Source organism: the organism of the source record quoted next, unplaced genomic scaffold (genome assembly GCF_019419815.1).
Source record: "Pyrus x bretschneideri cultivar Hongxiangsu unplaced genomic scaffold, Pyrus_bretschneideri_v1 Contig23, whole genome shotgun sequence".
In the NCBI taxonomy this organism is placed as follows: Eukaryota; Viridiplantae; Streptophyta; class Magnoliopsida; order Rosales; family Rosaceae; genus Pyrus; species Pyrus x bretschneideri.
The window spans coordinates 3,187,924-3,311,862 of record NW_025999535.1 but is presented as its reverse complement, the minus strand read 5'-3'; the positions used below and the strand labels follow the sequence as shown (position 1 = coordinate 3,311,862).

The 123,939-nt window shown below is 35.0% G+C and overlaps 7 protein-coding genes and 1 long non-coding RNA gene across 12 annotated transcripts in view; 7 read left to right on the top strand and 1 right to left on the bottom strand.

Annotated features, from left to right (window-relative positions):
- Nucleotides 1-12,330: 12,330 nt before the first annotated feature.
- LOC125468025 (probable leucine-rich repeat receptor-like serine/threonine-protein kinase At3g14840) lies at nucleotides 12,331-23,814 on the top strand. 4 transcript variants are annotated; one of them, XM_009335735.3, is made up of 24 exons: nucleotides 12,331-12,541; nucleotides 12,920-13,094; nucleotides 15,856-15,927; nucleotides 16,031-16,099; nucleotides 16,314-16,385; nucleotides 16,474-16,545; nucleotides 16,682-16,753; nucleotides 16,866-16,937; nucleotides 17,027-17,098; nucleotides 17,183-17,254; nucleotides 17,340-17,411; nucleotides 18,141-18,212; nucleotides 19,098-19,154; nucleotides 19,456-19,515; nucleotides 19,597-19,620; nucleotides 19,778-19,815; nucleotides 20,069-20,448; nucleotides 20,556-20,754; nucleotides 21,384-21,551; nucleotides 21,835-21,953; nucleotides 22,054-22,264; nucleotides 22,390-22,627; nucleotides 22,890-23,040; nucleotides 23,305-23,814. In XM_009335735.3, the coding sequence occupies exons 1-24, from the start codon at nucleotides 12,418-12,420 to the stop codon at nucleotides 23,710-23,712; spliced, it is 3,069 nt and encodes a 1,022-aa protein (XP_009334010.3). In that variant the 5' UTR covers nucleotides 12,331-12,417; the 3' UTR covers nucleotides 23,713-23,814. The 4 variants fall into 4 exon arrangements, with proteins under 4 accessions (XP_009334010.3, XP_048441739.1, XP_048441742.1 ...); XM_048585782.1 differs by having other exon boundaries at nucleotides 19,754-19,815; XM_048585785.1 differs by having other exon boundaries at nucleotides 12,332-12,541; nucleotides 16,340-16,385; nucleotides 19,754-19,815; nucleotides 23,305-23,813.
- LOC125478057 lies at nucleotides 14,213-19,736 on the bottom strand. The gene is made up of 3 exons (XR_007258888.1): nucleotides 18,566-19,736; nucleotides 14,508-14,590; nucleotides 14,213-14,395 (listed from the first exon to the last, which is right to left on the bottom strand). It is a non-coding gene; the product is annotated as an uncharacterized LOC125478057 (long non-coding RNA).
- A 5,751-nt stretch (nucleotides 23,815-29,565) lies between the features above and the next one.
- LOC125468291 (probable leucine-rich repeat receptor-like serine/threonine-protein kinase At3g14840) lies at nucleotides 29,566-42,135 on the top strand. The gene is made up of 24 exons (XM_048585786.1): nucleotides 29,566-29,817; nucleotides 30,198-30,366; nucleotides 33,121-33,192; nucleotides 33,296-33,364; nucleotides 33,587-33,658; nucleotides 33,747-33,818; nucleotides 33,955-34,026; nucleotides 34,139-34,210; nucleotides 34,300-34,371; nucleotides 34,456-34,527; nucleotides 34,613-34,684; nucleotides 35,418-35,489; nucleotides 36,768-36,824; nucleotides 37,116-37,172; nucleotides 37,254-37,277; nucleotides 38,105-38,142; nucleotides 38,398-38,777; nucleotides 38,886-39,084; nucleotides 39,713-39,838; nucleotides 40,122-40,240; nucleotides 40,341-40,551; nucleotides 40,677-40,914; nucleotides 41,177-41,327; nucleotides 41,581-42,135. The coding sequence occupies exons 1-24, from the start codon at nucleotides 29,694-29,696 to the stop codon at nucleotides 41,947-41,949; spliced, it is 2,979 nt and encodes a 992-aa protein (XP_048441743.1). The 5' UTR covers nucleotides 29,566-29,693; the 3' UTR covers nucleotides 41,950-42,135.
- An 8,426-nt stretch (nucleotides 42,136-50,561) lies between these two features.
- Nucleotides 50,562-62,503, top strand: LOC103926858 (probable leucine-rich repeat receptor-like serine/threonine-protein kinase At3g14840). Its single transcript, XM_048585918.1, is given in 25 exon segments — nucleotides 50,562-50,776; nucleotides 51,154-51,328; nucleotides 54,086-54,157; nucleotides 54,262-54,330; nucleotides 54,550-54,621; nucleotides 54,709-54,780; nucleotides 54,917-54,988; nucleotides 55,101-55,172; nucleotides 55,262-55,333; nucleotides 55,418-55,489; nucleotides 55,575-55,646; nucleotides 56,378-56,449; nucleotides 57,726-57,782; nucleotides 58,084-58,140; nucleotides 58,222-58,245; nucleotides 58,402-58,439; nucleotides 58,703-59,082; nucleotides 59,190-59,388; nucleotides 60,018-60,083; nucleotides 60,086-60,175; nucleotides 60,459-60,577; nucleotides 60,679-60,889; nucleotides 60,993-61,230; nucleotides 61,488-61,638; nucleotides 61,891-62,503. Coding segments are annotated over 25 exon segments (3,054 nt in total). The 5' UTR covers nucleotides 50,562-50,652; the 3' UTR covers nucleotides 62,299-62,503.
- A 5,023-nt stretch (nucleotides 62,504-67,526) lies between these two features.
- Nucleotides 67,527-72,910, top strand: LOC125478055 (protein trichome birefringence-like 41). The gene is made up of 5 exons (XM_048585789.1): nucleotides 67,527-68,016; nucleotides 70,048-70,219; nucleotides 70,981-71,156; nucleotides 71,444-71,602; nucleotides 72,454-72,910. The coding sequence occupies exons 1-5, from the start codon at nucleotides 67,712-67,714 to the stop codon at nucleotides 72,746-72,748; spliced, it is 1,107 nt and encodes a 368-aa protein (XP_048441746.1). The 5' UTR covers nucleotides 67,527-67,711; the 3' UTR covers nucleotides 72,749-72,910.
- A 2,430-nt stretch (nucleotides 72,911-75,340) lies between these two features.
- Nucleotides 75,341-77,971, top strand: LOC125478056 (protein trichome birefringence-like 41). The gene is made up of 4 exons (XM_048585790.1): nucleotides 75,341-75,481; nucleotides 76,177-76,352; nucleotides 76,638-76,796; nucleotides 77,647-77,971. The coding sequence occupies exons 1-4, from the start codon at nucleotides 75,356-75,358 to the stop codon at nucleotides 77,954-77,956; spliced, it is 771 nt and encodes a 256-aa protein (XP_048441747.1). The 5' UTR covers nucleotides 75,341-75,355; the 3' UTR covers nucleotides 77,957-77,971.
- Nucleotides 77,972-85,460: 7,489 nt separating this feature from the next.
- Nucleotides 85,461-90,928, top strand: LOC103926857 (protein trichome birefringence-like 41). Of its 2 annotated transcripts, XM_048585787.1 has the most exons (6): nucleotides 85,461-85,948; nucleotides 86,108-86,179; nucleotides 87,963-88,134; nucleotides 88,831-89,006; nucleotides 89,292-89,450; nucleotides 90,287-90,928. In XM_048585787.1, exons 1-6 carry the CDS (start codon nucleotides 85,647-85,649, stop codon nucleotides 90,579-90,581), a joined length of 1,176 nt encoding a protein of 391 aa, XP_048441744.1. In that variant the 5' UTR covers nucleotides 85,461-85,646; the 3' UTR covers nucleotides 90,582-90,928. The 2 variants fall into 2 exon arrangements, with proteins under 2 accessions (XP_048441744.1, XP_048441745.1); XM_048585788.1 differs by lacking the exon at nucleotides 86,108-86,179 and having other exon boundaries at nucleotides 85,466-85,948.
- A 32,301-nt stretch (nucleotides 90,929-123,229) lies between these two features.
- The window catches only part of LOC125478130 (probable LRR receptor-like serine/threonine-protein kinase At1g53440), an 11,668-nt gene continuing 10,958 nt past the window's right edge, over nucleotides 123,230-123,939 (top strand). Inside the window, exon 1 of the mRNA XM_048585916.1 lies at nucleotides 123,230-123,311. Within this exon, the coding sequence (XP_048441873.1) occupies nucleotides 123,230-123,311 (82 nt within the window). The remainder of the gene's footprint in view (nucleotides 123,312-123,939) is intronic.

Below are 123,939 nucleotides of genomic sequence, written 5' to 3'. Positions count from 1 at the left end.
TGAGATGATGGAACAAAGTGTTATGATCTGGCAGTGCTTAAGTCATCTTTATATAAATGACCCTCAACTTCGTCTTTCTCCATCCACAATTGATAAATATAAAATGATCTGCATGTGTGACTAGAATAGTAAAAGATTTATACACCAAAATTCATATATATGACACCATATCACAACCATAAACTCATAAGTTGTTGGATGTTTGTTAAACCTCGTTTGAACCTTGACTCTAAGCTCACAAACCATCAACTCGTTAACAAGAGAAAGCAGATACAAACACATAATATTCAACTCGGACCCTTTGTCTAAACAATCCTAGTAATATAGAGAATTAGCAGACTAACCAACATCCAACAAAAGTATCAATAAACCACTAGACTATACAACCAACCAATTTACTAAGATGATCCTAGCATCCTATTAATGTTCATAAAAGAAAATTTTAATGAACCTAAACTCACATTTCAGTTTTGAGGAACAAAGAAGGTCATTTTTCAAGCACCACATATGCGTTGAAAGAATTAAAGCTCAATCATATATGTCTCTTATGATATTTGATGAACACTGGATTACAAGTTTTTGGTGAAATTACGAGTTTTCTTGAGACGAATGACTAGAAACTAGATTCATGTCATAATCAAATGAATTAGCATATTTTCCTTACTAAGAGAGTAGTTGCAGATATTCTACAACATAGACAAAACTTACTTGGTGTCACACTAATCGTAGATATAAAAGGCTCATAGATGTTTTTGTAAGGAATGACAGTCGTTCATTTCCCTACCCAGTATAAGGGGATCTCTAATGTGCTCCATGAACAGTAACATTGTCAAACTCTCTAACACTGTTTGTTATAACCTCTTTATCAAGTTTGGCCAATTCATAGCCAGATATCTTTGGGTAATGATTTTGATCAAGAGCACATTAAGTAGCCTTGATATCTCTATAAATGACATATAAACTTGATTCTTCATGGATGTCAACCAAACTTTTTGCCAAACTAACACAGATCTTGTGCATCGTTGTTCATTCCAATAATAACCTTAAGCTTGAAACGTGCTTGCCTATAAATGGACTAGGTCAGCCCAGCTCACATATAAATAGACTAGGTTGGCCCAACACACATACTCATACGTACTGCTAAAATCCTATTTTTGGATAAAACAACTTCAAAATTGAATTATTAAAGTTAATGTCCATGTTGTGCACATCATACTATTATTCATATTCTACTTTATATGTTCAAATTGGCGCATAATAGAGGCACACTTTTTAGCTGCCTTTCAACATGCGAAAGGCATACTACTTGAGTGAGAGAGGGCATTTTGCGATGTTTGATAAAAATCTGGACTGGTTATATTTAAAGATAATGCATTTGTTGCAATGTAATTTGCATCAAACTTGTTCATGTACACCACCATACTACTATAGCCCTACTCTTAAGACGATGAAACAAAGGTTGATGGTCCAACAATGCTTAAGTCATTTTCATATGTATGACCCTCAACTTCGTCTTCCTCCCTCCACAATTAATAAATATAAAATGATATGCATGTGCATGACCCTCAACTTCGTCATATGTATGACCCTCAACTTGATTCTTCAGTAGACAATACAACCAACCAATTTACTAAGATGATCCTAGCATCCTATCAATGTCCTTGAAAGAAAAAAAATTAAATGAACCTTAACTCACATGTCAGTTTTGAGGAGCAAGGAAGGTCATTCTTCAAGCACCACATACTCGTTGAAAGAATTATGGTTCAGTCATACATGTATCTTATGATGTTTGATGAACACTGAATTACAAGTTTTGGTGAGCTTACGAGTTTTCTTGAGACGAATGACTAGAAACTAGATTCATGTAATAATCAAAGGAATTAAGAGATATTCCCTTGATGATAGAATGGTTGCAGATATTCTACAACGTAGAAAAAATTACTTGGTGTCACACGAATCACATATATAAGAGGCCCATAGGTATCTTTGTAAAGAATGCAGTTGTTCCTTTCTTTGCCTAGTATAAGGGGATCTCTAGTGTGCTACATGAACAGTAATATTGTCAAACTCTCTGACATTGTGCACGTTATATCCTCTTTATCATGCTTGGCCAATTCATAGCCAAATATGTTTAGGTAACGATTTTGATCAAGTAGCACATTAAGTAGTCTTGATATCTCTATGAATGACCTTCAAACTTGATTCCTCATAGATGTAAACCAAATTTTTCACTATACTAACATAGATCTTGTGCCTCGTTGTCCAATCCAATAACGACCTTAAGCTGGAAATGTGCTCGCCAATAAATGGACTAGGTCAACCCAGTTCACATATAAATAGACTAAGTTGGCCTAGCATGCCTACTCATACGTACTGCTATAACCCTATTTTTGGATGAAACAACTTCAAAATTGAATTATTGAAATGAATGTCATGTTGTGCACATCATACTGCTATTTGGATTCTACTTTATGTGTTCAAATTGTTCTAGAAACAAGTTAAGAGAGGCTAAAATAGATATTAACCTCCATATGTTGATTTAGTGAAACTTGAGTTGGATGAGGCAGTTTCAATTATTCATATTACAACTATTGAATCGAATGATAAACAGTATAACAGAGAAACAAGAAATACCATCCTCCATTGTTTTTTGTCATCTTAGGAGGCCTCTCTTCCAAAGAATATCAAGCGTTAGTAATATGATGATGATGACGACGACTGTTATAGTGCACACAATTGGGCTAATTCCAACCGTTGTGTCTATAGGTACATGACTCTTACCATGCGGTATGCTGCTTACACTTTCTATTGGAGGATCAAGGTCTACCAAATCAAGTATACTTTTATTAAAGTAAATTTATTAGATGAGACAATTCTTGCAGACATTCTACAACTTAGGCAAAACTTACTTGGTGTGATCCTAATAGCACATATAAGAAGCCCACAAACACTTGAGTAAAGAATTGCAGTCGTTCCTTTTCTTACCCAACACAAGTGGATCTCCAGTGTGCTACCATGAACAATAATATTGTAGAATTCTCTGCCAATACCCTTACCAACACATCTTGCTTTGTCCATAATATTAAAGTTTTTCCAAACCAAATTACCTACAAATGAATTAAACCACAAATTCATATGTAACAACAATAATTCCAGTTTCATATTTCCATTCCACTAGAGAGAAGTCATGCAATAAGGTACCAATTGCAGCTAAACCCTGTTGCAAACATACAAACTTCTTAAAATGAGTATAATATAGTTGTACACCTAAAACTATCTACACACTATCTCTTTCTCTCTCCCAAAAAGTAAGGAAAACAAAATCAGATGGCAGTAAAATCAAATCGGTGAATTTCTGTTCAAATGATGAAAGAAAGCCTACATGAAGCAGTATATCAGATAGAGAAGGAAAACTAGGCAGCAATAACTTAAGGCTTAAACCATTAGATCAAGATGAGCAATTAGAACTTAAATAAATAGGTCTACATCTGAAAATTGATGGTAAATCTACCCCCCATCAAAGGAATTTTCATGGTCCAATTCTCGACAATGTCTTTCATGTTGCTTCTACCAAATTTACTGCATAGCAAAGTAAAAATTGTAAATAAACTAGCAAAGAAACACAAATGATAAATAATAATTCACCAATAACAAAAACTCAATTGTACTCACTTGAATTGAGATGTCAAATAAGCATTTCTGAAGCTTTCTAAATGTTTGGTCATTTGTGAACGTTATCTTGGAAAAGTAAATCCGCACTTTATAGCTACCTTTTAGCATGAAAATGGCATAATACTTGAGTGAGAGAGGGGCAACGTGCGTTGTTTGATAAAAATCTAGACCGGTCATATTCAAAGATAATGCATTTGTTGTAATGTAATTTGCATCAGACTTGTCCATGTACACCCCCATACTGCTATAGCCCTACTTTTGAGACAATGGAACAAAGTCTAATATTTTGGCAATGCTTAAGTCATCTGCATATGTATGGCTCCCAACTTCGTCTTCCTCCATCCACAATTGATAAATATAGAATGATTTTCATGTGTGACAAGAACATTATTAAAGATTTATACTCTATAATTCATATGTATGACACCTTATCACGACCATAAACTCATAAGTTGTTGTATGTTTGTTAGATCTCATTCATACCTTGACTCTAAGCTCATAAACTATTAATTCATTAACAAAAGAAAGCAGATACAAACACACAATATTCTATTCTTAATCATTTGGCTAAACAATCCTAAGAATATAGAGATTTAGCAAACTAACTAACATCCAAAAAAAGTATCAATAAACCACTAGACTATACAACCAACCAGATGAAATATTCCTCGTTTATCATTCATCTATGGATAACAGATTATGTCTTTCAATGCATTCTTGTCAAAGAGCCTCGCTTCCCATAAAGCAGTTCTTTATTTATTAAGATGGTTCTAGCATCCTATCAATATTCATGAAAAAAAATTATATGAACCCAACTCACATTTCGGTTTTGAGGAGCAAGGAATGTCATTTTCATGCACCACATACGCGTTGAAAGAATTAAGGCTCAGTCATACATATATCTTCTGATGTTTGATGATTGGTGAACATACGAGTTTTCTTGAGACGAATGACTAGAAACTAGATTCATGTGATAATCAAAGGAATTACCAGATGCTCCTTTGATGAAAGAGTAGTTGCAGATATTCTATGACATGGGCAAAAGTTACTTGGTGCCACACTAATAGAAGATATAAATGCCACACTAATCGAAGATATAAAAGGCCCATAGATATCTCTGTAAGGAATGACAGTCGTTCATTTCCCTACCCAGTATAAGCAGATCTCTAATGTGCTTCATGAACAATAATATTGTCTAATTCTCTAACAATGTGCTTTATAATGTCTTCATCAAGCTTGGCCAAATCCTAGCCAAATATCTTTGTGTTTCGATTTCAATCAAGTAGCACATAAGTAGCCTTGATATCTTCATGAATGGATTCCTCATGGATGTAAACCAAACTTTTTGCTATATTAACACAGATTTTGTGCCTAGTTGTCCAATTGAATGACAACCTTAATCTTGTAACGTGGTTGATTATAATTGGACTAGGTTGACCCAGCTCACCTATAAATGGACTAGGTCGGCCCAGCTCGCCTACTCACTGCTATAACCCTATTTTTAGATAAATCAACTTCAAAATTGAATTTACTGAAGTTAATGTCCATGTTGTTTACATCAACTGCTATTTATATTCCATTTTATGTGTAGAAATTGTGCTAGTAACGAGTCAAGAGTGGCTAAAATAGATATTAACCTCCACATGCTGATTTAGTGAAACTTGACATGGATGAGGCAATTTCAACTATTTATAATGTGGCTATTGAATCAGATGATAGAGATGCATTGTGTTGTTTGTAAAGCAGGTAGTTTGATACTTATAACCCCATGTTCAGAAGAAGCAACTCTAGAATTGAATTAATGTAGTTAAATGTCGTGATGTACATGTTGAGAATGAATCCCACATTGATGGGAGGAGAGATCTTGCATGGGCTTATAAGAGGTTGGGCTACTCTTCATATTGTCAATTTGTTTTATGATGGAACCTCAACTTTCTTCAGTACACATGACACTAGTATTTATATTCTACTATGTGTTCATACTGTGTTAGAATTGAGTTAAGGAGGCTGAAATGGAATTCAACATCCACATGCTCATTGAGTGAAGGCTTGGATGGAGTAGTTTCAACTATTGATTATGTTATCCTTGAGATGATAGAGATGCATTGCTTTGTTTTTAGGACAATGTGTCTTTATTGTCTTCCCCAAAAACCTTGATTATGTATGAATATTCAAAATCTTTTGCATCATTTCAAGGTAATACAAAGAACGATATTAATTAACTCTTCAAAATAGTTGTTCCACAATTTTATACAAGCTAGGCCATCACTTCTAGAACAAATGAATCAATTGAGAATCACTTCTAGACGTGAATATAAAAAGGTATAGACAGAATATGCATATTTGTGATGTAAATTTACAACATTTTGATTAGAACTCATTGATTTTGTGGTCGGACAATATTACAAATTTACATATAATTCATAAGAACATTAATTTTGTTGCAGCCTATTTTACTTACGCAAGTTGAAGATGATCTTTATCATTTATTATTATTTTGGCAAATGCATGATAATTTGATTACTTGTGATATTTGGATTAATTCTCAGTTATGGCATCCCATAACTCTTAACTTAGCTAGCTGGGCACTAGGTTTACCTAGGGTTTCATTTCAATGTCAATAATGTCCAGCTTCAATGCCTTGACTGATTGATTTGAAGATGAAAGCTTCGAGCCAAAGAGTTATAAATAATTGAGCGGCTAAATAGCCAAAATGGTCATTGAGATTTGTATAACACATCATTTTGGTACCTGAGATTGAAAATCAATAGAAATGGTCCCTGAGATTGTCCACCATCCATCATTTTGGTCATTCCATTAAAAACTCCGTTAAGTGTCCCAAAGCCCTTGGCCGGAAATTTATGCAATTTTCAAAGCTTCGTAACTCAATCATTTCTTAACCATATTTGACCCATAATATATTAAAATGAAGATAGGAAAGTGTAAAATAAGATTATACCTGTTTGGAGTCCCAATGTTTGCTGGAGATGGCCGGAAAATAGCTTAAAAGGTGACTGGTCCGCGGGAAAACTGAAAAACTCGCCGGAAACTAGGTAAATTTTAAACATTCATAACTTCTTCAATACTCAACTAAATTGAGTGATTCAAAAACAAAAATCATACTTCTTGACGAGAAAAAGAGAATGGTACCTTTCTGGACTGCTAAATATCCGTGATTTGGCCGAAAAACGGCTCAAAATTGGCTGTCTTGTTCTCGAGTTAGCCACGTTCAAGCCATTTTCCGGCAAAAACACGGTGATGTAGCCATCGAAAAGGGTACCATTCTCTTCGTATCATCGAGAAGTATGATTTTCATTGTTGAATCACTTGATTTCGTTGAGTATTGAAGAAGTTATGAATGTTTAAAGTTTACCCAGTTTCCGGCAAGTTTTCCATTTTTCCCACGGATCAGTCACCTTTCAGACTATTTTCCGGCCATATTAGGCAACCATTGAGCTTTCAAATAGGTATAATCTTATTGTACACTTTCCTATCTTCATTTTGATATATTATGGGTCAAATTTGGTTAAGAAACGATCGAGTTACGAAGCTTTGAAAATTGCCCAAACCTCCAGCCAATAACTCCGGGATACTTAATGAAGTTTTTAACGGAATGACCAAAATGATGGATGGTGGACAATCTCAGGGACCATTTCTATTGATTTTTAATCTCAGAGACCAAAGTGATGTGTTATGCAAATCTCAAGGACTATTTTGGCTATTTATAAAGAACTTTTCATAGGTACGTGTTTGTATGCAGATTTGTGAATTAAATAATTAATTGCAAGTGTGCTGGCGACTGGTAATAGTGTTCTTTCTTCCTTTAGTATGTAAAACGAAAGAACGACAAAAAAATCCATGATGAAAAATATTCATGGGTGGATGGTGATAGGGCCGGTCTAGAGATTTTTGAAGTCCAGTACGACATAAAAAAAATGTGCCCTCACTTTATATAAGAAAATTATTTGTTTTCACATGTAAGACAACGATAAAATTATACTTAGAAAAGCACTTCAAACTTAATAATTTATAAACACGGAAAAAATAATTTATTTTGTATCGTGCGAAGGAAACAAAAAAAAACTCTGGGTTTACAAGTAGATAAATATGAGTTTTGTTTTCTATTTGAACTTTTAAAGTGTTTTTGTATAAATCATGAGGTGTTTTTTCTTATTTACTAACCTTGTCAATATGGGATTAAAAATATAATGATGTTTTTGAGTCTTTAATTGATATGTATAAGTAATAAATGGGTACTAAATTAAACTTTTTGATGACACGTCATATGATTTGCAAATTTGGTATAAAAATTTGGTCAACGCATAACTCTTTGTTGAATATTAGACTTGAATTTGAACAAATGTTTAAAAATAATAACCTACATAGGTACTAGCTACTAATTAAAAATAAATTAACCAAACAAAAATTTGTAAAACTTGAAAATAATAAACATGCACTTAGCATTTTGAACTTAGGAGCTCTCGTTAATTTTAAACAATAAAAACCATTGATTCTAATTAAATTTCTTGATCATTTAGTCAAATTTTATATATTTATACTCTTATGATGAAAAGAAATTTGAAAAAATTAAAAAATAAATAAGCACACATGTTGTTTTGAACTCAAGACCTCCTCATTAATTTCAAACAACAAAACCATCAATTCTAGTTCAATTTCTTTGTCATTGAACCAAGTTTTATAAATTTATACTCTTATGAAAACATATATCAATATGCCGCCCTAATAATTTTGATGCCCTCAATTATTTTGGGCCCCGAACGGTCGCCTTGCTAGCATTGGGCCTGGGCTAGCCCTGGATGGTGACTTGAAATTTTCCACACATGATTGGAGAAAGCTGCATGCATCCGTGTTATTTCTGCATGCATGTCGGTTCACGGAATTAAATCCCATCTGGATCCACTTTGGATCCTCATATTTTAGTCATTCATCATGTATCGTGCGATCAGAAATCATTTGACTTTTTTTATTTAAAATTAAACACAAATAGTATCTAATGAAAACTAACCGCACGATGTACGATGGACAAATAATTTCGAATTAAATGAATTTTTGTAAAAATAATCTATAAATAGAGACTTAAAAAATAAATCGATGTTTTTGATGCAATTATTTATGAGTTCCAAACTCCATAGCCTCGAAGCTGAATTGTTTGCGATTGAATAAGTGGATTCCATTAGGTATAACAAAGTGTATCTTATGCAGCCGTGTGAATAGCGCGGTTTATGACTTATATTATATCATATGTTAATCAATCTTTACTTAACATGTTTAATTAATTTGTCAAATGATTTGACACAATAAAACCTATGAAAATGGTAGATCTAACAATTTCTTACACAATTTGTTAACACGACACTGCAATAACGGATTTTAGGTTAACACGATAACTAATTGGGTCGTTATCGGATAACAAGCTAAGAACCGCTAATAATGGGTTTCCACGCAGGTAACCCATTTCAACCCGTTAAGAAAAATGTTAGTTCGATAATTATAAACTACTACAGTCTAGTGGTATTTCTCTTTACTTGTAAGAGAGGTCTTAGGTTGTCTTAGGTTTGATTCTCGCCAAAGACGAGTTTAAACCACATTATTACTAACCCATTGTGAGGCTAAGCCCACCTCCTCTACCATGTAGACAATATTGTTTGTTCCAAAGAAACAAAAAATATACAAACTAGCCATTACGTGAGATTAAAAATTTCCAAAGCACATTAAAAAAACAAAGCAATTTAAAACCAAAGCACATTATAAAATTTACAATAATTCATTTACAAGTGTGAAAAAGTATGCAAACATTCGTGATCACATCCTCTATGCTTTGACAATGGGTATATCGTCGTTTGAATTTTTTAAACCCTACAAACCCTCATGAATTGTGTTTGTAAGGGAGCTCAAAATAAATAAAAATTCATAATAATTAATGTACAAGTTAAAAAAATGTGAAAGAATATACAAACGCTCATGATTGCACCCTCTACACTTAGATAATAGTTATGTCGTTGTTTAGATTTTTTAACCTTCCAAACCCTCATGAATAGTTTTTTGTTTGACTGTAAAATTAATAATAATTAATATAGAAGTGTGAAAAATGTAAACAAAAAATATAAATCACTCGTAATGACAAACTTTATAACTTTCGTGAAGGGCTCAACTCTAAAATCCGACACCATAACAGATAAACCCTAGATTTATATTTAATCGTGGATTGTCATTTACACCCTATTCTTCTCACCATATTTGGTTTTTCAAATTTTCTTTTTTGAAAACATGATCTTTTTGCGGATGCAGAAAAATGAACAGTTCGGATCGCTAATATCACGTTCCGATGTTTACGCTTAACTAAAATATGAGTTGATATTATGTAGTTTCTAGAAAGTTTATAAACTTCTAGCAATATTTTCACTAACCGTTGGGCCTACTGTGTCTTCAATTATGAGTATGAATATCCAAATCCCTCATGTAATGAGGTTGATACAATGAGGAAATATTTTCAATCCTATTTTGCAGTGACAGCCATATTTAAATTGGGTCGTCATGGGCTAGCTGCTTCATATGCATGATGCATCTGCCCATGGTATTTATCCGGTCAACCCTGATCTAGATTTATTGAGAGAACATAAGGCCATCTCCAACCGAAAATTCTAAATATAGCTCCGTCCAGAATTATAGCCCTGCCAAATATTATTTTTAAATGAACAGTGTCAAACCATACTCATATATCATCTCCAACCATACTCATATATCATCTCCAACCAAAGGGGCTATATTTACTAGTTTTAAGTTTATACTTTAAATTTATGGTTAATTTAATTAAACTACATTTGAATGTTTTCAAATCTAACCGTTGAATTTGAATCAATTATTGCAACTGAGGATTTGGGCCCCAGAAAAAAGGGCCAAGAGGGGGCTAAATTTGGCTAGTCTAATGCCTATTTGGCCAAATAATGGTCTGGTACTTCATAGAATTATAGCCCAGTCTTCAGTTAAAGATGAGTTTTTGGATAAATCAGGTTATTTTTTGGTTTTTAGACTTTTAGCCCTCTTCATTAGAGATTGCCTAATTGAGAGATTGGCAAACTATTTGATTGATCATCAACAAAACTAAACTTAGCATTAAACGTACAAACTCATAAACCATTTTTACTTCCTCTATTGATATTCATTTTAATAGTGTAGAAATATTGTTGTAAAATGAATCAAAGAATGTAATTGTTATGTTTGAAATTAACAGTTCGCATGACCTTGTCTTTTTAGTCCTTGTAGATTTGATCAAGTTGATTTTCTTATTCATAATTACAGTACCAACATTAGATCACTTGCTTCAGCATAGAAACTGAAATCTTGTCATTTGTTTGCGATGAGAAGATTGCTTTACTTCGGAAAAAGAATAGAAAATATTGTATTTGCTTAGAAAATATTCTATTTGAAAACTTGTCATACATTACTTGGCAGCTAAGTTTTAATAATGCTATTTGAATGTTTTCGGGCCTAGTATATATAAAAAGTTGAGAGTGAATCTCACATTGGAAAAAGAATAGACATTGTATCTACTTATAAAGATTTGCGCTACTCTCCACCATATTAACAATTACTTTTATGGTGCAACCTCAACTTCTATCATAAAATAACCGAGATCCCCTTGTTAGCAAATGTGAATTGCTATAATTAAAAATGGTGGATTACATTGAGAGAATTTTACATTGATTAAAGGAGTGATGTCCTTATATAAACTTATAAGTAAGTTGAGCTACTTTCCATATTGCCAATTAATTTTATAATAGGCCCTCAACTTTCTTCGTTACTAAAAGTCATTATTTTGGTTCTCCACATTCTAATCCATAAAAAATCTCATCCTTTACGTATTGCAATGCACATTTATATTTTCTATGACATACAATCCGCTAGTTTTTTTTTTTTTTTTGTTAAATTTAATCATGTGCACTAATTCATGTGACCTAATTTTTCTCTCTTGGGGACATTCAGAGCATATTTAATGGAAGATGCAAAATTATTCGAAATGAGCATTTAAATTTAATTTTTTTTCCAAAAAACGTAAGCAAAATGTATTTACGTCTTTATTTTTAAGAGGGCTCCGCTAGTTTAAGAGAGAAAAAGAAATTGAAAGCTCTACATTTTTATCTTTGTATTAAAGATACTCCTACGGTCGTTCGGTTGGTTTTGTATATAAATATTTGTATTTAATTCACAACTAATGAACCTAATGAATGAAGATAATGGTGGGTATACTGTCTGCATATGAAAACATGAAAACGATAACGCGTTCTAGTCAAAACAATTATTCAAATGACGCGTACATAAAATAAAAACAATTTTATATGTGGTCGTCAATAGTAGCCTGGTCTTTGCGGACTATTCGCTGCATAACTTTCCAATAAACAAACTTTTCCAACAAGAAAAAATGCCATATATGGTTGGAAACAGAGGAGTGGGGGTCAGCTTTAAAAGGCGGCCTAAACTTTCAATTTTTTTCAAATTAATATCTCGGCCTTAAATTGTTAACTATTTAATATTTTAGGTAGTAATGCGAAAATTTTGAAAGATGGAGTCCCTTTTTGAAAGTGACCCAACCTTTTTTGGTGTCTTTTTCCAAGGGCAATTTAGGTAGAACATGACTTCTGTTCAAGTCCATGCAGGTCCTACGTACTCCCTCCCATCTTTCTGTTTGCTTTGCCTTTAAAACACTCATCTGATTTTCTTCTTCAGATGCCAAAGTTTGTTAAGAAAATAATGATGAATATGTTCTTCCCTCGACTTCTTCTTCATTCTCTTTTGGTGGTTTGCTTTGCAGCCCTTGCTTTCGGAGCTGCTCGATTGCCACAAGATGAAGGTAAGTTGTACATTTAACCTTAATATATATTTAATTACATGTCAAATTAGGTTGCCACAAGATGCGAATTTAATACCAAATTAGGTTGCTTATTGTGTGGCTTAACAGAATTCCCTCATCCCTTTAGGGTAAAATATATCATTGTACTAAAAAAAAATTGATTCTTCCTTGTTAATCACCTTAATTTGTTTCATCCTATAACTTTATAAACTTATTAATGGATAAAAACTTAAAATAATATATCAGTTTGGATTCATGATTCACATTTCTTGTTTACATATTATTTTTTTTTTTCTATATATGGTGTAACATCTATAGTACTAATTGCACAAATCTGTATATTTTGACTATATATATGCTCCATTTTATTCTTTGTAGTGCAAGCTTTAGCTGACATAGCAAAGACACTAGGGAAGACGGACTGGGATTTCAGCGTAGATCCATGCAGCGGCCAACTTCCATGGACTAATATATCGGCAGTCAGAGGATTTGAGAGTGCCGTCACCTGTAATTGCTCCTTTGACGACTCCACTGTCTGCCATGTTACCAGCATGTAAACCACTCTCTCTTTCTCTCTCTCTCTCTGATTATTTTTAAAAGATTACTCAAATTATTTGTAAATGATTACCTAAATCAAAAATCATATAATCATTAGATTAAGAGTGCTGATAGATCCATATCATTGTCCTATTTCTACACCTACAGTGTAATTTCATATATCATAAAAAAATTTAAAAAATTAAAACCGGCATGCTTCCTTAATTGCCACTACCCTAGTGCCCGCACTAGAATGGTAGAATCTCCTCCCATCTCCCATCAAATACCAAAGGGAGAATGGGGTGGTGTTTGTGGCTGGGGAGGGTGACAGATGATTGGGGACTTGATAGTCGTCAACCCATCGTGGATGATTTGGGAGGGTGATGGATTTATTTTTATTTTTGTTAGTTTTAGTTTTTCTTTATTCTCTTTTAGTTTGTTTAATTAAAATTATAACAAATATATAAATATGGAATTAAAAGCTTTTGCTAAAAGGATAAATATGTGATTAGCATTTTCATTAAAAGGTTGGTGGGAAAATAAGCAAATGTGATGGTTTTAGTAGCATTCTAGATTAAATGACGGTCAATTTCCTACTTTTTGGAAGCACCTTATATTTTTGTCGTCAAATTAAATTATATACCTTAAAGCATCCCCAAAAGGAGATCAAATTTTAGACATAAAATTTAAATTTGAAAGCTTATGTGGCACTTTTATCGTATTTAAAGTTTTGTTCTCTATCAGATATTTCAATTTAAACTATTATTTATTACATTATTTATTGTCAACAATTGTAACGGAATTGAAGTTGTTGTCAAATTTGAAAGTAACCACCTTTGCTGCAAATCAACGTCAAGTTAGATAAGAATTGACATTTCAGTTGGAAAACATAAGTATTGTCCTTGCATTTTTTTTTTTTTTTTTTTGTTATTTGCTGATATGGACTTTTTGACATCTATTTGGGAGATGTTTAGTGATTTCAAACTTATTTCGTGTTTTGCAAGGATAACTTACGAATGAAGATTTTAGGCTTAAATGTTAAATGGTCCATGTTTTTAACCAATCAATCGATTTAGTTCCCGTGTTTTCAGTTAAGCCAAATTAGTTCATGTGTTTTCAATTTAGGCAAATTAGTCCATGTGTTTATATTTATTTGCTAATTCAAGATAATTTTTTAAATGATGGTTACAAAGAACATGGGCCTAACTTCATCAGATGAGACATCACGTACCCTTCCCAAAATTGAAAGCCCTTCTTAATCGAGCGACTTCGACAGCCTTTGAATCTTACACCCGCTCCGCTCGGAGATAGAAAAGTCTGCTGAAAAGTCCATTAGACAATTTCTAGAAGAAGCTGATATGCAATCCCAAGAAACAAATATCCCATCGATGCTTTTCTTACAACCCATAACATATAATTAATTACTTACTGTATATTAAATATGCAAACCAGAGAGTCGATCAGCATCTCTGATCGCCGCTGCTTGGGGACATCTCTTATATTTTGGGAGTCCTGGTGCAATTTAATGAAAAGGTCATACATATAAAAAATGATTTTTTGAACAATATATTCATACAAAATTCAACAATTAATATTTAAACTTAATTGAAATCAGTATTTTATTTTTACTAATTGAATAATCTTCAATTTTTATAAAATTATGATTTAGGGTTTATCCATGAAAAAATGGAGCACGATTGAAAGAGAGATACATAAATGCACCTGTGTTTGTGGAAGAAAGTAAACACAAGCTTTTAAGAAAAGTGAAAAAAAGTAATACACAAGTTTTTTTTATTGCTAGAAAATGGGGGAGAGGCCTGATTTTTTAAAGCGTAACACTATAAAATTCTTCTAAGCCCATCTAAATTTTTAGGGGTGTGTTTAATTGAGATTTTGAAGGTTTTAAAAAGTTAAAAATTCATAGAGCTTGATGGAGTTTTAGTTGACTTTCATAAACTCCATGTGAATTCCTTCGATGCCTGATTTCTTAACATCTAAATTACACTAAAATTCTTCTAAATCCATTAAATTCCTTAATTTTTTAAAATACTTTAAAATCTATTTTTAAGGAATACACACATAGTTTTATGGACTACTTAAAATCATAATTGAATACATCCAAATGAACTTCTACGGAAGCAATTCTTAACAAGCTAAGTTGGTTAAAAGTTTTCGCCCTTACACCCCAAGTCCCGTGTTTGAATTCCCCTTGTGTAGTTTAAATGAGTTTAGTGTAAATTGTCCTATCACGTTGCCAAAAAGACAAATAATTCCAAACGGTTATTCAATTACAACTACTTTCTTTTTCAAATCCATTCTAGAAAAAAAATTCTCAGAACCCCTTCTTGTTCATTTGTGCCCGAAATTTATAGTGTTTTCCAGATTCCTCTATCTAAATTTCTAAAAATATTTTATGAACTAGCAACCGGTTCATTTGGAAGTGTCGCATCCCAATTCTATGCAGCTGTTTGATGCAGTTTTAAAAATGCAGAAATAATCTCTGCCACGCACACTTGCAGTGCAGTGGAAAGTGTGTAGAACTCATACTGCTGCTCTATGCTGTATGCGAGCATCATTCTTCCCTTGAAAACTTAGAAATATGTATCAACATAGTTATTAGTAACAAAAACCAGAAGCACACCTAACTGTTTGTGTAATTATACAAGTTGTATTCTTTCTAGGGACATTCACCATTCATCCTTTCCCCTTTGGTATTTTAGTGCTTTCTTTTCCTTATAGTCACATTAACGGTTCTTTGTTAATTTGTGTTCAAGCAGAGTTTTGAAAACTCAGGAGTTGCCAGGAACACTCCCACGAGAAATGGTCAGGCTCAAATATCTGCAAGAAATGTAAGAACTTGGAGTCATGCAAATGATCTGTTCTTTCACATCTAAGTTGCCTGTATGTCTGTTTGCAATGAGACAATGGCTAATTTCTTTCATTCTTCTTCAGCGACCTCACCCGGAACTACCTGAATGGTACCATCCCTCCAGAATGGGGCTCCCTTCGACTTGTCAACATGTACTATCTTTCTCGCTCTGCATCTATGCATATGTGATATTCTCATTGTATTAGAATATTTTTTTTTTTCAGTTTTCTTCAGCCATTTATTTCTTAAGCTATGAAGCTATTCCATGGGCGTTGTTCCTACTTCATATTTGTGTCCCTTCAGTGGTCATGAGCCATTTGAATCATAAAAACTGAATCTAATTGTGACATACGAGTTGTGTTGCAGCTCCCTTATTGGAAATCGTTTGACAGGTCCTATCCCAGTAGAGTTTGCAAACATCACCACCCTGAGGAGTTTGTGAGTGATGATTACACATTTTTTTATGGATATCCTTAGGGATCTTTCAAAATCAATGGATCAATGGAATTGATTTTGTTTTGTGTAGGGACCTCAGTTCCAACTTTCTCTCTGAACCTCTCCCTGAGGAGCTTGGGAATTTCCCACACATGGAAAGAATGTAAGATTGTCTTATTCAAATTTTACTGTGATTAAAATATTTTGGTTTGTTTGGATTTGCTTCTCTGTAGACAGATGCTGTATTTTTCACCAGTAAATCATCCACTTCCTAATTGTTATATCTGTTTTATTGTTAGGCTTCTTTCTTCAAACAAGTTCACTGGGTATTTGCCAGATTCATTTGCAAACCTTATCACATTAAAGGACTTGTAAGCTTCTGTTGTTCTTTTGTTCTTGAAGATTTCCTAAGCACCCAACTAAATTTTTTTCTGAATTCTGAGACTAATTGGAACTATTTCCCTTTTGCGAATCACTATGCAGTCGGATCGGTGACACGAACTTTTCTGGGGAGATACCTAAATTTATTGAGAAGTGGACAAATCTTGAAAAACTGTTGAGTGTTTTCCTTTTGGGTGTCATCTTTTCTGCTACTTGATTCTCAATATCATCACTAATTCAAATGTTATGACTTGTTAAAACAGTGTGATTCAGGGTAGTGGTTTGACGGGGAAAATTCCTGGCGGCATCTCTCTGTTGACAAGCTTAACTGACTTGTTAGTATATCTCGTATCTGTTTATAAGTACAGAACAATTAGCAATATAGTAGTTTCTGTTCATATCTCAATTTTGACATGCAGGAGAATTACTGACTTGATTGGACCTGAATTAAACTTCCCTCAGCTCGACAATATGAAAAACATGAGGACACTGTGAGTTAAGGCTTCCATGAAACACAATTTTTCTCCGTACATGAAATCTTTTTGCAACCTCAAAGTTTTGGTGTTTCTGTTACAGGATGTTGAGGAGTTGCAATATTATCGGAGGGCTACCTCCATATCTCGGGCAAATGCCTAAATTGAATACTTTGTAAGTAGAAACGTCTCTGTCCCTATTTTTACCGTCTTCAGATAAAAAAAATTTCTTCCAGATGTTATTATACTGACTAAGAGATTATTACAATGACTTGGACGATGTTGGAGGGACTTTATGTTTCTGTATTTATAAAACCATCTCAAAACCTTGGGGATAAAGCCAAAAAATTTTAAGTCATAACCCAACAATTCTGCTCTCCTAAGATCCTTGTTTTGAGAACATGTAAGGATTAAATATATATTAGCCACAAGATTATGTTAATTTAGATCCAAAGGCTTAAAATATTTGACAACTTAAAATAATGACCTTAAGGAGAGCAAGACTCCATAACCCAAAAACTACTTTTCTCCTCCAATTTTAGCCCAAGATTATTAAATAATGACTTTAGCCTAATTTTTTATTTTCGGTAACTTTTTTTAAAAAAATAAAATAAATTTTACGTGTATTATCCTAATTTATTTTTATGAACAATTTAATTTAAAAATATTCAAATTATGATAATTTATCATACAAATACATAGGTATTTATAATGTTTCAAGTGAAATTTGATTTAAATTATTTTAAACGTTAGATTTAATTTTCAGCCGTCCAATCTTTTTATTAATTTAAAGCTTACATTTTAAGTTTTATCCCATGGGATGGAGATGGTCTAAAAGAACAGCTTTTGGATGGCATTTCCCTCTCGGAGAGCATATCTAAACTGCATTTGCAATTTGTTGCAGAGACCTCAGCTATAATAAGCTGACCGGAGAAATTCCACCCAGCTTCGCTAGCCTAGCAAATGTGGATTATATGTAAGCAATTTGAATAACCAATCTAGTCTTTATCACACGAAATTCACGCAGACATTCTTCATGGTTTTGTACTTTTGTTACACCCCAGCCTGACAAGCTGGAAATTTATTTAATAACAATTTGACTTGCACAAAATTCAGGCAGAGGGTTTTGCCACACTGTAGTCTGACGAGCGGGAAGTGTTACTAATCACGCTTACTATAATTAAGGACTCACAGGTTAAGCTAGAACAACATATATGAAATCGAAGAGAGAGAATGAGAAATTTTAGGAGTTAACTTTTAGTTCTCATATTTTCCCTTTTCATCTAACAACATATATGAAATCGAAGAGAGAGAATGAGAAATTTTTACCTCTGGGTGTGTCGACTTGAAGATCACAGGTTTGATCTTTGGATCCGCTCGTGTGCAGCCTTAATCTCGCGAGATTGCTGGCGAGACTAAGAATGGCGAGAGAGGGAATCGACGGGGGATTTGAGGGAAATTACAGAGTGAAAAAAGGGAGGGATGGGAGGATTTGATGGATGGTTACAGAGAGAGAGAGTCGGGAGAGGAAAAGAGGGAATGAAAAGGGGATGGAAACGGACGGAAAAGTAGTCGGAGCAGAGCAATCCACGATGATTGACGCGTGGGCCCTCTTCCACTGTGCAAAGCGGTGGCAATTTCGTAAATAAATTGAAATTTCCAATCTGAACGGCAGTAAAGAGGCGGTGGCAGTTTTGTGAATAAAGTGAAATTCGGCTCAAGTCACTATTTATTTGTACACTGCAATTTCGCACTCTTCTTTAGACTAAAGTAATTTTTATCAGCACAGAAAGATTTTATTAAAATCTCATAATTTCATAATTTTTAACGGAAAGATTTTTTCTATGTTCATTATGTCTAGATTCTTAACTGGAAACTTGTTGACTGGACCCGTGCCTACTTGGTCGAAAAAAATCGTGTAAGCTTCTCTTCCAAATGCTACTCTTTAGTTACTTAGTATGGAATTTTATGCTGACCGGACTCATGCCTGCTTGGCGGATGGGCAATATGTAAGCTTTGCTTTCAAATGCTTCCCTCTAATAACTTAGTAAGGTATTTACGACGTCTACAATTAGAAATTTATGTTATCTACTACTCGAATTGATATAAAAAACGACGGTCAATCCATCTTATTTCCTACTCTTTAATTACTTAGTAAGCTATTTCTATTCGCATATCAAATCTGTAAATTAGTTTACATCGTAGCCGTTTTTGCGCAGTGATCTTTCATTTAACAACCTCACCATAGGGAACACAAGTTGTCAACCAAGGGTGGGCTTGTAAGAATTTCTTCATTAGCTTGAGTTTTGTTGTTTATGTCTGGTGGAACAAGCTTAACTTTTCAACTTGTGATTCTACAGGAACTTGTTTGACAGCAATAGTTCGTAAGTTTCAAATTAATCCTCGAAAAAGGATTCATCTATAAATTTAATTGGCATTCCAACTGTGTATTTCTTAGTTTTTTTGTTTTGTAACTTATTCACATTTATGATGTTATCTTGCTGACCTTTTTTTAAGGACCCTGCATTATTCTATGAGCAGAGGAGTTTCATGTTCCACAGCTGCAAAATGTCCAAAAAGTAAGTTGGGATCCCACATGTTGCTGCAAGATATATTTGTTCTGATGTTCTTTTGTTTGGGGGAGTGGGAGACCACTTGTAAGGCCATACTCTGTTATTTTTATCTTATGACCCACAACCACAAGCAGCTTTGCATTCATTCATCGTTCTTCCGAACATTCCCATGCAAAAGGGAATTATAAATGTTGCCATTCTTTTGAGTTCAAAAGTTGCTTCAGTGGCTGCTAATCTCTGTTTACTTTTTTTTTTGTAGCTATGTACTCCTCCTTTCATATTAATTGTGGTGGTAAAGAAGTAACCATTGAAAATACAACATATGAGGATGACACATTTTCTGCTGAAGCTTCATCATTTTACCAGAGCGGAACAAATTGGGCATTAAGCAGCACCGGTTACTTCCCTGATGATGACCAAATTACGGACATCTTTATAATGAATAATGTAACTAGACTCTCTATGGCCGATCCTCAACTGTACATGAACGCACGGGTTTCTCCCATCTCTCTAACTTACTTTGGGTTTTGTCTGCAAAATGGAATATACACCGTAAAACTCCATTTTGCAGAGTTAATGTTTAGAAGTGGAGACACATATAAAAGCCTGGGAAGGCGGGTATTTGATATTTACATTCAGGTAGAAAGCTACACTATCATTGTATTTTGATTGTTTAATTTTGGTCAGTTCAAATTTTTACTTTGACAATTATGAAATGTTAGGTAACTAAATTCGTAACGTTGCAGGATATCCAAGCACTGCAGAATTTCAATATTATGGATGACGCTAGAGTGTTTGGTAATCCAGTCATACAAAATTTTACCGCTAATGTAACTAATCATACCTTGAAGATCCATTTCAATTGGGCTGGCAAAGGGACGACAGGCATCCCTGTTAGAGGAGTCTATGGTCCTCTTATATCAGCTATTTCGGTGGAACCTGCAGGTAAGTTTACACCGCTCTGAACTTCTTACTGATATTTGTCCACCGCTGGGAGTTTTCAGCGCATCAAATATCATTTTAGGCATTAATATTTCAACACAATTTATAAGAGATCCGAATCTAGTTAGTTGTCACTTAATACTATGGTCTAGTGATATTCCTCTTCACATGTAAGTGAGAGGTCTTGGGTACGGATCTCCTGAATGGTGAGTTCACAACCGATTTATTGCCCACCCCTGTAGATATATCATTGTATAAGAAAAAGGTAAATAAATTAAAAAAGAGAAATCCGACTCTAGTTTAGCAGGGTTCTTCCTTTCTTCTTCTGTTTCTTTTCCTTGTTTGAGTCAAGAGTTTGAAGGAATCTTCTCTGTTCAACTTTCCTATCACAAAAATGCAACAAAATTCAAACTTGAGGGTATTTTAAGTAGTTACAGGAACTTATCCTTTTCACTGAAGGAGCCATAAAATATGACAGCAGAATTATGTCATTTACGATCCACTTGTGTTTGGGTTCTGCCAAATAGTTGAATCTTTTGTTTCTTCGTGCATTGGGTAGCTGGTTGGATAATGCACTTTCTTATCTATACATTTACATTTACTATCTTACAAAGATGGTCTTCTTTTTGCAGTCGACAATAGCTCAACAAAAAATGGAAGTAGCATATCACCTGGTGTAAATGGCGTATCTGTAGGTGCAGTGGTTGGAATTGTGGCCGGAGGAATCTTTATTATATTAGTGATACTTAGTGTTCTTTGGAGGAGAGGCTCCCTAGGACAACAAAAGACATTGGAGGATGGTATTTGCACTGTTCTTCTACTTGTCTCTTCTTTTTAGTAAATTAGGAAACAAAAAACACCCTAAAGCTATATATGTTTATGTTTATGTTGAAACCCATGATGCTCCTACAGTATATGTTTATGTTGAAACTCATGATGCAAGTGTGCAGCGAATAGCTTTACTTGTTAAATTCTAGGTCTTGAATCAGTCACGGTGCTCGCGGAACATTAAGAATAAGAAATGCTATCATTCTGAAAGTTCTTTTAGACACAATTTCTTATGTGAGTTTACTTCTTACACAGATTTAAAGGGTGTGGACCTGCAAACTGGTAAGTTTACCTTCAAGCAACTCAAAGCTGCCACAACCAACTTTGACAAAGCAAATAAGATTGGCGAAGGTGGTTTTGGTTCCGTTTATAAGGTATTCTTCTGAACCAATAATTTCATGTATATATTTCTTTCATATTTTTTAATTTGATTAATAATAGTCATCCTAATTAAAGTTAATTTCTCAAATGTAGGGCATTCTAGCAGATGGCACCATGATTGCTGTTAAGCAACTTTCTTCCAAATCAAAGCAAGGGAATCGTGAATTTGTGAATGAGATAGGCATGATTTCTGCTTTGCAACACCCTCATCTTGTTAGCCTCTACGGATGTTGTATTGAAGGAAATCAACTATTGCTTGTCTACGAGTACATGGAAAATAATAGCGTTGCTCATGCTTTGTTCGGTAACTATTGCTTTTGTGTGCCTACAGTTCATTTGGTTCATGCAGATGGGTATAATAAATCTTATGCACACAAATTATATATGTTGTTAGTTATGGCTAATTTTGATTAATTTGAAAAATTGAAGGGGCAGGAGAAAGTCGTTTGAAGTTGGATTGGCCAACAAGGCACAAGATCTGTGTTGGTATAGCGAGAGGTCTGGCTCACCTCCATGAGGAATCAAGATTGAAGGTCGTTCATAGAGATATAAAGGCAACTAATGTGTTGCTTGATAAAAATCTAAACCCAAAAATATCTGACTTTGGATTAGCCAAACTTGATGAAGAAGATAATACACATATTAGCACTCGTATTGCTGGAACTTTGTAAGTGTCTATGTTTTTACTTTGTTTACTTTTGTTTTGATTCTTTCGTCCCTAACCAAACGGAAAGTTTTCTACCTTACGAAAATTTCAACTTAACCAAGATCTTTGATGTTAAATAAACTTGAAGGCCAGATTTGTCATATAGCTATTGTATTGTTGTTAAACTTTCAATTAAAGTATAAAAACCCTCCTTTCTAAAGCTTGGTATTATTTTAGAATTATTTTAGCTAAATATGGGGGAAATGATTTCATGATTTTGCAGTGGCTATATGGCACCTGAATATGCAATGCGGGGTTATTTGACTGATAAAGCAGATGTTTATAGTTTTGGAATTCTTGTATTGGAGATTGTTAGTGGGAGGAACAACACAAGTTACCGAACAAAGGCAGAATGCTTTTATCTTCTTGATTGGGTAACTTGAATCTAACTGCATCCTAATTTAACTTCAAATTTTGTTGATGCTATTAACCCTAGATAGAAATCGACTTATATTCCGCGGGTAAAAGTTTTAATGATTATCCAAAATCAGGTCATCATACTATTGCTTCATTTGCTATTTATTTTGTCTATAACACCAAAATAAAAAATAAAAAAAAAGGTTATTAGTGTCCTTTACTATATATAGCTTATATATGTCAAGTTTCTCGAATCAATAAAGTTTCTTTCGTGTTTCTAGGCAACTCTCCTTAAAGCGCAAGGGAATTTGTTGGATCTAGTGGATCCACGGTTGGGTTCAAACTTCAACAAAAAAGAGATGATGGTTACAATCAACGTGGCTCTCCTTTGCTCTAGTGTCACTTCAGCAGTTAGGCCTACTATGTCTTCAGTTGTGAGCATGCTTGAAGGCAGAGTTGTTGTTCAGGAGCTAGTCTCAGATCCAAATCCCTCAAGTAATGAGATCGATGCGATGAGGAACCATTTTCAATCCTATTTAGAAGGGAGTGCAGGTGAGAGCCAGATACAAACCGAGTCAATTGAAGAGCCAAGGACTATTTCATATGCGTCTGGTCATGATCTTTATCCAGTCAATCCTGATTCGAACTACAGAGAGAACGTAAATAAGAGAAATTGGGAAACTGTCTGATTGATGATTATCAACATATTATTTTTGAAAGAAGGATAGTTATTTTTTTAAGAGTTTATAAATATTGGTGAAATAAGAATTAAAGAAGTTTCCAGCATAATAATTGTTAAGTGAGAAATCAACGGTTTCCATGAACTTGTCTTTTTAGTTCTTGTAATTTTGATAAAACTGATTTTCTTATTTTATAACTGCAATATTGGATCAACGTGCTTTAGCATAGAAACTGAAATATTTGGTCATTGTGTCCATGATAAGATTGCATTACAACGACATAATTTAAAACTAAACTTTTGTCACACGTGTATTTAACTCTTTGTAATTTTACTTGTCAGTTAAACTTTGGCATCGCTGATAATTGAATGTTTTCGTGCTCAAACAAAAGTGAGCTACAAAACAATGGCTTTGGTACTTGTTATGCAGTATTAGTATGTCTTCGGAAGGCATGATGTAGTAGATTTAGATGGTTAAAGGTAAAGGGGATGAGATGAAGTCACCTTGGCTAGCTTTTCTCGAGCTCCAACGATCAAAATGGAACTTAAAACTTTTTGTACAACTTTACGACTCTTCAAAATCTAAATTCTAAAAGAAAAATGTGCATTCAAAAAATTGAAGATATGATGAGCGTTAGTTTAAGTCACATTGCGATCATTGTGGGAATCAACATTAAAATGAACTTACTATGCAACAAGAGCCCGAGAATGATATTTTCACCAAACTTTGTGTTGGAACACCCATTGTCCCACATCGGCTAGGAGGGAAGAAGGAAAGCAGTTTAAATAGAAATACCCTTCTCTAACTAATATCAAGGCTTTTTGTGATAAAACTCCACATCTAAGGACAATATCAGTGTTGTTGGGGTGGGCCCTCGGCCCGTCGACCTGAAAAATTCTACATGGTATCAGAACCAAGGGACGGGCCCATACTGCCACGTGATTGGGTGGGTCCTCGTTTGGCCCCGGGCGATGGGTGGGTCCCGATATGGCTCCACGTAGGCCAAAGATGTAATGTGATTGGGTGAGTCTCCATTTGGCCCCACGCAATGGGTGAGTCTTGACATGGCTCCACGTGGTGGGTTCACGTGTGACCCATAACTATTACCCCACACTTGAGAATTGTGCAGGTGGTAAAGTGCATTTCACCGAGAGTAATCCAACTTTTTATAAGCCCTTGTAAGGTGGTAAAGTGGATTTCACTATAAAATTAGTTTGACAATATGGAGAGTAGTCCAACTCTTTATAAGCCCTTGTAAGGTTTTGGATAATTATGTTTACATAACTTTTGTCTCTGTACAACCTTCAATTTTGTTCAAAGTAAAATAATGTGAGAGTTACTAGACGCACCCTAATATCCTATTTCCCACCAATATTATAATCCCACCACCATAAAAAGTTAAAAAAATGAAATGTTATTTCTCCACCCACTATTATTCATTAAAATTTGAAATATTAGTTTCCCAACAACGAAGTCTTTTTTGATGATAATCTACCAGCAAATGAATGATTGTCCATTGTTGTATGATAATCTACCAACAAATGGACAAATTTGTAATTAAAAATTTCATTAAAAAGTGGGTAGGAAGATATATATAACACTGACGCGGGAATAACAATACTCAATAACACTTATATCCATATGTATATTTACTATAAAGGACTTATACTAGACTCTTTAACAAAATCTTAATTTCTTGTACACCCAATTTGAATTTCCACTAAAGTTTCGATACAATAAAACATGTTCATCAAGTACGCATTCTCACACCTTTAATTACCCCCCCCCCCCCCCTTCTCTCTCTCTCTCTCTTTCTCTCCCTCTCTCTCTCCCCAACGTTCATGAACAAACACAACTGAAGAAGAAATCGGCATCAACGATGACTATGAAGACAAAAAGGCAAGTGTTTCGTGTGTTTTTACAAATTTTGACTTGATTCGTAAATTAACACACTACTTTACCCAAACTTCATAAAATTTGATCACAAATTCAACGAGGATGTCGACTCGACAACATAACTTCTAAAGCAACTTGCGAGTGCATCTATTTTATTGCAACCTTGGACCCAAGTTTGCCAGGCGTTAGAAAAGTTAAAAATTCACTACCAAAAGAAGGCCGATATGTGCCTATTTATTATTGGATTCCAACCGTCCATAGGAAATAAGTATTTATACTTTATACATACATCTTTTCATTCTTCAGAGCCTACCCTTGTTGGAGTTGTGGCTGGGTCAGATTCCATGACCTCTGCTAATCTCCGAAAGTAAAAGGGTAAAGAAAAAGTTGGAAATGTGCGTAATTGTTTGAGTAAAAAGTGAAAGCAAATCAGATTATCAGATGCAATATGTTTTATGATCCTCTAGATAATAGGTTGTACAGAAACACAATTTGATTAAGTAAAAGGGTAATTTTGGAAAATTAGAAGTTGTTTTGGGTGTCCAGAGAAAAGCGAATAAAAAGTTGGGCGTGTGAAAAAATGTGTGTCACGAGACAAAATTTGGTGTAAACAGAATTTTTTCCAAGGTTTTTTCTTTCACATATTTACATTTTCAAACCCCTCATCATTGCACGTATTGCGGTTGGGTTTTAATTGTGGGCCACCCGTTTTATTACCTTAAAGGAAGTTATAGTTCCATTATAATATCAATTCCCAATAAGAAGAGTATCCCAACTTCTTAGGATATGGAATGTCAAATGCTAATTTGATAGCTTTGTCATCAGATTTTCTCTTCCTCCAGTCAATCCAATTTTTCATAATAATATTTGTGGGATCCATTTTTTGTAAAAAAAAAAAAATAATAAAAAAAAAAATAATTTATAATTTATAATTAGTGCATTAAAGGATCCACACATGACACAACACAAAAATTACAAAAAAAATAATTGATAACACTTTTTCTCATATCAGTTGAAGCTTCTTCCTACCTTCAAATTTGATTGTGTGACATTTCATTTAAGAAATGACATCCCTTTTGAAAATGCTCTTATAAGTCTTTGTAAAGTTTTCTTTTTTACCGATGTGAAAATCTCACCTTCATATTCTTAAAAAAAAAAATGAAAAGAGTATCAAAACTTTACATTTTAACTAAAAATCATCTAATAACTTTATTTAATGATAAAGACAAAAGAAAAAAAAAACATAAAATATAACACATGTGTGACAAACGCGTGTTAAGTTCCATAAACAGTGTAGTACTGTTAAGTTTTATAACAATGTAGTACCATTAAATTTCATAAATAGTGTAGTACCGTTAAGTTTCATAAACAGTTTAGTACCATTAAGTTTCATAAACAGTGTAGTATCGTTAAGTTTCATAAACAATGTAGTAAGTTTCATAAACAATATGTTTAATCGTGGATTGTCATTTACACCCTATTCTTCTCACCAGATTTGGTTTTTCAAATTTTCTTTTTTGAAAACATGATCTTTTTGCGGATGTAGAAAAATAAACAGTTCGGACCGTTGATATCACGTTCCGATGTTTACGCTTAACTGAAATATGAGTTGATATTATGTAGTTTCTAGAAAGTTTATAAACTTCTAGCAATATTTTCACTAACCGTTGGGCCTACTATTTCTTCAATTCTGAGTATGAATATCCAAATCCCTCATGTAATGAGATTGATACAATGAGGAAATATTTTCAATCCTATTTTGCAGTGACATCCATATTTAAATTGAGTCAACTAAAGGGTCATGGGCTAGCTGCTTCATATGCATGATGCATCTGCCCATGGTATTTATCCGGTCAACCCTGATCTAGATTTATCGAGAGAACATAAGGCCATCTCTAACCGAAAGTTCTAAATATAGCTCCGTTCAGAATTATAGCCCTATAAAATATTATTTTTAAATGAACAGTGTCAAATCATTCTCATATATCATCTCCAACCATACTCATATATCATCTCCAATCAAATGAGCTATATTTACCAGTTTTAAGTTTATACTTTAAATTTATGGTTAATTTAATTAAACTACATTTGAATGTTTTCAAATTTAACCGTTGAATTTGAATCAATTATTGCAACTGAGGATTTGAGCCCCAAAAAAAAAAAAGCCAAGAGGGGGCTAAATTTGGCTAGTCTGATGCCCATTTGGCCAAATAATGGTCTGGTAGCTTCATAGAATTATAGCCCAGTCTTCAGTTACAGATGAGTTTTTGGATAAATCAGACTATTTTTTGGCTTTTAGACGTTTAGCCCTCTCCATTGGAGATTGCCTAATTGAGAGGTTGGCAAACTATTTGATTGATCTTCAACATAACTAAACTTAGCATTAAACGTACAAACTCATAAACCATTTTTACTTCCTCTATTGATATTCATTTTAATAGTGTAGAAATATTGTTGTAAAATGAATCAAAGAATGTAATTGTTACGTTTGAAATTAACAGTTCGCATGACCTTGTCCTTTCAGTCCTTGTAGATTTGATCAAATTGATTTTCTTATTCATAATTAGAATACCAACATTAGATCACTTGCTTCAGCATAGAAACTGAAATCTTGTCATTTGTTTTCGACGAGAAGATTGCTTTACTTCGGAAAAAGAATAGAAAATATTGTATTTGCTTAGAAAATATTCTATTTGAAAACTTGTCATACATTACTTGGCAGCTAAGTTTTAATAATGCTATTTGAATGTTTTCGGGCCTAGTATATATAAAAAGTTGAGAGTGAATCTTACATTGGAAAAGGAATAGACATTGTATCTACTTATAAAGATTTGCGCTACTCTCCATCATATTAACAATTACTTTTATGGTGCAACCTCAACTTCTATCATAAAATAACCGAGATCCCCTTGTTAGCAAATGGTGGAGTACATTGAAAGTGAATTTTACATTGATTAGAGGAGTAATGTCCTTATATAGATTCATAAGTAAGTTGAACTACTCTTCATATTGCCAATTAGTTTTATAGTAGGCCATCAACTTTCTTCGTTACTAAAAGTCATTATTTTGGTTCTCCACATTCTAATCCATAAAAAATCTCATCCTTTACGCATTGCAATGCACATTTATATTTTCCATGACATACAATCCGCTAGTTTTTTTTTTTTTTTGTTAAATTTAATCATGTGCACTACTTCATGTGACCTAATTTTTCTCTCTTGGGGACATTCAGAGCATATTTAATGGAAGATTCAAAATTATTTGAAATGAGCATTTAAATTTATTTTTTTTGCCAAAAAACGTAAGCAAAATGTATTTACGTCTTTATTTACTTCTTTAAGAGGGCTCCGCTAGTTTAAGAGAGAAAAAGAAATTGAAATCTGTACATTTTTATCTTTGTATTAAAGATACTCTTATGGTAATTCGATTGGTTTTGCATGTAAATACTTGTATTTAATTCGCAACGAGTGAATTTAATGAATGAAGATAATGGTAGGTATACTGTCAGCATATGAAATAAAAACGATAACGCATTCTAGTCAAAACAACTATTAAAATGATGCATACATAAAATAAAAACAGTTTTATATGTGGTCGTGAATATTAGCCTGGTCTTTGCGGACTATTCGTTGTAGAAAAAATGCCATAAATGGTTAGAGACAAAGGAGTGGGGGTCAGCTTAAAATGGCGGAAAAAAATGGATCAAATTAATATCTCAGCTCAGGTATTGATAGTTGACAATTCAAGCCACTCTCGAATTGCCAACTGGCAACAGTAGTAGAAAGTAGAAACAAGTAATTTCCCTCTATCAACAATGCGAAGCATGTTATTTTTCTTTACGAACAATATAAGCGTGCAATTTCCGTTTGGCAAATCGTTAACAGATAACAGTACACTGGAGTGACTTCTTTTTTTTTTTTGTTTTTTTTTGGGGGGGGGGGGGGGGAGAGGGGGGGGTGGTTTGGAAGAACTTTTCGGTGTCTTTTTCCAAGGGCAAGTTACGTAGAACATGAAGTCCTTGCAGGTCCCGCGTACTCCGTCCCATCTTTCTGTTTGCTTTGCCTTTAAAACACCCATCTGATTTTCTTCTTCAGATGCCAAAGTTTGTTAAGAAAATAATGATGAATATGTTCTTCCCTCGACTTCTTCTTCATTCTCTTTTGGTGGTTTGCTTTGCAGCCCTTGCTTTCGGAGCTGCTCGATTGCCACAAGATGAACGTAAGTCGTACATTTAACCTTAATATATATTTAACTACATGTCAACTTAGGTTGCCACAAGATGCGAATTTAATACCAAATTAGGTTGCTTATTGTGTGGCTTAACAGAATTCCCTCATCCCTTTAGGGTAAAATATATCGTTGTACTAAAAAAAAATTGGTTCTTCCTTGTTAATCACCTTAATTTGTTTCATCCTATAACTTTGTAAACTTATTAATGGATAAAAACTTAAAATAATATATCAGTTTGGATTCATGATTCACATTTCTTGTGTGCATATGATTTTTTTTTATATATATATGGTGTAACATCTATAGTACTAATTGCACAAATATGTATATTTTGACTATATATATATGCTCCATTTTATTCTTTGTAGTGCAAGCTTTCGTTGACATAGCAAAGACACTAGGGAAAATGGGCTGGACTTACAGTGTAGATCCATGCAGCGGCCAAGTTCCATGGACTAGTAAATCGGCCGGATTTGAGAGGGCCATCACCTGTAATTGCTCCTTTGACGACGCCACTGTCTGCCATGTTACCGGCATGTAAGCCTCTCTCTCTCTCTCTCTCTCTCTCTCTCTCTCTGAATATTTTTAAAAGATTACTCAAATTATTTGTAAATGATTACCTAAATCAAAAATCATATAATCATTAGATTAAGAGTGCTAATAGATCCACGTCATTGTCCTATTTCTACATCTACAGTGTAATTTCACACATCATAAAAAAATTAAAACCAGCATGCTTCCTTAATTGCCACAACCCTAGCGCCCACACTAGAATGGTAGAATCTCCTCCCACCTCCCATCAAATACCAAAGGGAGAATGGGGTGCTGTTTGTGGCTGGGGAGGGTGACGGATGATTGGGGACTTGATAGTCGTCGGCCCATCGTGGATGATTTGGAAGATGATGGATTCATTTTTATTTTTGTTAGTTTTAGTTTTTCTTTATTCTCTTTTAGTTTGTTTAATTTAAATTATAACAAATATATAAATATGGAATTAAAAGTCTTTTGCTAAAAGGATAAATATGTAATTAGCATTTTCATTAAAAGGTTGGTGGGAAAATAAGCAAATGTGATGGTTTTAGTAGCATTCTAGATTAAAATGACGGTCAATTTTCTACTTTTTGGAAGCACCTTATATTTTTGTCGTCAAATTAAATTATATACCTTAAAGCATCCCCAAAAGGAGATCAAATTTTAAACATAAAATTTAAATTTGAAAGCTTATGTGGCAGTTTTATCGTATTTAAAGTTTTGTTCTCTATCAGATATTTCAATTTAAACTATTATTTATTACATTATTTATTGTCAACAATTGTAACGGAATTGAAGTTGTTGTCAAATTTGAAAGTAACCACCTTTGCTGCAAATCAACGTCAAGTCAAATAAGAATTGACATTTCAGTTGGAAAACATAAGTATTGTCCTTTTTTTTTTTTTTTTTTTGTTATTTGCTGATATGAACTTTTTGACATCTATTTGGGAGATGTTTAGTGATTTCAAACTTATTTAGTGTTTTGCAAGGATAACTTACGAATGAAGATTTTAGGCTTAAATGTTAAATGGTCCATGTTTTTAACCAATCAATCGATTTAGTTCCCGTGTTTTCAGTTAAGCCAAATTAGTTCAAGTGTTTTCAGTTTAGGCAAATTAGTCCATGTGTTTATATTTATTTGCTAATTCAAGATAATTTTTTAAATGATGGTTACAAAGAACATGGGCCTAACTTCATCAGATGAGACATCACGTACCCTTCCCAAAATTGAAGGCCCTTCTTAATCGAGCGACTTCGACAGCCTTTGAATCTTACACCCGCTCCCCGCTCGGAGATAGAAAAGTCCGCTGAAAAGTCCATTAGACAATATCTAGAAGAAGCTGATATGCAATCCCAAGAAACAAATATCCCATCGATGCTTTTCTTACAACCCATAACATATAATTAATTACTTACTGTATATTAAATATGCAAACCAGAGAGTCGATCAGCATCTCTGATCGTCGCTGCTTGGGGACATCTCTTATATTTTGGAAGTCCTGGTGCAATTTAATGAAAAGTTCATACATATAAAAAATGATTTTTTGAACAATATATTCATACAAAATTCAACAATCAATATTTAAACTTAATTGAAATCAGTATTTCATTTTTACTAATTGAATAATCTTCAATTTTTATAAAATTATGATTTAGGGTTCATCCATGAAAAAATGGAGCACGACTGAAAAAGAGATACATAAATGCACCTGTGTTTGTGGAAGAAAGTAAACACAAGTTTTTAAGAAAAGTGAAAAAAAGTAATACACAAATTTTTTTTATTGCTAGAAAAAGGGAGAGAGGCCTGATTTTTTAAAGCGTAACACTATAAAATTCTTCTAAGCCCATCCAAATTTTTAGGGGTGTGTTTAATTGAGATTTTGAAGGTTTTAAAAGTTAAAAATTCATAGAGCTTGATGGAGTTTTAGTTGAGTTTCATAGACTCCATGTGAATTCCTTCAATGCCTGATTTCTTAACATCTAAATTACACTAAAATTCTTCTAAATCCATTAAATTCCTTAATTTTTTAAAGTACTTTAAAATCTATTTTTAAGGAATACACACATAGTTTTATGGACTACTTAAAATCATAATTGAATACATCCAATGAACTTATACAGAAGCAATTCTTAACAAGCTAAGTTGGTTAAAAGTTTTCGCCCTTACACCCCAAGTCCCGTGTTTGAATTCCCCTTGTGTAGTTTAAATGAGTTGTGTAGATTGTCCTATCACGTTGCCAAAAAGACAAATAATTCCAAACGGTTATTCAATTACAACTACTTTCTTTTTCAAATCCATTCTAGAAAAAAAAATTCTCAGAACCCCTTCTTGTTCATTTGTGCCCGAAATTTATAGTGTTTTCCAGATTCCTCTATCTAAATTTCTAAAAATATTTAATGAACTAGCAACCGGTTCATTTGGAAGTGTCGCATCCCAATTCTATGCAGCTGTTTGATGCAGTTTTAAAAATGCAGAAATAATCTCTGCCACGCACACTTGCAGTGCAGTGGAAAGTGTGTAGAACTCATACTGCTGCTCTATGCTGTATGCAAGCATCATTGTTCCCTTGAAAACTTAGAAATATGTATCAACATAGTTATTAGTAACAAAAACCAGAAGCACACCTAACTGTTTGTGTAATTATACAAGTTGTATTCTTTCTAGGGACATTCACCATTCATCCTTTTCCCTTGGTATTTTGGTGCTTTCTTTTCCTTTTAGTCACGGTAACGGTTCTTTGTTAATTTGTGTTCAAGCAGAATTTGGAAAACCCAGGATTTGCAAGGAACACTCCCACGAGAAATGGTCAGGCTCAAATATCTGCAAGAAATGTAAGAATTTGGAGTCATGCAAATGATCTGTTCTTTCACATCTAAGTTGCCTGTATGTCTGTTTCCAATGAGACAATGGCTAATTTCTTTCATTCTTCTTCAGCGACCTCACCCGGAACTACCTGAGTGGTACCATCCCTCCAGAATGGAGCTCCCTTCGACTTGTCAACATGTACTACCTTTCTCGCTCTGCATCTATGCATCTATGCATATGTGATATTCTCATTGTATTAGAATATTTTTTTTTTCAGTTTTCTTCAGCCATTTATTTCTTAAGCTATGAAGCTATTCCATGGGCGTTGTTCCTACTTCATATTTGTGTCCCTTCAGTGGTCATGAGCCATTTGAATCATAAAAAACTGAATATAATTGAGACATATGAGTTGTGTTGCAGCTCCCTTGTTGGAAATCGTTTGACAGGTCCTATCCCGGTAGAGTTTGCAAAGATCACCACCCTGAGGAGTTTGTGAGTGATGATTACACATTTTTTTATGGATATCCTTAGGGATCTTTCAAAATCAATGGATCAATGGAATTGATTTTGTTTTGTGTAGGGACCTCAGTTCCAATTCTCTCTCTGGAGCTCTCCCTGAGGAGCTTGGGAATTTCCCACACATGGAAAGAATGTAAGATTGTCTTATTCAAATTTTACTGTGATTAAAATATTTTGGTTTGTTTGGATTTGCTTCTCTGTAGACAGATGCTGTATTTTTCACCAGTAAATCATCCACTTCCTAATTGTTATACCTGTTTTATTGTTAGGCTTCTTTCTTCAAACAACTTCACTGGGTATTTGCCAGATTCATTTGCAAAACTTACCACACTAAAGGACTTGTAAGCTTCTGTTGTTCTTTTGTTCTTGAAGATTTCCTAAGCACCCAACTAAATTTTTTTCTGAATTCTGAGACTAATTGGAACTATTTACCTTTTGCGAATCACTATGCAGTCGGATCAGTGACACTAACTTTTCTGGGGAGATACCTAAATTTATTGAGAAGTGGACAAATCTTGAAAAACTGTTGAGTGTTTTCCTTTTGGGTGTCATCTTTTCTGCTACTTGATTCTCAATATCATCACTAATTCAAATGTTATGACTTGTTAAAACAGTGTGATTCAGGGTAGTGGTTTGATGGGGCCAATTCCTCGCGGCATCTCTCTTTTGACAAACTTAACTGACTTGTTAGTGTATCTCATATCTGTTTATAAGTACAGAACAATTAGCAATATAGTAGTTTCTGTTCATAGCTCAATTTTAACATGCAGGAGAATTACTGACTTGATTGGACCTGCATTACCCTTCCCTCCGCTCGACAATATGAAAAACATGAAGACACTGTGAGTTAAGGCTTCCATGAAACACAATTTTTGTCTGTACAAGAAATCTTTTTGCAACCTCAAAGTTTTGGTGTTTCTGTTACAGGATGTTGAGGGGTTGCAATATTATCGGAGAGCTACCTCTATATCTCGGGCAAATGGCTAAATTGAAAACTTTGTAAGTAGAAACGTCTCTGTCCCTATTTTTACCGTCTTCAGATAAAAAAAATTTCTTCCAGATGTTATTATACTGACTAAGACATTATTACAATGACTTGGACGATGTTGGAGGGACTTTATGTTTCTGTATTTATAATACCATCTCCAAACCTTAGGGATAAAGCCAAAAAATTTTAAGTCATTACCCAACAATTCTGCTCTCCTAAGATCCTTGTTTTGAGAACATGTAAGGATTAAATATATATTAGCCACAAGATTATGTTAATTTAGATCCAAAGGCTTAAAATATTTGACAACTTAAAATAATGACCTTAAGGAGAGCAAGACTCCATAACCCAAAAACTACTTTTCTCCTCCAATTTTAGCCCGAGATTATTAAATAATGACTTTAGCCTAATTTTTTATTTTCGGTAACTTTTTTTAAAAAAATAAAATAAATTTTACGTGTATTATCCTAATTTATTTTTATGAACAATTTAATTTAAAAATATTCAAATTATGATAAGTTATCATACAAATACATAGGTATTTATAATGTTTCAAGTGAAATTTGATTTAAATTATTTTAAACGTTAGATTTAATTTTCAGCCGTCCAATCTTTTTTTTAATTTAAAGCTTACATTTTAAGTTTTATCCCATGGGTTGGAGATGGTCTAAAAGAACAGCTTTTGAGATGGCATTTCCCTCTCAGAGAGCATATCTAAACTGCATTTGCAATTTGTTTGTGCAGAGACCTCAGCTATAACAAGCTGACCGGAGAAATTCCAAGCAGCTTCGCTAGTCTAGCAAAAGCGGATTATATGTAAGCAATTTGAATGACCAATCTAGTCTTTATGACACGAAATTCACGCAGACATTCTTCATGGTTTTGTACTTTTGTTACACCCCAGCCTGACAAGCTGGAAATTTATTTAATAACAATTTGACTTGCACAAAATTCAGGCAGAGGGTTTTGCCACACTGCAGTCTGACGAGCTGGAAGTGTTACTGATCACGCTTACTATAATTAAGGACTCACAGGTTAAGCTAGAACAAAACGTTAATACTCGAGCGAATAACTGACACTAGATGGTCACAATGAAAACTAACAAACTAAGAAAACTGATTAACCACTACCATTGAACTGACTTGCATATTCATCTTGATTTTAGTTAGACCAAGTCGGATTTTGATTCAAATATGGTCACGAAAAGTACTGAAAACAACACCAAAATTGACATGAGATGATATTGGTAAATTTGTTAGTCATAATATATCTCAACAGTTAACTCCTAAAAGTTAAATTGATCTTTTAGCTTACATCCAGAACATTTGCTTGAGTTAGTTCTCATATTTTCCCTTTTAATCTAACAACATATATGAAATCGAAGAGAGAGAATGAGAAATTTTTACCTCTGGGTGTGTCGACTTGAAGATCACAGGTTTGATCTTTGGATCCGCTCGTGTGCAGCCTAAATCTCGCGAGAGTGCTGGCGAGACTAAGAATGGCGAGAGAGGGAATCGGCGGGGGATTTGACGGAAATTACAGAGTGAGAAAAGGGAGGGATGGGAGGATTTGATGGATGGTTACAGAGAGAGAGAGTCGGGAGAGGAAAAGAGGGAATGAAAAGGGGATGGAAACGGACGGAAAAGTAGTCGAAGCAGAGCAATCCACGATGATTGACGCGTGGGCCCCCTTCCACTGTGCAAAGCGGTGGCAATTTCGTAAATAAATTGAAATTTCCACTCTGAACGGCAGTAAAAAGGCGGTGGCAGTTTTGTGAATAAAGTGAAATTCGGCTCAAGTCACTATTTATTTGTACACTGCAATTTCTTCCTCTTCTATAGACTAAAGTAATTTTTATCAGCACGGAAAGATTTTATTAAAATCTCATTTTTTTAGCTTATACACCTTTCTAGTAGTTCATAATTTCATTGCATATTGAGTCTATAGTATACCCCTTGGATGTGTCTTTTAGATGCAAATACTGATATAATGCACTCAAAGTTGGCAATTCAAATTTTCAAATCTTACTCATGAAATTCGTAAGGATAAACACTACATTCTTGACTAAATTTTTTCTATATCCATTATGTCTAGATTCTTAACTGGAAACTTGTTGACTGGATCCGTGCCTACTTGGCCGACAGGCTACGTGTAAGCTTCTCTTCCAAATGCTACTCTTTTGTTACTTAGTATGGAATTTTATGCTGACCGGACCCATGCCTGCTTGGCGGATGGGCAATATGTAAGCTTTGCTTTCAAATGCTTCCCTCTAATAACTTGGTAAGGGTCTACAGTTAGAAATTTCTGCTATCTACTACTCGAATTGATATAAAAAACGGCGGTCAATCCATCTTATTTCCTACTCTTTAATTACTTAGTAAGCTATTTCTATTCGCATATCAAATCTGTAAATTAATTTACATCGTAGCCGTTTTTGCGCAGTGATCTTTCATTTAACAACTTCACCATAGGGAACACAAGTTGTCAATCAAAGGGCTTGTAAGAATTTCTTCATTAGCTTGAGTTTTGTTGTTTATGTCTGGTGGAACAAGCTTAACTTTTCAACTTGTGATTCTACAGGAACTTGTTTGACAGCAATAGTTCGTAAGTTTCAAATTAATCCTCGAAAAAGCATTCATCTATAAATTTAAGGGGCTTTTAGATCCAGATCCAAAAACGTAAAGTGTTTTTAGAAGTGAGGCCAGTTATCTAATTATATGTTTTTATTTCTTTTATACTCATTTTATATTTTCTAAAAATATTAAAAATCAATTAAAATCTTCTAATATTATGCATTTTCCAACTCCAAAAAAATATATTTAATATCTTATAACAAAAAAACTAATATACTAACCTAAATTTATCTGCAAAACATTTTACGCTAACTCAAGTAACAAAAATGTATTTAATACCTATACGTAAGATATGAAACCTAATTAAAAGGTAAAAAAATATAACATACCTACAAGCAAGACACATTAATCTGTGACAGGTTGATTACAAAAAAAGAATATGTCATATAGGTAGATAAATATAATTAACCTGTGATATAGGTTGATTATAAAAATTAAAAATAAAATCTATAAATGGGGTTTAAAGCAGGAGGAAGAACAAGAAATAACAAAAAGATAAATAAAAAGAAATAAGCAAAGAGATAATTGGGAAAAAAAACTTGATTTTTATAATAAATCTTATCATTAAACAAATAAATATTGATAATTAAATAATTAAATATAACAAATTAGACTTATTTTAATAAACTGGACTATTCCTACTATTGGCTAAAAAAATTGGACTTATATCAAGTTTCCCCTAAATTTAATTGGCATTCCAACTGTGTATTTCTTAGTTTTTTGTTTTGTAACTTATTCACATTTATGATGTTATCTTGCTGACCTTTTTTTATGGACCCTGCATTATTCTATGAGCAGAGGAGTTTCATGTTCCACAGCTGCAAAATGTCCAAAAAGTAAGTTGGGATCCCACATGTTGCTGCAAGATATATTTGTTCTGATGTTCTTTTGTTTGGGGGAGTGGGAGATCACTTGTAAGGCCATACTCTGTTATTTTTATCTTATGACCCACAACCACAAGCAGCTTTGCATTCATTCATCGTTCTTCCGAACATTCCCATGCAAAAGGGAATTATAAATGTTGCCATTCTTTTGAGTTCAAAAGTTGCTTCAGTGGCTGCTAATCTCTGTTTACTTTTTTTTTTTTGTAGCTATGTACTCCTCCTTTCATATTAATTGTGGTGGTAAAGAAGTAACCATTCAAAATAAAACATATGAGGATGACACATTTTCAGCTGGACCTTCATCATTTTACCAGAGCAGAACAAACTGGGCATTAAGCAGCACCGGTTACTTCCCTGATGATGACCGCTCTACGGACAACTTTATATGGACTAATGACTCTATACTCTCTATGGCCAATCCTCAACTGTACATGAACGCACGGGTTTCTCCCATCTCTCTAACTTACTTTGGGTTTTGTCTGCAAAATGGAATATACACCGTAAAACTCCATTTTGCAGAGTTAATGTTTAGAAGTGGAGACACATATAAAAGCCTGGGAAGGCGGGTATTTGATATTTACATTCAGGTAGAAAGCTACACTATCATTGTATTTTGATTGTTTAATTTTGGTCAGTTCAAATTTTTTACTTTGACAATTATGAAATGTTAGGTAACTAAATTCGTAACGTTGCAGGATATGCAAGTACTGCAGAATTTCAATATTATGGATGACGCTAGTGGGTTTGGTAATGCAGTCATACGAAATTTTACCGCTAATGTAACTAATCATACCTTGAAGATCCATTTCAATTGGGCTGGCAAAGGGACGACAGGCATCCCTGTTAGAGGAGTCTATGGTCCTCTTATATCAGCTATTTCTGTGGAACCTGCAGGTAAGTTTACACCGCTCTGAACTTCTTACTGATATTTGTCCACCGCTGGGAGTTTTCAGCGCATCAAATATCATTTTAGGCATTAATATTTCAACAGAATTTATAAGAGACCCGAATCTAGTTAGTTGTCACTTAATACTATGGTCTAGTAATATTCCTCTTCACATGTAAGTGAGAGGTCTTGGTATGGATCTCCTGAATGGTAAGTTCACAACCGATTTATTGCCCACCCCTGTAGATATATCATTGTATAAGAAAAAGGTAAATAAATTAAAAAAGAGAAATCCGACTCTAGTTTAGCAGGGTTCTTCCTTTCTTCTTCTGTTTCTTTTCCTTGTTTGAGTCAAGAGTTTGAAGGAATCTTCTCTGTTCAACTTTCCTATCACAAAAATGCAACAAATTTCAACCTTGAGGGTATTTTAAGTAGTTACAGGAACTTATCCTTTTCACTGAAGGAGCCATAAAATATGACAGCAGAATTATGTCATTTACGATCCACTTGTGTTTGGGTTCTGCCAAATAGTTAAATCTTTTGTTTCTTTGTGCATTGGGTAGCTGGTTGGATAATGCACTTTCTTATCTATACATTTACATTTACTATCTTACAAAGATGGTCTTCTTTTTGCAGTCGACAATAGCGTATCACCTGGTGTAGTGGTTGGAATTGTGGCCGGAGGAATCTTTATTATATTAGTGATACTTAGTATTCTTTGGAGGAGAGGCTCCCTAGGACAACAAAAGACAGTGGAGGATGGTATTTGCACTGTTCTTATACTTGTCTCTTCTTTTTAGTAAATTAGGAAACAAAAAACACCCTAAAGCTATATATGTTCATGTTTATGTTGAAACCCATGATGCTCCTACAGTATATGTTTATGTTGAAACTCATGATGCAAGTGTGCAGCGAATAGCTTTACTTGTTAAATTCTAGGTCTTGAATCACTCACGGTGCTCACGGAACATTAAGAATAAGAAATGCTATCATTCTGAAAGTTCTTTTAGACGCAATTTCTTATGTGAGCTTACTTCTTACACAGATTTAAAGGGTGTGGACCTGCAAACTGGTAAGTTTACATTCAAGCAACTCAAAGCTGCCACAACCAACTTTGACAAAGCAAATAAGATTGGCGAAGGTGGTTTTGGTTCCGTTTATAAGGTATTCTTCTGAACCAATAATTTCATGTATATATTTGTTTCATATTTTTTAATTTGATTAATAATAGTCATCCTAATTAAAGTTAATTTCTCAAATTTAGGGCATTCTAGCAGATGGTACCATGATTGCTGTTAAGCAGCTTTCTTCCAAATCAAAGCAAGGGAATCGTGAATTTGTGAATGAGATAGGCATAATTTCTGCTTTGCAACACCCTCATCTTGTTAGCCTCTACGGATGTTGTATTGAAGGAAATCAACTATTGCTTGTCTACGAGTACATGGAAAATAATAGTGTTGCTCATGCTTTGTTCGGTAACTATTGCTTTTGTGTGCCTACAGTTCATTTGGTTCATGCAAATGGGTATAATAAATCTTATGCACACAAATTATATATGTTGTTAGTTATGGCTAATTTTGATTAATTTGAAAAATTGAAGGGGTAGGAGAAAGTCGTTTGAAGTTGGATTGGCCAACAAGGCACAAGATCTGCATTGGTATAGCGAGAGGTCTGGCTCACCTCCATGAGGAATCAAGATTGAAGGTCGTTCATAGAGATATAAAGGCAACTAATGTGTTGCTTGATAAAAATCTAAACCCAAAAATATCTGACTTTGGATTAGCCAAACTTGATGAAGAAGATAATACACACATTAGCACTCGTATTGCTGGAACTTTGTAAGTGCCTATGTTTTTACTTTGTTTACTTTTGTTTTGATTCTTTCGTCCCTAACCAAACGGAAAGTTTTCTACCTTACGAAAATTTCAACTTAACCAAGATCTTTGATGTTAAATAAACTTGAAGGTCAGATTTGTCATATAGCTATCGTATTGTTGTTAAACTTTCAATTAAAGTATAAAAACCCTGCTTTCTAAAGCTTGGTATTATTTTAGAATTCTTTTAGCTAAATATGGGGGAAATGATTTCATGATTTTGCAGTGGCTATATGGCACCTGAATATGCAATGCGGGGTTATTTGACTGATAAAGCAGATGTGTATAGTTTTGGAATTCTTGTATTGGAGATTGTTAGTGGGAGGAACAACACAAGTTACCGAACAAAGGCAGAATGCTTTTATCTTCTTGATTGGGTAACTTGAATCTAACTGCATCCTAATTGAACTTCAAATTTTGTTGATGCTATTAACCCTAGATAGAAATCCACTTATATTCCGCGGGTAAAAGTTTTAAAGATTATCCAAAATCAGGTCATCATACTATTGCTTCATTTGCTATTTATTTTGTCTATAACACCAAAAAAAAAAGGTTATTAGTGTCCTTTACTATATATAGCTTATACATGTCAAGGTTCTCGAATCAATAAAGGTTCTTTCGTGTTTCTAGGCAACTCTCCTTAAAGCGCAAGGGAATTTGTTGGATCTAGTGGATCCACGGTTGGGTTCAAACTTCAACAAAAAAGAGATGATGGTTACAATCAACGTGGCTCTCCTTTGCTCTAGTGTCACTTCAGCAGTTAGGCCTACTATGTCTTCAGTTGTGAGCATGCTTGAAGGCAGGGTTGCTGTTCAGGAGCTAGTCTCAGATCCAAATCCCTCAAGTAATGAGATCGATGCGATGAGGAACCATTTTCAATCCTATTTAGAAGGGAGTGCAGGTGACAGCCAGATACAAACCGAGTCAATTGAAGAGCCAAGCACTATTTCATATGCGTCTGGTCATGATCTTTATCCAATCAATCCTGATTCGAACTAAAGAGAGAACATAAATAAGAGAAATTGGGAAACTGTTTGATTGATGATTATCAACATATTATTTTTGAAAGAAGGATAGTTATTTTTTTAAGAGTTTATAAATATTGGTGAAATAAGAATTAAAGAAGTTTCCAGCATAATAATTGTTAAGTGTGAAATCAACGGTTTCCATGAACTTGTCTTTTTAGTTCTTGTAATTTTGATAAAACTGATTTTCTTATTTTATAACTGCAATATTGGATCAACGTGCTTTAGCATAGAAACTGAAATATTTAGTCATTGTGTCCATGATAAGATTGCATTACAACGACATAATTTAAAACTAAACTTTTGTCACACGCGTATTTAACTCTTTGTAATTTTACTTGTCAGTTAAACTTTGTCATCGCTGATAATTGAATGTTTTCGTGCTCAAACAAAAGCGAGCTACAAAACAATGTGCTTTGGTACTTGTTATGCAGTATCAGTATGTCTTCGGAAGGCATGAGGTAGTAGATTTAGATGGTTAAAGGTAAAGGGGATGAGAGGAAGTCACCTTGGCTAGCTTTTCTCGAGCTCCAACGATCAAAATGGAACTTAAAACTTTTTGTACAACTTTACGACTCTTCAAAATCTAAATTCTAAAAGAAAAATGTGCATTCAAAAAATTGAAGATATGATGAGCGTTAGTTTAAGTCACATTGCGATCATTGTGGGAATCAACATTAAAATGAACTTACTATGCAACAAGAGCCCGAGAATGATATTTTCACCAAACTTTGTGTTGGAACACCCATTGTCCCACATTGGCTAGGAGGGAAGAAGGAAAGCAGTTTAAATAGAAATACCCTTCTCTAACTAATATCAAGGCCTTTTGTGATAAAACTCCACATCTAAGGACAATATCGGTGTTGTTGGGGTGGGCCCTCGGCCCGTCGACCTGAAAAATTCTACATGGTATCAGAACCAAGGGACGGGCCCATACTGCCACGTGATTGGGTGGGTCCCCGTTTGGCCCCGGGCGATGGGTGGGTCCCGATATGGCTCCACGTAGGCCAAAGATGTAATGTGATTGGGTGAGTCTCCATTTGGCCCCACGCAATGGGTGAGTCCTGACATGGCTCCACGTGGTGGGTCCACATGTGACCCATAACTAATACCCCACACTTGAGAATTGTGCAGGTGGTAAAGTGGATTTCACCGAGAGTAGTCCAACTTTTTATAAGCCCTTGTAAGGTGGTAAAGTAGATTTCAGTATAAAATTAGTTTGACAATATGGAGAGTAGTCCAACTCTTTATAAGCCCTTGTAAGGTTTTGGATAATTATGTTTACATAACTTTTGTCTCTTAACAACCTTCAATTTTGTTCAAAGTAAAATAATGTGAGAGTTACTAGACGCACCCTAATGTCCTATTTCCCACCAATATTATAATCCCACCACCATAAAAAGTTAAAAAAATGAAATGTTATTTCTCCACCCACTATTATTCATTAAAATTTGAAATATTAGTTTCCCAACAACGAAGTCTTTTTTGATGATAATCTACCAGCAAATGAATGATTGTCCATTGTTGTATGATAATCTACCAACAAATGGACAAATTTGTAATTAAAAATTTCATTAAAAAGTGGGTAGGAAGATATATATAACACTGACGCGGGAATAACAATACTCAATAACACTTATATCCATATGTATATTTACTATAAAGGACTTATACTAGACTCTTTAACAAAATCTTAATTTCTTGTACACCCAATTTGAATTTCCACTAAAGTTTCGATACAATAAAACATGTTCATCAAGTACGCATTCTCACACCTTTAATTACCCCCCCCCCCCTCTTCTCTCTCTCTCTCTTTGTCTCCCTCTCTCTCTCCCCAACGTTCATGAACAAACACAACTGAAGAAGAAATCGGCATCAACGATGACTATGAAGACAAAAAGGCAAGTGTTTCGTGTGTTTTTACAAATTTTGACTTGATTCGTAAATTAACACACTACTTTACCCAAACTTCTTAAAACTTGATTTGTAAAAAAAAAAAATAATAATAATTAAAATAATAATTTATAATTTATAATTAGTGCATTAAAGGATCCACACATGACACACCACAAAAATTACAAAAAAAATAATTGATAACACTTTTTCTCATATCAGTTGAAGCTTCTTCCTACCTTCAAATTTGATTGTGTGACATTTCATTTAAGAAATGACATCTCTTTTGAAAATGCTCTTATAAGTCTTTGTAAAGTTTTCTTTTTTACCGATGTGAAAATCTCACCTTCATATTCTTAAAAAAAAAAATGAAAAGAGTTTCAAAACTTTACATTTTAACTAAAAATCATCTAATAACTTTATTTAATGATAAAGACAAAAGAAAAAAAAACATAAAATATAACACATGTGTGACAAACGCGTGTTAAGTTCCATAAACAGTGTAGTACTGTTAAGTTTTATAACAATGTAGTACCATTAAATTTCATAAATAGTGTAGTACCATTAAGTTTCATAAACAGTTTAGTACCATTAAGTTTCACAAGTTACCGAACAAAGGCATAAGTTTCATTTCTTAACCATAGGAAAGTGTAAAATAAGATTATACTTGTTTGAAGTCCCAATGTTTGCTGGAGATGGCCCAAAAATAGCTTAAAAGGTGACTGGCCCGCGGGAAAACTGAAAAACTCGCCAGAAACTAGGTAAATTTTAAACATTCATAACTTCTTCAGTACTCAACTAAATTGAGTGATTCAAAAACAAAAATCATACTTTTTGATGAGAAAAAGAGAATGGTACCTCTCTTGACTACTAAATATCTGTGATTTGGCCGAACAACGGCTCGAAATTGGCTGTCTTGGTCTCGAGTTAGCCATTTTCAAGCCATTTTCCGGAAAAAACACGGTGATGTAGCCGTCAAAAAGGGTATCATTCTCTTCGTATCATCGAGAAGTATGATTTTCATTGTTGAATCACTTGATTTCGTTGAGTATTGAAGAAGTTAAGAACGTTTAAAGTTTACCCAGTTTCCGGCGAGTTTTCCAGTTTTTCCATGGATCAGTCACCTTTCAGACTATTTTCCAGCCATATCAGGCAACCATTGAGCTTCCAAATAGGTATAGTCTTATTGTACACTTTCCTATCTTCATTTTGATATATTATGGGTCAAATTTGGTTAAGAAACGATTGAGTTACGAAGCTTTGAAAATTGTCCAAACCTCCAGCCAATAGCTCTGGGATACTTAACGAAGTTTTTAACGGAATGACCAAAATGATGGATGGTGGACAATCTCAGGGACCATTTCTATTGATTTTTAATCTCAGAGACCAAAGTGATGTGTTATGCAAATCTCAAGGACTATTTTGGCTATTTATAAAGAACTTTTCATAGGTACGTGTTTGTATGCAGATTTGTGAATTAAATAATTAATTGCAAGTGTGCTGGCGACTGGTAACAGTGTTCTTTCTTCCTTTAGTATGTAAAATGAAAGAATGACGAAAAAATCCATGATGAAAAATATTCATGGGTGGATGATGACAGGGCCGGTCTAGAGATTTTTGAAGTCCAGGGCAACATAAAAAAATGTGCCCTCACTTTATATAAGAAAACTATATGTTTTCACAAGTAAGATAACGATAAAATTATATTTAGAAAAACACTTCAAACTTAATAATTTATAAACACGGAAAAAATAATTTATTTTGTATCGTGAGAAGGAAACAAAAAAAAACTCCGGGTTTACAAGTAAATAGATATGAGTTTTGTTTTCTATTTGAACTTTTAAAGTGTTTTTGTATAAATCATGAGGTGTTTTTTCTTATTTACTAACCTTGTCAATATGGGACTAAAAATATAATGATGTTTTTGAGTCTTTAATTGATATGTATAAGTAATAAATGGGTACTAAATTAAACTTTTTGATGACATGTCATATGATTTGCAAATTTGGTATAAAAATTTGGTCAACGCATGACTCTTTGTTGAATAGTAGACTTGAATTTGAACAAATGTTTACAAATAACAACCTACATAGGTACTAGCTGCTAATTAAAAATAAATTAACCAAACAAAAATTTGTAAAAATTGAAAATAATAAACATGCACTTAGCATTTTGAACTTAGGAGCTCTCGTTAATTTTAAACAACAAAAACCATTGATTCTAATTAAACTTCTTGATCATTTAGTCGAATTTTATATATTTATACTCTTATGATGAAAAGAAATTTGTAAAAAGTAAAAAATAAATAAGCACACATGTTGTTTTGAACTCAAGACCTCCTCATTAATTTCAAACAACAAAACCATCAATTCTAGTTCAATTTCTTTGTCATTGAACCAAGTTTTATAAATTTATATTCTTATGAAAACATATATAAATATGCCGCACTAATAATTTTGATGCCCTCAATTATTTTGGGCCCCGAACGGTCGCCTTGCTAGCATTGGGCCTGGGCTAGCCCTGGATGGTGACTTGAAATTTTCCACACATGATTGGAGAAAGCTGCATGCATCCGTGTTATTTCTACACACATGTTGGTTCACGGAATTAGATCCCATCTGGATCCACTTTGGATCCTCATATCTTAGTCATTCATCGTGTATCGTGCGGTCAGAAATCATTTGACTTTTTTTATTTAAAATTAAACACAAATAGTATCTAATGAAAACTAACCGCATGATGTACGATGAACGGTTAGGATGGGATCCCCACAAAGTGGATCCAGAGAGGATCCTCTTTCTTCGGTTCACATTTTTTTGGTGAGGCTCACACACTTCAACAATCTGAACCGTTTATTTTTCAAATTGCACCTTATAAATCATTCGTACTAAATATTAGCCAAATCGTAAATATTTAAGATATCTAGCTAATTGACTTCAAACAACTTGACGAATAGTATGTTCTAAAAAACATTAAAATTGTATCGTAACAACTAAATGAACAAATAATTTCGAATTAAATGAATTTTTGTAAAAATATTCTATAAATAGAGACTTAAAAAAATAAATCGATGTTTTTGATGCAATTATGAGTTCCAAACTCCATAGCCTCGAAGCTGAATTGTTTGCGATTGAATAAGTGGATTCCATTAGGTATAGCAAAGTGTATCTTATGCAGCCGTGTGAATAGCGCGGTTTTTGACTTATATTATATCATATGTTAATCAATCTTTACTTAACATGTTTAATTAATTTTTCAAATGATTTGACACAATAAAACCTATGAAAATGGTAGATCTAACAATTTCTTACACGATTTGTTAACACGACACGACAATAACGGATTTTAGGTCAACACGATAACTAATTGGGTCATAATCGGATAACAAGCTAAGAATCGCTAATAATGGGTTTCCACGCAGGTAACCCATTTCAACCTGTTAAGAAAAATGTTAGTTCGATAATTATAAACTACTACAATCCAGTGGTATTTCTCTTCACTTGTAAGAGAGGTCTTAGGTTGTCTTAGGTTTGATTCTCGCCAAAGACGAGTTTAAACCACATTATTGCTAACTCATTGTGAGGCTAAGCCCACCTCCTCTACCATGTAGACAATATCGTTTGTTCCAAAGAAACAAAAAATATACAAACTAGCCATTACGTGAGATTAAAAATTTCCAAAGCACATTAAAAATACAAAGCAATTTAAAACCGAAGCACATTATAAAATTTACAATAATTCATTTACAAGTGTGAAAAAGTATGCAAACATTCGTGATCACATCCTCTATGCTTTGACAATAGGTATATCGTCGTTTGAATTTTTAAAACACTACAAACCCTCATGAATTGTGTTTGTAAGGGAGCTCAAAATAAATAAAAATTCATAATAATTAATGTACAAGTTAAAAAAATGTGAAAGAATATACAAACGCTTATGATTGCACCCTCTACACTTAGATAATGGTTACGTCATTGTTTAGATTTTTAAAGCCTTCCAAACCCTCATGAATAGTTTTTTGTTTGACTGTAAAATTAATAATAATTAATATAGAAGTGTGAAAAATGTAAACAAAAAAATATAAATCACTCGTAATGACAAACCTTATAACTTTCGTGAAGAGCTCAACTCTAAAATCTGACACCATAACAGATAAACCCTAGATTTATATTTAATCGTGGATTGTCATTTACACCCTATTCTTCTCACCAAATTTGGGTTTTCAAATTTTCTTTTTTGAAAACATGATCTTTTTGCGGATGTAGAAAAATGAACAGTTCGGATCGCTGATATCACGTTCCGATATTTACGCTTAACTAAAATATGAGTTGATATTATGTAGTTTCTAGAAAGTTTATAAACTTCTAGCAATATTTTCACTAACCGTTGGGCCTACTGTGTCTTCAATTATGAGTATGAATATCCAAATCCCTCATGTAATGAGATTGATACAATGAGGAAATATTTTCAATCCTATTTTGCAGTGATAGCCATATTTAAACTAGGTCAACTGAAGGGTCATGGGCTAGCTGCTTCATATGCATGATGCATCTACCCATGGTATTTATTCGGTCAACCCTGATCTAGATTTATCGAGAGAATATAAGGCCATCTCCAAACGAAAGTTCTAAATATAGCTCCGTCCAGAATTATAACCTGCAAAATATTATTTTTAAATGAACAGTGTCAAACCATACTCATATATCATCTCCAACCAAAGGGGCTATATTTACTAATTTTAAGTTTATACTTTAAATTTATGGTTAATTTAATTAAACTACATTTGAATGTTTTCAAATCTAACCGTTGAATTTGAATCAATTATTGCAACTGAGGATTTGGGCCCCAGAAAAAAGGGCCAAGAGGGGGCTAAATTTGGCTAGTCTGATGCCTATTTGGCCAAATAATGGTCTGGTACTTCATAGAATTATAGCCCAGTCTTCAATTACAAATGAGTTTTTGGATAAATCAGGCTATTTTTTGGCTCTTAGACTTTTAGCCCCTTTCATTAGAGATTGCCTAATTGAGAGATTGGCAAACTATTTGATTGATCATCAACATAACTAAACTTAGCATTAAACGTACAAACTCATAAACCATTTTTACTTCCTCTATTGATATTCACTTTAATAGTGTAGAAATATTGTTGTAAAATGAATCAAAGAATGTAATTGTTATGTTTGAAATTAACAGTTCGCATGACCTTGTCTTTTTAGTCCTTGTAGATTTGATCAAGTTGATTTTCTTATTCATAATTACAGTACCAACATTAGATCACTTGCTTCAGCATAGAAACTGAAATCTTGTCATTTGTTTGCGATGAGAAGATTGCTTTACTTCGGAAAAAGAATAGAAAATATTGTATTTGCTTAGAAAATATTCTATTTGAAAACTTGTCATACATTACTTGGCAGCTAAGTTTTAATAATGCTATTTGAATGTTTTCGGGCCTAGTATATATAAAAAGTTGAGAGTGAATCTCATATTGGAAAAAGAATAGACATTGTATCTACTTATAAAGATTTGCGCTACTCTCCACCATATTAACAATTACTTTTATGATGCAACCTCAACTTCTATCATAAAATAACCGAGATCCCCTTGTTAGCAAATGTGAATTGCTATAATTAAAAATGGTGGAGTACATTGAGAGTGAATTTTACATTGATTAAAGGAGTGATGTCCTTATATAAACTTATAAGTAAGTTGAACTACTTTCCATATTGCCAATTAGTTTTATAATAGGCCCTCAACTTTCTTCGTTACTAAAAGTCATTATTTTGGTTCTCCACATTCTAATCCATAAAAAATCTCATCCTTTACGTATTGCAATGCACATTTATATTTTCCATGACATACAATCCGCTAGTTTTTTTTTTTTTGTGTTTGTTAAATTTAATCATGTGCACTACTTCATGTGACCTAATTTTTCTCTCTTGGGGACATTCAGAGCATATTTAATGGAAGATGCAAAATTATTCGAAATGAGCATTTAAATTTAATTTTTTTTCCAAAAAACGTAAGCAAAATGTATTTACGTCTTTATTTTTAAGGGGGCTCCGCTAGTTTAAGAGAGAAAAAGAAATTGAAATCTCTACATTTTTATCTTTGTATTAAAGATACTCTTACGGTCGTTCGGTTGGTTTTGTATATAAATATTTGTATTTAATTCACAACTAATGAACCTAATGAATGAAGATAATGGTGGGTATACTGTCTGCATATGAAAACATGAAAACGATAACGCGTTCTAGTCAAAACAACTATTCAAATGACGCGTACATAAAATAAAAACAATTTTATATGTGGTCGTCAATAGTAGCCTGGTCTTTGCGGACTATTCGCTGCATAACTTTCCAATAAACAAACTTTTCCAACAAGAAAAAGTGCCATATATGGTTGGAAACAGAGGAGTGGGGGTCAGCTTTAAAAGGCGGCCTAAACTTTCAATTTTTTTCAAATTAATATCTCAGCCTTAAATTGTTAACTATTTAATATTTTAGGTAGTAATGCGAAAATTTTGAAAGATGGAGTCCCTTTTTGAAAGTGACCCAACCTTTTTTGGTGTACTATGTATTTAACTGTAATTTGATTTCCTCTGGTTTTTTCGGTGTCTTCCTTTTTTATTTTTTTTTATTTTTTTGGAAGAACTTTTTGGTGTCTTTTTCCAAGGGCAAGTTAGGTAGAACATGACTTCTGTTCAAGTCCATGCAGGTCCTACGTACTCCCTCCCATCTTTCTGTTTGCTTTGCCTTTAAAACACTCATCTGATTTTCTTCTTCAGATGCCAAAGTTTGTTAAGAAAATAATGATGAATATGTTCTTCCCTCGACTTCTTCTTCATTCTCTTTTGGTGGTTTGCTTTGCAGCCCTTGCTTTCGGAGCTGCTCGATTGCCACAAGATGAAGGTAAGTTGTACATTTAACCTTAATATATATTTAATTACATGTCAAATTAGGTTGCCACAAGATGCGAATTTAATACCAAATTAGGTTGCTTATTGTGTGGCTTAACAGAATTCCCTCATCCCTTTAGGGTAAAATATATCATTGTACTAAAAAAAAATTGGTTCTTCCTTGTTAATCACCTTAATTTGTTTCATACTATAACTTTATAAACTTATTAATGGATAAAAACTTAAAATAATATATCAGTTTGGATTCATGATTCACATTTCTTGTTTACATATTAATTTTTTTTTCTATATATGGTGTAACATCTATAGTACTAATTGCACAAATATGTATATTTTGACTATATATATGCTCCATTTTATTCTTTGTAGTGCAAGCTTTAGCTGACATAGCAAAGACACTAGGGAAGACGGGCTGGGATTTCAGCGTAGATCCATGCAGCGGCCAACTTCCATGGACTAATATATCGGCAGTCAAACAATTTGAGAGTGCCGTCACCTGTAATTGCTCCTTTGACGACTCCACTGTCTGCCATGTTACCAGCATGTAAACCACTCTCTCTTTCTCTCTCTCTCTCTGATTATTTTTAAAAGATTACTCAAATTATTTGTAAATGATTACCTAAATCAAAAATCATATAATCATTAGATTAAGAGTGCTGATAGATCCATATCATTGTCCTATTTCTACACCTACAGTGTAATTTCACATATCATAAAAAAATTTAAAAAATTAAAACCGGCATGCTTCCTTAATTGCCACTACCCTAGTGCCCGCACTAGAATGGTAGAATCTCCTCCCATCTCCCATCAAATACCAAAGGGAGAATGGGGTGGTGTTTGTGGCTGGGGAGGGTGACAGATGATTGGGGACTTGATAGTCGTCAACCCATCGTGGATGATTTGGGAGGGTGATGGATTTATTTTTATTTTTGTTAGTTTTAGTTTTTCTTTATTCTCTTTTAGTTTGTTTAATTAAAATTATAACAAATATATAAATATGGAATTAAAAGCTTTTGCTAAAAGGATAAATATGTGATTAGCATTTTCATTAAAAGGTTGGTGGGAAAATAAGCAAATGTGATGGTTTTAGTAGCATTCTAGATTAAATGACGGTCAATTTCTTACTTTTTGGAAGCACCTTATATTTTGTCGTCAAATTAAATTATATACCTTAAAGCATCCCCAAAAGGAGATCAAATTTTAGACATAAAATTTAAATTTGAAAGCTTACGTGGCACTTTTATCGTATTTAAAGTTTTGTTCTCTATCAGATATTTCAATTTAAACTATTATTTATTACATTATTTATTGTCAACAATTGTAACGGAATTGAAGTTGTTGTCAAATTTGAAAGTAACCACCTTTGCTGCAAATCAACGTCAAGTTAGATAAGAATTGACATTTCAGTTGGAAAACATAAGTATTGTCCTTGCATTTTTTTTTTTTTTTTTGTTATTTTCTGATATGGACTTTTTGACATCTATTTGGGAGATGTTTAGTGATTTCAAACTTATTTAGTGTTTTGCAAGGATAACTTACGAATGAAGATTTTAGGCTTAAATGTTAAATGGTCCATGTTTTAACCAATCAATCGATTTAGTTCCCGTGTTTTCAGTTAAGCCAAATTAGTTCATGTGTTTTCAATTTAGGCAAATTAGTCCATGTGTTTATATTTATTTGCTAATTCAAGATAATTTTTTAAATGATGGTTACAAAGAACATGGGCCTAACTTCATCAGATGAGACATCACGTAGCCTTCCCAAAATTGAAAGCCCTTCTTAATCGAGCGACTTCGACAGCCTTTGAATCTTACACCCGCTCCGCTCGGAGATAGAAAAGTCTACTGAAAAGTCCATTAGACAATTTCTAGAAGAAGCTGATATGCAATCCCAAGAAACAAATATCCCATCGATGCTTTTCTTACAACCCATAACATATAATTAATTACTTACTGTATATTAAATATGCAAACCAGAGAGTCGATCAGCATCTCTGATCGCCGCTGCTTGGGGACATCTCTTATATTTTGGGAGTCCTGGTGCAATTTAATGAAAAGGTCATACATATAAAAAATGATTTTTTGAACAATATATTCATACAAAATTCAACAATTAATATTTGAACTTAATTGAAATCAGTATTTCATTTTTACTAATTGAATAATCTTCAATTTTTATAAAATTATGATTTAGGGTTCATCCATGAAAAAATGGAGCACGATTGAAAGAGAGATACATAAATGCACCTGTGTTTGTGGAAGAAAGTAAACACAAGTTTTTAAGAAAAGTGAAAAAAAGTAATACACAAGTTTTTTTTATTGCTAGAAAATGGGGGAGAGGCCTGATTTTTTAAAGCGTAACACTATAAAATTCTTCTAAGCCCATCTAAATTTTTAGGGGTGTGTTTAATTGAGATTTTGAAGGTTTTAAAAAGTTAAAAATTCATAGAGCTTGATGGAGTTTTAGTTGACTTTCATAAACTCCATGTGAATTCCTTCGATGCCTGATTTCTTAACATCTAAATTACACTAAAATTCTTCTAAATCCATTAAATTCCTTAATTTTTTAAAATACTTTAAAATCTATTTTTAAGGAATACACACATAGTTTTATGGACTACTTAAAATCATAATTGAATACATCCAAATGAACTTCTACGGAAGCAATTCTTAACAAGCTAAGTTGGTTAAAAGTTTTCGCCCTTACACCCCAAGTCCCGTGTTTGAATTCCCCTTGTGTAGTTTAAATGAGTTTAGTGTAAATTGTCCTATCACGTTGCCAAAAAGACAAATAATTCCAAACGGTTATTCAATTACAACTACTTTCTTTTTCAAATCCATTCTAGAAAAAAAATTCTCAGAACCCCTTCTTGTTCATTTGTGCCCGAAATTTATAGTGTTTTCCAGATTCCTCTATCTAAATTTCTAAAAATATTTTATGAACTAGCAACCGGTTCATTTGGAAGTGTCGCATCCCAATTCTATGCAGCTGTTTGATGCAGTTTTAAAAATGCAGAAATAATCTCTGCCACGCACACTTGCAGTGCAGTGGAAAGTGTGTAGAACTCATACTGCTGCTCTATGCTGTATGCGAGCATCATTCTTCCCTTGAAAACTTAGAAATATGTATCAACATAGTTATTAGTAACAAAAACCAGAAGCACACCCAACTGTTTGTGTAATTATGCAAGTTGTATTCTTTCTAGGGACATTCACCATTCATCCTTTCCCCTTTGGTATTTTAGTGCTTTCTTTTCCTTATAGTCACATTAACGGTTCTTTGTTAATTTGTGTTCAAGCAGAGTTTTGAAAACTCAGGATTTGCCAGGAACACTCCCACGAGAAATGGTCAGGCTCAAATATCTGCAAGTAATGTAAGAACTTGGACGTCATGCAAATGATCTGTTCTTTCACATCTAAGTTGCCTGTATGTCTGTTTCCAATGAGACAATGGCTAATTTCTTTCATTCTTCTTCAGCGACCTCACCCGGAACTACCTGAATGGTACCATCCCTCCAGAATGGGGCTCCCTTCGACTTGTCAACATGTACTATCTTTCTTGCTCTGCATCTATGCATATGCGATATTCTCATTGTATTAGAATTTTTTTTTTTTTTTTTTCAGTTTTCTTCAGCCATTTATTTCTTAAGCTATGAAGCTATTCCATGGGCGTTGTTCCTACTTCATATTTGTGTCCCTTCAGTGGTCATGAGCCATTTGAATCATAAAAACTGAATCTAATTGTGACATACGAGTTGTGTTGCAGCTCCCTTATTGGAAATCGTTTGACAGGTCCTATCCCGGTAGAGTTTGCAAACATCACCACCCTGCAGAGTTTGTGAGTGATGATTACACATTTTTTATGGATATCCTTAGGGATCTTTCAAAATCAATGGATCAATGGAATTGATTTTGTTTTGTGTAGGGACCTCAGTTCCAACTTTCTCTCTGAACCTCTCCCTGAGGAGCTTGGGAATTTCCCACACATGGAAAGAATGTAAGATTGTCTTATTCAAATTTTACTGTGATTAAAATATTTTGGTTTGTTTGGATTTGCTTCTCTGTAGACAGATGCTGTATTTTTCACCAGTAAATCATCCACTTCCTAATTGTTATATCTGTTTTATTGTTAGGCTTCTTTCTTCAAACAAGTTCACTGGGTATTTGCCAGATTCATTTGCAAACCTTATCACATTAAAGGACTTGTAAGCTTCTGTTGTTCTTTTGTTCTTGAAGATTTCCTAAGCACCCAACTAAATTTTTTTCTGAATTCTGAGACTAATTGGAACTATTTCCCTTTTGCGAATCACTATGCAGTCGGATCGGTGACACGAACTTTTCTGGGGAGATACCTAAATTTATTGAGAAGTGGACAAATCTTGAAAAACTGTTGAGTGTTTTCCTTTTGGGTGTCATCTTTTCTGCTACTTGATTCTCAATATCATCACTAATTCAAATGTTATGACTTGTTAAAACAGTGTGATTCAGGGTAGTGGTTTGACGGGGAAAATTCCTGGCGGCATCTCTCTGTTGACAAGCTTAACTGACTTGTTAGTATATCTCGTATCTGTTTATAAGTACAGAACAATTAGCAATATAGTAGTTTCTGTTCATATCTCAATTTTGACATGCAGGAGAATTACTGACTTGATTGGACCTGAATTAAACTTCCCTCAGCTCGACAATATGAAAAACATGAGGACACTGTGAGTTAAGGCTTCCATGAAACACAATTTTTCTCCGTACATGAAATCTTTTTGCAACCTCAAAGTTTTGGTGTTTCTGTTACAGGATGTTGAGGAGTTGCAATATTATCGGAGGGCTACCTCCATATCTCGGGCAAATGCCTAAATTGAATACTTTGTAAGTAGAAACGTCTCTGTCCCTATTTTTACCGTCTTCAGATAAAAAAAATTTCTTCCAGATGTTATTATACTGACTAAGAGATTATTACAATGACTTGGACGATGTTGGAGGGACTTTATGTTTCTGTATTTATAAAACCATCTCAAAACCTTGGGGATAAAGCCAAAAAATTTTAAGTCATAACCCAACAATTCTGCTCTCCTAAGATCCTTGTTTTGAGAACATGTAAGGATTAAATATATATTAGCCACAAGATTATGTTAATTTAGATCCAAAGGCTTAAAATATTTGACAACTTAAAATAATGACCTTAAGGAGAGCAAGACTCCATAACCCAAAAACTACTTTTCTCCTCCAATTTTAGCCCGAGATTATTAAATAATGACTTTAGCCTAATTTTTTATTTTCGGTAACTTTTAAAAAAAAAAAAAAAAAATTTACGTGTATTATCCTAATTTATTTTTATGAACAATTTAATTTAAAAATATTCAAATTATGATAAGTTATCATAAAAATACATAGGTATTTATAATGTTTCAAGTGAAATTTGATTTAAATTATTTTAAACGTTAGATTTAATTTTCAGCCGTCCAATCTTTTTTTTAATTTAAAGCTTACATTTTAAGTTTTATCTCATGGGTTGGAGATGGTCTAAAAGAACAGCTTTTGAGATGGCATTTCCCTCTCGGAGAGCATATCTAAACTGCATTTGCAATTTGTTTGTGCAGAGACCTCAGCTATAATAAGCTGACCGGAGAAATTCCAAGCAGCTTCGCTAGTCTAGCAAATGCGGATTATATGTAAGCAATTTGAATGACCAATCTAGTCTTTATCACACGAAATTCACGCAGACATTCTTCATGGTTTTGTACTTTTGTTACACCCCAGCCTGACAAGCTGGAAATTTATTTAATAACAATTTGACTTGCACAAAATTCAGACAGAGGGTTTTGCCACACTGCAGTCTGACGAGCTGGAAGTGTTACTAATCACGCTTACTATAATTAAGGACTCACAGGTTAAGCTAGAACAAAACGTTAATACTCGAGCGAATAACTGACACTAGATGGTCACAATGAAAACAAACAAACTAAGAAAACTGATTAACCACTACCATTGAACTGACTTGCATATTCATCTTGATTTTAGTTAGACCAAGTCGGATTTTGATTCAAATATGGTCACCAAAAGTACTGAAAACAACACCAAAATTGACATGAGATGATATTGGTAAATTTGTTAGTCATAATATATCTCAACAGTTAACTCTTAAAAGTTAAATTGATCTTTTAGCTTACATCCAGAACATTTGCTTGAGTTAGTTCTCATATTTTCCCTTTTCATCTAACAACATCTATGAAATCGAAGAGAGAGAATGATAAATTTTTACCTCTGGGTGTGTCGACTTGAAGATCACAGGTTTGATCTTTGGATCCGCTCGTGTGCAGCCTTAATCTCGCGAGATTGCTGGCGAGACTAAGAATGGCGAGAGAGGGAATCGGCGGGGGATTTGACGGAAATTACAGAGTGAGAAAAGGGAGGGATGGGAGGATTTGATGGATGGTTACAGAGAGAGAGTCGGGAGAGGAAAAGAGGGAATGAAAAGGGGATGGAAACGGACGGAAAAGTAGTCGAAGCAGTGCAATCCACGATGATTGACGAGTGGGCCCCCTTCCACTGTGCAAAGCGGTGGCAATTTCGTAAATAAATTGAAATTTCCACTCTGAACGGCAGTAAAGAGGCGGTGGCAGTTTTGTGAATAAAGTGAAATTCGGCTCAAGTCACTATTTATTTGTACACTGCAATTTCTTCCTCTTCTATAGACTAAAGTAATTTTTATCAGCACGGAAAGATTTTATTAAAATCTCAATTTTTTAGCTTATACACCTTTCTAGTAGTTCATAATTTCATTGCATATTAAGTCTATAGTATACCCCTTGGATGTGTCTTTTAGATGCAAATACTGATATAATGCACTCAAAGTTGGCAATTCAAATTTTCAAATCTTACTCATGAAATTCGTAAGGATAAACACTACATTCTTGACTAAATTTTTTCTATATCCATTATGTCTAGATTCTTAACTGGAAACTTGTTGACTGGATCCGTGCCTACTTGGCCGACAGGCTACGTGTAAGCTTCTCTTCCAAATGCTACTCTTTTGTTACTTAGTATGGAATTTTATGCTGACCGGACCCATGCCTGCTTGGCGGATGGGCAATATGTAAGCTTTGCTTTCAAATGCTTCCCTCTAATAACTTAGTAAGGTATTTACGACGTCTACAGTTAGAAATTTCTGCTATATACTACTCGAATTGATATAAAAAACGGCGGTCAATCCATCTTATTTCCTACTCTTTAATTACTTAGTAAGCTATTTCTATTCGCATATCAAATCTGTAAATTAGTTTACATAGTAGCCGTTTTTGCGCAGTGATCTTTCATTTAACGTGTTCACCATATGGAACACAAGTTGTCAATCAAAGGGCTTGTAAGAATTTCTTCATTAGCTTGAGTTTTGTTGTTTATGTCTGGTGGAACAAGCTTAACTTTTCAACTTGTGATTCTACAGGAACTTGTTTGACAGCAATAGTTCGTAAGTTTCAAATTAATCCTCGAAAAAGCATTAATCTATAAATTTAATTGGCATTCCAACTGTGTATTTCTTAGTTTTTTGTTTTGTAACTTATTCACATTTATGATGTTATCTTGCTGACCTTTTTTTATGGACCCTGCATTATTATATGAGCAGAGGAGGTTCATGTTCCACAGCTGCAAAATGTCCAAAAAGTAAGTTGGGATCCCACATGTTGCTGCAAGATATATTTGTTCTGATGTTCTTTTGTTTGGGGGAGTGGGAGATCACTTGTAAGGCCATACTCTGTTATTTTTATCTTATGACCCACAACCACAAGCAGCTTTACATTCATTCATCGTTCTTCCGAACATTCCCATGCAAAAGGGAATTAAATATTGCCATTCTTTTGTGTTCAGAAGTTGCTTCAGTGGCTGCTAATCTCTGTTTACTTTTTTTTTTTTTTTTTTTTTTGTAGCTATGTACTCCTCCTTTCATATTAATTGTGGTGGTAAAGAAGTAACCATTGAAAATAAAACATATGAGGATGACACATTTTCAGCTGGACCTTCATCATTTTACCAGAGCAGAACAAACTGGGCATTAAGCAGCACCGGTTACTTCCCTGATGATGACCACCCTACGGACAACTTTATATGGACTAATGACTCTATACTCTCTATGGCCAATCCTCAACTTTACATGAACGCACGGCTTTCTCCCATCTCTCTAACTTACTTTGGGTCTTGTCTGCAAAATGGAATATACACCGTAAAACTCCATTTTGCAGAGTTAATGTTTAGAAACGGAAACACATATAAAAGCCTGGGAAGGCGAGTATTTGATATTTACATTCAGGTAGAAAGCTGCACTATCATTGTATTTTGATTGTCTAATTTTGGTCAGTTCAAATTTTTACTTTGACAATTATGAAATGTTAGGTAACTAAATTCGTAACGTTGCAGGATATGCTAGTACGGCAGAATTTCAATATTATGGATGACGCTAGTGGGTTTGGTAATGTAGTCATACTAAAGTTCGTCGCTATTGTAACTAGTCGTACCTTGAAGATCCATTTCAATTGGGCTGGCAAAGGGACGACAGGCATCCCTGTTGGAGGAGTCTATGGTCCTCTTATATCAGCTATTTCGGTGGAACGTGCAGGTAAGTTTACACCGCTCTGAACTTCTTACTGATATTTGTCCACCGCTGGGAGTTTTCAGCGCATCAAATATCATTTTAGGCATTAATATTTCAACACAATTTATAAGAGATCCGAATCTAGTTAGTTGTCACTTAATACTATGGTCTAGTGATATTCCTCTTCACATGTAAGTGAGAGGTCTTGGGTACGGATCTCCTGAATGGTGAGTTCACAACCGATTTATTGCCCACCCCTGTAGATATATCATTGTATAAGAGAAAGGTAAATAAATTAAAAAAGAGAAATCCGACTCTAGTTTAGCAGGGTTCTTCCTTTCTTCTTCTGTTTCTTTTCCTTGTTTGAGTCAAGAGTTTGAAGGAATCTTCTCTGTTCAACTTTCCTATCACAAAAATGCAACAAAATTCAACCTTGAGGGTATTTTAAGTAGTTACAGGAACTTATCCTTTTCACTGAAGGAGCCATAAAATATGACAGCAGAATTATGTCATTTACGATCCACTTGTGTTTGGGTTCTGCCAAATAATTGAATCTTTTGTTTCTTTGTGCATTGGGTAGCGGGTTGGATAATGCACTTTCTTATCTATACATTTACATTTACTATCTTACAAAGATGATCTTCTTTTTGCAGTCGACAATAGCTCAACAAAAAATGGAAGTAGCATATCACCTGGTGTAGGTGTAGGTGCAGTGGTTGGATTGTGGCCGGAGGAATCTTTATTATATTAGTGATACTTAGTATTCTTTGGAGGAGAGGCTCCCTAGGACAACAAAAGACATTGGAGGATGGTATTTGCACTGTTCTTATACTTGTCTCTTCTTTTTAGTAAATTAGGAAACAAAAAACACCCTAAAGCTATATACGTTTATGTTTATGTTGAAACCCATGATGCTCCTACAGTATATGTTTATGTTGAAACTCATGATGCAAGTGTGCAGCGAATAGCTTTACTTGTTAAATTCTAGGTCTTGAATCAGTCACGGTGCTCACAGAACATTAAGAATAAGAAATGCTATCATTCTGAAAGTTCTTTTAGACACAATTTCTTATGTGAGTTTACTTCTTACACAGATTTGAAGGGTGTGGACCTGCAAACTGGTAAGTTTACATTCAAGCAACTCAAAGCTGCCACAACCAACTTTGACAAAGCAAATAAGATTGGCGAAGGTGGTTTTGGTTCCGTTTATAAGGTATTCTTTTGAACCAATAATTTCCATGTATATATTTGTTTCATATTTTTTAATTTGATTAATAATAGTCATCCTAATTAAAGTTAATTTCTCAAATGTAGGGCATTCTAGCAGATGGCACCATGATTGCTGTTAAGCAGCTTTCTTCCAAATCAAAGCAAGGGAATCGTGAATTTGTGAATGAGATAGGCATGATTTCTGCTTTGCAACACCCTCATCTTGTTAGCCTCTACGGATGTTGTATTGAAGGAAATCAACTATTGCTTGTCTACGAGTACATGGAAAATAATAGCGTTGCTCATGCTTTGTTCGGTAAGTTCATTTGGTTCATGCAAATGGGTATAATAAATCTTATGCACACAAATTATATATGTTGTTAGTTATGGCTAATTTTGATTAATTTGAAAAATTGAAGGGGCAGGAGAAAGTCGTTTGAAGTTGGATTGGCCAACAAGGCACAAGATCTGCATTGGTATAGCGAGAGGTCTGGCTCACCTCCATGAGGAATCAAGATTGAAGGTCGTTCATAGAGATATAAAGGCAACTAATGTGTTGCTTGATAAAAATCTAAACCCAAAAATATCTGACTTTGGATTAGCCAAACTTGATGAAGAAGATAATACACACATTAGCACTCGTATTGCTGGAACTTTGTAAGTGCCTATGTTTTTACTTTGTTTACTTTTGTTTTGATTCTTTCGTCCCTAACCAAACGGAAAGTTTTCTACCTTACGAAAATTTCAACCAAGATCTTTGATGTTAAATAAACTTGAAGGCCAGATTTGTCATATAGCTATTGTATTGTTGTTAAACTTTCAATTAAAGTATAAAAACCCTGCTTTCTAAAGCTTGGTATTATTTTAGAATTCTTTTAGCTAAATATGGGGGAAATGATTTTATGATTTTGCAGTGGCTATATGGCACCTGAATATGCAATGCGGGGTTATTTGACTGATAAAGCAGATGTTTATAGTTTTGGAATTCTTGTATTGGAGATTGTTAGTGGGAGGAACAACACAAGTTACCGAACAAAGGCAGAATGCTTTTATCTTCTTGATTGGGTAACTTGAATCTAACTGCATCCTAATTGAACTTCAAATTTTGTTGATGCTATTAACCCTAGATAGAAATCGACTTATATTCCGCGGGTAAAAGTTTTAAAGATTATCCAAAATCAGGTCATCATACTATTGCTTCATTTGCTATTTATTTTGTCTATAACACCAAAAAAAAAGGTTATTAGTGTCCTTTACTATATATAGCTTATACATGTCAAGGTTCTCGAATCAATAAAGGTTCGTTCGTGTTTCTAGGCAACTCTCCTTAAAGCGCAAGGGAATTTGTTGGATCTAGTGGATCCACGGTTGGGTTCAAACTTCAACAAAAAAGAGATGATGGTTACAATCAATGTGGCTCTCCTTTGCTCTAGTGTCACTTCAGCAGTTAGGCCTACTATGTCTTCAGTTGTGAGCATGCTTGAAGGCAGGGTTGCTGTTCAGGAGCTAGTCTCAGATCCAAATCCCTCAAGTAATGAGATCGATGCGATGAGGAACCATTTTCAATCCTATTTAGAAGGGAGTGCAGGTGAGAGCCAGATACAAACCGAGTCAATTGAAGAGCCAAGCACTATTTCATATGCGTCTGGTCATGATCTTTATCCAATCAATCCTGATTCGAACTACAGAGAGAACATAAATAAGAGAAATTGGGAAACTGTTTGATTGATGATTGTCAACATATTATTTTTGAAAGAAGGATAGTTATTTTTTTAAGAGTTTATAAATATTGGTGAAATAAGAATTAAAGAAGTTTCCAGCATAATAATTGTTAAGTGTGAAATCAACGGTTTCCATGAACTTGTCTTTTTAGTTCTTGTAATTTTGATAAAACTGATTTTCTTATTTTATAACTGCAATATTGGATCAACGTGCTTTAGCATAGAAACTGAAATATTTAGTCATTGTGTCCATGATAAGATTGCATTACAACGACATAATTTAAAACTAAACTTTTGTCAGACGTGTATTTAACTCTTTGTAATTTTACTTGTCAGTTAAACTTTGGCATCGCTGATAATTAAATGTTTTCGTGCTCAAACAAAAGTGAGCTACAAAACAATGTGCTTTGGTACTTGTTATGCAGTATCAGTATGTCTTCGGAAGGCATGAGGTAGTAGATTTAGATGGTTAAAGGTCAAGGGGATGAGATGAAGTCACCTTGGCTAGCTTTTCTCGATCTCCAACGATCAAAATGGAACTTAAAACTTTTTGTACAACTTTACGACTCTTCAAAATCTAAATTCTAAAAGAAAAATGTGCATTCAAAAAATTGAAGATCACATTGCGATCATTGTGGGAATCAACATTAAAATGAACTTACTATGCAACAAGAGCCCGAGAATGATATTTTCACCAAACTTTGTGTTGGAACACCCATTGTCCCACATCGGCTAGGAGGGAAGAAGGAAGACAGTTTAAATAGAAATACCCATCTCTAACTAATATCGAGGCCTTTTGTGATAAAACTCCACACCTAAGGACAATATCGGTGTTGTTGGGGTGGGCCCTCGGCCCGTCGACCTGAAAAATTCTACATGGTATCAGAACCAAGGGACGGGCCCGTACTGCCACGTGATTGGGTGGGTCCCCGTTTGGCCCCGACCGATGGGTGGGTCCCGACATGGCTCCACGTAGGCCAAAGATATAATGTGATTGGGTGGGTCCCCATTTGGCCCCACGCAATGGGTGAGTCCCGACATGGCTCCACGTGGTGGGTCCACATGTGACCCATAACTAATACCCCACACCTGAGAATTGTGCAGGTGGGTAGGCCAAAGATGTAATGTGATTGGGTGGGTCCCCATTTGGCCCCACGCAATGGGTGAGTTCCGACATGGCTCCACGTGGTGAGTCCACATGTGACCCATAACTAATACCCCACACCTGAGAATTGTGCATGTGGTAAAGTAGATTTCACCAAGAGTAGTCCAACTTTTTATAAGCCCTTGTAAGGTGGTAAAGTGGATTTCATTATAAAATTAATTTGACAATATGGAGAGTAGTCCAACTCTTTATAAGCCCTTGTAAGGTTTTGGATAATTATGTTTACATAACTTTTGTCTCTGTACAACCTTCAATTTTGTTCAAAGTAAAATAACGTGAGAGTTACTAGACCCATCCTAATGTCCTATTTCCCACCAGCATTATAATCCCACCACCATAAAAAGTTAAAAAAAATGAAATGTTATTTCTCCACCCACTATTATTCATTAAAATTTGAAATGTTAGTTTCCCAACAACGAAGTCTTCTTTGATGATAATCTACCAGCAAATGAATGATTGTCCATTGTTGTATGATAATCTACCAGCAAATGGACAAATTTGTAATTAAAAATTTCATTAAAAAGTGGGTAGGAAGATATATATAACACTGACGCGGGAATAACAATACTCAATAACACTTATATCCATATTTATATTTACTATAAAGGACTTATACTAGACTCTTTAACAAAATCTTAATTTCTTGTACACCCAATTTGAATTTCCACTAAAGTTTCGATACAATAAAACATGTTCATCAAGTACGCATTCTCACACCTTTAATTACCCCCCCCCCCTTCTCTCTCTCTCTCTCTCTCTCTCTCTCTCTCTCTCTCTCCCCCAACGTTCATGAACAAACACAACTGAAGAAGAAATCGGCATCAACGATGACTATGAAGACAAAAAGGCACGTGTTTCGTGTGTTTTTACAAATTTTGACTTGATTCGTCAATTAACACACTACTTTACCCAAACTTCATAAAATTTGATCACAAATTCAATGAGGATGTCGACTCGACAACATAACTTCTAAAGCAACTTGCGAGTGCATCTATTTTATTGCAACCTTGGACCCAAGTTTGCCAGGCGTTAGAAAAGTTAAAAATTCACTACCAAAAGAAGGCCGATATGTGCCTATTTATTATTGGATTCCAACCGTCCATAGGAAATAAGTATTTATACTTTATACATACATCTTTTCATTCTTCAGAGCCTACTCTTGTTGAAGTTGTGGCTGGGTCAGATTCCATGACCTCTGCTAATCTCCGAACGTAAAAGCGTAAAGAAAAAGTTGGAAATGTGCGTAATTGTTTGAGTAAAAAGTGAAAGCAAATCAGATTATCAGATGCAATATGTTTTATGATCCTCTAGATAATAGGTTGTACAGAAACACAATTTGATTAAGTAAATTAGAAGTTGTTTTGGGTGTCCAGAGAAAAGCGAAAAAAAAGTTGGGCGTATGAAAAAATGTGTGTCACGAGACAAAATTTGGTGTAAACAGAATTTTTTCCAAGGTTTTTTCTTTCACATATTTACAGTTTCAAACCCCTCATCATAGCACGTATTGCTGTTGGGTTTTAGTTGTGGGCCACCCGTTTTATTACCTTAAAGGAAGTTATAGTTCCACTATAATATCAATTCCCAATAGGAAGAGTATCCCAACTTCTTAGGATATGGAATGTCAAATGTTAATTTGATAGCTTTGTCGTCAGATTTTCTCTTCCTCCAGTCAATCTAATTTTTCATAATAATATTTGTGGGATCCATTTTTTGTAAAAAAAAAAAAAATTAATTAAAATAATAATTTATAATTTATAATTAGTGCATTAAAGGATCCACACATGACACAACACAAAAATTACAAAAAAAATAATTGAGAACACTTTTTCTCATATCAGTTGAAGCTTCTTCCTACCTTCAAATTTGATTGTGTGACATTTCATTTAAGAAATGACATCTCTTTTGAAAATGCTCTTATAAGTCTTTGTAAAGTTTTCCTTTTTACCGATGTGAAAATCTCACCTTCATATTCTTAAAAAAAAAAATGAAAAGGGTTTCAAAACTTTACATTTTAACCAAAAATCATCTAATAACTTTATTTAATGACAAAGACAAAGGGAAAAAAAAAAACATAAAATATAACACATGTGTGCCCAACGCGCGTTAAGTTTCATAAACTGTTAAGTTTCATAACAATGTAGTACCGTTAAATTTCATAAACAGTGTAGTACCATTAAGTTTCATAAACAGTTTAGTACCGTTAAGTTTCATAAATAGTGTAGTATCGTTAAGTTTCATAAACAATGTAGTAAGTTTCATAAACAATATATGTGAGGACGAGTGGATTCGGCTCATCAGTTTTTTTTTGTTTTTTTTAATATTAAAATTATGTCTTTTTCATTAAAATTTAAGTTCTTTTGTCCTTTTTATTAAAGTTTAAAGGTTTTTTATTAAAATTTAAGTCTTTTTCATTAAATAAAGTTATAGCATAATTTTTTATTAAAATAAACTTAATCCAAATTATTTTCACTAAAGTTCCCAAAAAAAAAAAAAAAGAGTAAGACGGTTAGGTGAGCCGTCCGGTTTGACAATTTAGCCCCTACAACATGTGACTCAGTTGCGTGAGGGTTTCAATTTTTATTGATGTTGATAAACTGGACCCTTTGAGATAGCAATTAATGGAACATTCAAGAAAAAAGACCCCAAAGTCTTTTCTAAACTCTATCGTGATAAATCATACAAGTATACAAGGTATAAAGATTAGCCAATTGCTCATCAGAAACAACTATGACAGAAGCAAGAAAAGCAATAAAGAAACAATAATAATACTAAAGTCACCCGACTACTTAGTTCAATGTTTAGTTATCAACTAATATAGAGAAATGGTCACGTAGTATTATGATTTAGTGATATTTCTCTTTATTTGTAAGTAAAAGGTTTTAGATTCAACTTTGGTTAAAGGCGAATTTGAACCACATTATTCCTAATCCATTGTGAGGATTAGTTCAATCTCTCATCCCTTTAGTGTAGATAATATCGCTTGTTTTAAAAAAACTAATAAAGAGAAATGATAAGGAGATCTTCTCAAAAGTAAAACTCTCTACCACCTCATATTTTTGCACAATGTTTTATAATGTTGGCACTTTAAGCTAAGATTTCAATTCTTCCATGTTTCAGTAGTAGTTAGTATATTGTTTCATGGAGCTAAGGTCCAAAATAAGGAAGAAATAGGTGTTTCCACGACTTTATCGCCTAGTCAATTATGTTCCACTTAATCCATGTTTCATGGCCACATATCTTTCTGGGGATATTGACGTTAAACTGTAAGATGACAGAGAATTCATGAAGAGTCATACTTTTAGAGAGTTCTTTTAACATTTCTCATATGAAACATGATGTGCTAATTTCTGTGAATAAATTAGTTAATACAATTACAATGGCAAATTCTTATAACGAACATTAATCCGTAACTAATGCTCATGTATATGTGAATTTATGGAAGGAAAAAAAAAATGAAGAATCATGAAAGTTCGCATTGCTATTCAAAATGACCATGAAATTACAAATCCGAAATTCCTAACTTAGGGTTTTAATTAATATTTATTATTTGGTTGAGAGTTAGGAACTTAAATCGGGTATAATCTTATTACGGACGATTTTTCTATATTAAATAATTGTTAATTATAAGGTAATGCAAAATTTATCTTGATAAAATAGGCAACACTTCTACTGTGCCACTGATAATTTTTCTATTGGTGAATTGATAAGCTTCTCATGGGATGTCACTGCGTAACTAGGAATGTAATATTTGGTATATTTATTACGAGATAAATTTTGTGATTGATGAGTTGGCCAACCTAAGCCTCCCTCATCCTTTGGGTCCGATCTACTTCTTCTTCTTGCAGCAGTTATTATTGTCTGATATTTCTAGAGTCTCTCAATCTCAAAACATAATTTTGTAATTTCTCATTTGTCGGGCTATTAGCCCCTTTGTTTAACCCAAAAAATAAAATAAATGATTATAGTTTCTACGTATCTTTTTCTTTTTTAAAATTTTTATTTAAAGCTGTCATTTAATTCCTTTTTTATTTATTCGACCCAAAACAGATCTGCGTGAAGAGAAAAGGGCAACGTAAACCATTGCCTCAAAGATACACAAATTGCCAACTTTCCATCCTCTCTCTCTCACGTATATACAGACAAGACTTGTAAATATAGGAGCTATAAGAGAAATAGAAAATAGAGATAACAGTTTGTAGTCCCATTACCATTTCTTTTAAACACCGATCTCTCTCTCTCTAGAAAATTGCTCATGGATGTCTGGGGTAATAGTAGTTTTTGTATGAGTAGTATAGCTGTTTTCTTCCTTCTTCTTGTTGTTTCTGATTACCAAGTAGTAGTATTAGTAAATGGTGAAAGAATTGGTGAGCCATCGTCATCGTCGTCATTGTCATGTGATTTCTTCAAAGGGAGATGGATTTTGGACCAATCCTACCCGCTCTACAATCCTTCCTCATGCCCCTTCATTGAGCATGAGTTTACCTGCCAAAAGAATGGCCGTCCCGATCAGATTTACACCAAATACAGATGGCAACCACATGACTGTGATTTAGCAAGGTGCACACCAAGCTCTCTCTCTCTCTCTCTCTCTCTCTCTCTCTCTGGCTTCTCTTCTTCTACTTATTATTATTTATGCCTTTCTTTTGTTGCGATTATTAGCGCAAATATTATTGCTTATTATTTTCCTAGTTGTTGGCTTGGCTCATCCTATATATCTCCTGCCTAAGTGCAGTCATGAGATCGGGACCAGTAGTTGTACTCTTTGCCGCTGTAGCTATAGTTTCTGGTGGACCAAAAACTGGGGGTAAATTTTTCATTCATTAGTATATGATGCCATATATACGATGGCACTTACATGCATCGTTGGATAGGCCATGTTACATGCATACGGAAGTTAGATGGGTCGTGCTTTAATTTAGTATAGAAAAAGAAGCTTAGGTTCTTAGATTTCATACGTTTCATGTATTTGAAGTTGTAAGGGTTATGTTTTAATGTTGTTAGTAAGTGAGGGCTGTTGAGTTCTTGTAACAGTTGGTCCTAGTGTCTTTAAATAGTTGTATCATTGAGTGGAAGGTAGTTTTTTTTTTTTTTTTTCATGAATCAAAAAATTGAAAAAGAAAAAAAAACAAAGAGTTCTCTCGACATTGCTAGAATTTAACAGATGTTTTAGTGTTTTATTTGCCTAGTTCCGAGGTTTCTTAGACTAAACAGGGTTTAGTAGTTCTTAGTTCTTAGTAGTCTCAATTTTCTTTCCTCGTGTTTCCGATGCATCAGTATAAAGATTTCGGATTTTATAGGACTAAAACTAAAAACTATTTGATCATTATTGTAAATAATGCGGGTTACACAAGTTTAGACTAATTTGTTTTTATGGATTATATAACTATATGAATTTATAAAGATTAACTAATTTGTCATTCTTCTGTTTATTTTGGAGACATGAATTACACTGTTTGCATTTGAAATTTCACATTCCAAATCAATTCTAAGAAAATGACTTGTTTTGATAATATTTTTCGAAATATAAAATGTAAATTTAGATCTTGACTGTGATCCTTTTTACATCTCAAACACATGAACAAATTTTATATAATTCGTGTGGGAGACATCCTGTGAACTGAGTAGATCAATGTTATGTTTAAAAACACAAAAATTCTTGCAGAGGGGCCCCTCTGAATATATAAAGCAACCTCTCCCAATGATTTTCGTAAGAAATATAATGTTTGGCCGCATGAAAATGTCGGTGATGGCAGCCTTTCATAGGTGACAATTGCATCCTTGCAGGTTTGTGTGAACTGCGTTCGTCTTGATAATACGATGGCACAGTGGTGACGGAATTGGATTCTTTCTAGTCCCACACTCATGTGATATGGCCTCTACTCATGTGACAATTATTAATGAAATTCATTAAACTATTTTTTAAAGTCGTGTAATATAGCTCACGGGATTCGGTGGTGCCATATTTGTCATGTGAGTTCTTCGTGTTTAACATAAAAGAAAATTATCATATGATTAGGTTTAGAAAAAACTTAGGAAAAGGTATTCGAAACTATTACAATAATTTAAGAGAGAAGGAATCGAGTTTCGAACTCAGAACGTATAGGTGGAACTCAACACGCTATTAATTAAGATATTAGACCACATACTCGGAAAAACCTAGCCTGATTTTACCAAAGCTTATATTTTTTGCAATAACAATAATGAATTATACAAATTAGCGGGGATTTGGTTGAGTCATAGTAAATAGAAATCCAGATTTGGTTGGGTCATAGGAAATAGAAATCCAAACTCTTAATGTTTTTTCTAAATTTGGAAAGGATTAACATGCTTATTATATGGATTATGAATAGTGATTATCGTTTAACTTTCTCTCAAGTACACATATACAAGTGGAATCGTGGATTGTCCACCATTGATGAATCCGGATGTAAATTTTCTTGCCATGTATAAGGAGATTGTGTACCTAAATTGTTAACCAAAGCCAGACATAAGTTCTAACTAATCGTTTTAATCTTATAGTTTAGCAATATAACATGGTAAATTGTCTGATAAGAAAACACTAAAATATTGATAACTTTTATTTTGTAGATTTAACGGGCTTGACTTCTTCAAAAGATTTAGAGGGAAAAGCATCATGTTCGTTGGAGATTCATTAAGCCGAAATCAATGGCAGTCCCTAACATGCATGCTTCACTCGGCTGTGCCAACTGCTAAGTATAATGTGACAAGAGTAGACGATGTATCTATCTTCGAATTTACGGTATGTTAAACTTGCACTTTGTTTTTGTTATTATTTCATCTTTGCTAGGTGAATAAATATGTTGGTATACATATTTTGTTGCATGACATTGAATCCAAACCATTAATTAGTAATTGTTCAAAAGTGTAGTCGAAAGTGACAATTTGGCAATATAATATAAGAAGATCAATGATAGAAAAATGTGTATGAGTAATGTTATTTGAGTTCCACTATAATTCGCATGTTCCAACTCTATTTAAAGAGTTCGGCAACAATGTAGTTTTGTATCTAAATAGCACAATGAAAATTGTATTAGCACTATATATATAATTACCAACTTAATTTGCATGTGGTTCAATATCTTAGGGTGTTGAGTTTTCATACATGCATCTCGGATTCAAAACTCCCTCCCTCCCCCCCTCCCCAATCTTAAATTATTGTAATAGTTTCGAATCCTCCCACTCCTTTTAATAATAATGAACTTTTCAAAAAATTACCAACTTGATTCATCAAATGAAGTCACATCAATTTGGTATAGGTGAATGCAATGCATCCATCATATACAATAGTTTATACTTGGTTGAGGTCCATCCCTATTGATCGATTTTCTTTTTCGAACTATTGGTCCATGACAAATTTCACCTTTCAATTCCCTGCTTGGACAATATTTGACATAAACCTTTGTCCCGGCTCTACGAAACAAGAAGCATGTGGTCCTCTCTCTGATTTTTATTTTTCTTGCGGTAAATGGCATGGTGAAAAATACAATCAAATTACTGCAGGATTATGAAGTTAGAGTGATGCTAGACCGCAATGTGTATCTAGTAGATACTGTAAAAGAAAAGATTGGGAGGGTCTTGAAGCTTGATTCAATAGTGGGAGGCAAGTTATGGAAGGATATTGATATGCTCATCTTCAACACATGGCATTGGTGGAATCGGAGAGGACCCTCTCAACCGTAAATCCTACAACTATATTTACTATAATATTTAATTTTCTTTTGATTTATTTATTTAGCAATCGATATTATCTACACTAAAGGAAAGATGGTGAGCTTAACTTCATAATGGGCTAGCAATAATATAGTTCAAATTCGTCTTTAATTTGGCGAGAATTTAACTTAAGATCTCTCGCTTACAAATAAAGAATAATACTACTAGACCGTAGTACTAAGTGGCTCTTTTGATTTAATTTTAATTGTGGTTAAAAGGCAAAAACCAAATTAATTAGTTATTAATTTTGCAGATGGGATTATGTTGAAGTAGGAGGCCAGATCAGCAAAGATATTGACCGCATGCTTGCTTTTGAGAAGGCACTTATGACTTGGGCTGGATGGGTTGATTCAAACATTGATCCTGCAAAGTCTAGGGTTTTCTTCCAAGGAATATCTCCTTCTCATTACAAGTACGTTCCTTATCAAATATAACTAAGGGGCGGATTTGTGACACTATTTTTTTTACATAATTTTTCGCACATGTTTTTGTGGGGCCATTTCATAATATATTTTAAGGATCCGAACCATTTATCTTTTAGAATATTATTCATAGATCATCTTCCAAAAAATTAGACAAATCCAAAATCATTAAAATATTCATTTGTAGTAAGAAAATGGACGAATACGGTTCTACAAAGAAATCCTAGATCCAATGGTCATATGATTTCACATTCGGGTGATTTTTGGTAGACATGATCTATGAGGGAAGATCTAAAATACAGACAGCTGGAATTGTTAAAACACATTAGAAAGTGGGCCCCACTAAGACGTGCTTCAAAAGTTGTATAAAAAAAATAGTGTCACAAATCCATCCCCTATAGCTAATCTAAGATAATAATCGTTAAATTTTAAATTAAAACGGAATTATTATTAGCACTCTAAGAAATCTATCTTATACTCAGAATGCCCTTCATAGTGCAATTTCTCCATTATATTTTCATTAAAGAAGAGTGCACGTAGAAGTTAGAAAGACTTATTGAAGTGTAATTAAAAGTTCTGTGAATTAAAATTCAACGTTTTGGTGACACACATTAGCTTTAATTTTTTAATTAGATGTTGTCGTGAGTGGATGTCAATCAAGAATATATACAAAAGTAAAATTTAATACATGGTATATCAACGACTAATAATCGTCCAAATATACGTGAAAACAATTGTCATTATAATTTTTCATTAAGTTGTTGTGGAGAACTGTTTATGAATTCGTTCAGGTGACATCAATCATAAGTCTCTAACTTTCTTTTCTTAATTTTGATTTTAGTGGCAGTGAATGGCAAGAACCAAGGGCAAGAAGTTGTGTAGGGCAAAAGGAGCCTTTGCTTGGGTCAACCTATCCAGGAGGTTTGCCACCAGCCCTGAGTGTGCTGAAGAATGTGTTGAGCACAATAAAAAAGCCAGTGACATTGCTAGATATAACAAATCTCTCACTCCTGCGTAAAGATGGACATCCTTCAATTTATGGGTTGGGAGGCCGCAGCGGAATGGACTGTAGTCATTGGTGTCTTTGTGGAGTCCCAGATACTTGGAATGAGATTCTCTACAGTTTAATTCTTTGAAACATTCATGATTGAAACTATCAAAACAATGGCGTCTTGTGCCACTGAAATAAGGACATGTAGATGAAATTTTACATATTCTTATCTTTTTAGCATGAAACGAATTCACGTAACAGTGTACCTGTTCTTTGTCTCGATATAAAAAAAAACGGCAATAGTTGACATTGAAGTATGAACTGCTGAACAAGAAATCATCAGAGGCTGCTACACTCATTAATTTGGAATTTGGTGATATATAGACCCCCGTGGGCGGAGGGCCACTTTATTTGAATCCTCCATAGGGTTTCTTGTTCAAGTATCTGGCCGTTAGTTTAGCAAGAAAAATTTGTTATAACAATCATATGGTTCTATGTCCAAAAAAAAAAAAAAAAAAAACAATCATGTGGTTCAAACCAAAATAATTGCAATTACCATGGAACCGGAACTGAGAGCTTTGCTTGATCGGATGTGGATGTTGGAACCTGTTTTACTTCCTTTTATGTTTACCGCTTGGAATGAGGATCCTCTTTGCGAGGATCATGGGGATCCTCTAATTACGTTTTTTCATCGTACATCGTGCGGCTAATTTTGGTCAGGTATTGTTTATACTCAATTTCAAATAAAAAAATTTACAATGAGTTTTGACCGCACAATATACGATGAAAGGATGTGATTGGAGGATCCTCATTCTACTTCTTGGCCCATTGTATCCTATTAGGACAATACTTTCTCTCATTTTCGCGGTGGAGGAAAGTTTTTATTTTCTATTAATGTGATATCATTTCACTGCATAATACAATATGAGAATCATTGACTCTCTTTATCATCATTTAAATATCATCTCTAGAAAAAATTGTTGAATTTGGGGGCAGCTTATTAATCCATATTGTGTCTTAACAAATCAATTATTACAGTAACAAGTAGCATCATTATGATGAATCGTCAATTCCTCTAATCCATACGAATAATTAAACGGTCAAATTTTGATCTTAACATTTATATAGTGATATGATGTTAGCTTCTTATCGTGAATTTTTGTCGCTCATCCCAATTCCAAATAATAGAAAATTTAAAAACAAAATAACTCTGCAAAAAATTTGTAATTTAAGTGGTTAAGACATTTACTTTCACACTCAAGATTCTAAATTCGAATCCCCCTCTATCAATATTGATTGTATTGAAAATAAAAAATAAAAGCTCTAATTAGCCATGAGTCTAATTCCCGATTAATGTAACTAAAGAGTAGTTTTTAGTTCTTAGTAGTCTCAATCTTCTTTCCTCGTGTTTCGATGCATCAGTATAAAGACTTCGGATTTTATAGGACTAAAACTAAAAACTATTTGAACATTATTGTAAATAATGCGGGTTACACAGGTTTAGACTAATTTGTTTTTATGGATTTATATAACTATATGAATTTATAAAGATTAACTAATTTGTCATTCTTCTTTTTATTTTGGAGACATGAATTACACTGTTTACATTTGAAATTCCACATTCCAAATCAATTCTAAGAAAATGACTTGTTTTGATAAAAATTTTCGAAATATAAAAAGTAAATTTAGATCTTGACTGTGATCCTTATTACATCTCAAACACATGAACAAATTTTATATAATTCGTGGGGGAGACATCCTGTGAACTGAGTAGATCAATGTTATGTTTGAAAACACAAAAATTCTTGCAGAGGGCCCCCTCTGAATATATAAAGCGACACTCTCCCAATGATTTTCGTAAGAAATATAATGTTTGGCCGCATGGAAAATGTCGGTGATGGCAGCCTTTCATAGGTGAAAATTGCATCCTTGGTTTGTGTGAACTGTGATCGCCTTGATAATGCGATGGCACAGTGGTGACGGAATTGGATTCTTTCTAGTCCCACACTCATGTGATATGGCCTCTACTCATGTGACAATTATTAATGAAATTCATCAAATTAATTTTTAAAGTCGTGTAATATAGCTCACGGGCTTCGGTGGTGCCATATTTGTCATGTGAGTTCTTCGTGTTTGACATAAAAGAAAATTATCATATGATTAGGTTCAGAAAAAACTTAGAAAAGGTATTCGAAACTATTACAATAATTTAAGAAATGAGGAATTGAGTTTCGAACTCAGAACGCATGGGTAGAACTCAACATGCTATTCATTAAGATATTAGACCATATACTCGGAAAAACCTAGCCTGATTTTACCAAAGCTTGTATTTTTTGCAATAACAATAATGTATTATACAAATTAGCGGGGATTTGGGTTGAGTCATAGTAAATAGAAATCCAAACTCTTAATGTTTTTTTCTAAAATTTGGAAAGGATTAACATGCTTATTATATGAATTATGAATAATGATTATCATTTAACTGTCTCTCAAGTACACATATACAAGTGGAATCGTGGATTGTCCACCATTGATGAATCCGTATGTAAATTTTCTTGCCATGTATAAGGAGATTGTGTACCTAAATTGTTAACCAAAGCCAAACATAAGTTTTAACTAATCGTTTTAATCTTATAGTTTAGCAATATAACATGGTAAATTGTCTGATAAGAAAACACTAAAATATTGATAACTTTTATTTTGTAGATTTAACGGGCTTGACTTCTTCAAAAAATTTAGAGGGAAAAGCATCATGTTTGTTGGAGATTCATTAAGCCAAAATCAATGGCAGTCCCTAACATGCATGCTTCATTCGGCTATGCCAACTGCGAAGTATAATGTGACAAGAGTAGACGATGTATCTATCTTCGAATTTACAGTACGTTAAACTTGCACTTTGTTTTTGTTATTATTTCATCTTTGCTAGGTGAATAAATATGTTGCCAAATGGTATACATATTTTGTTGCAAGACTTTGAATCCAAATCATTAATTAGTAAGTTGTTCAAAAGTGTAATCGAAATTGACAATTTGGCAACATAACATAAGAAAACAATGATAGAAAAATGTGTATGAGTAATGCTATTTGAGTTCCACATATAATTGGTATGTTCCAACTCTATTTAAAGAGTTCGGCAACAATGTAGTTTTGTATCTAAATAGCATAATTAAAATTGTATTAGCACTTTATATCTAATTATCAACTTAATTTCCATATAGGTTCAATATCTTAGGCTTGGTTTCGAATCCTCCCCCTCCTTTTAATAATAATGAACTTTTCAAAAAATTACCAACTTAATTCATCAATGAAATCACATCAATTTGGTATCGGTGAATGCAATGCATCCATCATATACAATATTTTAGACTTGGTTAAGGTCCATCCCTATTGGTCCATTTTCTTTTTGGAACTATTGGTCCATGACAAATTTCACCTTTCAATTCCCTGGTTGGACAATATTTGACATAGACCTTTGTCCCGGCTCTACCAAACAAGAAGCATGTGGTCCTCTCTCTGATTTTTATTTTTCTTGCGGTAAATGGCATGGTGAAAAATACAATCAAATTACTGCAGGATTATGAAGTTAGAGTGATGCTAGACCGCAATGTGTATCTAGTAGATATTGTAAAAGAAAAGATTGGGAGGGTCTTGAAGCTTGATTCAATAGTGGGAGGCAAGTTATGGAAGGATATTGACATGCTCATCTTCAACACTTGGCATTGGTGGAATCGGAGAGGACCCTCTCAACCGTAAATCCTACAACTATATTTACTATAATATTTCATTTTCTTTTGATTTATTTATTTTTTTTTTAACAATCGATATTATATGCATTAAAGGAAAAATGGTGAGCTCAACCTCAAAATGGGCTAACAATAATATGATTTAAATTCGTGACAAGAATCGAACTTAAGACCTCTCACTTATGAGTAAAGAAGAATATCACTAGACTTTAGTACTAAGTGGATCTTTTGATTTAATTTTAACTGGGGTTAAAAGGCAAAAACCAAATTAATTAATTATTAATTTTGCAGATGGGATTATATTGAAGTAGGAGACCAGATAAGCAAAGACATTGACCGCATGCTTGCTTTTGAGAAGGCACTTATTACTTGGGTTGGATGGGTTGATTCAAACATTGATCCTTCAAAGTCCAGGGTTTTCTTCCAAGGAATATCTCCTTCTCATTACAAGTACGTTCCTTATCTAATATAACTAAGGGGCAGTTCTGTGACATTATTTTTTTACATAATTTTTCACATATGGTTTTGTGGCGCATTTCGTGATATATTTTAATTATCCGAACCGTTTATCTTTTAGAATATCATTTATAGATCATCTTCCAAAAAATTAGACAAATGCAAAATCATTAAGATATTCATTTGTAGTAAGAAAATAGACGAATACGGTTCTACAAAGAAACCCTAGATCCAATGGTCATATGATTTTATATTTGGGTGATTTTTGGTAGACATGATTTATGAGGGAAGATCTAAAATATAATAGTTGAAGTCGTTAAAACACATTAGAAAGTGGGCCCCACTAAGCCTTGTGTCAAAAGTTGCATAAAAAAAATAGTGTCACAAATCCATCCCCTATAACTAATCTAAGATAATAATCGTTAAATTTTAAATTAAAACGGAATTGCTATTAGCACTTTAAGAAATCTATCTTATACTGACAACGCCCTTCATAGTGCAATTTCTCCACTATATTCTCATTAAAGAAGAGTGTACGTAGAAGTTAGAACAAATTGAAGTGTAATTAAAAGTTATGTGAATTAAAATTCAACGTTTTGATGACATTCACATTAGCTTTAATTTTTTTTATTAGACGTGGTCGTGAGTGGATGTCAATCAAGAATATATACAAAAGTAAAATTTAATACATGGTATATCAACGACTAATAATCATCCAAATATACAGTGAAAACAATTGTCATTATAATTTTTTATAAAGTTGTTGTGGAGAATTGTTTATGAAGTTTGTTCCAGTGACATCAATCATAAGTCTCTAACTTTCTTTTCTTAATTTTGCTTTTAGTGGCAGTGAATGGCAAGAACCAAGGGCAAGAAGTTGTGTAGGGCAAAAGGAGCCTTTGCTTGGGTCGACCTATCCAGGAGGTTTGCCACCAACTCTGAGTGTGCTGAAGAATGTGTTGAGCACAATCAAAAAGCCAGTGACATTGCTAGATATAACAAACCTCTCACTCCTGCGTAAAGATGGACATCCTTCAATTTATGGGTTGGGATGCCGCACCAGAATGGACTGTAGTCATTGGTGTCTTTGTGGAGTCCCAGATACTTGGAATGAGATTCTCTACAACTTTATTCTTTCAAACGTTCATGATTGAAACTATCAAATCGATGGCGCCTTGTGCCATTGAAATAAAGACATGTAGATAAAATTTTACATGTTCTCATTTTTTTAGCATGAAATAAATTCATGTAATAGTGTACCTGTCCCTTATCTTGATATAAAAGAAACGTTAATAGTTGACATTAAAGTATGAACTGCTGAACAAGAAAGCATCAGAGACTGCTACACTCATTAATTTGGAATTTGGTGAGATGTAGACCCCCGTGGGCGGTGGGCCACTTTATTTGAATCCTCCATAGGGTTTCTTGTTCAAGTATCTACTATCTAGCCGAATCATATCATTTCATCATACATCGTGCAGCCAATTTTCATCAGGTACTATTTATAGTCAATTTCAAATAAAAAAATTTACAATGATTTCTGATCGTACGATGTACGATGAACGGATGTGATTAGATGATCTTCCGGATCCTCACAAAGAGGATCCGGAGAGGATCCTCATTCTACTTCTTGGCCCATTGTATCCTATTAGGACAATACTTTCTCTCATTGCCACGGCGGAGGAAAGTTTTTATTTTCTATTAATGTGATATTATTTCACTACATAATACTATATGAGAATCATTGACTCTCTTTATCATCTTTTAAATATTGTGTCTAGAAAAAATTGTTGACTTTGGGGGCAGCTTATTAATCCATATTGTGTCTTAACAAATCAATGATTACAGTAACAAGTAGCATCATTATGATGAATTGTCAATTCCTTTTATTCATATGAATAATTAAACGGTCGAATTTTGATCTTAACATTTATACAATGAAATGATGTCACCTTCTTATCATGAATTTTTGTTGCTCATCCCATTTCCAAATAATAGAAAATTTAAGCGGTTAAGACATTTACTTTCACACTCAAGATTTTAAATTCGAATCCCCCTCTATCAATATTGCTTGTATTGAAAATAAAAAATAAAAGCTCTAATTAGCTATGAGTCTAATTCCCGATGTGAAACCTTCTAAAAGCCACATCATGGCCAAAGTACAACAACGTATCATGACCACTTCATTATTCAGAATCCAGAACGAGACATTCCATACTTCCACCAAGAAGGTCAGAAAAGGCATTCTCAATTTCCTTTTAACCAAAGTAATGACCCTGGAACATGTTATCGATACCTTTTTACCGCCAACAAAACGCACTGACATGTTGTACATTCTTTTTTGACAATATCGATACACATCTGCCATGCACAGAGTTTTTCTGATGAAACGTGTTGTGACACTGATTGCAAATTTTTGTCAATTACAGAAGAGCAAATGAAACCTATGAAAGCTTCCGGCCAGATTCCAATACCATACTGGAAGCAAACAACCAAGACTGATGTTGAAAAATCTTTTCAACCGAGGAAGCTCAGATTCAAGCTGTAGTGATGCAGCGTAAATTTGAGGTATGCCCGCACCATTTTGGAACACTCTGCTCTTTGTTCTAGTACCACCTTCAAGCACACTGTCGGCTGCAGCCCTTCAATGTGTTCAATCGTTTTTATGTTCAGAACTTGGGTTCCTGATTGTAAACCGGCAATGAGAGGAGTGGTTTTGAGAAATGTTTCAGTGAAGTGAATTGGCCCACGCGGATAGCTTGAGCTAGCACTGACACTGCCGTCTGCTGACAAGAACTCGACCATTACCTTGGGGCACAAGAAACTGTAAAATAAGTCACAAAAATGATATTTCAATTAGGTATGTAGAATTTACTTAGCTGATAAAGTTACCGGTGGCAGCTTTGATTTGTCGTAGAGTAAAATAACTAGTTTTTTGTTCCAGCCCACGACGCAGTTCAGACACAAGAATTTTAGAAAACAACATACAATGAGGCATGTGAAAACTTTATATGCAAAGATTATCCTCACCTTCATCTTCGTCTTTAGCCCCTAAGTAACCAGCCATTCGGAGTACTACTAAAACCAATGCGACAGACACAAATGCTGCTACTATAATACCGGCAATAGAACCGGCAGATAGCCCCCAGTATCAACCTTAAAATATGACAAGTGAAAGTTCTAAGGAATTTAAGATGCATGCAAGAAAGAAAATCAGAAATCCAACAACGCGGGCAAAACTTACTTGGTGTCATAGTAAGTGCAGATATAAGTGGTCCATAGACACCTCGGTTAGGAATGGAAGTATAATTGGATCACTAGTGTGCTACATGAACAGTAACATTGTCGAACTCTATGATAATGTGTGCTATAAGGTCATCTCCAACTAAAAAGGCTAAATATAGCCCTATCTAGAATTATAGTCCTACAAAAAATTATTTTTAAATGAACGTGTCAAATTATATTTATATACTATCTCCAACCGAGGCTAAACGTAGCCCCTCAATAATTTATTATTTTTAAGTTGTTAACTTATTGGGTAATTAAATTAAACTACCATATTAAAATAAGCCTCCGTTTTTAATTTATTATCCAGACATATTTTTAGTGACATTTGTCTCTAAATGAATAAGCTTCCGGATTTCTTATCTTTATATAATCTCAATAATTTTTTGGATTGGATTTTGAGTAACACATGTTGCTAAATGAGTAACTCTCCACAATTTAATTGAAATACAACTTAATTGAAATACGAGAACGTAAATATTAAATCTACAACAACTTAAATATTAAAGACTACAAAATATTATAAGAAAAATAGAATTTAATTTAGATTTCATCTGAAAAAATAAAATTAAATAAAATAAAATCAAACAGCTAGATGACGTCAATTAGCCATTGTTGCTGATGTCAACACATTGAAGGGTGACTGGTGGGCCCCAACAAACAGCTAATATAGCCAGCCTGATAGCCAAAAGGCCATCATTCAGACTAATGAATTCCACACGTTTTTTACCCAACCTTTCATTGGAGTTGGATTTTTTTTACCAAAACGGGCTTAAAAATTGCCTATGGTTACCATTATCTTTCCAAATGATTCCCTCACCATATCGTTGCCCTCCTTATTGGATTGAAGCCAATGCGGAGCAACATGGACGGAAGCTTGTCTATATCTACCGGAAAAGTAATACCTGCATGTCCAAAGTCCGCGGGAATAACATCATCGATGATACTCTTCCAGTAACAGTGAGGAGTTCATACTGTAAGAATAATCTAAAATATATTGATTGAGAATTGAGATGAAGGTTTTGTGCATAAACATAAATATATAGATTACTGATTGAGCATCCCACATTTTGTTAATTTCAGCTTCTGTTCAATCTAAAACAACGCGAAGGAGGTCCCTCTAATTTACGTACAGATGAGGGGATCTGGTTGACATCCTAAAATTTACAATTAAGCTTGACAAGGAACCACAGGCGATTATCGAGTCTCATGTGATGTATTGACATGAAAATATAGATTAGGTTCACTGCCCAGACCAGCTTTAGGTGTGTCTGACATCATTTTAACAGCACCGGATAGGCCAATAGCTTATCCATCAACCTTGCATCACAAGATTACACCATAAGTCGGTACATTGTTGCGTACTGTTAGTGAAATAGATATGGAGAAATGCAGGAAATGTAGCAGAAACATACCATCGGAAAATTAACTACTCAGCACGAATTAGTCTGACTGAAGGGATTGTTCTAGCAGAATGGCTTGACAATGAATTGTCATCTGATAGAAAAGAGTTATCAATAATTATTGCAATAAGATTACTGCTAAGTATAGGTCATAACGAAAGACAAACGTAAAACTCAAACTGTAATTCACATGCCTTTTAATTCCACCCGCAACCAATCTTGTGTGCATACCAAAGCCTCTCGAATGTCGGGATTCAGTGAGCTTCGACATTCATCAAGCAGTCTACCACCAGCGTTGAATGCTGATTCTGGTGCAACAGTTGACATAGGAGTTCCCAGAACGTCACGTGCCATCATGGACAAAATAGGGTACCTTGGTGTGTGGACCTTCCACCAATTTAATATCTTAAAATCACAATTGGATCACTAGTGTGCTACATGAACAGTAATATTTTCGAACTCTATGACAATGTGTGTTATAAGGTCATCTCCAACCGAAATGGCTAAATATAGCCCTGCAAAAAATTATTTTTAAATGAATAGTGTCAAACTATATGTATATACTATCTCCAACTGGGGCTAAACATAGCTCCTCAATAATTTATTATTTTTAAATTTGTTTTTAACTTATTACGTAATTGAATTAAACTATCATATTAAAATAAGCCTCCATTTTTAATTTATTATCTAGATATATTTTGAATACAACTTGTCGCTAAATGAATAAGCCTCCGGATTTCTTATCTTTATATAATCTCAATAATTTTTTGGATCGGATTTCGAGTGACACGTGTTGCTAAATGAGTAACTCTCCACAATTTAACTGAAATACAACTTAATTGAAATGAGATAACTTAAATATTAAAGACCACAACATATTATAGGAAAAAAAATTACAATTAATTTTTTTTTCTTTTTTTTTTTTAAGATTTCGTCTGAAAAAATATATATATAAAAAAAAATCCAAGAACTAGATGACGTCAACTAGCCATTGCTGCTAATGTTAGCACGTTGGAAGGTGACAAATGGGCCCCAACAAACAGCTGAGTGGACAGTTAGAAATAGCCAACCCGATAGCCAGAAGGCCATCATTCGGCCTGGTGGATTCCACACATTTTTTACCCAACCTTTCATTGGAGTTGGGTATTTTTACCAAAACGGGCTTAAAAATTGCCTATGGTCATCTTTCCAAATAATTCCCTCACCATATTGTTACCATCCTTGCTGGATTGAAGCCAATGCGGAGCAACATGGACGAAAGCTTGTCTATATCTACCGGTAAAGTAATACCTGCATCTTCAAAGTACACGGGAATAACATCATCGATGATACTGTTCCAGTAACAGTGAGGAGTTCATACTGTAAGAATAATCTAAAATATATTGATTGAGAATTTGAGATGAAGGTTTTGTAAATAAACATAAATATATAGATTACTGATTGATCATCCCACATTTTGTTAATTTCAGCTTCTGTTCAATCTAAAACATGCGAAGGAGGTCCCTCTAATTTACGTACAGATGTCGGGATCTGGTTGATATCCTAAAATTTACAATTAAGCTTGACAAGGAACCACAGGTGTCAATATTTCAATTCTCTTGTGGAAAATGATTTTTAAAACTAATTAAGTAGATCGATTATTGCTGTATATGTGCCTCACGTTTCTTTGGGGATGAAGTTGAACCATCACTGTTTGCAATTTGTTTTGAGGATGGACCATCCTTTTTGTCTTTTATCTCTTGACTCACTACCGTCTTTGTAGGTCTGGAGATGTACTAAAGTAATTTGTAGTAAATATCTTTACTAACGTGTGTATAAATAGCACTCTAAATTACTCATTCCTCACACCAATCACCTACTTGATATCTATATGGATAGATATCAAGAGATGGAAATATAGATAAGGTTCACTGCCCAGACCAGCTTTAGGTGTGTCTGACATCATTTTAACAGCACCGGATAGGCCAATAGCTTATCCATCAACCTTGCATCACAAGATTACACCATAAGTCGGTACATTGCTGCGTACTGTTAGTGAAATAGATATGGAGAAATGCAGGAAATGTAGCAGAAACATACCATCGGAAAATTAACTACTCAGCAAGAATTAGTCTGGCTGAAGGGATTGGTCTAGCAGAATGGACGCGCGGATTACACCATAGTGTGAGGATGCGCGGATCATGCTCTTCAGTTTTTTTTTTTTTTTTTTTTTATATATATATAATATTAAAATTATGTATTTTTCATTAAGATTTAATTTTTTTTTGTACTTTTTATTAAAGTTTAAAGGTTTTTCATTAAAATTTAAGTTTTTTTCATTAAATAAAGTTATAGCATGATTTTTTATTAAAATAAACTTAGTCCAAATTCTTTTCACGAAAGTTCCAAAAAAATAAATAAAAGAGTAAGACGGTTAGGTGAGCCGTCCGGTTCCACAATTTAGCCCCTACAGCATGTGACTCAGTTGCATGAGGGTTTCAATTTTTATTGATGTTGATATACTGGATCCTTTGAGACAGCAATTAATGGAACATTCAAGAAAAAAACGCCAAAGTCTTTTCTAAACTTTATCGTGATAAATCATACAAGTATACAAGGTATAAAGATTAGCCAATTGCTCATCAGAAACAACTATGACAGAAGCAAGAAAAGTAATAAAGAAACAATAATCATACTCAAGTTACCGACTACTTATTTCAATGTTTAGTTATCAACTAATATGGAGAAATGGTCACTTAGTACCACGATTTAGTGGTATTTCTCTTTATTTGTAAGTAAGAGATTTTAAGTTCAACTCTGGTTAAAGGAAAATTTGAACCACATTATTCCTTATCCATTGTGAGGATTAGCCCAATCTCTCACTCCTTTAGTATAGACAATATCGTTTGTTTTAAAAAAACTAAAATAGAGAAATGATAAGGAGATCCTCTCAAAAGTAAAACTCTCTACCACCTCATATTTTTGCACAATGTTTTATAATGTTGGCACTTTAATGTAAGATTTCAATTCTTCAATGTTTCAGTAGTAGTTAGTATATTGTTCCATGGAGCTAAGGTCCAAAATAAGGAAGAAACAGGAGTTTCCACGACTTTATCGCCCAGTCAATTATGTTCCACTTAATCCATGTTTCATGGCCACGTATCTTTCTGGGGATATTGATGTTAAACTGTAAGGTGACAGAGAATTCATGAAGAGTCATACTTTTAGAGAGTTCTCTTAGCATTTCTCATATGAAACATGATGTGCTAATTTATGTGAATAAATTAGTTAATACAATTACCATGGCAAATTTTATATCGAACATTAATCCGTAACTAATGCTCATGTTTATGTGAATTTATGGAAAGGAAAAAAAATGAAGAAACATGAAAGTTCGCATTCCTCTATTCAAAATGACCATGAAATGACAACTCCGAAATTCCTAACTTAGGGTTTTAATTAGTATTTATTATTTAGTTGAGAGTTAGGAACTTAAATCGGGTACAATCTTATTACGGACGATTTTTCTATATAAAATAATTGTTAATTATAAGGTAATGCAAGATTTTTCTTGATAAAAAAGGCAACACTTCTAGTGTGCCACTGATAATTTTCCTATTGGTGAATTGATAAGCTTGTCATGGAATGTCACTGTGTAACTAGAAATGTAATATTTGATATATTGTGAGATAAATTTTGTGACTGATGAGTTGACCAACCTAAGCCTCCCTCATCCTTTGGGTCCGATCTACTTCTTCTTCTTGTAGCAGTTATAATTGTCTGATATTTCTAAAGTCTTTCAACCTCGCAACATAATTTTGTAATTTCTCATTTGTCGGGCTATTAGCCCCTTTGTTTAACCCAAAAAAAAAATAAATAAATGATTATAGTTTCTACATATCTTATTCTTTTTGAAATTTTTTATTTAAAGCTGTCATTTAATTCCTTTTTTATTTATTCGACCCAAAAGAGATCTGCGTGAAGAGAAAAGGGCAACGTAAACCATTGCCTCAAAGATACACAAATTGCCAATTTTCCATCCTCTCTCTCTCACGTATATACAGACAAGACTTATAAATATAGGAGCTATAAGAGATAAAGAGAAAATAGAGATAACAGTTTGTAGTCCCATTACCATTTCTTTTAAACACCGATCTCTCTCTCTAGAAAATTGCTCATGGATGTCTGGGTTAATAGTAGTTTTTGTATGAGTAGTATAGCTGTTTTCCTCCTTCTTCTTGTTTCTGATTACCAAGTAGTAGTATTAGTAAATGGTGAAAGAATTGGTGAGCCATCGTCATCGTCGTCATTGTCATGTGATTTCTTCAAAGGGAGATGGATTTTGGACCAATCCTACCCGCTCTACAATCCTTCCTCATGCCCCTTCATTGAGCATGAGTTTACCTGCCAAAAGAATGGCCGTCCCGATCAGATTTACACCAAATACAGATGGCAACCACATGACTGTGATTTAGCAAGGTGCACACCAAGCTCTCTCTCTCTCTCTCTGGCTTCTCTTCTTCTACTTATTATTATTAATGCCTTTCTTTTGTTGCGATTATTAGTGCAAATATTATTGCTTATTATTTTCCTAGTTGTTGGCTTGGCTCATCCTATATATCTCCTGCCTAAGTGCAGTCATGAGATCGGGACCAGCAGTTGTACTCTTTGCCGCTGTAGCTATAGTTTCTGGTGGACCAAAAACTGGGGGTAAATTTTTCATTAATTAGTATATGATGCCATATATACGATGACATTTACATGCATCGTTGGATAGGCCATGTTACATGCATAAGGAAGTTAGATGGGTCATGCTTTAGTTTAGTATAGAAAAAGAAGCTTAGGTTCTTAGATTTTATACGTCTCATGTATTTGAAGTTGTAAGGGTTATGTGTTAATGTTGTTAGTAAGTGAGGGCTGTTGAGTTCTTGTAACAGTTGCTCCTAGTGTCTTTAAATAGTTGTATCATTGAGTGGAAGTTAGTTTTTTTTTTCATGAATCAAAAAATTGAAGGAAAAAAAAAAACAAAGAGTTGTCTCGACATTGCTAGAATTTAACAGATGTTTTAGTGTTTTATTTGCCTAGTTCCGAGGTTTCTTAGACTAAACAGGGTTTAGTAGTTTTTAGTTCTTAGTAGTCTCCATCTTCTTTCCTCGTGTTTCCAATGCATCAGTATAAAGACTTCCGATTTTATAGGACTAAAACTAAAAACTATTTGAACATTGTTGTAAAAAATGCGGGTTACACAAGTTTAGACTAATTTGTTGTTATGGATTTATATAACTATATGAATTTATAAAGATTAACTAATTTGTCATTCTTCTGTTTATTTTGGAGACATGAATAACACTGTTTACATTTGAAATTCCACATTCCAAATCAATTCTAAGAAAATGACTTGTTTTGATAACATTTTTCGAAATATAAAAAGTAAATTTAGATCTTGACTGTGATCCTTTTTACATCTCAAACAATGAACAAATTTTCTGACCAAAAATAAAAACACATGAACAAATTTTATATAATTCGTGGGGGAGACATCCTGTGAACTGAGTAGATCAATGTTATGTTTAAAAACACAAAAATTCTTGCAGAGGGGCCCCTCTGAATATATAAAGCGACACTCTCCCAATGATTTTCGCAAGCAATATAATGTTTGGCCGCATGGAAAATGTCGGTGATGGCAGCCTTTCATAGGTGACAATTGCATCCTTGGTTTGTGTGAACTGTGATCGTCTTGATAATGCGATGGCACAGTGGTGACGGAATTGGATTCTTTCTAGTCCCACACTCATGTGATATGGCCTCTACTCATGTGACAATTATTAATGAAATTCATCAAACTATTTTTTAAAGTCGTGTAATATAGCTCACGGGCTTCGGTGGTGCCATATTTGTCATGCGAGTTCTTCGTGTTTGACATAAAAGAAAATTATCATATGATTAGGTTCAGAAAAAACTTAGGAAAAGATATTCCAAAACTATTACAATAATTTAAGAAATGAGGAATTGAGTTTCGAACTCAGAACGCATGGGTGGAACTCAACATGCTATTCGTTAAGATATTAGACCACATACTTAGAAAAACCTAGCCTGATTTTACCAAAGCTTATATTTTTTGCAATAACAATAATATATTATACAAATTGGCGGGGATTTGGGTTGAGTCATAGTAAATAGAAATTCAAACTCTTAATGTTTTTTTTTCTAAAATTTGGAAAGGATTAACATGCTTATTATATGAATTATGAATAATGATTATCGTTTAACTTTCTCACAAGTACACATATACAAGTGGAATCGTGGATTGTCCACCATTGATGAATCCGTGTGTAAATTTTCTTGCCATGTATAAGGAGATTGTGTACCTAAATTGTTAACCAAAGCCAGACATAAGTTCTAACTAATCGTTTTAATCTTATAGTTTAGCAATATAACATGGTAAATTTTCTGATAAGAAAACACTAAAATATTGATAACTTTTATTTTGTAGATTTAACGGGCTTGACTTCTTCAAAAGATTTAGAGGGAAAAGCATCATGTTTGTTGGAGATTCATTAAGCCGAAATCAATGGCAGTCCCTAACATGCATGCTTCATTCGGCTGTGCCAACTGCGAAGTATAATGTGACAAGAGTAGACGATGTATCTATCTTCGAATTTACAGTACGTTAAACTTGCACTTTGTTTTTGTTATTATTTCATCTTTGCTAGGTGAATAAATTTGTTGCCAAATGGTATACATATTTTGTTGCAAGACTTTGAATCCAAACCATTAATTAGTAAGTTGTTCAAAAGTGTAATCGAAATTGACAATTTGACAACATAACATAAGAAAACAATGATAGAAAAATGTGTATGAGTAATGCTATTTGAGTTCCACATATAATTGGTATGTTCCAACTCTGTTTAAGAGAGTTCGGAAACAATGTAGTTTTGTATCTAAATAGCATAATTAAAATTGTATTAGCACTTTATATCTAATTACCAACTTAATTTCTATATGGTTCAATATCTTTGGCTTGGTTTCGAATCCTCCCCTTCCTTTTAATAATAATGAACTTTTCAAAAAATTACCAACTTAATTCATCAAATGAAATCACATCAATTTGGTATCGGTGAATGCAATGCATCCATCATATACAATATTTTAGACTTGGTTAAGGTCCATCCCTATTGGTCCATTTTCTTTTTGGAACTATTGGTCCATGACAAATTTCACCTTTCAATTCCCTGGTTGGACAATATTTGACATAGACCTTTGTCCCGGCTCTACCAAACAAGAAGCATGTGGTCCTCTCTCTGATTTTTATTTTTCTTGCGGTAAATGGCATGGTGAAAAATACAATCAAATTACTGCAGGATTATGAAGTTAGAGTGATGCTGGACCGCAATGTGTATCTAGTAGATATTGTAAAAGAAAACATTGGGAGGGTCTTGAAGCTTGATTCAATAGTGGGAGGCAAGTTATGGAAGGATATTGACATGCTTATCTTCAACACTTGGCATTGGTGGAATCGGAGAGGACCCTCTCAACCGTAAATCCTACAACTATATTTACCATAATATTTAATTTTCTTTTGATTTATTTATTTATTTTTTAACAATCAATATTATATGCATTAAAGGAAAAATGATGAACTCAACCTCATAATGGGCTAACAATAATATGATTCAAATTCGTGACAAGAATCGAATTTAAGACCTCTCACTTATAAGTAAAGAAGAATATCACTAGACTTTAGTACTAAGTGGATCTTTTGATTTAATTTTAACTGGGGTTAAAAGGCAAAAACCAAATTAATTAATTATTAATTTTGCAGATGGGATTATGTTGAAGTAGGAGGCCAGATAAGCAAAGACATTGACCGCATGCTTGCTTTTGAGAAGGCACTTATTACTTGGGCTGGATGGGTTGATTCAAACATTGATCCTTCAAAGTCCAGGGTTTTCTTCCAAGGAATATCTCCTTCTCATTACAAGTACGTTCCTTATCTTATATAACTAAGGGGCAGTTCTGTGACATTATTTTTTTACATAATTTTTCACATATGTTTTTGTGGGGCATTTCGTAATATATTTTAATGATCTGAACCGTTTATCTTTTAGAATATCATTTATAGATCATCTTCAAAAAAATTAGACAAATTCAAAATCATTAAGATATTTATTTGTAGTAAGAAAATAAACGAATATAGTTCTACAAAGAAACCCTAGATCTAATGGTCATTTGATTTTATATTTGAGTGATTTTTGGTAGACATGATTTATGAGGGAAGATCTAAAATAGCTGAAATCGTTAAAACACATTAGAAAGTGGGCCCCACTAAGCCTTGTGTCAAAAGTTGTATAAAAAAATAGTGTCATGAATCCATCCCCTATAACTAATCTAAGATAATAATCGTTAAATTTTAAATTAAAACGGAATTGTTATTAGCACTCTATCTTATACTCACAACGCCCTTCATAGTGCAATTTCTCCACTATATTCTCATTAAAGAAGAGTGTACGTAGAAGTTAGAACAACTTATTGAAGTGTAATTAAAAGTTATGTGAAATAAAATTCAACGTTTTGGTGACATACACATTAGCTTTAATTTTTTTTTATTAGATGTCGTCGTGAGTGGATGTCAATCAAGAATATTTACAAAAGTAAAATTTAATACATGGTATATCAACGACTAATAATCATCCAAATATACGTGAAAACAATTGTCATTGTAATTTTTTATTAAGTTGTTGTGGAGAATTGTTTATGAAGTTTGTTCCAGTGACATCAATCATAAGTCTAACTTTCTTTTCTTAATTTTGATTTTAGTGGCAGTGAATGGCAAGAACCAAGGGCAAGAAGTTGTGTAGGGCAAAAGGAGCCTTTGTTTGGGTCGACCTATCCAGGAGGTTTGCCACCAGCTCTGAGTGTGCTGAAGAATGTGTTGAGCACAATCAAAAAGCCAGTGACATTGCTAGATATAACAATTCTCTCACTCCTGCGTAAAGATGGACATCCTTCAATTTATGGGTTGGGAGGCCGCACCGGAATGGACTGTACTCATTGGTGTCTTTGTGGAGTCCCAGATACTTGGAATGAGATTCTCTACAATTTAATTCTTTGAAACATTCATGATTGAAACTATCAAAACGATGGCGTCTTGTGCCATTGAAATAAGGACATGTAGATGAAATTTTACATACTCTTATCTTTTTAGCATGAAACGAATTCACGTAATAGTGTACCTGTTCCTTGTCTAAAAAAAACGTTAATAGTTGACATTGAAGTATGAACTGCTGAACAAGAAAGCATCAGAGGCTGCTACATCATTAATTTGGAATTTGGTGATATATAGACCCCCGTGGGCGGAGGGCCACTTTATTTGAATCCTCCATAGGGTTTCTTGTTCAAGTATCTGGCCGTTAGTTTAGCAAGAAAAATTTGTTATAACAATCATATAGTTCTGTGTCCGAAAAAAAAAAATCATATGGTTCAAACCAAAATAATTGCAATTACCATGGAACCGGAACTCAGAGCTTTGCTTGATCGGATGTGGATGTTGGAACCTGTTTTACTTCCTTTTATGTTTACTGCTTGGAATGAGGATCCTCTTTTTGAGGATCATGGGGATCCTCTAATCACGTCCTTTTATCGTACATCGTGCGGCCAATTTTTGTCAGGTGCTGTTTATATTCAATTTCAAATAAAAAAATTTACAATGATTTCTGACCGCACAATATACAATGAAATGATGTGATTGGAGAATCACCGGGATCCTCACAAAAATGATCCTCATTCTACTTCTTGGCCCATTGTATCCTATTAGGACAATACTTTCTCTCATTTTCGCGGTGGAGGAAAGTTTTTATTTTCTATTAATGTGAAATCATTTCACTGCATAATACGATATGAGAATCATTGACTCTCTTTATCATCATTTAAATATCATCTCTAGAAAAAATTGTTGAATTTGGGGGCAGCTTATTAATCCATATTGTGTCTTAACAAATCAATTATTACAGTAACAAGTAGCATCATTATGATGAATCGTCAATTCCTTTGATTCATACGAATAATTAAACGGTCAAATTTTGATCTTAACATTTATACAGTGAAATGATGTTACCTTCTTATTGTGAATTTTTGTCGCTCATCCCAATTCCAAATAATAGAAAATTTAAAAACAAAGTAACTCTGCAAAAGATTTGTAATTTAAGTGGTTAAAGACATTTACTTTCACACTGAAGATTCTAAATTCGAATCCCCCTCTATCAATATTGATTGTATTGAAAATAAAAAATAAAAGCTCTAATTGGCCATGAGTCTAATTCCCGATGTGAAACCTTCTAAAAGCCACATCATGGCCAAAGTACAACAACCTATCATGACCATTCATTATTCAGAATCCAGAACATGACATTCCATGCATACTTCCACCAAGAAAGTCAGAAAAGGCATTCTTAATTTCTTTTTAACCAAACTAATGACTCTGGACCATGTTATCCATACTTTTTTACCATCAACAAAACGCACTGACATGTTGTGCAATATTTTTTTATTTTTTCGACAATATCGATACACATCTGCTATGCACAGAATTTTTCTGCCGAAACGTGTTGTGACATTGATTGCAAATTTTTGTTCAATTACATAAGAGCAAATGAAACCTACGAAAGCTTCCGGCCAGATTCCAATACCAGACTGGAAGCAAACAACCAAGACTGATGTTGAAAAATCTTTTCAACCGAGGAAGCTCAGATTCAAGCTCTAGTGATGCAGCGTAAATTTGAGGTATGCCTGCACCATTTTTGAACACTCTGCTCTTTGCTCTAGTACCACCTTCAAGCAAGCTGTCGGCTGCAGCGCTTCAATGTGTTCAATCGTTTTTATGTTCAGAACTTGGGTTCCTGATTGTAAACCGGCAATGAGAGGAGTGGTTTTGAGAAATATTTCAGTGAAGTGAATTGGCCCGTACGGATAGCTTGAGCTAGCAATGACACTGCCGTCTGCTGATAAGAACTCGACCATTACCTTGGGGCACAAGAAACTGTAAAATAAGTCACAAAAATGATATTTCAATTAGGTATGTAGAATTTACTTGGCTGATAAAGTTACCAGTGGCAGCTTTGATTTGTCGTAGAGTAAAATAACCAGTTTTTTGTTCCAGCCCACGACGCAGTTCAGACACAAGAATTTTAGAAAACAACATCCAATGAGGCATATGAAAACTTTATATGCAGAGATTATCCTCACCTTCATCTTCGTCTTTAGACCCTTAGTAACCAGCCATTCGGAGGACAACCAAAACCAATGCGACAGACACAAATGCGGCAGATAGCCCCCAGTAACTAGTATCGAGAGATTTTTCAATGTGACTAGAACACGGAGTGGTACACCATGTGTCATTATATCAATGATGAAATATATGTGCTAAAAAGTTAATAACTTAAAAAATACAATTTCCCACCACGTATATAAAAACAAGTGGTGTACCACCCATGTTCCCGTCACAGTGAAAATTTTCTCTTCTTAACCTTAAAATCTGACGAGTGAAAGTTCTCAGGACTTTAAGATGCGTGCAAGTAGAAAGAAAATCAGAAATCCAATAACGCGGTCAAAACTTACTTGGTGTCACAGTAAGTGTAGATATAAGTGGTCCATAGACACCTCGGTTAGGAATGGAAGTATAATTGGATCACTAGTGTGCTACATGAACAGTAACATTGTCGAACTCTATGATAATGTGTGTTATAAGGTCATCTCCAACCGAAATGGCTAAATATAGCCCTGCAAAAAATTATTTTTAAATGAATAGTGTCAAACTATATGTATATACTATCTCCAACTGGGGCTAAACATAGCTCCTCAATAATTTATTATTTTTAAGTTTGTTTTTAACTTATTCGGTAATTGAATTAAACTATCATATTAAAATAAGCCTCCATTTTTAATTTATTATCTAGATATATTTTGAATACGACTTGTCGCTAAATGAATAAGCCTCCGGATTTCTTATCCTTATATAATTTCAATAATTTTTTGGATCGGATTTCGAGTGACATGTGTTGCTAAATGAGTAACTCTCCACAATTTAACTGAAATACAACTTAATTGAAATGAGATAACTTAAATATTAAAGACCACAACATATTATAGGAAAAAAAATTACAATTAATTTTTTTTTTTTTTAAGATTTCGTCTGAAAAAAAAATATAAAATATAAAAAAATCCAACAACTAGATGACGTCAACTAGTCATTGCTGCTGATATCAGCACGTTGGAAGGTGACAAATGGGCCCCAACAAACAGCTGAGTGGACAGTTAGAAATAGCCAACCCGATAGCCAGAAGGCCATCATTCGGCCTGGTGGATTCCACACATTTTTGACCCAACCTTTCATTGGAGTTGGGTATTTTTACCAAAACGGGTTTAAAAATTGCCTATGGTTATCTTTCCAAATGATTCCCTCACCATATTGTTACCCTCCTTACTGGATTGAAGCCAATGCGGAGCAACATGGACGAAAGCTTGTCTATATCTACCGGTAAAGTAATACCTGCATCTTCAAAGTACGCGGGAATAACATCATCGATGATACTGTTCCAGTAACAGTGAGGAGTTCATACTGTAAGAATAATCTAAAATATATTGATTGAGAATTTGAGATGAAGGTTTTGTGCATAAACATAAATATATAGATTACTGATTGAGCATCCCACATTTTGTTAATTTCAGCTTCTGTTCAATCTAAAACATGCGAAGGAGGTCCCTCTAATTTACGTACAGATGTCGGGATCTGGTTGATATCCTAAAATTTACAATTAAGCTTGACAAGAAACCACAGGTGTCAATATTTCAATTCTCTTGTGGAAAATGATTTTTAAAACTAATTAAGTAGATCGATTATTGCTATATATGTGCCTGACGTTTCTTTGGGGATGAAGTTGAACCATCACTGTTTGCAATTTGTTTTAGGGATGGACCATCCTTTTTGTCTTTTATCTCTTGACTCACTATCGTCTTTGTAGGTCTGGAGATGTAGAAAAGTAATTTGTAGTAAATATCTTTACTAACGTGTGTATAAATAGCACTCTAAATTACTCATTCCTCACACCAATCACCTACTTGATATCTGTATGGATAGATATCAAGAGATGGAAATATAGATAAGGTTCACTGCCCAGACCAGCTTTAGGTGTGTCTGACATCATTTTAACAGCACCGGATAGGCCAATAGCTTATCCATCAACCTTGCATCACAAGATTACACCATAAGTCGGTACATTGCTGCATACTGTTAGTGAAATAGATATGGAGAAATGCAGGAAATGTAGCAGAAACATACCATCAGAAAATTAACTACTCAGCACGAATTAGTCTGGCTGAAGGGATTGGTCTAGCAGAACGGCTTGACAATGAATTGTCATCTGATAGAAAAGAGTTATCAATAATTATTGCAATAAGATTACTGCTAAGTATAGGTCATAACGAAAGACAAACGTAAAACTCAAACTGTAATTCGCATGCCTTTTAATTCCACCCTCAACCAATCTTGTGTGCATACCAAAGCCTCTCGAATGTCAGGATTCAGTGAGCTTCGACATTCATCAAGCAGTCTACCGCCAGCGTTGAATGCTGATTCTGGTGCAACAGTTGACATAGGAGTTCCCAGAACGTCACGTGCCATCATGGACAAAATAGGGTACCTTGGTGTGTGGACCTTCCACCAATTTAATATCTTAAAATCACAATTGCGTGGAAAAACTGGTTCCTCTAGATACTTGTCCAAGTCTGATATCATGTTTTGGCTCTGAGAGGTCTCGTAGAGAAATTTGTCAAATCCCTTCAATCGATCCCTACCATCAGTGCTGGTACTCACCTTGATCAACCATTGTTGAGCAAATTGAATAAGCATCAAAAAGTTCCTTGAGGCCATCGGAAACTTCCTTAATCCTATCCAGAGCAGTACTACCATATATTTGGGAGTAGTAATACTCCACCAACTTCATTTTGAATCGGGGATCCAAGATTGCTGCCACTGCCAAAGCCAAACTGCACTTGCTCCAGTACTTATCAAACTTAGCTTTCATCTTTAATGCTATAGAACTAAGAAATTCGTCTTGGCTCTTGCACCATTCAATTAATTGGATGTGAACATCACAAATCTCAGGAAAATATATACTTGCAGTTGGACATTTGTTGCCACAAAAGACATTGGTGATTTCAACAAGAAGTTTCAAATAAACCATTCTGTGTCTGTTAAAGCTGATGTATACGAAGGGTCATGCTCTTGCAGGAAAGAAAATGCACCCCTGTATTCCAAGGCTGTTTCAAGCATAAGATACGTTGACTTCCATCGAACTGGGAAATCAAGAATTAATCTCCTCTGACTATTGATTCCAACTTGCTGAACAATTTCATTGAACTTCCCTTGTGTCACTTGTGAACTTCTTACGTGTTTGAAACTTCCTCGAATATTTTGTATCACCTCTCTCATTGGTTCTAAAAGATCCTGCACAACTGAATTTAGAAGATGTGCAGCAGAGCGAATATCAAATAACTGACCATGGACCAAGAGAGGCCTGTTTTGGGAGATCCGGTCCTTGATTCTTAGAACAATGTCTTCGTCGGTGGAACAATCATCAAATGTCAAGGCAAACAACTTACTGTCAATGTCCCAGTCCATTAGACATTTGATAACTACTTCTGAAAGCAAGTCCTCCGTCTGAGTAGAATCAAGTGTGACAAAATTCAGAATTTTCTTTTGTAGTTTCCAGTCCTCATCAATATAGTGTGCCGTCAAACACAGGTACTCAACGTTTTCTGGAGAAGACCACATTTCAACAGAAAGGTTAATTCTGCCGTGCGAACTGTTAAGCATCTCATACACTTGATGTTTTTCCTTCCTATAAATTTCCATACAAAACTGTTCAACATCATTATTTGGCACAACCTCAAATGATGGCTGAAGGTTCTTCACAAAAACTTTGAATCCAACATCATCAACCATGGTGAACGGGTAACCATGCAATATAATCATACGAGCAAGATCATAACGACTACGGTCGTGATCAAACTTTCCGCTTGCAATGGTAACTAGTTCATCCTGTTTCGGATCCTGATCGAACTTTATAATTCCTGGCTGAATATAATCATCTTTTCTCTGTGCTTCATCACCATTAATACTATCTACGCCAACGATATTATCTTTTTTCCTTCTCTTCGCTGAAAGTAGTTGTGATACATCAAAGTTCGATCGTTTAAGACATCGCATTAAATGGTTTCTCAGATGGGTGGTCCCACTATTACTCGATCCACTGAGCTTCTTGTGACAATATATGTGAGGGTGCATTTACTAGTATAGGTGAATGACAATATATGTGAGGGTGCATTTACTAGTATAATTACATGCATACGCGAAAGCTCTCATACTAATAGAGATTTTACAACTAATCACACTGATAAAATTTTGGTGCACGTAAACTCCTTGGGATACACCCTTTACAGGAAGTCAAATATTTTCAGACCAAAACCTTGCAATACTTACATCATCCAATGAACACCGAACTATAAATAAACAATGCACAGACACGCACCAGCATATACGCACTGCATCACTACAGGAAGAAAACACCACATTATCATTTGTTTAAAGTCACGAAGAACGTTATCAGTCAGAAGATACGAATGACAAGATTCAAAACGTATGTGTAGTTGAGTACTTTCATTTCACAAATTGGATCCTGAAAAATTGATTTTTATTTTTTTTTAAAAAAAACTTTTTTAGTGCACAAGACAACGACTGAATTAATTTTTCCCTCTAGAGATCTCCTGAGGCAAACCTGGAAGCAAACTAGAACACAGCGCATACAATGGCCAAAAATTCAACCTTAAAACGAGTGGATAACGCAGGTAAAGTAAATTATGTCAACCAAACCCATGAAGCCTCGCAACTTGAAGATCAATTCCAAAATTAAATCTTCAAACATAATTATCCATTGAATAGCACTGCATACAAGATTTAAATATGACTCAACATGAATTTAGGGAATTTACGATCATAAGCTAATAGCTGAAAGATCCAGCGTTGAACCTCTCACTAAACCTGTTACATATATAAAGAGAGCTGCAGGTCACTAAGTCTTGATACACACAGCAAAAACAGTAAACTTTAGAACATGTGACAACAATTTAGGTCAACAAAACCGTCCGAATGCAAACTGTGTATCTCAAACTCAAAGAAAAATGTGCATGAAGCCACTGAGATAACCCGAAAAATAAACGAAGAAGACATCATGACAACTTGACAAGTCGAATTTTTCCAACCAAAAAAAAGAAAAAGAAATATATATCAAATGGGACCGAAAGTCAACATTTGGAGTCAGTTGTTAAGGTACCGTTGACCCATATCGCAAATTTACTTTTGTTGGAACCCATATCACAATTTAAATGATAAAACTAACGTCAAATCCTGCTCCTCCTGATCATACAAAATCATGACATATACATAACCACATGACTTGAATTTCATCAAAACCCAAAAACCAACTTAAACAAAAATTAATTTCAAATAAAATTACATCCAAAATACAAAATTTTAGCTCTGAAGTTTCAACATTTCATCTTCAAATCCCTAAGCAACAGAACAACCATATGCATTTAAGATCTGGGTCACACCAAAACCACCAAATAAACATTTAAAATTTCCAACCTAACAGAGTGAGGGGAATAATAAAGTACAAAGTTTGACAAAATTCGAAGTGGGTCTTACCGCAATTGTTAAATGACCTTGTATCTTAAAAAATCTTAGGGAATCCGATCGGTGGTCTGGCGAATCGGGGCTTGATTGCGGGTGACCCTGATGAGAGAGAGAGAGAGAGAGAGTCTTAATCCGGATGCGGGTGTGAGATAAAATGGGTTGGATCCGATAGAGTAATACCCACTATATCGGGTTCATGGGTCAACGGATTAAGGGTATTCTTTTAGTCGAACCGATACCAATTGACGAAAGAAGGTGCGGACCATGTTCATTTGGGCTGACCCAGTTTGGGTCCGTTTGGTTTCAGGTTACGCAGGGTTAGGTGTGGGTTTCAATCATTTGGCGACACAATATTACCACGTGAATAAAAGTTTACACATATTTATACCATTAACAGAGGATGCTAAGATAACAATGGACTCATATCATATAAATATTCCCAGCCAAATAAAGTATAATTTAGTCTAATGTTTAATTTCAAAAATGAGAAAAACTTGCATACATTTATTGCGCGCAATATTTGTTTTATGTTTATTTATTGATCAACACACTATTTTATATGAACGACACATGCTTCTAATATGCGTATAAATTATTTTCTCTAAAATGTTTCATAAGCTAATTAGGTTTGGAGAATTTTATGTACCAACCCTCATTTGTTGATAGGCATCCCGTAAAATTAAGAGTGATACTATTGCATACTATTGCATTTAGTATTCTCTCTTATTTAATACACTGGTCATTTAATAGTCGAATAAGAGATTGTTAAGATCATCTTCAAAAGAGATGTCAAATCCTAGGTGGAATTCCATGTAATCAAAGTTGAAGGTAGGATTAAGCTCTAACCGATATGTCAATTCTATGTAGATTGACATATGAGTTTTCATATGTCAACTTTGACATATGAGAAATGATGATGTCAATTTTTTGTTTAATTATTTTATTATGTGGGTCCTATTAATGCATCAATTATAGATATTAAAAAATGTATTTTAATTGATTTCTTTTTAAAATGGATCCTACAAATATCATTTATAACAAAGAAACGTATCGGTTGGAAAAAGAGAAAATCTGACATTATCACATCAGCCATTAAATTAACATTTAACATTTATCTTTTAACATCTTCTTTGAAGATGCTCTAATGTCGAACTTAGTGGTCCACCATGCACATCTTGAGCTTTTACTCTGGTTGATTATTCAAAGAGTCGAAACCATTTCTAGAACGGGCATTCATTCTTTCATTTTCCGGCTTTGAATCATGCTATAAGTCACCATGACATGTGCATATGCATGGTTTATTTTCCCCTTCTTTTGCTGAACCACGTATATATTCCGTTCGACTTCATTACCCTTAGCACTTAAGATTAATTACGCGTAAAGATACATGTTGACTCAATTCATGAGAAAAGGTTTCCTCCTCTTAACGGTTTTTCTTACACTACCATCCTTTTGTCTCTTTCTCTCTCCATACATGCATACATACATACGTACATATAATATATATATATATACACAAACATATATATACATATATATATGTATATATGTATATACATATGCATATTGGGTTCTGTTTGGTTTTTGATAAAATGTAGCACAGGAAAGTACTTTTTCAATTTTGTTTCTGAAATTTTTTAGTTAGAAATGTGGACCCAGAAAGCAAAGGCAGAAAAATGATTTGAATTTTAATGGTGGGTGTGCTCAATACTTGTGCTTTATGCTAAATTCTAAGTAATCTCCGCTTTCGTAAGCTTTTTTGGTATAACTTTAACTTATTTAATCTTCAATGTGAAAAATTGTGACCAATGGTTAGTTTTTTAAAGAATACTTGGTAGATTTTGTATGTAAGAAACTTTTACTGATTTCTTCAAACATGGTTATTGTCATTGATTATGTGTTTTCAGCCTGTTTATGAATATTATAACGTACATTTTTATTAACTGTTGTTTAAATACCTCTCCTAGAAGTTATTGATGTTGATATGTGCTTTTCTTTGAGGACAATAACAATATGTGCTTAAATATTTCTAGATCACTGTCTAGTCCTGACTTGAGATCATTGAAAATATATGATGGATATAATTCTCATAATGGCTTGGTAAATGTTGAGAGCATGGATATACCATGTGGTACGTCCTCACACGATTGACTTAGTTTATGTTCATTGGGTGGTTAGTTGTATAATTGTCGGAATCAGATAAGCATCTTCAATGTTAGATTTTTATGTCATAATTGTAATAGTGCTTAGATTATGGGATACTTTGGATGTGGTCCCTAGTCTCTAACACTCTTTGACTAAAACCTTAATGGTATTCAAAGTTTGATCAAAGTCCCTTGACTTTGTACACCTTATTGTATTGCTATTAATATTTATATTTTTATAGTTTTGACATTAATTGTTTGATATTTTATAAGATTTCTAATCCTATAAATTTAAAATCCCTCATTATAATACTATTAGAAACGGCTACGATAAAAAAAAAATGTAAACATTTTAATTGAATAAATGGATAAAAACTATGTAACAATAAGAAATAATAAATGGCAAAAGAATGTATCCATAGTGTTAAAAAAATTGGTACATTTCACATATAACAAAGTGGTACATTAATAAAGAAGAATGGGTACATTATAAATAAATTAGGGTACAAATAAAAGATTAAAAAATTATGAGTACAAATTAAAACTAAAAATAAAATACTACAAATTTAAAATAAAAAATAAAAATAAAAAAAGTTGCAAATTAAAAGTGGGTACAAACTAAAAATATAAATATATGATACAAAGTTTAGCCATAAAACATAAATATACCATATGTAATTTTTCTATCATTGATTTAATTATAAAATGTCACGTGACAGTAAATGTCACACCCCGGCCCAGACCCCCACCACATCCCGGGCTTGACTCCACCGTAATACGATATTGTCCGCTTTGGACCCCAACCACAGCCTCACGGTTTTATTTCTGGTAACTCACACGAGAACTTCCCAGTGGGTCACCCATCCTGGGATTACTCTTGTGCGAACTCGCTTAACTTCAGAGTTCCGATGGAACCCGAAGCCAGTGAGCTCCCAAAAAGCCTCGTGCTCGGTAGAGATGAGAATATACATATAAGGCTTACAAGATCCACTCCTCTGTGCGATGTGGGATGTTACAGTAAACACATGGACACAAATACAAATAAAACTTTAAAAAATATGGGCACAAAAAGAAATTAATATATGGGTACAAATTAAAAAAGATTTGCAAATAAAAAATGGGTACAAACTAAAAATAAAAATATATGATAAAAAATTTAGCCATAAATATAAATATACTAATTGTAACATTTTTAACACTAAATAAATATTTTTAGGTAAAAATATTTTATTATTGAAATAATTAATGATGTTATTAATACCCAGAGACCTTGATCAAAAATGAAAAAAGAATAAGGTTTTAATCAATGAAGTAGCAAAATGAATGATGAAAACCTAATTTCTACTTAGATTATTGTGCCATCCATTTGGATATAGGTAACTTGTTTGAACCAATGGGGAATATTCCTTGTGCTGAGATTTCTTTTCAGATCTTGTTTAAAATCGTATTTGCGTGCATCTGAATGCTTTCTTCCATGTGCCCATGTACATTGAAGTTGATTAGCCTTTGTCTCAGTTTATTCTGCTAGTTTATTCCTGTATATATGGAATAATATGGTTCCTTCACCATTTCGTCTAGACTTGGGCTTGGTAATTGTTTTGGAGGTGCTCCATGCGTGTCTGGAAGATTAAAATACATCAAACCCGAAATACCTGGTATTTGTTTTAAGCCTTTAGTAGATTCCAAGTGAGATTATTTGATGCGACTTCTGAGAAATGGCTTTGGTTACTGATACTTATATTGTTTAGGAGCGAAATGGGTACAAAATCCACAAAAATGGGGTACCATCAATGTTTCCCAGTATACTATTGCCGAGTGAGTCTACTTGTATAGCTTCAACTGTACAAAGTGATGATAAAACTGATAAAGAAGTCAACCACAGATGAGATTTAGCATATTAATTTTTTTTAAACTGTTTATGATGTAGGTTTTTATATAAGGTAATTAGGCTAAGAAATAGCTTTCTTGTGAGAACCGCCTTTTCCTTTACTGTTCCTTGTTTTCTTCTCTCCTAGTTGTTATTCTTTGGGTGAAAATGGCCGATGTTCTTATTTGTCATGTTATTGAGATTCTGGCTATTTTAGGTTGTATTTCGGACTCCACTTCTCATTTTCTTTCAATGTATCCCTTCTGTTTGCTAGAGGAAAGGAAGTCTGTTGAAGTATCGGTTACTGCATAGCCTTTTGACTGTTCTCCAAATATCCCTTCACTCCTTTTCCACCATTTTGAGTTATCTTTACGTTTCTATTTTTGTATACTTTGTCTAGCATCCCCCTGGTGTTTGTTAATATTTTGTCTTGACAAACATCAAAACATTTTCTCACAACCACACACACAAATTGAGAAGAAAAAGTATATGGAAGTGAATCTCTCACCATGACTGTTGTGCTCGGCTTTACTATTATTTTCACTGCGCAACTGCTCTGCATCATCTGTCTTGAATATTTTCTTCTAAAACAAACTCTCTAGTGCAGCTTGGGAGAGCGCTTTTCAACCACCCAAGGGTGTACAAGGGGCCAGATCATCCCCACGAAGCCCAGATGCCAGTGGAGCTGCCGGTACGGGACAAAAGAATACAGATGCAAAAGTAGATTTGAAGCTGAACTCTACAGTACTTAATTTGCTTGTTGGAACCCGGCTTTTTTCGTGTTTATATATTTGCATGTAGATGTCCATTTTCAACATCAGTCTCGGTTGTTTGCTTCCAGTCCGGTATTGGAATCTGGCCGGACGTTTTCGTAGGTTTCACTTGCTCTTATGTAATTGAACAAAAATTTGCAATCAATGTCGCAGCACGTTTCAGCAGAAAAAGTCTGTGCATGGCAGATGTGTATCGATGTTGTCAAAAAAAGTATGGACAACATTTCAGTGCATTTTGTCAGCCGCAAAAAAAAAGTATAGATTCCAAATGAAGTAAGATTATTTCCCCTTCTATTCTCATCTTATTCCCTCCTCTTCTATCACACCTTGCTTTTTATCTTACCGATTTTTTTAAAGATGATGTTTAAATGATGAACTCCGTCTGTGTAAGTTTATCTTACATTGCCAGTCCCAAGCCCGAATAAAGGAGGAGGGGGAGGGCATTAGGTAGTCGACAGCCGGCACTCCTATGTTACGTCGAATCCTTATGATAATGAATCTTGAACGAAATTGCGCTAAAGCTAGGTCGTCACTCGTAAATAGCACGCTGTGTGGCCTGAGCATAGTGATAAGTGAGCAAGGGTCGTTGTGAAACATCAACATGTACATAAAATAGGTGTAGTGCGGAGATGAGAATACTTTGATAGATGTGTGGGCGCACGAGAAAGGATAAGATTAGGAATGAGGACATTCGAGGTAAAGTAGGAGTAGCCGAAATTAAAGGAAAGATCAAAGAAAATCGGTTACGGTGGTTTTGACATGTGACAAAGATACGACTACGGGACAGAGGTTCAAGACCGAAGGGGTAGAGGAAGACCTAGGAAGACTTTGGAAGAAACTTTAAGAAAAGACTTAGAGTACTTGGATCTAACAGAAGACGTGACATAGAACCAGCGTAATGGCATTCTAGGATTCATTAGCCGACCCCATTTAGTGAGAAAAGACTTTGTTGTTGTTGTTGTTGTTGATGATGTTTAAATGATGATAAAGAAAATGAATGGTTCTCATATTTTTATTATACAATGAAATGATATCATGTTGATGAAGAACAAGAATTGTCTTTGTGGAAATGAGGGAGAGTATTGTACTAATAGTACACAATGGACCAAGAAGTAACACAAAAGGAAGGAAAACAGGTTTCAACATCCATAACCTATTAGGCAAAGTTCTTAGTGCCAGCTAAATGGTAATTGTAACTATGTTGGTTTGAATTATAAAAGTTGTCTGGTGGAACTCATCGCTATAAAAGTTGGATTTGGATCCCATGCAGATCTAAATTATAGAGATATTAAAAATCCTTACATTTTAATCATTCATTATATAACGTGCGATCAGAAATTATTTGATTTTTTTTATTTAAAATTAAACATAAATAGTACTTGATGAAAACTAACTGCACGACATACGATAAACGACTAAAATGTGGAAATCTCTAAAATCTTCACAAAGAGAATCGGAAAAAGATCCTCTTCAATAAAAGTTGGTCATTATTGTCCAAGCAGGAAATTAAGAGGTGAGAAATTTGTTTGAGGTGCGATTAAACGTGGACCATCGCATATCAATCGCTCTGCTTCTGTCCTTTGCTGCCACCTTCAACACATCGTCCATTTTTAACATCTTCTTTATTCTCATCCGTTCTTTTCCAGATAACCCAAACTCGCAAATCCCATTTCGATAACAAAATTATATTTTTTAATAATATTTCTGAGTCAACATATTTACTTTATTTCTCCAAAATACTTTTTGGTCAATTTGGGTTGATTCAGTTTTTGATGCAATATTATTAGTTTATGGTATATTTGGGTTTTAAACATACCAACACTTGCCGATCTTTGTACATGCCGGATTGAATCTAGCTTTGTTCACTTCCTCTGTTTATTCATGTTTCATTATTTTCCAGTTCTTTTTGACAAAGGCTTGTACAAGTTAGTCAAGTTGGTTTGAGGGTTGGTAACAATCACTTTTAGGGATTCATAACGTACCATCATTTTGGTACGTATCAAAATAAATATTTCATAGTACCAACGTATCAGTATGTACCAAAATTATTATTTCATAGCTTACCAACATAATGGTCGGCTTCAAAACTCCTTGTTCCACTAGGAATCAACTACTTTTAATCCTCTTCACAACAGGATTTGGCTGGCCCTAACTAGATAACCCACAAGAAAATTCTAGATAAATGTCATTGAGTCGAGAATAATCCCAAGCTTGGCCCAAAATAATATTTTGGGGCCAAACATTGCCCCCTAGCTTCTGAGATCTTCGGCCTGTGACTCATGGATGAGCCTCGACCTTGAAGAAGCGAAATAAACCCTTAGCATATTCCTAAAGGATACTGAAAAGCCTCGAATATCTCATCCACCCAAGCGCATTTAATAAGCATGATTGCACGATCTCAATCATGTCAGATTCCCTACCACGTGGCATCTTCACAGTACGATTGTCCCTCAATAATGACTTTTAAGGAGTACGGACACTGAAACGTCATTTCGCCATAAAACTCGTCATCATACGTAATCGTGCAACCTCAATTCACGAGCTTTTCGGCCTTTTTGACGCGTGCGGACACTGAAACATCCCTTTGCCATAAACCTTGCCGTCAAATGCAATCATGCATCCTCAATTCGTGAGCTTTCGACCTCTTCACCTGGATTTTCAAATATCTGGCATGATTACGAAACATTTTGGTCGAACTTACCCCTCATTCTTTTAAAATTAACCTGTTGATCTTCTTCCCAAATGCCTATAAATACTCAGCCCAAATTTACTTTCAAATCTCTAGAATCTCTTACCATTTGCTCTCAAACCCAGAAACCAAACTTTTGAAACCCATAAAACCTTCAAACCTTCATCAATGGTTGCCAACACTTTCATCACTAAGCTCACCGAAGAATGCACCAAGTGCCGAGATATTATTGATCGAAACGCCACCAAAATTATCCAATCCGAGGATGACTCAAGTGCCTCCCACCAGACTCTGGGCCCACTTTTCAAAGATAACGTCCCAGAAGCCATCACTGAGATGTTAAAGGTCCACTGTCTGAAACCCTTATTCCAAAGGCATGACTGGTCGAAATGGGAATCGGCCAAACCCCAAGGAGACTGGCCCTCGACCACGGCAACCTGGGTTGCTTGGGTCACTCGAATGGAGCCACACTTTGGCAACGAGTGGAGAACTCTTGACATCTTTGACCCCATCAAACTCTCGACCATTGAGATGAACATGCATCGAGAGTTAGTGATAGTCGTCTTGAGTTTCTGGTGCTTGGCCACTAACATCATGATCCTCCCCCTTGGCCCTATTGGTCTAAATGTACTAGACATCACGGCCATACTTGGCACCTCACCCTCCAGTCTCCCAGTCGATATTACTTTTTCCAGGTACAAGTTCGACCTGGATCTGAAGACAATCTTCGACGAGCGTGTCGTTGAGGTCTTGATAAAGAAAGATCACAGGCCGTCGAATGAGGATGTGCAGAAACTACATAAAACTTTTTCAACTACAACACCCTCATTAACCATTTTGCTAGTTCCGAGGAAGAAGAGCTTAAAGAAACGAGCGCATAAGGCTTTCTTGTTTTACTGGTACAATAAATACATTTTTTGTACCAAGTCGAACAAGTGTTTGGCCAAGAACATGCCAGTGGCCGAAACTCTGGCCAGTGGCCATATCCTGGTCCTCAGCTCGGCCATATTTACCAACCTGACTCGGTGTTTGGCCAAAGCCTTCGTTGGGAAGATCGACCCTTACCAAAATGGCATACTCTAGGTCTTCCAACTCTGGCTGCAAGTCTACTTCTCGACATTGAGGCCAGAAGTCCCAAGCTTCAATTCCTCTGAGGCGATGGGTCTTTAGCTGGCCTCACGTCCCATTCCTACTCACTCGGCCGAAGAAATCTTTAAATACTTCTTCAGCCTTGAAGATCTATCAGACAACGAGTTCTTGATCTATCGTCGCAGACATACCATTCTTCCATCATCCTTCCAACGTCAGCATGGGAGGAAGTGAAGGAAGCTGATCTTCGACAATCCTAGGGATCGTTCACCCTAGCTCGTGTCCTCCCATATGGTTGCGAAGCTCGATGAGGAAGTTGGGAAGTCTATCACCCCCACTTCCTAGCTCATCAGTTGGGTTACCTCCAGGGTTGCCCTGTGTCATTCCTTACTTATCGCTCACTCTTGAGCCGAGAACGCCTATCCAGCTCCTCAGAGAAGGAGTGTGAGGAGGCCGAGAATGAGTTTCAAGAGTGACGTGCAAAATTCCGCTTTCGACCGAACACCCCAGAAACTCATTGTACCAGCACCTTCACCGACTAGTGGGAAATGTACGTTACGGATTTTTTCAATGTTTCAGTTGAAGAAACCTTAAGGAAGTTTTTTGGGGATCAGCCTCAGAAGACCCTCGGTCCAAAATCCAAGGAAACAAATCAAGGTATACATATTTTATTTCTCTATTATTTCTTTGTTCGCCTTTTCAACCTCCCCTTGACTTAAGTTTAGTTTTTCTAGATGGCCGTGTGATCAAACAGGTCGACGTGATCATGATGGTCACAGTCAAGAAGAAGCTCACTCCTCCAAAGAAAGCCATACCTGCTATGCTGACCGTATTGAGTAAACAGCCTCATCAGAGGCCGAGACGACCGGTAACGTTGCCCAACCTAGAAAACGCGTCAAGAAAAATATGAAGAAGGGAGAATGAGAGATTCATGTTATCTCGAGCCAAACCACATGAGCAACTATTCCAAGTCCTCATCTCTCTTCTTTTGCCATCCAGGCCTCGGCAACAGTATCGCAGGACCTTCGATCTGAACCACCGGCCAAGCAACCGTAGCTTGACCCACCACACAAGTTGTGGTTGAAGTCAAGTCAGGTATTGCTCCTATGGTCGAAGAACTTGCACTCTCAGAACAAATCTTTGCCGTTGTCAACATCGACCCAGCAATCATCCAGTAATCATACTGGAATAAGAGGTCTAAATCTAATAATGATTTCCTTAAGTCTTCTTTCATATTGGCCGAGTTTTCTTACTCATAAATTTTCTTCTTTCATGATCAGGAGGATGAGGGCGAAATGCCCTTACTGGTGAGGCATCATTGACGGGTTAAACCGCTAACGACAACCTCTTTACCCCTAGATAAAGGCAAAGATGTTGCACCAGCCCATGGCGATTCCCAACTGATGGTTTAGGCATCTTGCTAGGTAGGCCCCTAAGTGATTGAAATAGGTTCAAGACATGAGGCGGTACCTTTTGCCGAGCTAGAAGCGACAACAGAAACGTCGGCTCATCTCCAGGACTAGGACCTTGGCATCCCTCCTCAAGAGGTTACCTCGACTTTTGTAAGACTCATCATCACCTTCTTTTATTAACTCCTGCCTTAGAATTCTAAATCAAGAAAATATTAAATGCCAAGTGCCCAATCACTCATTTCATTGAAAATTCTACTCGTCGAAAAGCGTTATTTATATTTTCTAGCCATCCCAATGGCCATCAAAGATAGATAACCTTCATCGGCCGCATGAATTAAAAGACTGCCTTAAACACTAAGCTCGGGCATTAAGTTCTCTAGGTTCGAGCAATAAACCAACGGACATGGCTGAAGTCTCTTCTCTGCAGGTCTAATACAACCTCCTTATTTGCCGTCCTTTTAACTTACTATTTTCTAGTAACTCATTTTTTGTGCAGCCTTTATGGGAGGTTAAGCTTGACGCCTCATCTCTAGTACCTCCAAGGCGACAAGGCCTTCAACAACCGCGGCCCCGTCCGATGCCTTTGCCAAGCTGCCGGGCTTCTATCTCTCTCGGCCTCGCAAATTCTCTAACGCAAAGGCCTTGATTCTGTCAGAGAATGTCTAAACGACCTTGCAAACGACGACCTTCTGAGCAACGAAAGTGTAGTTCACCTCTTTTTTGTCCTAGAACAAACCCGGCAATATTTCACTATTTTTTTAAAGGGCTTTTCAAGCAGAGGATGACCTTAAGGTTGCAATGGTCACTCATAAAGCTATCTAACCAGAGCTCGAGGCCAAAAAAGTAAAGGAACAAATGGCCGATCTTGACCGTCAAATCGCTGAACTTCAATGTCAAAGGTCGATCGTTGCTTTCGAGCTTGAAAAGGATTTCAATCAAACAAACCTCGACTGGTTGAGTACGTTGCTGACGTGAAGCGAATAGAACAACTAAAGCTTAATAAAGAACGTGACATGCTGAGGTTACAATGGATGAAGTGAAGTGGCTGGAACTGAAAGCCGCTCTTAAAGTTTTTCTTTCTTCGACCCCCTAGGATTTATGCTTTAGTCGCAACTATAGACCGGTCAACTGTTTGTAATTTTTCTTGTAAATGTCCTTTGAAAATTGATGAAATAATTCTTTATTCTTGCATTTCCCAAGTAATCAGATAATACTTTTTTAAGAATTTCATGTTGATCGGTAATTTATAAACTAAGCCAGTTCGATCCTTAATATGGTATGCCTCCTTACCGAGAACTTTATGGACGACGAATGGTCCTTCCCAAGTTGGCGACCACTTCCCAAATCTAGGGTCTTTAATTTCAAATGGTAACACGGTTTGCCATACTAATTCACCTTAGCAGAACATCTTTTGTCTAACTCGTCAATTATAAGCTCGTTCGGTAATCTTTTTTTGTGCCACCAGTAAGTTATAAGCATTGAGCAGAGCTTGCTCCAAGTCCTCCAACTCTTACCGTATGGCCTGACTGTACTCAACATTGAACAAACTACTCTGCTCGATAACTCGTAATGAGTTTATGCTTAGCTCGACCGGTAACATCGAGTCAATCCAATAAGTCAACGCATATAGGGTTGTCCTTATTGCGGGTCGAAGTGAAGTTTGATATGCCCATAATGCTTCATTTAACTTCAAATGTCACATACCAAGTTTTTCTTATCATTTTCTCAAGGATACTTATTAAAACTTTATTACTTGCTTCGGCCTGTCCGTTTGCCTATGGGTAATACAGCATGGACTGATCGAACTGAATTTTCAAACTCGCCTCGTATTCTCTAAACCTATCAGCTATGAAAATCGTGTCGTTGTCCGTTATAATCGTCTCTAGTACGCCGAATCTCATCACGATGTTTTCGTCCACAAAATTACAAACCTCCTTAAAGGTTAACTCAACATATGACTTGGCTTCGACCCACTTGGTGAAGTAGTCTGTCACAACAAGTATCCATGCATGGTTTGCTAACCTGGAAGATGACGTTATTTTGCCGATCACATCCATGGCCCATCCTTTGAACGACCACGATTTGGTGATCGAGTGAAGTAATTCGGTCGGGACTCTTTGTACAGGGCCATGGATTTTACATTGTACATAACCTCGTACGTATTGGATGCAATCCTTCAACATACTCAGCCATAAATAACCGTGTCGACAGAGCAACCAACGTATTTTGCGTCCGAATTGATAAGCCTCGCATATCCCTTCGTGTACCTCTGTAATAGCTTGGGCAGTCTCATGTGGTTCAAGGCACAATAGCAATAGACCGTCTTCAGTTTTTCGGTATAGCTCTTTCTAGTACATTACATAATTTGCAGCATGCACCCTTGTCTTGTGGTCGTGGTTACCACTATGATTATTAAGATACTGCATAATTGATCTTCTCCAGTTATCAAGTAATGTCTTGACCATGCAAACATCTACAGGATCGTCTCGTTCCAACAACGAAGGTAGGGACATAACCCATGTACATATTATGTGGTCGTGTTGGAGAACTTGTTGATTAACCAAGGCCAGGTGTGGACGTCGCACTACTAGTACAAACCGACCGTGCTCCGAAGGCTATTTGAGCCAATTCGTATGCATCAGTATTTTGAACTCGTGAGATATGCTTGAATGTAACGTCTTCAAACAATTCGGCTAAATAATTGGCAACCATGTGATAGGGCGCCAGAGTACAACTCATGCAACAAAAGGTTCCATTCAGTTGGTTAATCACAAATTCTGAATCGCCAAGAACAAGCACGTGGGCTACCCTCAAGTTGTGAAGGACGTTAAGGCTGATGATAAAGGCTTCATATTCGGCCTAATTATTCGTACAATCGAAATCCAACTTAAGAGAAAAGTACCATTGATAGTGGTCCAGGGACTGGATGACAATTCCAACACCAGCTAAGGTTGAGGTACTAGAGCCATCAAAATACATCGTCCAATAATTATCACGTGTTTCCACCATGCCAATTTCGACGTCGTTGCCCCTAAAACTGTATGGAGAGGGGTGTTGAGTTAAGAAATCGGTCAGTGCCTGTGCTTTTACAACTTTTTGGGGCACATATTGCAAACTAAATTCAGACAACGCCATTGTCCATTTTATGATTCAGCCTTTCACTATCGGCCGTGTAAGCATGTAGCGAATAACGTCTATTTGGGCGATGACCTGCGTAACAGAATGGAGCATGTAATGCCTGAGCTTAGACGCAACGAAGAACAAAGTTAAACAAAGTTTCTCAATGGGTGAATAATTTATTTCGGTCGAGTTAAGGTTCCAGCTAAGATAAAAAATGGCCCGCTCCAGCCCCGTGTTGTTGTATTGTGCGATAAGACAGCCAACGGAGTCCTCGACAGCCGAGATGTACAACTTAAGGGGTTTGTCGCGTCAAGGTGGCACAAGGATAGGCGGGGCAGTGAGGGAGACCTTAATTTGTGTGAAAGCGTCCTGGTGATCCTCGTGTCATTCGAATTTGTCAGAATTCTTTAGTTTCAAGAGCATAGAGAAAGCTTCCATCTTCCCTGCCGATTTAGAAATGAAACGGCAGAGGAAATTGATTTTATCGAGTACTGATTGTAATTGCTTCTTGGTTGTCGGGGGTGGGGTATTAATGATCGCTCGAGCTTTATTTGCATCGACCTTGATACCATAATAATGTACAAGGAAACCTAAGAAGTTGTCGATCGATACACCAAAGACGCATTTGCCAGGGTTCATTTTAAGGTTATGTTGGCGCATACAAAGGAAAGTCTGCCGAAGATCATCTAAATGTGTTCGGCGATGTTTCGATTTGACCACAACATCATCGACCTATACCTCGACGACGGTGCCAATTAAATCATGAAAAATAGTATTCATAGCGCATTGGTATGTGGCACCGGTGTTTTTAAAGCCGAACGGCATGACGACCTATTCGTAAATCTCGAGTGCTCCCGGGCAATGAAAAGCAATTTTGTGGACATCGGCCTCAGCAATGAAAATCTGATTGTAACCAGCATGGCCATCCATGAAGGATAACATCTCATAATTTGATGCTGCATCAATTAACAAATCTGAAATTGGCATTGTATACTCATCTTTAGGGGCTACCAAATTTAATTTTCGAAAATCGATGCAAATTCGTACAACACCATTTTTCTTTAAAACTAGGACGATCTTTGCCAACCATTTAACGTATCGTGCTATTTGAATAAACCCGGCTTTTAAAAGTTGAACAAGTTCATCTTTTATGCCGAGTTATACTTCGATCAAGAATCATCAGGGGGGTTGGCGGAATGGCTTACAACCAGCCTTGATGAGTAATTCATGCTCGACGAGTGTTCGATCTAAACCAGGCATCTCATGGTAACTCCAAGCAAAACAATCTTTAAATTATTTGAGTAATTTACAAAGCTCGGTTTTCATATGTTGAGGTAACAAAGCACTAATAAATAAAAGTCGAGGGTCTTCGACAGTTCCAACATTTATTTCCTCTAATGGGTTCTTAACTTGGGGCTAACTATCTTCGAGCTCGGCTGGGGCGACTTGGACTTTGTCAAGTGACAGGACTGGACAATTGTTTCCTTCGGCGAGGAACTTTGCTAAGTTCACACCATAATTCGATTGTTTGGAAATAGCATACCAATGGGTCAGCAGTCGTTCCATGGTAGATGAAACCACAGCCTGGCGTCTATTCTGTTTGGTATCAGACAAATGATCGTAATTAGGTCAGCTAACTCGAGTCTCGTCGAATGCTTGTGAACAGTCTCGATGCCCACCTCGATGGCTTTCTGAACTAAGATCTAAGTCAGCCGTCATTCCTTGTTAAAACCTTGCAGGGTGATGTATTCGACGTGATCATCGTTGTAACGCGCCTAAATCATATTAGCTTCGAAAGACTAATTGTCGGCCGGATGAACCATGATTGATTTGTTGTCCTAAAAGATGAGGACTTGATATAATGATGAAGGGATACAGCTCGTTTGGTGGATCCAATTATGGCTGAGAAATGCATTATACTCAGTCTTTGAATCCACTATAAAGAACACAGTCATGTGATTTCATCTTACGATTGTGACCTCTAAAGGAAGCACTCCATTGGTTTGGGATTTGTCACCGACAAAGCCGCTTATGGTTATCCCTGATGGAATAAATTCATCGTTCGAGCGACGTAATGTCTTCATGATAGAAACGGGTATAATGTTGACCGTTGCTCCACTGTTGACGAAAATTTTGGAAACTGGGTATCCTTCTATATAAGCCGTAACATACAACGGCTTTAAATGATGAAGATTAATGACGAAGATCAGGGGAAACAGTTCAGCAAAGGCTGCTTTAAGTTTATCTTCTTTGCTTTCTTGCTCAATCTCTTCGGTGGCCACAAAATCAACTTTTGTGGCTCCCTCGGCAACCACGTCACCGTCTAAGAAGTTTGGTTGAGATGTGGTTGGCTGGAACTCAGAAGTTAAGACATGGACCATGCTGATTTCCATGTTGTCCAGAACCAAAGGGCCCATCGCATCATGATCCTCGACCTTTCGATTTTTTGGAAAGGTATCTTGCTCATGCATTGCTTGCTTAGCTATCTTGGGCTATAATGATAACATGGTCATGGTCATGTGGCATGTCTGTCGGAGCTGTTTCATTCTGAGTTTCGACCTCTGGCTCGCTCGGTGTTGGGGCTTGGTATTGTAAAGCCTTACGAGTCTATTCTTGATACATAATACGGGCGTCTCTTGTGTCAAAGTAAGCATCTAATCGTGCTACGCGCTCTTTCTCATCAGTCTTGAGGCCGAAGAGGGAAACGGCTGAAAAAACTTCAAAAAGGTACCATAAATATTCGAGATCCTCGAGAGAGAAAGGGAGATCGACATCGTCGATATCGGTATATGGATTTAATTCAAAGTCGAGAACTCGAGCCTCACGTATATGCTGGAACCTAGCCTTCATCCCTGGATCCGTGGTCTTTTGGATGATTTGGTCGGCATTGGGGCAAATTAGTGCCAGATCAAGAACCTATTGACATGCTTTTGGCAGGCTGTATAAATCATTAACCGAATGCTTCTTGTGGAACTCACACATGTATTCTAAAGCTTTGCCAAAAAATGATGGATAGAGATTCTGTCGAACTTTAATTAATGGCTCTTGTAGAGGTAGTGGTGGAAGTTTACTTTCGGCTTCCTTCCAGAAGTGCTCAAGGTGACCCTTCATCTGCCCCCGCCGTAGAAAGAGTTTGATTCATTTTTCAAATTCTTCAATCGTTGTTTCAAGGTCACGATCAATCATTTTTTTCCTTGAAGCAACTCGACCATGATGGCTGAAGGTTGTTGGTCGTCATTGTTGCAGGTCGTTTCTTACGACTGTCATTTGATGGTCGAGGTATCTTGAGCTGCTCGTCGGCGAACCATACAGTCCATTCTTAGGCGCCGACATTTCTATAACTTGGATAATGCAATGTATACACCGGTAGGGGAGTTGTAAGTAACGATGGTCGTGTGGCTCAGGTGGTCCGAAAGTGCGTTGGTTTGCGAGTGAACTTGAATTGCCGTTGTTGCATGCATAATAATCCTCGTTGTAAAATAGTGCGTCGAAGTCAAGGCGTCGTTTGGCCAAATGTGGCTTGTTATCTTGTACCTGGGGGCCAAGCCTATTGAAAATTTTCTAGCGTTGGCCTATACCGAGCACATTTTGGGATGTTGCCACAGATGTGGTGCCTGTTGCAATATTTAAGCCCGAAGTGGCTTTTCCTTCAGCTCAATTAAGATGACGTTTGCTTTGCACTGACTACATAAACCCATCAGCCCGTCACTTTCCTCTGTGCTAGAGTCCGACATTGACTCAACAATAGTTTGTCCTAAAAAGTCATTGGGTGGCTCGTTTGAAAATAAATAAATCTTCAATCGTAGTCGAGAGTTCTGCTTAGGGATGAATTGCATTGGAACGAACTTGGCCTTCCATTTTCCTTTATCCCTAGGCAGATGAGCATCCATCATGCTTACCGTCGTCATGGGGAAAAGATCAGCTTCAACGATCATTTGTTTCTCGAGAAATTTAAGTTTACCATTGTCGATCTAGCTTTGGATGACGTCACGAAATACGACACAGTTGTTCATCGTATACTTGTTTGAGTTATGGTACTTGCAATATATCTTTCTTTTCAAATCCTCGACATTTGGAATATTATGCCCTGGACGAAGTTTGACGATTTTCGCAAGTAATACTTGGTCGAAGATAGCGTCGGCCTTGGGGATGTCGAAAGTATAGACTTTTGACTTTTTTACGGCAGCTTCCTCAGAGGCCGAGAGGGTTTTGGCATTTTTGGGATTAGCATGAGCCAATGCTTTGCATATATATGGTTTGTTGATTACTATCTCGACCGCGTCTATACTGGCAAATTGGGACTTTTCTCATTCGGTCGATGCATAACTGACCGTAGAGTTCTTATAGATCGTTCCTCGGGATAAAGATTTCAAAATCTTCTCCTCTCGGAGCAAATAATCATATTGCTTGACATGCTGAGCTAGTTCGTACATATCTTGGAAATTTTCCCCCAAGAATTTCTTTTTGTACTCCACATCCAAGTCGTTTAGGGCGAGCCTAACGAACTCAACTTCAGGGAGAGGTACTCGGCACCCGTTTCTGGCCTACTTAAACCTCGTAAGGTATTCCATTGGCGACTAGTCAGAAGCTTGAGCCATCCTAGCCAAAGAAGATAATGACACGTCCGTCTTTGGTCAATAAAATTGCTCATGAAATTTCTCGACTAGTTCCTCCCAACTTTGGATGGAATTGGGTGGGAAGTTGATATATCATGCGAATGCTGAGCCGGTTAACGAGAAATTGAATAATCGTAGCCTATGGAAATCACTGTTAATGTCTCCATATTGAGCAGTGAATCGAGCCACGTGTTCTAACTAGGACAGGGATGACTCTCCAGCGAAAAGGCTGAAGTTCAGGATCTTGAACCCCTTAGGGTACTCAAACTTTTCAACAAAGGCAAGATATTGGTGAATGAATTTTGGAAACTTTGGCCCCTTGTTCAAGGCCGAATCAATCATTCTCTAAACTTCGACCATATCAACAGATCTGCTGGTTAACCTGCCATTTTTCTTTAAGTCAATCATTTTGAGCCAAGCAGATCTTGTCTCGACCTGTATTGTTGACGGGGGTTGTTCTTTAAGTGGAGACTGCCTGGAATGATCGGCGGGTCTATATTCGTGGGCTTTATTAACCAATATTTCGAGCAACCTGTTGTGTACAGTGTTATTATCACATACTTCTTCAAGTAAGCTTTTTAAGTCTCGGCTGAACACTTGCCCAAATTGCCTAGATTGCTTTACAAGCCGTCGTCAAAGAAACAAACTAGTTGGTGGGTCGGAGGCCTCACCACTATCCTCGTCATAATCATCCACTAATCCTTCAACAAAAATGCCTTTTGTTGTTTTGGTGGGGATTTCTGCATCATGAGGCTGACTACCGAGACTAAATTCCTTTTCTCGGCGTGTTACACTTGTGGCTTTAGGTGTCACGGCAGCAGGATTCTGGACCGAAAGATTAGTCGTTGATTTTACCATGACTGTTTTCTTTTTACTAATCGTGTCTCAATGGTCATGAACTTTGTAGTTTTAGCACTGGGTATCACCGGGCGTGCCAAAATGTTGGCCCTAAAAACTAACAAGCGTATGTGGGGCGTAGGCCGAGTAACTAATAAACTAACTACGTCATTCGGTTATGTGCGGGACGTGCCAACTCGACGGCCTAGATCGGCCAGGGAGTAAAATATGCTGATGTCGCGTTGAGTGCGCTGCTGACTCCTTGATATTGCGACTGTGGCGAGGAAGGAACACGTCTTAGCCGTTGGGTTCTAGAGCTTGAAGGCAAGGCCGTTAGTTCTACAAAGTTCACAAATTGTCAGCGTCGGGTTAGTTCACAGTGATTATATTCGTGAGAGTATAAGCACGCCGAACTAGCACCAGACTATATGGACACAAATACTCGAAAGAGATGTATGTCTTGATGGTCAATGAGGTTCGACCGTCGGATTGCCGAACTCTAAAAGATACTTGCGAATATCTAATCATAAAACAACTCGGTGTTCAACGTGTTGAGCTTAGTAACCTGTAACACCTCACTTTATTGAGAAGGCTGATGAGATGACCTCTACCAACAAGGACTCGAAAATCCTTGTGGACCGAGACTTAGATAAATAACTGGTCGGTCTCGAAGCGGTGTTGTTTATCTAAACTGAAGGTGCTCCTTGATCGGCTGATTTTACGGCTCCAGCACTATTTATCCAAACTGAAGATGTGTTGGCGGGAAGAAAGGGAAAAAGGATAAAATTCTTAGAGTTGTGGAGAAGCTTTGCGCAGGGCAATTTATGTGTTGAATTGGATGGGCCTTAAATGATGCACTTCCTTCTCTATTTATAGCAGTAAAACCCTCTCATAATCGAACTAGAAACATACTCAGATTAGAACTCCTCAACCCAATCTAATTAGGTTTTAACCAATCCTAACTCTAATAGGACTTTGAACCAAGCTTCATAACGAACCAGATTCATCTCCAGATCCCAAGCACCTTCAGATTCAAAACTCCTTGTTCCACTAGGAATCAACTACTTCACCCTATATCTAAACTAATCATCTTCGCAATAGGATTCAGCCGGCCCTAACTGGACGGCCCACAAGAAAATTGTAGATAAATGCCATTGGGCCTAAAATAATCCCAGGCTCAGCCCAAAATAATATTTTGAGCCCAAACAATAATGTATAATTAGTTTGTTATGTACTAAAATTAGAATTCTATAGCGTACTCAAATTGGAAGTATATAATGTACCAATAGTTTGTTAAGTACCAAAATTAGCACTATATAGCATACCCAAATTGGAATTATATAACGTACCAGTCGTTTGTTACGTACCAAAATAAGCATTTTATAACGTACCAAAATATGCATTATATTTCAAATTTAGTTTTCTCACTATAAACTAAAGCAAACTAATCATAATTAAATAAAACACATGCACTTGACACATATATTTGTTAGGCATGTTTGGAAGTGATTTTAGAATAACTGAAATCGTTTTTGGTGAAAGTGTTTTATAAAAAGCACTGGAAGTGCATTTTGGAAGAAGCTCAGTTATATGCTTTTTGCAGGAAGCACTTCAAAGTGTTTTTTTCAGGATTCACTTGCATTTTTATCAATAAATGGTTTTAAGAATAATTTCTTTAAAAGCATTCTCAGTCATTTAAAAAACAGTTCTAAACACATATGTGTACATATCAAATGCTCTATTTTAGTTCACATATATATATTGATCCTAGTAATGCATCTAATGCAGAACCCTAAATTATTTGCAAAAGAGATATATTATGCATACATGTGTGCCTTTTTTTGCAGGAACATATCCTTAGGGAAGGGATCCTCTCCGGATCTCTCCCACCAAATCCTAGGGATCTGAAGATCACGACCCTTAAAATTTGATCCAATTGCTACAAACAGGGGGTTCCTCTAAAAGTTATAATAATTGTAGCTATTGAATCAAAGAGACTTGAGTTTTATAACTTTATATGCATTTGGACAGATGGATTGTGAGTTGGACATATGGATTCGCAGTAAATTTGAAAAACAAGAAAAATCTAGTGACTAAAAGGCAGCTTCATGTTTTGAACTCAACACCCCAAAGAAAAATGAAGTCAACATTCCCATTGCACTAACAAATGAATTATGATATTTCTTACTTTTTTTTTTTTTGTATTTATATGTTAATTACAGAATATAAAATTTTTTTTGGGGGCCCTTCCGAAGTGGGGTCCCTTGGTGGGCGCCTACTTGGGCTACCCTGAGGGGCGGCCCTGCTTGCATACTTAGTGGTTAGTGCTTGCATTAAGGGCTAGGGTTGTTTTCTTGGTGACTCTAACCGGTGCCTATCCTAATTGTCTTGTAAGGATCCAGATGATTAATCAATCGTATCTATTCATAATATATTGTGCGGTCATAAATTATTTTAATTTTTTTTATTAAAAATTGAACACAAACAGTATGTAACAAAAACTAACCGCACGATGTACGATGAACGGATGTAATTAATTGATCTTCTAGATCTTCACAAAAACTATTGGAAGATCCTAATTCGGATTGGGTTTCGACCTATTGTTTGGTGGGACTGGCATAAAATTTAAGCATTAAGAATTAAGGGGTGCAATTTTGCTCACCCACATTAACTTGGGTGTATGCCCACCACACATCTTCAAGCTTGCCAAGTGTCCCCTTGCCTTAACCCTGGTCAACTATGATTTAATTACTCTTTATTAATTTAATAAAGAAATAAAAATAAACTAAAAATAGACAAATAAAAAACCAAGTCTGCAACTCACTTCCCGAAGCGTTTATTCAGTTTCAAAGAAATTGTCCTTCTCCACTAAATCATCCATGGCGTTTCGAATCACAGAAATTATCTCCTAATTGTAATTTTATTTATGTATAATTTTCTACTGGAAATTGCTCGAGCATTTGAAGCAGCAATGACGACCCTTTATTCATCTCACTTGTTATCTGCTTCCTCCCACCACCCCACGGCAACCACCCACAATTTGGAACAGTCTTCTGGGTACAAATTTTCTTCACTTATCTGTGCATCTTTGTTTCGGATGAATGGAGGCAACATGTGCTCCTTTCTCACGATGTCGATGGACTTCGCCCCGTCAAATCAATTCACCCATTCCCCTTTAAATTTGTATTAGAATTTGAGATTTTAGATTTGGGATATTCGCCCAAATAACAGAAAAGGGAGAAAAGTGACAGAGGATAGAGATGGGAGGAGGGAGGAAGATGGGCGATGGACGGTTGGAGGAGGGAGGAAGAGGGGAGATGGACGGTTGAAATACAAATATTAATTAAAAAGTTAAAAGATAAATGTTAAGATGATTATTAATGTGTTACTATAGTAAAATATTAATAACAAATGAAAATGTTAACCAGGATTAAAGCAAGGGGACACTTGGCAAGCTTTGGAGATGTGTGGTGATCATACACCCAAGTGAACGTGGGTGAGCAAAAATGCATCCAAGAATTAAGCATGTCTTTCTGTCTGGTGGGACCGTTATAAAAATTTGGTCAATTATGGTTTATGATCCTCCGTTTTGGCTGCCACCTTCAACCCAAGAAGTAATACTAGGAAATAAATTATAACAATTATTTTTTAGGAAAATTAAAGAAAAGAGTTTGAAAATCTTGAGTTTTAACGATAAGGACAAAATAAAGGGTAAAGTGAATAGTACCAAGATTTACTTTTTAATGTAAAATGTGGTTTTTCATTAAAGTAAACAGTACTGGGAGTTTTTCGTTAAAGTTCCTTTATTTTTTTGGGTCCCTTAGCAGTCCTAGTATAGTTCACATCCTCTGAGTTAAAAATGAATGATTTAGGGTAAATTTAGAATTCTCTACAGTCTCACAATTCTCAAATAACAACTTCAATACTTTATTCTTCTCCATAAAGAGGTATTATAAGATTACAAAGAAGCAATACTAGAAAATAAATCGAAACAATCATTTGTCTACAAGACAAGGAAACCTAGACCAAATCAAATAATATCAAAATCCTAATTAAATCATATAAAATTACTAATTAAATCAAATCCTAAAATACTTTTCTTTTTATTTTCCAACACTCCGTTTATTCATGTTTCATTATTTCCAGTTCTTTTTTACAAGGGCTGGTACAAGTTAGTCAAGGTATGCATCAAAATAAACATTTCATAGCATACCAACGTATTGGTATGTACCAAAATAATTATTTCATAGCTTACCAACATACAAGTACGTTCCAAAATAAACATTTTATATCGTACTCAAGTTGGAAAAATATAACGTATCATTAGTTTGTTAAGTACTGAAATTAACATTATATAGCGTACTCAAATTGGAAGTATATAATGTACCAATAGTTTGTTAAGCACTCTATAGCATTACCCAAATTGTAATTATATAACATACGAGTGGTTTGTTACGTACCAATAATTTTTTCAGACATACGCATTGCACAAATTGTATACATGCATTGACCTTTGCTATTTGCTGAATTTGAATGGGGTATTTGAATTGTGGCCTGATGGCCGGTACGATGCCTCTATTTGTTCATGCCGACTTGAATCTTTAACAGTGCTAGCAATTTGAGTCTTTTAACAAGCACAGAAGGAAACTCTAAAGTGGATTCAAATAAAGTGGCCATGGTCTGTGAAAAGATTTTTCAGTGTACCCAGAATACATACACATATACCATTTATCATTGTATAAATGAAAAACATTTGAGACGGTAGAATTTATTCTCCAACTCCGGCGGTAGGTTTACATCCGGTCAAATAGTATCAATTGGACCTTGGAAAGAATCCCCTTCTAATCTACTAACCGGTAAGTATTCCTCCTGTTATCTTTCTCGGAATTTTTGGCCTTGGAAAGAAGATTCCGTTGAAAAATATGCACTTCTTTTCATCGGAAGCACTATGGGTCCCAACCACGAGCAATTTTTCAGTGTACCCTCACTCATAATGGTGAGGGTGCACCAAAAAAATTTGGTGCACCCTCACTTTTTGTACACCAAAAAAATTCTAATGAGTGAGGGTACACCAAATTTTTTTGGTGTACCCGGTACACCTAAAAATTTTCCCCCGACCACCCCGTTTCCCGTTTCTATTTGGGCCTTTCACCACGTGGCGTAAGATTATGCATTCATTCCTAAAATGATCTGCTGTACCTTTTGACAAGCAAGATAGTGGTATTCAGTTTCCAAAAAAGCAAGATAGTGGTATTTCCGCAAGATACTACTGGTATTCAAGCAAGATAGTGGTATTCCCTCAAGATATCAAGCAAGATAATGGTATTCCCGCAAGATACTACTGGTATTCAAGCAAGATAGTGGTATTCCCTCAAGATACTACTGGTATTCAAGCAAGATAGTGGTATTCCCTCAAGATATCAAGCAAGATAGTGGTATTCCCGCAAGATACTACTGGTATTCAAGCAAGATAGTGGTATTCCCTCAAGATACTACTGGTATTCAAGCAAGATAGTGGTATTCCCGCAAGATACTACTGGTATTCAATCAAGATAGTGGTATTCCCTCAAGATATCAAGCAAGATAGTGGTATTCCCACAAGATACTACTGGTATTCAATCAAGAGAGTGGTATTCCCTCAAGATAGTGGTATTCCCGCAAAATACTACTGGTATTCAAGCAAGATAGTGGTATTCTCGTAAGATTTTGACGTTGAGATATACATCAGTAGAAGAATATATCAAGTAGGTTTTATAATTAAAAGAATACTTTTTGTTGAGATTAAGTACTGAAATATATAATGTTATTCATACTATATTTTTATATCGTATTTTTATACTTGGCAATTGATGTGGACAACCACATCATTTGAAAAATTTGAAAAACCCAAGAAAATGAAAGAGAAAGACTTCTCGTATACCACAATCATTATTTAATTAACTAGTTTTTTCTTAATTATTAGTTTATTAAATAACGAACTAAATTTAAAAATCTGAATAATTCAAATGATGTGGCTGTCTACATCAAATACCACTTAAGGTAATATGAAAATGTGATACAAAAACATGTATGAACAGAATTTCCATCTGCTAAATTTTAGGATATTTGCTCCATTTGGCCCTTCGGAATGCACCACGTGGCACCGATATCAACCATTCGTACATGAAGATTGTTGACTAGCCTAGAACCCCTTTTGGTCTACTGTTTTTTTGGAAACCCTCTTTTCTTCCACTTTTCTCTTATTTCTATATATTATTCGGAGCCATGCAGGCATGCATCATCATCAGGTCATTAGAAAAGTGGTTTTGCAGTTGTCATTGACGAGTTAGAAGCTGCTTTTAAAAACCGAAGGACACATTCAGGACAAAGCCATTAACAATCTAAAACAAAAACCACTCTTTCACACACAAAGTTACCAACACACTCTTTGTCTTTGTTTTTGTTTTTGTGTAGTGATCCGAGGACAATGTCAAGTTCTGTGATTGTTGTCGGTCTTTTGATGGGGTTGCTGGCTTTGAGTTGTGCTCAACTTCTGCCTCTGGAAGAAGGTTAGCACAAAATAAAATCATCATTTTCCTTCTCGCTTTTACATTTCTCAAGTTTTACTGCAAATATGAATGGTAATTTTGGGATTTTGTGAAGAGTTTTGTTGGTCATTTGAGCATGATTGCAGTTGGTTTTGTGTTGTGAGAAGTGCTCTGCTCTATTTGGTTCCTGAGAAAATTTTTCTTGGAAAACAAAGAAATATGAAATTTTCCTCTTTGTTTGTTTTTGTATTTGTTCATATGCATCTGTATCTTTTCTGTTTCAGTTTCTATTTTTAGAATTTTCAGATCCTAGGATGGGTTGATTAGGTGGATTTGGAGGAGAGGATACCTTTCCCTTATATAAAACTGCAATGGACATGACACTACTTAGAGTTTTGGGGTTAGGGTTTGCAGTTTAGGGCTCTCGGCTTCCGTGTCGCCTAAAGCTGGCGACTCTCCACCGATTTGAATATCTCCAACACACACACGACACGTCGACATGAGTAGACTAAAACTCCGACATACCGATTCGGACCCTAATGAATCCGTGATAGAGAAACTTTGGGTTGCACTCTAATGGGCGAGATTAAGTCCCGTCCAGCCCATCTCTTAGTTAACCCATATATTCAGCCCATCTATTACCTAATCT

Bases quoted from the DNA above. Each gene is read 5' to 3' on its own strand.
- LOC125468025 (XM_048585782.1), top strand. From the start codon at position 12,418: ATGCCAAAGTTTGTTAAGAAAATAATGATGAATATGTTCTTCCCTCGA. The intron at 19,516-19,596 runs GTAAGAATTTCT...GTGATTCTACAG, and splicing joins TGTCAACCAAGGGTGGGCTT to GAACTTGTTTGACAGCAATA. The intron at 20,755-21,383 runs GTAAGTTTACAC...TTCTTTTTGCAG, and splicing joins TATTTCGGTGGAACCTGCAG to TCGACAATAGCTCAACAAAA.
- LOC125468291 (XM_048585786.1), top strand. From the start codon at position 29,694: ATGCCAAAGTTTGTTAAGAAAATAATGATGAATATGTTCTTCCCTCGA. The intron at 38,778-38,885 runs GTAGAAAGCTAC...GTAACGTTGCAG, and splicing joins TATTTGATATTTACATTCAG to GATATGCAAGTACTGCAGAA. The intron at 39,085-39,712 runs GTAAGTTTACAC...TTCTTTTTGCAG, and splicing joins TATTTCTGTGGAACCTGCAG to TCGACAATAGCGTATCACCT.
- LOC125478055 (XM_048585789.1), top strand. From the start codon at position 67,712: ATGGATGTCTGGGGTAATAGTAGTTTTTGTATGAGTAGTATAGCTGTT. The intron at 68,017-70,047 runs GTGCACACCAAG...TTTATTTTGTAG, and splicing joins CATGACTGTGATTTAGCAAG to ATTTAACGGGCTTGACTTCT. The intron at 71,603-72,453 runs GTACGTTCCTTA...TTTTGATTTTAG, and splicing joins ATATCTCCTTCTCATTACAA to TGGCAGTGAATGGCAAGAAC.
- LOC125478056 (XM_048585790.1), top strand. From the start codon at position 75,356: ATGTTTGTTGGAGATTCATTAAGCCAAAATCAATGGCAGTCCCTAACA. The intron at 76,353-76,637 runs GTAAATCCTACA...TTAATTTTGCAG, and splicing joins CGGAGAGGACCCTCTCAACC to ATGGGATTATATTGAAGTAG. The intron at 76,797-77,646 runs GTACGTTCCTTA...TTTTGCTTTTAG, and splicing joins ATATCTCCTTCTCATTACAA to TGGCAGTGAATGGCAAGAAC.
- LOC103926857 (XM_048585787.1), top strand. From the start codon at position 85,647: ATGGATGTCTGGGTTAATAGTAGTTTTTGTATGAGTAGTATAGCTGTT. The intron at 85,949-86,107 runs GTGCACACCAAG...GCCTAAGTGCAG, and splicing joins CATGACTGTGATTTAGCAAG to TCATGAGATCGGGACCAGCA. The intron at 86,180-87,962 runs GTAAATTTTTCA...TTTATTTTGTAG, and splicing joins TGGTGGACCAAAAACTGGGG to ATTTAACGGGCTTGACTTCT.